The 144179-nt window shown below is 39.6% G+C and overlaps 1 protein-coding gene and 2 pseudogenes across 9 annotated transcripts; 2 read left to right on the forward strand and 1 right to left on the reverse strand.

Annotated features, from left to right (window-relative positions):
• The first annotated feature begins 14645 nt into the window (after positions 1–14645).
• Positions 14646–16149, forward strand: LOC108580417 (annotated as a pseudogene).
• Positions 16150–17289: 1140 nt separating this feature from the next.
• INTS6L (integrator complex subunit 6 like) lies at positions 17290–79852 on the reverse strand. Of its 9 annotated transcripts, none has more exons than XM_009198314.3 (18): positions 79371–79843; positions 79156–79233; positions 54967–55116; positions 54066–54155; positions 53647–53830; positions 53259–53387; positions 50774–50937; positions 48223–48375; positions 44086–44218; positions 30347–30441; positions 29226–29336; positions 26775–26993; positions 25750–25873; positions 24585–24727; positions 22364–22598; positions 19633–20007; positions 18651–18744; positions 17290–18267 (listed from the first exon to the last, which is right to left on the reverse strand). In XM_009198314.3, exons 1-18 carry the CDS (start codon positions 79479–79481, stop codon positions 18159–18161), a joined length of 2697 nt encoding a protein of 898 aa, XP_009196578.1. In that variant the 5' UTR covers positions 79482–79843; the 3' UTR covers positions 17290–18158. The 9 variants fall into 9 exon arrangements, 6 of the variants coding, with proteins under 6 accessions (XP_009196578.1, XP_021788410.1, XP_021788411.1 ...); XM_009198315.4 differs by having other exon boundaries at positions 17895–18267; positions 22496–22598; XR_002519513.2 differs by having other exon boundaries at positions 18196–18267; positions 22455–22598; positions 79371–79846.
• A 53246-nt stretch (positions 79853–133098) lies between these two features.
• Positions 133099–135645, forward strand: LOC101006984 (annotated as a pseudogene).
• The last annotated feature ends 8534 nt before the right edge of the window (positions 135646–144179 follow it).

Genomic DNA, 144179 nt, shown 5'->3' on the forward strand with positions numbered 1-144179 from the left:
TCAGTGGGATATACCAGTGGGATTGACATAATGCACTTACATCACAGCTTGACCTCTTCCTTTTGTTTCCAGATGCTACTATCACACACAATGTCCATGAAGAGACGATGGAAAATGGCCAATGCCAAACTGATAATGTCGAGTCAACTGTTCCACTGCAGCTTGTTCATATGGCAGCAGCTGGTATTCCATCCATGAGTAGCAGGGATCTGTGTATGTCTATTAATTAGTTGTACTGTCACACTTGATTTCCATATGCATACATATTTTCATGAAGGGTAGAAGGTGGTTTTGTAGTATATTCGTTCCTAGCCTCCATTTGAGGGGTCTCAGTTGGCCACCTGGCATAGCCTCCCCTGCTTTCTTAGATAACTTCCTAGAAACTGAGCATCAGAGGTATATACCTGTAGGGCTGACAAAATGCACTTACCTCACAGCTCAACCTCTTCATGTGGTTTCCAGATTTTACCATCACTCACAATGTCTGTGGAGAAAAAACAAAAATTGACCAAACAGCACCTGATACATTCTTGTCAACTGTTACATCAGGGCTTATGAATTTCACAGGAGCTGGCATTCCATCCAAGAGTACCAGGGATCAGTGCATGTTTGTTTAGTAGTTGTACTGTCCTACTTGGTTTCCATACACATGCAGTGTCATGCAGGGAAGATGGTGGTTTTGTCATATTATCCTTTCTAGCCTAAATTTGAGGGGTCTCAGATGACCACCTGTGTTATGGAACAATTTCTTAGAAACTGAGTCTCAGAGGGATATACCTGTGGCATTGACATAATGCAGTTACTTCACATCTCGACCTCTTCCTTTGGCTTTCAGATGCTACCGTCACTCAAAATGTCCATGAAGAGAGGATGGAAAATAACCATTACCTAATAACGTCTTGTCAACTCTTCTACCAGGACTTACTTATTTGGCAACAGCTGGTATTCCACCCATGAGTACCAGGGATCAGTGTATGTTTGCTTATTCAGTTGTACTGTCCTACTTGGTTTTCTCAGATTGCTAACTGATATATCCTCCTTCTTTGTGAGATAATTTCCTAGATACTGAGCATCAGAGGGCTATGCCTCTTTGGTTGATATAATGCACTTACCTCACAGCTCAACCACTTCATTTGGTTTCCAGCTCAACCACTTCATTTGGTTTCCAGATGTTGCAGTCATTCACAACGTCTGTGAAGAGAAGATAAATAACGATCAACCAGTCCCTGATAACGACCCATCAACTGCTCCACCATGGCTTGGTAATATGGCAGCAGCTGGAATTTCATCCATGAGTACCAGGGATCTGTGTATGTCTGCTTATTAGTTGTACTGTCCTATTTGGTTTCTCTAAGCAGGCATATTTTCATGAATGGTAGAAGGTAATTTTTTGTATATTCTTTCCTAGCCTCAATTTGAGGGGTATCAGATGGCCACCTGGCTTATCCTGCCCTGCTTTCTTTGATAATTTCCCAGAAATTGAGCATCAGATGAGTATATCTGTGGGGCTGACATAATGCACTTACTTCACAGCTCAACCTCTGCATTTGGTTTCCAGATGCTATCGCCAATCCCAATGTCCATGAAGAGAGGATGGAAAATAGCCAACTGTAACCAGATAACGTCTTGTCAAATGTTCTATCAGGGCTTACTAATATGGCAGGAGCTGGTATTCCGGCCATGAGTACCAGAGATCTGTGTATGTTCAGTTTTTAATTGAATTTTCCTACTTGGTTTCCATATGCATGCATAGTGTCATGAAGGGGAGAAGGTGGTTTTGTTGTATCATATTTCTTAAGCTCTATTTGAGGGGTCTGAGAATACCACCTGTCATGTCCTCTTGCTCTATGCAATAATTTCTTAGAAGCTGAGCGTCAGTGGGATATACCTGTGGGTTGAAATAAGGCACTTACTTCACAGCCGGCCCTAAATCATACTTCATGCTATTTCCACAGGCATTTAAGTTGGTATTATCTTATTCTCACACTTTCTTCCAATGGCATGGAGCCTTCCAAATTTATCATAATCTGGGAGTGGATGTGGGCCCTCAGTTGACTCACTTTGTATTTTTCTAGTTTGTATCTTTCCATGAGGATGCATTTTCTATTTGCATGTAGATGGTAAATTCTGTTTTGTATCCACTCTACCTCTTACATCTCATAGATGCTGTAGATATCCTCTGGTTAATGGAATACCTCTTTCATTTCAGGTTTTAAAAAGTTGTCTTAATTCAACAACTCGAGAAGGCAGTTAAAGAAATAGATTCCCACTGCCATCTCAGAAAAGTTAAGCATATGAGAAAAAAATAATTGTGTTAGTGCAAAAACCAAGGAGATGCTGTAGGATGGAATAGGTTATTGCTGAAGCTTCCTATAATTTTGAATTGAAGAGAATTCCCTTCCAAAAGCTAAGAAAAAAGGAGGGAGCTTTTTATGTTTAATAAATCTCTGTTAATAAAAGCCACGCTTTTGTTTGTTTGTTTGTTCTTCTGCCTGAGAAGGGGCATGAGTTAATAACTCACCAAGGTATTTAGTATTACAGTCCTGATTTCTGCAGCAGCTCACATTGTTGTAGCTGGAATTTCTCTCCATTTCTCATTCCCTTTGCCCTGAGATAGCATGTCAGCTGGTCATGATGCTTGGTCTGGCAGGATGGCTCAAACCTTCATTACTGAACAGTCTGGATCATTAGATATCCTGCCTGGATTGGGTTGCTGTAATTTCCCGTTAAGTGTAATAAACATGGGAGCACTAAGAAGCTCTCTAGATGTATCAGACGTACTCTTTTTTAGCCCCTGGTGTAGTGCAATTAATCCCCCTTTGGTCATCAGGTTTGTCACCCCAGCCAGTAGATGACCCCCTCCTTTGCCTCTAGATGGAAGATGCTGAAGAGACCAAAATGGCCAGGTGGCAGCATCAATCTGTTTTCAATGGAGTCACTGTTGTGTCCCTTGTTGAAAGCATTTCTTCCTTTGGAACTAAGACTTCTAGTTCAGGAGAGCCTAAAGTAGGAAGGACAGGAAGCATTTATTCTAGTGGATCACTGAGGTGAATAGTGAGTAGGGACACTCCCAGTTATACCCCTTCATTCTAAGACTAATGAATCCTGACAACTGGAGAAAAAGCAGGCTATGCTGGATGCAGATATACAGCAAACACTGCTTCCTAAAAGTAATTTCTTAGACCTGCAAGGTATTGCCACCTAGTTAGCAGTGTAACTGAGTTGTACAAGGTCATTCCACGTTTCTGTTGATCCAATCACTTTAACATAATGGGGGACACTTTGGGAGGCTGATTTGGAATAAAAAAACTATGAGGCCAAGGCAGTATCGTGTCTTTAAAAAGATGATGGGGGATAGGGAGATATAAATAATAAGACCAGTGATTTCTCATGAGCATGGGGCCATAACTGCACTTTATTTTCTGGAAAGTGAGTGCCTTGTTTGGAGGTGATGCTGTGTGGGATACCATGATGGTAAATAAAGCATTTTCTAAGTGCACAAATGTTTATTTTCTGAAATTACTGTGGATGGGAAGGAAGATCCATATTCAGAATAAGTGTCTATTTGAGCAAGAACACAGTCCTGTCCCTTCCATAGTATAAGTGGTCCAGTGTAATCACCTGCCATCCGGTAACTGGCTAATCACACTGGAGACAGGTGCCATATAAGAGACTCAGTGTTGCCCTCTGTTCTAGAAGATTGTACTCTCAGCAATGACTATGTTGCAGAATTTTGCTTCTTAGTTCAACTAAAACTGAGTTCTTGTCACACGACCAGGGAAGATTAGGTTCGGGGACACATTGAAGGGTGAGGAGCTGAATTTATTGGTTGAAAAGGAAAAATAGGAAGGAAAAAAAAAAACTCTCAGCAAAGCGAGAGGGAGTCCTGCTAACAGGCCCCCACCTCACAGATTGATTCTGGACCACCACACAGGAACCAAAGAGACCAGGCTCCCCACCACCACCCCTGCACAAGACGCAAACTTCCCTTGGCCCCACACCCTTCTCCCAGTACACATGTCGCCATTATGAAGAAAGAATCAGCTGGGAAAAGGCTAGCAAACAGTGCCAGTTCTTCTTCTGGGTGTGGGTTTCATTCGGGAGCAGCAGTCGAGTTTCTCAACTTTCAGGCCGTTTTAGGCTTGAAGAAGGGGTTTCACCCAGGACCCTTGGCTGTCTCATGTCTCTATCAACTGTAGCCAGGTTGGCCTTGGTGAATGGAAGTCCATGCTACTGAGGCATAATCTCTATACCTGTCACCTTGGCCACTTTGTGAGCTCAAGGGCTTATGACACCAGTGTTGAGGAAAGAGGCTGATTAATATCTAGATAATAGGTACTTTATCCTTCAGATTATTAAAATTCTGCTCTACTGAGGTTACCCTTTGCCGAGAACTCTCATGAGACCTAAGTATCTTCATATTGTATATCCATTTGGACTAGTCTGTCCACATATTTTTTCCCAGACCTCCTTGTCACAAATTTCCAATCACGTGTCCACAAAGTCCTTGAACATACAGCCAATAAAGGAGACACCGCCTATACATGGATACATACTGATAGGTCTGGCCATCTCTCCTCCACACAGGAGCACTGCTCAAACATCTTCCCTCTGGGAGGATTTCCCTTCCCCACTGTCCTTCAGAGCTGTCCCAGTTGGGCCTGTCGTAATGAAGCTGTCCACTTCTGGCTTTTGTGGTAGGCAGGCATTATGAACAGACTGAATATTTGTGTCCTCTGAGAATTCATATGATGAAACCCTAACTCCCAATGGGACGATATTTGGAGGTGGAGCCTTTCGGAGGTAATTAGCTTTAGATGTGATCATGATGTTTGGGTCCCTATGATGAGATTAGTGCCTTTATAATTAGAGAAAAGGGAATTTGTTCTTCCATGCTTCTTCAAAATGTGAGGATGCAGCAAGGTGGCTGACTGCAAGCCAGGAAGAGGAACCTCACCAGAATTTGAGCATGCCGGCACCCTGATCTTGGACTTCTAGCCTCCAGATCCGTGAGAAAGAAATGTCTGGTGATGAAGCCATTCAGTCTGTGGTATTCTGTGATAGCAGCTCGAGCTGAGACAGCTGTAGTCTGATTCCCCAGACTCCCCTCTCCTGTATACTCGATCAAGCACTAATCCAAGTACTGCTATGGTTGGATTTTGCTGGATAATTAATGTCTCAAGTCAGTTGACCCTGAGACATGAATGTGGTGTGGTTGGGCCAGACCTGGCAGGGTAATCCTTGAGAAGTACAGCATTTTCCTTACCAAGGAGCAGAAGAAGAGGTAAGAGAGTCAAAGCACAAGAAGGATGTGACACAGCAGGCCTGCTTTGAGGGTAAAGCCATGCTCCCAAGAAGGTATGGAGTGGCCCTAGGTGTTTAGTGCAGTTTCTGGATGACCGCCAGCAAAGAAATGGGAGCCACATTCCTACCACCTTAAGAAACTAGATCTAAATGAGCTATAACATGAATAAGCTTAGAAGTGGATTACTCTGCAGTCTCCACATCAGCATCCAACCGGCCTGACATTTTGAGTTGGCCTTGGGAGACACCCAGCAGAGACGCCGGTTGAGCCTTCCTGGTCTTGACTTGCAGAAGTGTGGATAATAAATATGCGTTGTTTTAGGCTGCCCAATTTGAGGTAATTTGTTATGTGGCAATAGAAAACTAATACACGTGCTGCCAGCCCATTATAAAGAAAGAATAGTAAGTAAGCCAGGCCTAGGGATTTTTTTATTGTTTGCTTTTGAGACAACTCTGTTCATAAGGGACCTCCCTTGGAGCCATCGGAGTGGGTTCAGAGCACTTTTTCTTTTTCTAGGTCAAACTCAGAAGTAGCAGATTTTCCAGTCATTAGCAGGTAAGTCACAGCAGCACACCTCAATGAGGTACATGTTACCATAATCAGAACCTAAGGAGGCCCACTATTTTGCCTGTCCCCTTTGAGTGGCAGGAAGCGTGAGATGTACCAACTTGCCGTTCACCTGATAAATACTATGCTGACGTGCCTCTGAGCACTTGACCACTAAATATTTTACTAAGTAAAAGGCCCCTGATTTTTTTGTGTGCAAATTGATACTTTGATTGTCATGTCAGTATGTTATCAGTGTGTCTAGAGTAGTTGCTAGGTCCTGCCCAATCAACATAATGTCATCAATGCAAAGTAATGGTGTCACATGGTGGGAAGGAAAGGAGATCAAGATCCCTAAGGACTAGTTTGGGACATAAGTTTATGATGCAGGATGCTTTCCTGACTCCTTCACAGGACTCATGACAGGGGTGCCCAGCCACTTTGGCACCAGCAGGAGCAAACACCTTTTCCTTGGGTCCGCTGCACCCCATCCCTCATGGGAGGCAGCACATAGGCAAGTGAGTGTGGTAACTGGCCAGTTGCTTTGGCACTGGCAGGAGCAAACTCCGTGCAGGCACTATGGCACCATCCAGGTAGGACTGCCTGCAACCCCAAGGCCTGAGAGTGCGTGTTACAATGCTCTCTTAGCTCCGCCATCCACGGACAGCAGTGTATTATCAGCTTAGTGGGACCTTTGCCTCATTGCGGGGGTGGCTGCAAAGGCAAAGGGCCAGTGTGACAGCCTTTTTGGGTACCAATACTCGGTGGGTCCCAAATTCTTGTCTGGTACCCAAGAAGAATGAGGTCACGCAGACTAATCGAAGGATGGTGAGTGCAGAGAATTTTATTGTGCGATGAAAGTAGCTCTCAGCAGAGAAGGCAGCTGAAAAGGGGAGATGAAGGGCAGGTTGCTCTCCCCTGAAGTCAAATCGCCTCTCTGCCTCTCTCCTCTGAAGTCAAGTTGCTTTTCCCCGACGTCTAGCCGTCAAGTCAGAAGTCAAGTCACCTCTCCCTGATGTCCAGCTGCTTCTCCTCTCTACTGGATGAATCTGGGGTCTTCACAAACATGGGACAATGGGCAGGGTGGGCCGTAGGTAGTTTTGGAAAAGGCAACATTCAATTGGTAAAAAGACATTATTCAGAAAGAACCAATTGGCAGGACGTGGCCAAGATAGGATGGAAGTTGTCACTTCAGGCTTTTCAGCTTGAGGGTGGGTTTCACCAAGGACCCACCCTTGTCTGCCTGGAGTTTCTCTGCCTCCTACCTGTATCACTTAGAGAGTTGATATAAGACTGAGGTAGGAAGGAAAAGGGTTTTCCTGGCCTTGCCAGCTGAAAGCAAACAGTTCCTCATGATCTTTAAAAGACATGTATAGAGAAAAAGGCATTCACATGACCTCACACACGCACACACACACACAAACTTCTGTGTGAGTATAAATGCATATATAATGTTAAATATCTATCTAATGTTAAACATCTATCTGTCTACATAAAAGGGAGTTGTTATGTAAAATTGGCCTGATATAGTATTTTTACAGGACTATGCTGTCTGTATAAGGTTGTTATCTCGGTATAATACTGGACAAGGGGGAAAACATTTCTGGACTTGCTAAACCGTATTTTGTGCTAGAAGAATAGAGTGGAAGCACCTGGTGAGGGTGCGTTTGCCGAAATACTTCCCTCAGTAAGCAGAGAGGTTCTCACCCCAAATACTTGAGGCTCCTGGGTCTGGCCAAGGAGCAGCCCTGTGCAGCAGGCAGGCTGGACATTTGGCTTCTTAGACTCTGTTCCAGCCCTAGCTGCCTATGACCTGGGATTTGTCTTTCCCTTCTTGGGGCCTCATTTGTAATATCTCTGGAAAATGGCAATCCTGGGATAACTCATGTCTGACGTTCCTTGTGGTCTTGACAGTCGTGTCTGGGTAGATTGCTTTCCCTGGCCACAAGAGTGGTGTGTTTCTGTAATTCCTTTATTCTAAAGACTTTTGAAAGCCACTTTGTTGGAACACCAGTCATTTCCCATCAGGAGCTTAAAGCAGTCGTCAGACACTCGTTATGATGTTTCCCTCATTCAACAAATGTTCCTTGAGGGTTTTCTAGTGCTGGTTCTCTCCTAGACGTTGGGGAGATGATGGTGAAAAGGTCACATGATTGGCATTTCACCATCTTATGCATCAGGGTGCCTCTGGTTGCAATGAGCAGAGAATCTGCCTGCCTGTGGGAGTGGCCCAGGGCGTCACACAGTGAGAAGCCTGCAGGGAAGCAGGCAGGGTAGGGCCAGGACTAGTTTCAGACGAATGAAGTAAAATTTTAGGGAAAAACAAGGCACTTGGTAATCAAGATGAGGAGTAGTTTGCCATAATTTTTCAAAAATCAAAATTAATACAAAACATCCATAATGACCGATATATCAAAATTTAAAATAAAGGCAGGATTTGACCTTGCACCTGCAGAGCCCTGAGCGTCATGCACGTGGAGGGGACACATGGGTGCCACAGGCTTATTACTTAAAAACGTCTCATTTGCAATTTTCTGAGAAGGCCACTGCTTCCTTCTGAGGGAAGCTGGCAATTGTTCCCTTTCTATGCTCATGCAATCTGTAGTGCCACAGGGTGGAAAAAAAATAGTTTGATTTAATTACAAACATGTCTGTGCAATTTTTGACAATATTCTAAAGAACATTCAAGTGGGTCATGCAAATTTTATTCATTAAAATATTTGACTTTTCAGAAATGGAATTTCATCAAATATCAAACATTTTCTAAAAAAGTGTTCTTTCCTAGGAAAATAGCAATTATCAAGAAACTTTTGTACTTTATTCACTGAAGGCAGTTATGAAAATTACACTGGTGTTCACTTCATTTTTAAACAATTAATTTTCAAGAGTTTTTAAAAGTCAGATTTGTTCAGAAGCCTGGTGTGAAATTTTTTTACTCTTTATAACTATTTATTTTTTATCTTTATATAAATTTTTATGTACATCGGTGTAATAACTAAATATTTTAAATCACACAAGTATCCATAATTAATATAAATTACTTGATTATGTGTGAGAGAGCACATTTACTCTACACGGACTATATCATTTAAAAGTAAATATTTTTGTAAATTATGCTAAAATTATTTAGACAGTTAAGGCATCAAAAGTAAGTGTTGTAATGTTCAATAATGAAGTACAATGCATGTGGAAATTCATCAAAATTACAGGAGTCACTCAGTTATGAGGTTGACTAGAAGAAAGTATTGCAGCTAATGAAAATAAATGTTTTCCTATCATTGACATTATTAGAATATAGTTCCCCTCAAATCCACTGAAAACTAAGGAAACTTTTTGAAATTGTGAGAAGAAATTGAAGAGGAGTGTTAGATATTTCAGAAACACGTGGACTTGAGATTGAGCTAATGAAACAAAAGGGGTTTACTAGAAAAAATATGGAGAAGACCAAGAACAACATGCAGATTCTAATGTATTCATATAATGACTGGAGAATTTTTAAAAGACAGGTGTGTGGCCGGGCACGGTGTCTCACACTTGTAATTCCAGCACTTTGGGGAGCTGAGGCGGGAGGATCACTTGAGCCCAGGAGTATGAGACCAGCCTGGACACCATGGCGAGACCACATCTCTGCAAAACATACAAAAATTAGCTGGGTGTGGTGATGCACACCTGTAGTCCCAGCTACTCAGGAGGCAGAGGTAGGAGGATTGTTTGAGCTCAAGAGATCGAGGCTGCAGTGAGCTGTGATCCCAAAAGTGCACTCCAGACTGGGCAACAAGCGAGGCCCTGTCTTAAAAAAAAAAAAAAAAAGTTTATTCCAAATAATATAAGTCTTTATCTGGTTCTCTGTGAATAATTTTTAGCAGTAATGTGAGAGAATCTGATGTATGAAACTCAAAAAAGGGGGTTCACAGATTGGAAGAATTGAAATAGAATTTGGAAATATGAGAATTTCCTGTTCCAGCATAATGCTTTTCCAAAATGGAGGTGTATTATGGTATGTATATGCAGACTCATAGCTTAATAGATGATGGTTTGCAGAAGGTGATGAAATCAGCAAAAGTGGTAGAATATTTTGGGGTATTGTTGACGGCTGTTCTGAGACATTGGTTCTTGCTTTCTTAGTTTAAATGAATTTAAACAAGAGGCACACAGGAAAGGAGATGTAGCATATTGTAATTTATTGCAAAGGAAAAAGAATATTTTGAAAGTTAGCTGCAGAATACACCCTGAGAGTGACAAAGAGGATTCAGGGCTGGCTGCTCGTAAGGATGAGACAGCGTTGATTATTACTGGGGAAACTCCCCTTATGGGAGTCTTACATGATTATTCATAAGGAGGTGGGAAGATGTGCTACCAGTAAACATGTTCTGGGTGGCCCTCTGGGTGCACATGCCCATCCATGCTTGGTCATACATCACATGTCTCATTAGCATTTTAAATCTCCATCCAGGGGTGTGTTTTTTACTATTTACAATGAGCAAAGGGTCAGTTTGAGGATGGGTAAAATCAAAGTGCGCATCTCTCTACAGAGGAAATTCTCTACTGAAGATAGCTTTGCTTGAATGAGCTTAACTGCAATGTGAATGCTGAGGCTTATTGTGTTGGCTGTACGATCCCTACGGTTGCTGCGTGCCAAGGCCATGGTCACTTCCTTGACTGCCTACCCTGCCTCAATTCCCCTCTAAGAGATCTTAGGGCCTATAATCATATGGGAGGTGGAGGGGCTAGGTCATTTCTTCTGAAGCTGCTTCCTGCTGAGTGGGGCGTTGTCCCTACCTAGCCTGGGCCCTAAAGTCTCTTCCTGCCTGATCTAATGCGGTGTGAACCATGTAGTTCACGGGACTGGTGGGCAAGAAGTGAGATAGCTCATTAGGAGACCAAGGTTGAAAGCCTTTCAAAACCATCATGTGGACCTGAAATTGCTGTAAGGAAGAGAGTAAGAAATCAGCATTTTAAACAAAATCGGACCAAAAGTTAAAGCTTAAAATATGTTAATGACTGGCATTTTTAAAGGGAGCAAAGCAGACAATAGCTAATGCTTCCAGATTCCCATGGAAGTTAATAATGTGTATTGACTGTTGGGCCTGATATCCCCATTCTGTGGGCCAGTGAGTTTGTCCCTGGAGATGTGCTAGGATGCCAGGCCAGTCTTATAACGGCCCACATCTGGCATATCCCCAAATTTTGGTATTTATGCGAAGTCAACAAGGTTGAGTTAAGTTTTTGTTTGTTCGTTTGTTTTTGTTTTGAGACGGTGTTTCACTCTCGTAGCCTAGGCTGGAGTGCAATGGCACAAACTCAGTGCACTGCAACCTCCACCTCCTGGGTTCAAGCAATTCTCCTGCCTCAGCCTCCCAAGTAGCTGGGATTACAGGCATGCGCCACCACGCTCCACTAATTTTGTATTTTTAGTAGAGATGCGGTTTTCCCATGTTGGTCCGGCTGGTGTTGAACTCCTGACCTCAAAAGACCCGCTCGCTTCGGCTTCCCAAAGTGTTGGGATTACAGGTGGGAGCCATGGCGCCCAGGCCTGAGTTAAGTTTAATAGTCTAACAGTTTGGTTAATTACTTCCCCAGCAGACATGCCAGTGTCTCTAAAAGCCCTTAGTGTATGGCAGGCAAGTACCAAGAAAATGCAGATGTTACTTTTCTTTCAGATTGGCTTTATGTGGAATTGTGTTTTTAAATAGAAATTTTAGAGCCTCTATGGGTTGGCAGGTGTAATTAGTAGCTACTCTGGTTCCTGTAAAGATTTATTGCATAGTTAAATTCTGGTCATATGAGCCGGACTTGCTATTTCTTGAAACTTGACAGCCATTGCGGTGGTTGGTAGTACTTGCTAAGACCCTTCCATTTAGGAAGAAGTCGATTGCCCAGGGGGCCTTCCTTCCAAGTTATTGATAGGACCCAATCTCCAGGGAGGACTTGCGGGATGTTTTTCGTTTGTCCAGGTGAGGGCAGCACTGTATTGCTGTATTCCTGGATAACCTGATGTACTGGGCTTAGATTTTTTATTTTTGTTATTTATTTATTTATTTATTTATTTATTTGGATAGCAGAGTGTCACTCTATCTCCCAGGAAAGAGTGCAGTGGTGCAATCTTGGCTCACTGCAATCTCCGCCTCCCAGGTTCAAGAGATTCTCCTGCCTCAGCCACCTGAGTAGCTGCGATTACAGGCCCACCACCTCGCCTGGCTCATTTTTGTATTTCAGGGGTTTCACCATGTGGTCTCGATTTCCTGACCTCAAGTGATCCACCCCCTGCAGTCTCCCAAAGTGATGACAGTACAGCCATGAATCACCACACCTGGTCCCTGGCTTAGATTTTGATTATACTGTATAGTAGATTGGGTTTCCAGTTTGATAAACAGGTCTAAGGTAAGGAAGGGTTTCCCAGAAGTTATTGCCAAAGGACTAAGTTCTGTCTTTTCTTTGGATGCCACTCGTATTCTCATGAGGGCTATAGGCAACAGAGTGTACCACGACTCAGAAGTTTCCTGGCACAGTTTTGCCAGGGTCTGCCTTGAAGTTTGATTAGTCCTATTAACCTTGCTGGTGGATTGTGGCCTCCATGAGGAGTGGAGATGATATTTAATTTCCGAAGCTTGGGCTATCTATTGGGTTGTAGTTGCAGGAAAACAGGGTCCTTTGTCGCTTTGCAAGGAGCAGGGAAGGTCAAATCCTGCTATGACCACTTTTGGCAGTGCATTGGCCACTTCTGTAGCTTTCTCTGTTCTGGTGGGGAAAGCTTCTACCCATTCGAGAATGGTGTCTACAAAAACTAAAAGATATTTAAAAACCTGAAAGGTGGGTATTTGGGTGCACCGAATTTGCCAGTACTCATCATCATTGTTTGTTTGTTTCTTTTTCCAGAGATGGAGTTTCACTCTGTCACCTGGGCTGGAGTGCAATGGCGTGAGCTCAGCTCACTGCAACCTCCGCCTCCCCGGGTTCAAGCTATTCTCGTGCCTCAGCTTCCCGAGTAGCTGGGATTACAGGCATGCACCACCATGCCCCGCTAACTTTTGTATTTTTAGTAGAGACAGAGTTTCACCATGTTGGCCAGGCTGGTCTCAAACTCCTGACCTCATGATCCTCCCGCCTCGGACTCCCAAAGTGCTGGGATTACAGGCATGAGCCACTTCGCCCGGCCCTTGTTTTTTTGGTTGTTGTTGTTCGTTTTCCCCCAAGGTAATTTTGAGAGCAAAGTTCACAGGCCAGAGTGACCTTTTTTATTGTGGCTGTCAGGCCTGTACCTGTAAAGTTATGGTATATCCAGGTGGTTGTAGCATCCTGCCCATATGGATGGAATTATGTAAATTTTTGACAATTTGCCACTATGGTACTAAGGAAGCAAGAGCTTTTGGCCTACGAGCCACCAACCCTCAAGTGTTAGGCTCCTCTGATTTTCTTTAGCCCATGCTATTTCTTAGTGTAGTATAGTATAGGATGAATTTATACCAAAAGAATGGGATGGGCATGCTGTCTCATGCCTGTTATCCAGCATTTTGGGGTGCCAAGGCAGGCAGATCAATTGAGGCCAGGAGTTCGAGATCAGCCTGGACAGCATGGCAAACCCCTTCTTTATTGAAAGTACAAAAATTAGCAGCATGATAGCATGTGACTGTAGTCCCAGCTACTCGTGTGGCTGAGGCAGAAGAATTACTTGAGCCCAGGAGGGTGCAGTGAGTCGAAATCAGGCCACTGCAGATCAGCCTGGGTGACAGAGTGAGACTCCGTCTCAAAAAAATAAAAAATAAAATAAAATGAAGAGAATGGGCAGAGAGGAATAAGGCCAGCTGGGCTACAGCTTCCGTAGTTACCATCCTATCTTCCCTGCCAGCCCTTACATTGTCCAATGAGACTGAGGAGTTTCCTTTTTGATGTCTCTGATCGTTTTTCCTTTTTGATGTCTTGATCCTCTTGCTTAAGATCATGCACAGCCTCTAAAAGATGCAGTATTTCTGTTCCATGTTCAATGGGGGAATCCCTTGCATTTAAAGACCCCATTCTTTACAGATAGCAGCATTTTCTCCTGGTAACACTTTAAATATGTAATTACATGGCCTTCTGGCTTTCATTGCTTCTAATGAGAAATTGGTTGTTAATCTCAGTAAGGATCTTTTCTGACAGGTAATTTCTCTCTCACTGCTTTCAAGATTCTCTTTGTCTTTGAACAGTTTGATATAATGCTTTTCAGTGTGGATCTGTTTATCTCCCTTAGAATTCCTTGAGCTTGTGGCATGTGTAGATTCATGTCTATTATTAAATTTGGGAGTTTGGGGCCAATGTTTCTTTAAATATTCTTTATGCTACTTTCCTTCCTCTCCTTCTGGGTATCCTATTGTATATATGTTGTTAGGCTTGATGATGTCCCATAAGTCTCTTAAGTTATGTTCATTCTTCTTAATTCTCCTTTCTTTCTACTCCTCAGACTGGATAATTTCAATCAACTTATCTTCAAGTTCACTGACTGTTTATTTTGCCTGATCAAAGTTGCTATTGGCCCCTCCTCCTGCCTTCCTCCCTTCTTCTCTTCTCTCCTCTCTCTCCTCCCCTCTTCCTTCCTCTCCCCCCTTCCATTTTCCCTCAGCCATCCATCCTCCCTCCTTCCCCCACTGCTGAAGAGCATGCCACATGGTGGACGGGCTAGTTACTTGTTCCAGTGGCGGATGAGCATGGTGTCACCCCAGCCCTGAGTGCTGGGAGCCATCTGGCCTGCATCCAGCCTCCCTGATTGTCTCTTGTCCAGCCCCATGCCTGCACCTGTGTGCTCTAACACATTGCACACCGAGCAGCCATGGGCCCTGAGCAGCCACCACCCCGATCATGCACCGGACTTGCCTGCAGTAGCACAATGAATGATTTTAGAATCAAGAATATGGACCACACAGCCCCTGTGGCTAACAGTTACGGAGGGACACTGAGGCACCAGCCAGGTTTTGACACTTTTTATGGGTCTCTGTTTGCTGTTTTTCACTCTCTAAATAAAGAGCAAACACTGTAAGAAGTGCCAACAGGCTTGGACTCAATTTCTCATGACTTGCCAACTGTACATTGCCCTTGTTAACTCTGTATAGCAAGGCTGTGATGACTCAAGCTTTAAAAGCTACCTTCAGTGGCTTCAAAAAGGAGAAAAAGTGCTTTGGCATTCCAAAGAAACCCTGGCTGTGGAGTGAGCAGCAAGTATGCCAGTGGCTTCTCTGCACTACCAACAAGTTCAGTCTGGTGAACGTGAATCTCCAGAGGCTTAACATGAGTGGCCAGGTATTGTATAACCTTGGCAAGGAGTACTTTCTGGAGCTGGTATTTGACTTTGTGGATGACATTTTCTGGGAACATCTGGACCAGATGACCGAAGAAAACCAAGAAAAGACAAAAGATCAATATAAAGAAAATTCATGCCTGAACTCAATTCCTTATTGGTTTAACAATATGTTAGGTTTTGGCATAAAGCAGGTACCCTATGGTATGCAAACACACAATTACCCCGAAGGCAGCCTCCTGGATGGCATGTGTCCAGCTTCTGCAACCAGCATGCCCAGCTCTGAACAGGAGTTTCAGATGTTCTCTAAGTCTCAGCTCAGCTCTGTCAGCCTCAAATATGCTCCATCAGTCAGGACTTTTTAGGCAACTTGAATTTGCTCACCAACAATTCTGGGAAGCCTAAAGACCACAAATCCCCTGAGAATGGTGCAGACATTTAAAGCTGTCTGCTTTTTTTTAACGTTTAAATCACGAAGCAGACAGCTTTGAGAGCTCAGGCACCTGGAACAGCCAGTCATCCTTACTGGATGCACAGCAGGTTCCTTTTTTCGAGAGCTTCAAAGAAAACTGCAGCCAGTCTCTCTGCCTCAAAAAATTGACCGTGCATTTCAAGGATTACATCCAAGAGAGGAGCAACCCGGTGGAGCAAGGCAAACCAGTTATACCTGTGGCTGTGCTGTCCGGCTTCACAGAAAGTGGACCTGTTCACCTGCGGCAGTTTCTCCTGGAATTTTTGTTAAGACAGTCTTGCCAGTCATTTCATCAGCTGGAATAGGGACAGGTAGGAGTTTAAACTTGCCAACCCTGACAATGTTTCCTGCCAGTGGGGAATCAGGAAAAATAAGCCCAAGATGAACTACTAGAAGCTAAGCCTGGGTTGACACTACTATTTGGACAAGAACATCCTCCATAAGATGTCAGGAAAGTGCTATATGTGCTGCTCTTTGTGTGACCTCCAAAACTTGCTGGGGTTCATGCCTGAGGAACTGTACACCATTCTGGGCTTCCAGCCCAACACAGAGGGCTGAGGTCTCTGGGACCACCATGAATCAGGCCAAGGCCCGTCGACTGAGTGGAAGTCCATCCTGACCAACTACTCCAAGGACCCAGGAAAGACACGAATGAATATGTCCAGGAATGTCTCCAAGAAGCAGTGGACTTATTGCATCCAAAACCACACCTCTTGACCAGGCTTTCTCTCTTGTGGCAGAGAAGGCAAAGCTAATACTACTCACAGTGCTTTTAAATGAAAATGGTCAAGAAACAGGCACTGGGAAGCCATCCTGGCTCCTAGCAGGCTATGGGAAGGGATGGTGCTGGCTGTTTGAGAGTCTCAAAGGAGCAAGCATATCATAAATGCACACAAATTATTTTTCCATTTTCTTTTGTGTTTTGCAACCAGGAACAGAAAATGCAAAAACTCCCTTTTGTTTGAGATGGGTAGGAAGGTGGGAAGTAAACAGCCATGCCATTTCAGAAGTCAGTCTGTATATATTATTATTATTATTTGAGACAGGGTCTTGCTCTGTTGCCCAGGCTGGAGTTCAATGGTGTGATCATAGTTCACTGCAGCCTCCACCTTCTGAGCTCAAACAGCCCTCCCACCTCAGCCTCCTGAGTAGCTGGGACCACAGTTGCGTATAACCATGTCCAGCTAATTAAAAATACATATATTTGGAGAGATGGGGTCTCACCATGTTGCCCAAGCTGGTCTTGAACTCCTGGGCTCAAGTGGTCCTCCCACCTTGGCTTCCGAAAGTGCTGGGATTACAGATGTGGGCCACTGCACCTGGCCTCAAATTTCTTTTGTACTCGGCCATTCCAAGGGTGGGTCGAAATGCCAAAAAGCAATCCTACCATGTTTCAATGACTTCTCTCCTAATTCAGGATTGACTTGGTTGCTGTAAACCTTTTACTGTATTCTAGAGTTCCAATAAAACTTGATTCTGACAGGTTTTTTTTTTTTCCAGTGTTTTCCATGTTTCTTGAAAGTGACTAGTCCCTAGGGTACTCTACTCTGCCATTTTCACTAACGTCACTCAGTTCTGTGAGTGATGTTTTGAAGTTTAAATCCTTATGTTAACATCTTGTTTAACAGCATACGCTCTTTTTCTGAAAGGAATAACAAATCACAAGAAACATATAACTAGAAATTTATCCAGCATTAATGAACTTGTGAAAATCAATAAAATGATTTATTTTATATATGCAAAGTCAAAATCTCTTTGTACACTTTAATTTTTGCAAATTCATACAAACATAACAATACTGCTCCATATAAACTTTGTATAAACATTAAAGGAAATATACACTTTTTTTGTTCTTCTTGTGCTTCCAAAGCACAGAATATATAAGTCCATCTGAAGACTTTCTATCATCACATGCAAGAACAAATGTCAGAGGTTGGGGGCAGCCTCAAGTGCACTTTGTAATGTCTCTAGACAAAAGAGAAGAGAGTTGGAGGTAGATTGTTTGGTGACTCTCCCTGCCCCTTCCCACAGAGAAATAAGTTACCCGAATAGCAGCTTCTTACTTCTTTGATTCAAACTATCCTGAATATTGCATGGTTTAAAAGGCACAACTAGGCATTGTTGAAAACTTTGTTCAGCACACATAAGATTGCCATTTCTTTTCTGTACACCTATTCTTTCTGAAGGACACAGTAAGAGCACCAAGTTGTGCTCCACTTGCAGGTGGCCCCTAGCCACTCTGAGAATGCCTGGAATGGCAAAGTTCAAAAGAGTGACCTCTCATTACCTGCGGTAGGGGCAGCGGTGTTTACTGAATTTAGCCTGCTGAATTAATAACATCACCTTCCTCAATTGAGAAAAACAAAACAATTCATACTTAAAAAAAGTATTAAGGCAAAAGCCCAGCTTTCACTGCCAGATAATCATAAAATTCAAAAGCCCCACTGCTGCTTCTTAGCATCTGGAAGGCAATTCCCTTGACTCAAACATTTCTGGAGGCTTCAACAATATCCCATTCCATCCTACAGCACAGAAAACTTGTCATTTTTTTCTCATTGGTCTTTGCACTAACATGACGATCTGTTGTTGATGTGATCAATGTTGCTGAGAAGGTGGTGGGAATCTATTTTTTCTAGTACCTTCTCGAGGTACTGAATTAGGACTCGTCTTTTAAACCTGAAAATAAAGAGAAATTTATTAACCAAAAGATACTTAAAGAACTCATGATGTTCAAGGCACTGTGTGGGATACAAAGTGAAGCTTACAATCTACATAGGAATATAAAGATTGTCCTCATGGAAAGATACGGTTTAGAGCAAGTACCAATAGTGGCAATTGAGGGCCCAAGCCTACCTGAGACTATGATAAAACTAGAAGGATGAATGAGTTGAGTTCAGGTAACATAAATCCAAATACTTCTGGAGACAACCTTAACTATGAGTGAGGGCCAGGGTTTGAGAAAAAAGCAAGGCAGAGCCTATTCCTCTCTTTGTCCTGCACTGGGCCCTACTGCTCTAAAAACAAAAATGAAAAACTGAAGAGTTCCTGTTTTTACCCACCTTGCAGCTTCCTTGATGGTAAATTCAACAAACTGTTTCTTCATCTCCAGAGGTCCTTGCACTTCTTCAAGCAAAATGAAAATTCTTTCATATTCTGAAGATATTTAAAAAACTTCAGTATTTTTATAAAGATGAAAGGGAAATAAAATTTAACTACTGTACATCCTTAGTAATTGTTCTTTGTGAGTGGAGAGTTAGATGTAGTTTGTATTTTAAACATTCGGATCAAAATATCTGCATGCATCTACTAGGGCAACTCTTGTTAACACTAACCAAATGTAGCAGGCTGAATAGCAGCTGCTTAAAATTGTCCACATTTTAATCCCTGGAACCTGTGAATATGTTACCTTATATGGCAAAAAAGACTTTACTTTGCCGGTGTAATTAAGTTAAGGATCTTGAGATGGGGAGATTATCCAAGTTTATGCATGTGGGCCCAATGTAAGCACAAGTGTCCTTATAAGATGAAACAGTAGAGTTAAGGTCAGAGAGAAAACATGTAAAGACAGGAGCAGAGGTCAGAGAGGAGAAAAAGTGCTAAGGGTGTTTTCATGAAAATGGAGGAAGGGGCCATGGGCCAAAGAATACAGATGGCCCTTAGAAGCTCGAAAAGGCAAAGAAAGAAATCCTCTCTAGAACTAGCAGACGGAATGCTGGTCTGCCAACACTATTTTGGCTCAGCAAAAATAATTTCAGAATTCTGACTTCCAGAACTGTAAGATAATAATTTGTATTGTTTTAAGCTAGGAATCTTTTGGTAACATGTTATGGCAGCAAAAGGAAGCATTACAAGAAATAAGGGGAAAAAACAGGAAAATATATACTGTACCTTTTTAGCTAAAGCAAGAGGAATTGCCTTAAACTATGTGAAAGCCCAATATTGCCCCCAGTGTACCTCAAGGGGTAGTTTGAATCTATAGTGAATCATAGAATGAGAGAGACCTCCTGGTGCATTATTGATAGACGTTCTTTCACTACTTACTTCGTCCAAACTTTCGAACTTCCTTCATTAATTGATGTTTTATATCAGCATTGATTCCTTGTGCCATAGCAGGAGTGATTTGTAATGTATTTGGCATAGTTCCCAAAGTAGATGCTACTGGGTCTTTTTGGTCATCAACAGAGAGACTGCAGTTTTTCGCTCCTCCTACAAATGCGTTAATACCAGGTTTTTGAATCAGCTCATCTCTGCTGAGACTTGTGAAGTCATCAGATAGAGAATCCAATTGGTTGGGTGGCATAAGATCTCCTGTCATATTTATAAGCTCTGATGGAGCAGATTTTGACAGGAAGCCATCAGATGTGATCTGACCATTTTCCATCTTCTCCTCATGGCCATCGTGAATGACAGTAGCATCTGGAAACCAAATGAAGAGGTTGAGCTGTGAGGTAAGTGTATTATGTCAACCCCACAGGTATATCCCTCTGATGCTCAATTTCTAGGAAATTATCTCATAAAGCAGGAGGATATACCAGGTGGTGATCTGAGACCCCTCAAATTGAGGCCAGGACACATAATACAATAAAACCACCTCTTATTTTCTGGCCCTATGAATACATATGGAAACCAAGTAAGACAGTACAACTCTAAACACACATTCACAGATCCCTGGTACTCATGCGTTAGTGTCAGCTTGTTATGCTTTACAAGTTGAAAACAGCAAGTCTCACTTTATTTCATGACTTCTCAAATTCACATACAACCTGCCATGCTTTACTGAGCTGGAAGCCAGACAACTTGGATACACCACAAGCTGCCTCCTCTTTACATCAAATACATTCTGAGAAAATAGAGGTGGCCATTAGTGCTGAAAGTTCTATAACACACTCCATCACCAAAAATCCCTTTTAGTGTATTATCTTTCTAATTCTTCTTTTCTGTGTCAGAAAAGTGACTTTCTTTTCACTCCAGATGTGACACCTCTTTCATTTATTCATCGTCTGTGGCAGGCAGTGTGTCGGGAGCTGGGGATCAGCGGTAAACAGCCCGAGAGCAACGTTCCCTTGCCCTTGTGGAGCTCACATCCTCATGGGGCAGTCAGACAGTACATGCAGAATGAGCAAATGAAAGAAGCAGCATTGGGCTGGTGTTGGGGAAGCCATCTACAGGCCTTTGGGAGACAGCAGCAGAGGGAGCCCCAGGGGCTCCCGTGTTAGGAGAAGATGACAGAGGCCAGGCTGTGCAGTCTTGCAGACTAAAGCTGGTTCAGGGTCCTTTCTGAGTGCTTAGGAGAGTTGAGAATGGGTTTTCAGGAGCAACATGGCATGATGTGATATACATGTGGACATAATTATCTGGCCACAGGATTAGAGAGTATATGATAGATGGGGGCTAGTTTAGAAACATGAAGCTGAGATAAGAAGGTATTGTACTAGCATGGTGAGAGGTCACAGCAGTGTGCACTGGAGGGATAGAGAGAAATAGTGGGATTTAGGGATGTTGAACATCAAGTTTCCTGAACTTGTGAAAGGTATCAAAGCAAGGGAAGAATAAGAGAAAAATCATGATGACTCTATGGTTTGTCACCTGAACCACTGGGTAAATAGTGCTGAAGTGTGGCAGGAGTCAGGGCACAACTGCCCTCCAGAGTATTCTTCCTGACTCTGGTTCAATGATCTCAGGTTGATAGCTTGACATTGATAAATATTAGCATTATTTACATAAAGGAAATCTGCAAACACTACAATCTAGAGCTTTTCTATGCTCCTCAACCCTGACAGATGTTAAAGGTTTACTGGCACATATCTGGATGGTGCCATTATCTGCAATGTGGAAGGCTATAAGTAGAGCTGTTTTGGAGAGGGGCAAGTTCAAGAGTTCAGTTGAAACTCATGAAACTTACTGAGTTTTATTTGTCTATTAGACACCTAAGTGGAGATGTATGTCCACAAGTAAGTCTGAGTCTGAATTTGAGGAGCAAGTAATATTCTAGAGATATAAATATCAGAGTTGTTGAAACATAGATCAAATTTAGAGCCCCAAGACTGCATGGGGTCACCTAGGAAGAGAGTGCAGTGAAGAATAGGAGAGGTCCCAGGATTGAGCTTTGAGGCCCTATGATATTTAGAGGTGGAAAGAAAAGGCAAAACCAGAAAAAGAGGATGAAAGGGAGTTGCTATTAGAGGGAAAAGAAAGCTATGAGCTTATGGTGTCTGAGAACCCAACGTACCCATGGAGGAGGGAGTGAATAACTGTGTCAAATGCTGCAGAGAAGGAATGGCAATGTGCTGCAGACACTAGTGACCTTGATGAGAATGTTTCAGTGGGGTCAAGGAGGCAGATACCAGACTGCACTGGGTTAGAGCATGCATAGGTGGTGATAACACAAAGAGCAAGTGCAGATCCACTCTTGCCCCTACTGCCAGGGAAACCTGCTTTATCCTCCTCACCCTTGCAGCCACTACAAAAGGTCGCAGCAAACATGCTCACCTCTTTCCATTTCTCCATTAATTACTGTGGTATTTACTTGGTAAGCAATGTATTCATCACTGTTAATTACTATATAATTTTTTCACCTTATGTAGATTGAGATCCTTGAAACAGGTTCTCTGCTCTCTGTGGGGATTATTGTACCTACCACATAGATGATTTAGTAATGGCTTACTTAATGAACACAAACAACATAAAGGAAGGAATACAGAAAGGAAAATAAAATTGTTTAGCGTTTTAGTCCTCTAGGAGCCATAAGGAAATCACAACCACTACTCTATACCTGTATGTACAAGGGTGGGTTTTATGAGGTTTGGATAAGATGGGAACCACGAGGCTGAGGGTGGTCCCTTTCCGCCCACATGGTTAGTTACAGTAGGTGGTGTTTGTGGTTTCCTCAACAGCAGGGACATACTCCGCCTTCTCTTAGATGACATAGGACTGCTGGGTTCCCCTGGACGTTTCACTTTGTTTTGTGGCCCTGCTACAAACTCATCTGCTTCATCAATCATCATTCCCTAAAAAACACATAAATGAACGTATTTCATTAAAGACCAAAATGCAACTATTATAAAACTGCAAGCACTCTTAATATGCATACATAATCAATCTTACATTGTATCACTGTCTTTTTTTCTTTCATTTTTTAAAATCCCATGCCAGATTAATATAATATAAATATTAATCATGGGCCGAAGATTTACCTTACCCCACCCCAACTTTGTTCTTAGAGAAATGCAACTCAATTTTAATCCAATTTAAATGGAACAAGGAGGAAACTAACATATAGGATGTTGTTCCAAGCAAAACATACTACAATAATGATAAAACAGAAAGTATGCAAATAAGCAGCATTATTCAATCAAAATGAGAGAAGTACAAACCACTTTGCATCAACCCTTCATAAGGGAAATACTTTCCTTTTTTGTGCTTCAAACTCATATCATTAAACAACACTGATTATCACTGTACAGTATGCTACGTGTAGATGTTGAAAGGCAGGCAGGTGGAAAATGTAACTCCCTCGTCTGCAGCCTCACAAGGATTCAAATATGCCCACTTTGATGCTGGGCAGGCAGTGAGGAGGCTTTTCACTCTTGAGGGTAGATAAAAGATGAGAGGCAGCAGTGTAGAAGTCTAGCCAAGAGCTGTTCTTGTCCAAAGACAATCCAAGAACATGTGCCCTTATTATTTGAATAAAATCATATTAAATGACTTTTCCAAAGGATTTTTTACTCATAAACAATACAGAAAGGGGAAAACATTTTCACTGAGAATTTACTATATGCCTGTTCATGTTGTAAACAGTGTACATGTACTCATTTAATATCATGCAGAGTTCTATTAGTTAAGTGTAATTTTTTTTTTTTTTTTTTTTTTTTTTTTTGAGATGGAGTCTCACTCTGTCGCCGAGGCTGGAATGCAATGGTACGATCTTGGTTCACTACAATCTCCGCCTCCCGGGTTCAAGTGATTTGCCTGTCTAAGCCTTCTACAGTAGCTGGGATTACAGGCACCCACCAGCATGCCTGGCTAATTTTTGTATTTTTAGTAGAGACAGGGTTTCGCCATGTTGGCCAGGCTGGTCTCGAACTCCCGACCTCAAGTGATCTGCCTGCCTCAGCCTCCCAAAGTGCTGGGATTACAGGCGTGAGCCACCTCGTCCAGCCTAGTTAGGTGTAATTATTATCCCCAGTGCTACAAAATGAGGAAAGCGAAGCACAGAAAGATAAACTGAGAATTTAGGTGAGGTGGACTACCATTTAATTGAGGATTGAGGTGAGGTGGAATACCTCTGAATCTAGTCTTGTCACAAAACAGATTATTGTGTGGTCTGGGCCTTAATACCAATGGTCTCCTCCATGAGTGCAGCTATAATCCCATCTGTTTTCATGCTTTAATAGGTAAGTCAGTATATCTCTCTCACACTCACACACACACACACGTCCCACATTTAGATTTTTAGTAGGACCATTCAAGTAAAACAACATCACTTAGTACTTCATATTTCAAGGGACGCATTCATCGTTTTCTAGATCAAGCACTACAAATATGAACCATGGGAACAGGAAATAAACTGTGATTTCGATATTAAAGAAATTAGTGTGTGGTGGGATGAATATATACTCTGGAGTGAGAAAGACGTGGATTCTAATCCTTGCTCTTATGTGCTGTGTCACAGGTAAGGCATTTGACCACTGCGGCCCTTGATTTCTCCCTTTTAAAGGGCAAACAGTAGCATTCGTCTTACAGAACAGTTGTGAGCATTAAATGAGATCATTTAAAACACCAGCTCCTACTAGTACCCAATACATGGCAGCTCTGACTTTATTCAACCAAAACACTGTTGCATCAGGAGGCTCCCACTAAGAGCCTGGGTGTCATATTTTATTGTTTAAACAAACAAATGGAGAACCTCTGATTTGTATTCATCTTGCCAAAAAGAAAATAATTATATAGCAAGAATATCCCAATTTAGGCAGACATAGGCATAGGTATCCTACCTTCTTATCTTGTTTAAATGGATTGCCAAAAGTATGCAGTCTTTTGGGTTGGTCTGGATCAATCTCTCGCAGCGGAGAAGCCAATGTCTTCAGATATTCCTGATAGTTACCCATTTGTGCAACTGGAACACTATGAAGGGAATCTGCAAAATCACAGGAAAAGGAATTGATGCTTATAGCTTAAGCGTATGGTCCTTTTGAGAAGACATCATAGTTTGGTTTAGCAGTGTGTCTTGGCATCCAATAGTATTTAAAGTCTCGAATCTAGCATTCTAGGATCTAGAATCATCTCTCTTCACCCCAATCATAACTTAGTCTTACCATTACTACTGCCTACAGGCTCACATCGCTAGGATTAGAACAACTCCCTTGCCTTCAAACCAGGTTTGAGAATGGGCTGACCCTACACCACCATCCTAACTCAAATCACCACATATTTTCTGCATTTCAAAGAGTCTAGGCTCTACGGCATTCTCTTATCATCCAGAGAATCTTGGTTAGTAGGTCTTACTCACTGAGAATTTGATTAAATCTGTAGGTTCTCTTCCTAGAAAAAACCTCTTACACACAAAACTTTGTGTATAATTTCAGGGAATTGGCCGGAATAAGATTTGCTCATTTTAGTAAACAGGTGAGCCTTTTTAAAATAAACAAAATGGAGTAAATGGAATTTGTAAATAGTCACAATTATCCTCAATACCATTAGGTTGATTACTTTCATTTAAATGAGGTATTCTCTACTGAGTTTATCACAGTAGGCTGGGTGTTATAGTGTTTGGGTGTGCAGATTGGGAAATCTCATAGATCTAGGTTCTGCCACTTTCCAACTGGCTAAACTTGGGCAAACTACTAAAATGCTCACTCTCAGTTTCCATGTCCATGAAGTGGACATAAAAACAGTATCTATTTCCTGGGGTTGTTTGAAGCTTACAATAGCTAAAGCATGGCAAGTGGAGTGTACGTGCTGATTAATGCACACTTGCCCTTAAACTTGAAAAAAAAAAAAAAAATGTGCCTGGTAAACAGACATAGGGATTCAGTGAAAACAGGTATTTTATACATTAAAATACTATAAAATAACCTACTCATTATGCAATAAACACCTTCCTGTAAGTCATGCCTGGCATTTTCCAAAAAAAAAAAAAGTATTTCACAGTTATTTTACCTTCATCTTGTCCAACAATAAACTTGTGCGTTTTCAGCAGATTGGATCTCATTCTGGTCAGCTGGTCTAAAAGACCTCTACGGGGAATATCATAAGCATTTCTGTATGTCTGAGGTTTCAAATCCTATTTGAAATGAAACAAATAATTTCAGCTATTCCTGAGGCTTTTAATATAGAAATATAATACTTATCTCTCTTAAAATGTTATTGAAGAGCATTATGTCAATACAACTGACTACAGCAGAATTTTCCCAGTGGCAAAATTCCACTTGCTAGCCTCGTTCTGCATTGTAACACACCTACAGGGTATTAAAGCCACGGGACTATCCCTTTTCAAATATTTCATTTAAAACACCAAATCCCCAGATTGATACCTGTGGCCGCCTTGCAGGACCACTGCTTGTACTCTAGATGTATTCAACTGGCAGCCATGGAGGGGAGGTAAGCTGCTGGGATCTCCCCTCAGGAAAGCAATGGCTGATCCTGCAAGGAGTGCAGTTAGCAGAGAGCCTCCCGCTGCTGTGGTACCATAGGGTGCTGCAGCACTGAGCTGAGGCCATGCCCTTCCCAGGCTGCCCATGGCCAGTAACAGAGAATGGCAGGGTGTTAGGGCCTGGCCAGCTCTGCCCAGCGTGGTCCTCCTCTATGGGAAATCTTGGTGCTAGAGGTCCCCACTGGGCTGGCCAAGACTTTCTCCAAGCTACACCAATGTCTGAGCTTCTTCACACCCAATTCTTCTTCATTTCTCATTCCTCTCATAGGTGATGGGTCAGCTTTGTGGCTTGGAAGCTCTCCCTGCCTACTCCAGCTTCATCTCCCCTTTATCTTTCATGGGTGTTATCCACAAAATAAATCTTATCCATTTAATTCCATATTGATATCTGCTGACAATTCCTAAACTGGTCCATCATTAACTACTAACTCCAAAATAGGATTGTCCATTATTTCAAAATTAAAGGAATATGAAAGACATAAATGTATCAGACAAGTTCAAACAAATACAAACTATTTATGTCACAATTTACCTTGTTTAAGAGCCCAATTTGGAAGCCAGCAAATTCTTTGGTGTTCAATTCTGTCAGCCTAAGCGCAGTTTCCCCTGTGATTTCTTTCAATAGTTTTCTAAAATTTTTATTGTGAGTCAAGGACATGCCACCTCCAGAATGATTTTTCACTTTAATTCCAATTTCCTGGGGAGGTTTCTTCCCCACTGATGCTAGTATTCGTTCTGACTCTAGTTTGGTCTAAAATGAAAGTACACAATGTGTTATAAAAAATCTACATTACCACTGTCATTTTTACTACTTAAGAAAGATAATACTTTCAGAACCCCACAGAACAATTTTCAGTTACAAATCACAGAAAAATGGATAATTAAACATTTTCCTGTGCTTCTCTGCACTACCACAGCAAACAGATAGGGGGCGGGAAAGACAAATAATATGGCTTTTTGTTGTTTGTTTTTGTTTTTTTCTTTCTCGTCTAGTGTCAACATTATAATAAAATCATGGAGAGAATAAAAACCATGAATAAGAATTTCATTCATAGACATTTAAAAGCACATTTTGTTATGATAAAATCTAGTCTAAGTGAACAGGTTCATTTCAGACTCAGACATAAAGGTTTAAGACTCTGTATTTATATATGTAAACTAGTGCTAAAATTCATCGATTGGCATTATATCTGAAAAAATTGAACTATTTATCTCTAATATTGGACTATCCAAAAAAGGTCTTAGAAGATAATGCTTAATTTAACAGATATTACCAAGTAAATAATTTGTAAAAAGCCTCTTAATAGGCATTGTGATACCATATTGATTAATATTGTGTGAGTGTATTCTAGCAATATATATTTGGCATATTTTGTGTTTTACATAAATCTGAAATGGCTCAAGAAACACCGGTGACCTAGTTATTAAATTAGTAATTTGAGCTATTATAAATTAGCTATGATCTTCTCTTTTTCTCAAAAAGATGGAATTCCACCAATGTTTGGTAAACCTAAAATAATTTTGGATTTCTTGTGGTTTGGTCAGAGATATTTATTAATTTTCCCTAATTATTGGAATTAAGTCTATGCTTATTATCGCTAAAAAATTCTTAAGTCATGAAATATGAGATAAGAGAAAATGAAGCGTCTGTTTCCTCAAATGGTCTTGAAAGCTCATGCATAAAATGATACATGTGCCCCAAAAGGTCCCAGAACTTGCATTAATTAAAATATCTGTACACTATTCTTCCTTGTGGCCATACCTTGGTGACACAGCCTTAAAGGCTTAGGTAAACATCAAATTTTTAAAAAATCGATAGATCAATAGATAAATAAATAAATAACCAAACCAAAACATTTACAACAACCACAAAAAAATCTATTAGCAGAGAGGTAAGGAGGTTAGGGGGATACTTGGTAGATTAGAAATCTGGGGTTGCCCTTACTTTCTTTTGCACTTATAAGCACACTAGACTGGTAGGAGCTAGTAAGCTCCAGACCATACTTAAGTTGTCAGTTCCTAGCAAGGTGTGTCGGCATCCCAATTGTGGAGTCACTTTGGTTCTTTGGTGAAATCTGATGTTTTTCTCACTACTCTCCATTTCCTAAAGGCCAAACTTCCAAACACATCCACCTTGAAGCATTATCACCACTGCGAATACTACTATTGTCCCCTACCTGGGAATACCTTTGTGCATAAGGTAAGTAAAACTGCTACATTAGTTTGTCATATAACGTAACACATTCATATGGAAGTAAAGCTCTAACTCAGTAGTTCTCAAATATTTCCATCCTACAAGAATGGGCTAAGTAGAGGTGAGAAGTATGATAAGGAACGGTGAGTGGAGGATGAGGTACTAATAGAGAGGGGCAGGCAAGGGACAAGGTGAATAATGGCAAATGAGGAACAGGTGGAGGGTGAGAAGAGAGGAAACTGAGCTCCACTCTTCAGCTCCCCTTGGGGTCTATCACCCTCTAGTGTGAGGAACACTGGTCTCATCTCCCCACTCTCCAGGGGAAAGCATATAGTTCTTTATCCAAGGGCTAGCATGTGAGTATAAGTCCTTCACATGCCTGAAAACTAATCTCAGACAAGTCATTCAATCACACCATGCCTCAGTGTGCTGACCTAAACAGGAGGGATGCTGTAGCCCAGAGTGATCTGAGGAGGAACTAGGTTGAAGATAGACAAAATGTGACCCATGAGAGAAGTCTATTAAGCCTCTGCCCCATATCAACCAGCTTGTGGGTAGGACAAACTGGCAGGCAAAAGGAGAAATGGCACAGCATCAAATGATACTGACAGACCCTTAACTGCAGCTTAATGGTGAAGCTAGAAGCCATAGAGAATCACATTATTACTAATCCATAAAGTGTAGAGATATATACACATTTAATTTGAAAAATTACAGTTACACTAAAGAATAAGGAAATGCACTTCTGAGGGCAAAGGATTTTTGTTTGTTTGTTTTTACCAATACTACCTGTTGGCTGAGTTTTTTAAGGTAAGAGATAACACTGTAACTAAGTCCACAATCTAAATTATCTGATATCAGATTTGGAGCTCCCATCATCCTTAGTGCTTTCTTTAATGGCTATAAGGAAACAAAATACACAACAGTAAGAATAGAATAAATCTTAAAATACTCAAAGTTCAGTTATAAGGGGCAAAGGGACATGATTCATTTCTTAGAAGTCAAGGTGCTGCACATAAAACCAAACATGGAACATTAAAAAGTGGCAATGAAAATAGCAGAGAAGTCAGGAGCAGAAAGTAAAAAAAATCAGAAGAGAGTGGGATAAGAAGAGCAAGTAACAGCAAATTCAAACAAGTAAATTGCATTCAATCTTATTTCCCAAATCATCAAATCATTTCACATTGCATTTTATTGTTTGCCCCATTACTGCCATGGTAAACAGTAACACACCCCAATTTCTCCTCCCAGTGACACCAATGGTACCATTTAAGATTCTGCCTTTTCACCTCTAGAAACTTGGCTTAAAGTTTGTCACATCAACCTCTGAAATGATTTTGGTAATCTTGATTTAGGTTATATCACCAGTTCAAAATCATGAATACTTCACATTATAAAAACCAAAATGAGGTCAAGTCATTTCTTAATCTGTTTAGATTTCACCTCCCACCACCAGTGCCCCAACTTCATGCTGTGTCTAGGACACATTTAAGAGGCAATAGGCAACTGTAATGTCTTCAGATTTTCTTTTTCCAGAGGGAAACCCCATACTGAGAATTTCTAGAGTTAAAAAGGGAAGTTGATGTAATATATGAATCCGGATCTATTTATTCTTAAATTCCAATATTATAATTTCATAAGGTTACTTTTAATAAGAGAAACATAGATGTGTTTTATAAAAATAACCATGGCAGTTAAAGGAATAAAATAGAGAAAACAGTTCTCTTTTGTGCCGCCATGACATCTCCAAACTCTTACACATGATTTGAGAAGACAGTGACAACACAAATATCTGTAAAATAAAAAGATATCTCTCTTATTGCAACAGTAAAAGCTTTTGATCACTAACATTTTTTGTGACAAGAATCATCATTGATACAGTTAATACATATATACACACAAATACATACTAATAGGTAGTACGGAGGCAGAGTTTTTAAGTAGCTGTCAAAAGCCTGTCGCCACTTCAGATTTGGCTTAAGCTTGTGAACTTTAAACAAGTCATCTGTAATAGAAAAATAAAATATTACATCATTCTAGTACTGAGTTCTAAAATATAATCAAGCAACCCACATCTAGAAACTTCAGCTTTTAATGTAGATGAAAATTTCACTGGCGTTTATTTGATTATCTTTTTTAGTGGTTGTATTATTTACCAAAATTATATATAGTATTTTTTCTAAAAAATGAAATAAATTCCTAAGTTACATATTCCTCTTTCATCTGCAATGCTACATGAAATACAATATTAAAACAATGATTTTGATCCACTTGAAATATTTTCCCAACCTCTTACATATTGGTAACTCTAGTAATTTTCACCTCAGCGGCAATCCATGGTCACTGGTTGATGGAATAACATTTATTTCATTTAAACATAGAGGGTGTTATACATTTTGCTGAAAGGTCAAGGTAAGAGACTTTACAAAGTATATATGAACAAAAGCTAAGCCTATAATTTCTAGGCAGTGATGAGCAAGCTCTAAAACTATATTTTGGGCCAGGCGTAGTGGCTCACACCTGTAATTCTAACACTTTGAGAGGCTCAGGTGGATGAATCACTTGAGCCCAGAAGTTTGAGACCAGCCTGGGCAACACAATGAGACCCCCATCTCTATAAAAAAAAACAAATGAAAATTAGCCAGGTCTGGTGGCATATGCCTGTAGCTGGGGAGGTTGAGGCAGGAGGATTGCTTGAGCCTGGGAGGTTGAGGCTGCAGTAAGCTGTGATCGTACCATTGCACTCCAGCCTGGATGACAGAGCAAGATCCTGTCTCAAAAAACATAATAAAATAAAATAAAATAATAAAATAAAAATTTTAATCAGTCTATGCTTTGTTTAGCCATATTTCCCTGCCTCTTCATTTTATTTTTTAATTTCCATGATCACACATTTTGAGCCAAACTTTAGGTCACTCACTGACCTAAAGTCATTGGGTGATACTAAAAGCACTATTAAAAGTAAGTACAGATGTTAGGTTGAAGTTTAAAATTCTGTACAACAACTAAACATGTTTCTTGAATACCATGTACTAAAAGTATTTGAACTAAAAATATTTACCTAAGTAGACATTCCCTATCTTTTCACACTTAAATTTAATTATTTTAATAATCTAAATACATTTTTATATACTGCATGAAAATTTCCTTCACATCTCATTATTTCCAAGTGTAAGAAAAAAATATTTTTTCTAATATAATAAAAATATAAAAATTGGAATCCCCAGACATCAACATGAATCTGCCACATATACTATAGGTACCAAAGACACTATAAATTCATGCTTTATTTTGTGTCTTAAGGTTTTATTAGTATTTTTTTTAAAAAATGCTTTACTTACAGAGACAAAACCATCCCTATCCCACATGCGTAATTTACTTACAAATAGGGCTATTCTTTGAAATTCTGAATTACTTTAGTTAAGAAAAGTGACATATTTCCTTCCTTTTACAGCTATAATAAATTATTCACTCCTGCTGAAACAAATTTAAATGAATTTACAAAGTCATAAAACATAGGTCTTTTGTTAAAGATTTGAAGATATTTCTGGTTCATTGCAGCAAGTGGAGCCTTTAACGACCATTCATATCCTGACAGAAAGGAATGAGAGACCATGGGTATATCCTGTTATACCATGTCTTTATGTGGAGTCTGTTGGGAATTAGGCAGATTTTGGAAACTAACAGACAAACATAAATACTGGAGAAATTTTTAGATATATAATACTCTTTGTATTTCTAACAATGCCAAGTGCAATGATTCCACCAAGGAGATCGTTTAGGCTAATTATTTTCTGCCAGAGTTTTAAAATGGGGGTCAGGAGAAGAAAGATAATCTTCTGCAGTCTAGATTAAGAGTAGAGAGCTTCTAGTGTGACAGTGCCTTAGTCACTACCTCTGTAGCTCAGCAAATTATTTCCATAGGATTAAATACCCATTCACATGGACTCCCTAGGATGGTACAGTAAAGGTGTCATATGAACAATTAGCTGATCAACATTTGAAAGAAGAGGTGATGGCAGTGTAGAATGAATGAAAGTAAAATGATACTGCCAACACCTCAAAAATGACTGGTATTTTCTCTTCCAGTTCCTTTCTCCCCATTTCTTTCTTCAAAGAGAGGGAAGACCTGGGTTTGAGTTCAAGCTCAGCCACATCCTTAGCTCAGTGAGTTTGGAGAAATCGCCTTTGTAAGCCTCCATTTCATCTATAAAATGGGTCAGATGATAATTGCCTTACCACAAGACTATTCTAAGGAACTACATAATATATGTGTGAAAGCCCCATACAAAATGAAAAACAAACAAACCAGTATAAGCTGTTAAGCACCAGATACATAGTGACTGATACACATCAAAGTATCCTGCTTCTATTCTCTATCCTCCTACCTCTCCCTTTCTTCCTCCTGATCATAACTGGTTTTAATATGGAACTACATTTTATTTTTTACACAAGCCCTCAGTTCTGAATTTAAAAGAACAGGTTGATTGAATGTGGTATATTTAAGAAAAGGAAAAAAAACTTGTTACAAATGCTCTAATTTCTGTAGTTATTAGGTCTCAATAGAAAAATTAATTTCCTAATTGGGAAAGAGTCCTTTGCTAACTACAACAATCTGGTGACCTCCTTAATGACATGATTCTGGTAGCTTATTGATACAATTAAGCCTCATTTATCTATTCCAGAAAATGAGATGTTTTATATTTTCTAGTAAGTTTTAGTGCATAAGTAATTAAACTTTCATGACCTTAATTTGATTGAAATCTGGTATTAATAAAAAGAAAACAAGGGACACTATTATGAACAATTACTGTACTATGTAGTAATATAGTGATGCTTCTGGACTTATGAAGTCTGTGTAACTTAACTTGCCCTTTTACAAACTGTCCCTCTCCACTAAAACTGTAAAATTATACAATAACCGTACAGTATATTCTTAGTATAAGAAAGCAGTGCCTTCGAGAGCTACTAAGATAATGTAGATATTAATAACGAAAATAATAACAACATTTATTGAGCACTTACTATTTGCCAGGCAAGTTCTAAACAATTTAACTGTATTAACTCATTTAATTCCAACTAAATCCCTTTGAGGTAAGTACTATCATCATCCCCATTTCACTAATGAGGAAACTGAGGCATAGAGAGGTTAAGTATCTTGCCCAAGGTCATGAAACTAGCAAGTAGCAGAGCCAGATTCATACCTGGGCAGCTATGACCTCTAGCCCAAACTCTTAACCACTATAGATGTTAAACTACCCAGAGAATTAAGTAATTATGGAAATGTTGAGTTTTTGTTTATTTCAGAAACTCACAAGGAATCCCAAGTTTGGACTTCAGGAGCTCAAGGACCTCCAGCCTCAAAGGGTGTTAAAAATCCTATACTCCTCAGAAAACACAGGTTACAGAAAGGCCTGGAGATGGATATTTGAAGCCAGGGGGCAGAATGGGAACTGAGTCAAGATCGGGATGGACCCTAGCTGAATGTATGGGATTAGGGAACAGGGGAAGAGTCAAAGATGCCTCCAGAGTTTCTGGTGTGGGATGTCTGCATAGACATGGTGATGCCACTAACTAAACTGTGGAGAGAGGAGGAAGAGCATGGTAAGGTAAGAGTTCAGCTTGGCTTGAAGACATTCTTGAAACATCCAGAAGGCTGTTGGGCAACCGAAATAATTTAGGTCATCATGCTCTAGGCAAGGTTGGAGTCTCAGTGTTATAGGCTAAGGAAGACCAGGCACAGATGCCACACATATCTTACTGGTGACAGAAGACACTTCAAACAGAAGAAACACTTGACATTTGAGGAATAGAGCGATACAAACTAAAAGGTGGCCAGGAAGACAGTGTCAGGATTTGACTTGGCAGAGTGCTGAGGAGTTTGGGGATGGGCATCACGTGGCAACTTAAGCAAAGAAGGTTTTAGGCAAAAAAGAACTGAATGCTTGATCACACTATAATCATTCTTCTTAACCATTATGTCATGCCTTCATCTGACCTCTATTACCTGAAAGACGAGCAAAGGCAAAGATGAGAGGATGGGTCTTGCTATTGTAAAGTGCTCTATATCCTGATAGCTACTGGAAGACCAGCTACTCTAGTTAAAGGAATTTTCAGGGAATAATCTGGAAGGCAGGCTGGACTTAGACAAAAGATGGGACCCTATAGCTCAGCCCATAATAGTTGCATAGGACTTTCACCACTGCTCAGTAGTAATGAGGTCACCACTACCCCTATGGTGTCAGTAGAGGTCAAATGTGGAAGACAATGAAGCATTCCTACCTCTTCCAGCCAGGAAGGTATCATTCTAGGGGGGGATCCAGAACTCCCACCCGCACACAACAATAACAAGGAGACCCCTCCCTTTTGGTGTCAATGAAGACCAAGTGGCGAGCCTGAACTTCTACCTGGCATGAATGAGGCAACACCTCCCAATTTCTCCAAAAGAGTGTGAGAGGAAGTAAGTTAAAACAGAAGGTTTAAGTAAGATCCAGAGATTCGTAAGAAAATACTGAAAATGTACAGGAAAAAAAATCACTTATACCAAGAACCAGGAAGATCTCAAACTTATTATTGTTATTATTATTTTTGAGACAGAGTAGCACTCCATCACCCAGGCTGGAGTGCAGTGGCGTGATTTGGGCTTACTACAACCTCTGCCTCCCAAATGCAAATGAGTGTCGTGCCTCAGACCCCTGAGTAGTGGGAATTACAGGTGTGTACCACCATGCTCGGCTAATTTTTGTATTTTTAGTAAGGACGGGGTTGTACCATGTTGGCCAGGCTAGTCTGGTCTGGAACTCCTAACCTCAAGTGATCCACCTGCCTTGGCCTCCCAAATGCTGTGATTAAGGTGTGAGCCACCGCGCCTGGCCTCAAAATTAATTTAAAAAGACAATTAAGGGATGTTGACACCAAGATAATAGAGATGTTAAAAATATCCAATTTAAAGCAGCCATCATAAAACATGTTTCAAAAAATAATATGAGCAGGCTCGAAACAAATGAAAACACATGCAAAGAAATAGAAAATAAGAATAGAAGATATAAAGAATAACTAAATGGAAATTTTAGAATTAAAAAAATACAATAACCAAAACAAAAAGCTCAGTAGATAGGCTCAACAACAGAATGCAGGGGACAGAGCAAATAATCAATGAACTAGAAAATAGAACAATGTAAATTACCCAATCTGAATAACAGAGAAAATAGAATGAAAACAATGAACGGAGCCTAACGAACCTATGAAACTACAAGAAAGGATCTAACATTCATGTCAACAGAATCCTGGAAGGAGAAGAGAAAGAAAGTGGGGCTGAGAAAGTACTCAAGGTAATAATGGCTGAAAAGTGGCCAAATTTGGAAGGAGAAATAAACCTACAGATTCAAGAAGCTCAGTGAACCTCAAACAAAATAATCTCAGAGAAATGCATGCCAAGACACATCATAATCAAACTTCCGAAAACTAAAGGCAGAAATAAATCTTGAAAGCAAAGAAAAACAATACCTCACTTACAGAGGAAAAACAATTAGGATTAAAGTAGATTTCTTATTAGAAACCAAAAGAACAGAAGGCAGTTACACAGCATTTTGCTAGTGCTGAAATAACAGTACTGTCAACCGAGAATTCGATACCCAGCAAAAAAAAAAAAAAAATATATATATATATATATATATATACACACACACATATATATATACACACACACACAAAAATATATATATATTTCAGGAATGAAGGGAAAATCAAGATATTCTCAGATGAAGAGAAACTAAGAGAATTTGTCACTAGCAGACCTATCCTTAAAAAACAGCTAAAGATGTTCTTTAAACAGAAATTAAATATAAAAGAACAAATCTTGAATTATCAGGAAGAAAGAACAGGATATGCCAAAATATGGTTTAAAACAATAGACTTTCATCCTGAGTTTTCTAAATTATGTTTGACAGTTGAAGCGAAAGTTATAACAAGGCCGCATGTGTTTCTAATTGTACATAAAATAGTTCAGATAATTTTAGTATAAGTGGAGGAGGGTAAGGGAATATAATGAGAGATAAAGTTTCTATATTCCACTCAAATTAGTAAAATAATGAGAACGAGTAGACTTTGGTAATTTATGCATATATAACACCTGGAGCAATCACTAAAAAAGCTATCCAAACAAATATACTTGAAAGTACTATAGGTAAAAGAAAATAGAATTCTAAAAAACGTTTAAATAACCCAAAAGATGCCAGTAAAATGAAAACAGAGAAAAGAAAAATAGAACAAAGAGAAAACAATACTATAAGATGGCATACTTAAGCCCTAACATAACAATAATCACATTAAATGCAGATATCTAAATACAACAATTAGAAAACAAAGATTGGCAGAGTGGATTAAAAAACATGACCCAAAAATGTGCTGTCCATAAGAAACTCACTTAAACAAAATAGTTACAGGCAAGTTCAAAGTAAAATGATAGAAAAAGATATATAATGCAAACGTCAAAGAAAAACAGAAGTGGATACATTAGTAGCAGATAAAGCAGACTTAAGAGCAAAGAAAGGCCGGGCGCGGTGGCTCAAGCCTGTAATCCCAGCACTTTGGGAGGCCGAGACGGGTGGATCACGAGGTTAGGAGATCGAGACCATCCTGGCTAACACGGTGAAACCCCGTCTCTACTAAAAAAAAATACAAAAAACTAGCCGGGCGAGGTGGCGGGTGCCTGTAGTCCCAGCTACTCGGGAGGCTGAGGCAGGAGAATGGCGTAAACCCGGGAGGCGGAGCTTGCAGTGAGCTGAGATCTGGCCACTGCACTCCAGCCTGGGCGATAGAGCGAGACTCCGTCTCAAAAAAAAAAAAAAAAGAGCAAAGAAAATTAGCAAAGATACATTACATAATGATCCATCAAGGAAGAATACACCATGATTCTAAATGTATATGAACCAAGTAAAAGCTGCAAAATAGTTGAAGCAAAAATTGATGGAACTGAAAAAGAAATAGACAAATCCACAATTATAGTTGGAGACTTCAATACCCCTCTCTCAAAAACTGATAGAGCAAATAGACAGAAAATCAACAAGGATATAGCAGAACACCATCAACCAACAGGAATAATTTAACCCTTCTAGAATATCCTACCAAACAACATGAGACCGTACATTATTCTCAAGCACCGCTGGAATATATATTAAGACAGAAAATATCATTTGCCATAAAGCAAATGGCAACATATTTATAAGAGTAGATATCAAATACAGATGTGTCCTCTGACCATGATGGAATTCAAGCTAGAAACTAGTAACAAAAAGATAATAGGTAAATTTCAAAACACTTGGAAATTGAACAATACACTTCTAAATAATCTATGGGTCAAATAAGTCTCAGGAGAAATCAAAAGACAAAGTAAAGTGAATGAAAATGAAGGACAACATGTAAAATTTGTGAAAAGCAGCTAAATTAGTTCTGAGAGAAATTAAAGGCTAAGTACTACTTACAACAGAAAAAAGGAAAAGGATCAAACCAATAATCTAAGATCCCATACCAAGAATCAAAAAAGAGAAGCAAAACAAACAAAGTAAGGAGAAGAAAGGAAATAAAGAAATCAATGAAATTTTAAAAAGAAAAAAATTGATAAGATTAATGAAACAGCTGATTCTTTGATGAGATGAATAAAAGTAACAAACACCTAGCAAGGCTGACAAAGACAAAGAAGACATCAGATCCATGTTATCAATACCAAGAATAATATAGGTGATATCACTAAAGACTCTGTACACATCAAAAGGACAATAAGGGATTGCCAAGAATGACTCTACACACACAAATTTCACAACTTAGATGAAATGGACAAATGGACTGATTCCTCAAAAGGACACATAACCACATTTCACTCAATTAAGTACATAATTTGAATAACCCTATAACTATGAAACAAATTGAATTTTAAAATTAATAATTTTAAAACTCCCAACAGGAATGTTTAGAACTAGATAGTTTCACTCAGGAATTCTATCAAATTTACAGAATGATTAATACCAATTATACACAATCTTTCCCAGAAAACAGAATAGGAGAAGCACTTCCCAATTCATTTTATGAAGAGCTTGTATTACCTTGATACTAAAACCAAAGACAACAACAAAAAAGACAACTACAGGCCAATATCTTTCATGAATATAAACACAAAATTACTCAACAAAATATTAGCACATAGAACTCAGTAATATATATGAAAAGAATTATATGCCATGACCAAGTGAGATTTATTTCAGGGGTAGAAAGCTGGTTCAATATTTGAAAATTAGTGTAATCCATCATACTTACAGACTAAAGAAGAAAAATCATATGGTCATATCAAATGATGCAGAAAGAACATTTGAGGCCGGGCCCAGTGGCTCGCGCCTGTAATCTCAGCACTCTGGGAGGCCAAGGCAGATGGATCACCTGAGGTCAGGAGTTCAAGACCATCTTGCCCAATGTGGTGAAACCCCATCTTTGACTGAAATTATAAAAATTAGCAAATCATGGTGGTATATGCCTGTAATCCAGCTACTTGGGAGGCTGAGGCAGGAGAACTGCCTGAATCCAGGAGGTGGAGGTTGCAGTGAACTGAGATCATGCCATTGCACCCCAGCCTGGGCAACACAGCAAGCCCCGTCTCTACTAAAAATACAAAAAATTAGCCAGGCGTGGCGGTGGACTCCTGTAGTCCCAGCCACTTGGAAGGCTGAGGCAGGAGAATGGCGTGAACCTAGAAGGTGGAGCTCACAGTGAGCCGAGATCGCGCCACTGCACTCCAGCCTGGGCAACTGAGCTAGACTCCATTTCAAAAAAAAAGAAAGAGTGAGCATTTGAGAAGCTCTAACACCTATTTATGATTTTTAAAAACTCGGAAAAATACAAATAGAAGGGGAACTCTTTAACCTTTTTTTTTTGTGAGATGGAGTTTTGCACTGTCTCCCAGGCTGGAGAGCAGTGGCGTGATCTCGGCTGATTGCAACCTCCACCTCCCGGGTTCGAGCAATTCTCCCGCCTCAGCCTCCCAAGTAGTTGGGACTACAGGTGTGTGCCACCATGCCAGCTAATTTTTGTAATTTTTAGTAGAGATGAGGTTTTGCCATGTTGGTCAGGCTGGTCTTGAACTCCTGATCTCAGGTGATCAGACTGCCTTGGCTTCCCAAAGTGCTGAGATTACAGGCGTGAGCCACCGCACCCAGCCAGAACTCTTCAATTTGATAAAGAAAATCTACAAAAGCATTATGCTTAATTGAAGAATGAATAGTGCATAGTCAAGCACTGATGGAACATACATCTTACCACTGCCATTCAACACAGTGCTGGAAGTTCTCTACAGTACAGTAAGGCAAGAAAAGAAAAGAAAAAGCATAAAGATAAGAATAGAAAAGGTAAAACTGTCTCTATTTGCAGGTGACATAATTGTCTACATTGAAAATTTCAGGGAATCTATAAAACTCTCCTACAACTAATAAGTGAGCTCAGTAAAGTTGCAGGATACAATATTAACATAAAAATCAACCGTATTTGTATATACTAGCAGTGAACATGTAGATACCAACATCAAAAATATAATACCATTTGCAATTACTCAAAAAATGAAGTAGGTATAAATATAACAAAATATGCACTGTATTTGTATGCGGAAAACTGCATAACACCAATGAAAGATCAGAAAAGATCTAAATAAGTATTTGCAAGTCACCTATCTGTCAGAGGGCTAGTATCTACAATATATAAAGAACTTCCAAAACTCAACAGTAACAAAAGCAAACAATCTAATTAAAATATAGGGAAAAGTCAGTTCACCGAAGAACATATACAATGGCACATGAGCACATAGAAAGATGGTCAATATTGTTAGCCATTAGGGAAATACAAATTAAAACCACAGTGCTGTATCAGTATACACCTATCAAAATGGCTAAAATTTAAAAAATACTAACACCACCAAAGGCTGATGAAGATGCAGAGAAACTGGTTCACTCATACACTAATGGTGGGAATGTAAAATAGTATAGCTACTCTGGAAAACACTTAAGCTGTTTCTTAAATAACTAAACATGCAACTACCATAGGATCTAGCAATTTCACTCCTGGGCATTTATCTCAGAGAAGTGAAGACTTATGTTCAAACCTGGAAGCAAATGTTTACAGTAGCTTTATTCACAATAGCCAAAAAGCATAAACAACACAGATGTCCTTCAACAGGTGAACAGGTGGAGAATCTGTGGTATATTCATGTCATAGTTTGTAAACTCAGCAGTGAAGAGGAACAAACTATTGATACTTGCAACAACCTGAAGGAATCTCTAGAGAATTACACTGAGTGAAAAAAGCCAATCCCAAAAGGTTACATACTGAATGGTTCCATTTATATAACATTCTTGATATAATAAAATTATAGACATGTAGAACAGATTAGTGGTTGGCAGTGGTTAAGGAGGGGATGGGTACAGGAGGCAGGTAGATGTGGCTATAATAGGGCCTCATAAGGGATCTTTATGGTGATGAAAATGTTCTGTATCTTCACTGCATCAATGTTAATATCACAACTGTGATACTGTACTGTAGTTTTGCAAGATTTACTCTAAGAGAAAACTGAGGCAAAGAGTGTATAGATCTTTCAGGCATTTTTAAAAATGTTATTAAAGGCCGGATGTGGCTTTCGCCTTTCCGTAATCCCAGCACTTTGGGAGGCCGACGGGCGGATCACAGGTCAGGAGATCGAGACCATCCTGGCTAACACGGGGAAACCCCGCCCTACTAAAAAAATACAAAAAACTAGCCGGGCGGGCGTGGCGGGCTCTGTGGTCCCAGCTACCGAGGCTGGGAGGCAGGAGAATGGCGGAACCCTCGAGGCGGAGTTTTGCAGTGAGCTGAGATCCCGCCACCGCATCTGTGCCTGGGCCAGAGGTCTGACCATTTGGAGGTGTTTGTTTAAGACCAGCCTGGAAAACATGGTGAAACCTCGCCTCAAAATACAAAAAGTAGCTGGGCGTGGTGGTGCGCGCCTGTAAACCCAGCTACTTGGGAGGCTGAGGCAGGATAATCACTTGAACCCAGGAGGCGGAGGTTGCAGTGAGCCAAGATCATGCCCTTACACTCTGGCTTGGGTGACAGAGACAGACTCTATCTCAAAAAAAAAAAAAAAAAACAGAAAAGAAAAGAAAAAGAAAAAGAAATAAATTGTGATTAAAAACACGTAATACTTACCATCTTAACCATTTTCAACTGTACAGTCCAATAGTGTTAACTGTATGCATATTGCTGTGCCACAGATCTCTAGAGGTTTTTCACCTTACAAAACTGAAACTCAGTTACACACTGAAGAACAAGTCCCCATTTCCCCCTCACCCAGCCTCTGTGTCTATGAGTTTGACTACTTTTAATACCTCATATAAGTGGAATCATACAATATTTGTCATTTGGCTTATTTCACTTAGCATAAGTCCACTAGGTTCATCCATATTGTAGCATGTCACAAAATTTCCTTCTTAAGGCTAAATAATATTCCATTGCATGTATATATACCACATTTTCTTTATTCATTTATCCAACAGTGGCATTTTTTTTTTTTGGCTATTGTAAATATTGCTGCAGTGAACATGGGTGTGCAAATATATCTTCAAGATTCTGGATTCAATTCTTTTGGATATATACTCAGAAATGGGATTGCTGGATCATATGGTTAATTCTATTTTTAATTATTTGAGGTACTTCTGTTTTCCATATTGGTTGCACCATTTTACATTCCCAAGGGTGCACAAGAATTCCAATTTCTCCACATCTTTACCAACACTTCTCATTTTCTGTTTTTGTGATAGTGACCATCCTGAGGGGTGTAATGTAATGCCTTACTGTAGTTTTGATTTGCATTTCTGTAATGATTAGTGATGTTGAGCATCTTTTGATATGCTTGTTGACAATTTGTACCTCTTCCTTGGAGAAATATCTATTCAAGTCCTTTGTCCATTTTTTAAGCAGGCTATTTAGGGTTTTGTTTTTGTTTTGCTATTGAAATGTAAGACCTCCTTATATTTTTTGGAATTTAAGCCCTTATAAGATATATGGTTCGCAAATATTTTCTCCTATTCCACAGGTTGCCTTTTCACTCTGTTGATCATGTTCCTTGATGCACAAGCTTTTAAGTTTGATACAGTCCCATGTATCTAGTTTTGTTTTTGTAGCCTGTGCTTTTCAGGTCATCTCTTTTTATATTATTTCTTACAACTGCATGTGAATCTACAATTATCTCAAAATAAAAAGTGTGTAAGTGGTATGCAGTATCTGTTCTTCTGTGTCTGGCTTATTTCACTCAGCATAATGTTTTCTAGCATAGTACCTACAGTTAACAATACGGATTGTGTACTTGAAAGATCAGTAAGAGGGTAGATCTTATCAGGGCAGGAGGAAACTCTTGGAGGTGACTGATAGGTTTATGACATAGATTGAGGTGATGGTTTAATGGGTATATACTTATCTCCAAACTCATCAAGTTGTATACATCAAGTATGTACAGCTTTTTGTATGTCAATAGATCAAGTAGATCAAAAAAATGTACTTAAAAATAGAAAAATAATACCATTAACAGTGTAAGTGAAGATTACATAGTCTAATCTCTTCACTTTATAGTTGTGGAAACTGAAGTCATAAAGACATATTTAAGAAAAGGGATAAATAAATCTGCAAAATACAGATACTTTTTTACTGGCAGTCTTATTAATCTGAAAGATATAACCTATATTATATGTTAATGATAATCAGCTCTTAGAAAGAGAACATCCCTCTTAGGTTGGACTAAGAAATAAAGTAGATAGGTTATATAAAATAATCATGCTAATACATTTAAAATGACTCATTCTTAAACTTCTTAACTCAACATTTGAAAGTATTGCAATTTCAGTATATTCAATGTATGCTGTATTTATAGCACTAAAAGTCTCATAGTTTTAGTGATCATATGAAAACTTAGTAAAGATTTGACTGTTTTTGCAAAAATTAAGAAACTCCATGAAATAAAAACATTTACAACTTTACAACTAGAAGGATACTGTGCAGTAAGTACTACATTACTCTAAACAGATGTGGCTCTTCAAATAAGGGGAAAATATCTCCACTCCATTTTCATTAGTATCTGAGTAACAGCTTCTTGAATTGTTCCTTTTAGAATCTTGCTATGGAAACCACAGCTTCTACAATCACAGTCATTGCAGAATTTGCTCTGGTACCTATTTCCTTAACTCGCTACTCTGCCTAAAACAGATGCCTCAAGAGCATTTATCTTCTGAGGAGAAACAAGCATAAGCCATTACTCCCACCCCATGGTAGCTTTGTTTTGGTATTTTTTGGCCCAAACTATACAAAAAAGCCAAGTGCACTTCAAACTGGGGACTGGGGGTGGGGCGTGCATTTGGAAGTTGCAACCTGAAGAACAGCATAAGAATCACACACTGAAGGTCAAGCTTCTCTTCTGTTTGATGTAAAAACAACAAAAAGAAGACAAACAAAACAGAAAACAGTATGCAAATTCTATCCTTTCAAATCAGTTTTTTACTGTCATCTACATTTAAAATGCTTAGTCCATTATGGATTTTTCATTTCCGATGTATTTTAAAGATGATTCAATGGCACATGTTTTACTTACCTAAAAGAGGAAGTAAAACTGGGTAGTTGTAAGGCATCACAAAGAGGTTTACACAAGTTAAAGTCGTACTGGCTTTTAAATAACCAAATGGATATCCAAGTTCATTGTACTTTCCACTGCTAGTAACAAATACCTGAGAAGAACATGAAGTAATGCACAGTGATGACAATAAGGATTTTATGTCAAACCAAACCCACAGTAACATTCCATAGCAGCATCTATGGCACAATTTGATTGTAATTTTAAAATAGCAATAGTGTTTTTAGCCTACGGTTACGTCAAAATATATTATACTAGGCCAGACTCATGTACTAGGATTACAGGTGGCTCACACTTACAATCCTGGCACTTTGGGAGACTGAGGTGGAAAGACTGCTTGAGGCCACGAGTTTGAGACCAGCCTGGGTGACAAAGGGAGACCTCATCTCTATAACAAATTTAAAAAATTAGCCGAGTATGGTGGCATGAGCCTATGGTCCCAGACCCTTGGGAGGCTGAGGCAGGAGGATGGCTTGAGCCTGGGAGCTTGAGGCTGCAATGAGTCATGACTGTGCCACTGCACTCCACCCTGGGTGACAGAGCGAGACCCTGTCTCAAAAAAATCATACTAAATATGAATGTTCAGATTGCAATTCTTCTATAAATTATATTAAGAAATGAAACTATACTATGCAACAACCATTCAGAGACCACAGGCCACATCAACGGTACCCACATATTTACTTACTTAGCAAAATGAAAAATAAAGCTGAAATACTGCTAAGAGGAAACGAGCCACTAAAACAAATTAACTTCTCAAAAGAACAAGTGGTAACCAATGCAGACTGCGAGGAAAATAGAACATAGTCCCATGCCTGAAGCATGAAATTACAAAAACAAAGCCTACTTAAAGGATTATGTAAACAGTCTTCATTGTACTATTATTAAGTCTTTGCTCTATGCTCTTTGCTGCCTCCTTCCCCTACCCATTTATTCATTTTTCTTTCAATAAATATTTACGGAGTAAGGTATTATAATAAGCCAGGCACGGGTGCTAATTATTTTGAGGCAGCAAAGAGATACTTTGGGTCAACCTGGAAGGCATTTCTCTTATAAATTATGCTGGTAGTGGCCAAGTGCGGTGGCTCACGCCTGTAATCCTAGAACTTCGGGAGGCCGAGGCGGGTGGATCACCTGAGGTCAGGAGTTCCAGACCAGCCTGGCCAACATGGCAAAACCCCATCTCTACTAAAAATTGCAAAAATTAGCCAGGCGTGGTGGCGCGCTTGTAATCCCAGCTACTCGGGAGGCTGGGCAGGAGAATCACTTGAACCCGGGAGGTGGAGGTTGCAGTGAGCTGAGATTGTGCCACTGCACTCCAGCCTGGGCAACACAGCAGGACTCCGTCTCAAAAAAAAAAAAAAAAAAAAAAAAAGTTACACTGGTAAACATTCAGTGAAGATTAAAACATTGATCTTCATTCCATGTGACTATTTTCTTACTCCTTATTGATTTCCTGATGTGATTCCTGTATCATCAGCCCCCATACAGTTGATATGTTGTGCTGGGGTCCCCTAGCTGGCATGTTTTCTCTGTTCCATGTTCAGTCTTTGGTCCAAACCACCAATATATACTTTTGGAGACCTGGACCTTTACTTTTCAAAGTCCTTTGGCAGAATCGTTTACAACAAAAGTCAAACCCTGACGTTTAACAGAATCCATTTACCTTGCTAGTTCTCGCTACCACCAATATGACCTACCAATTCACTACCTTCTTATAATATTAAGTTATCACTAAGAATAAGTTGTTATAATTTATGTAATGTAATTTATGTAATTTATGACCCCACAGAACATGAGTTGTACTAAAACATGAGTCTACTAGATTTTGTGTCATAATTTGAACGATAATAGAAACAGATAACTACAATAAACCATGTTGGATTTTATTTCCTAAGTGTATATATTAGAAGAGAGGAAAAATTCATCAAAGAAAGATTTAAAAAATCACATGCACAAGGCAATCAAGGGTCAGCTCTATGATTCCCATGAAAGGAAAAGCACTGTATTTTGTTTCTTTCTCTCTTTCTCTTTCCTACCTTCCTTGGCCCCTTGAGTTTTTCCAAATTCCTCATCAGCCACAGATTCATAGATTTTTAGGGTTCCAAAGGATCTTTAGAGCTAGTTCAGACAAAATAAGTGCCTCGTGCAAGGCCACATAGTTGGTGACAGAGCTAGGGTTAGGCTCTGGTCTCCTTTGTGGTTTTGCCAAATTTCCTGGCCACCGGTTCATTTTATTCTTTTTCACTACTGCTAATTCATCACATTAAGAATACTCTAAAACAAAGTAACATAAAGTACAGGAAAGAGGCAAATGACATATTTAAGGGGTTGTGCAGGAGCAAGGACAGTATTTCTTAAGTTTCTTGGAAGAAGGTTTCCAAGAAATGTGCTATATAGAAAAGAGGGGTTATTTTAGGGAAAAGCTATAATTTGTAATTTTATTTGCTTTCATTGTAAAAATGTTTTTCAACCCATAAATTCAAAGGTCATATCTTTATTTTAAATTAGCAATCTATTATCCATATCTCTACATTTCTAGCACTTTTGGGGTAAACTGTAAGTATATAGCTCAATGAATGCTCACTAAGTGAAAGTACATGTGTAAACAGCACACGAGTCAAAAAACAGAACATGGCCAGGCACAATGGTTGATACCATCATCCCAGCACTCTGGGAAGCCGAGGTGGGAGGATTGCTTGAGCCCAGGAGTTTGAGACCAGCCTGGGCGACACAGTGAGACTCCGTCTCTATTTTAAAAAAAATTTAAAAATTAGCCAGGAATTGTGGTGTATGCCTGTAGTCCTAGCTCCTTTGCGGGGGGCTGAGGTGGGAGGATCACTTTGTTTGAGCCAAGGAGGTCGAGACTACAGTGAGCCACGATTGTGTTACTGCACTCCACCCTGGGCAACAGGCTGGACGCTTCTCAAAACAAAACAAAAAACAAAAAAGAAAAGAATGAAAGAAAGAAACAGAACAAAACCAGACATCTCCTTGTGTCGTCTTCTATCCACTACCTTGCATCCCCCCAAGAGAAACCACTATCCCGACTTCTAACAGAGTAAGTTAGTTTTACCTCTCTCTGAAAGTATATAATACAGAATCACACAATATGTAATCTTTTCTGTCTAGCTTCTTTGCTCAGTATTATGTTTGTGAGATTATTCTGTTTCTCGTGCTTTTACATTCTTGCTTTAAGCCTGCTCCTTTTTTTCTAACTAGTTGTAGCATCTTGAGAGAATTTAAGTAGCTTACAGACAACTTGTAGCAATAATCTCACATTTTAAGATAAAACAGATGGCAGTCTGAAAGTGTTCCTTGCATAAATAGAGCCTAACAGTTACTGATTGCTATAGAGTCCTATATATTAATAGAAGTAGAACATATATCTTTACAGTTTAGAAATAGAACATACATCTTTACAGTGTAGGGCTTTTTTGTTGTATCCACATAAAAAGGCTGTGACTGCCATCTCTGAATTTTTACAAATTAAATTCCATAGGTGACTCTATTAACCAATTAGCAAATCCTTCTGGCTTAAGTGTAATACTTGGAAGAGCCAGTGTATTATATCTCTATGCATTTGTCTCATCCAAGTTGCAAAATCCACACTACACACATTAGTGTGATTTGTACTACAGGATGAAGACTTTTATTATATTACACTAATACAGAAATTAGTTTCAGGGCTTATGGTTCTCTGCCTAATCTATCCTGTACTCCCAATCTGTCAAGTTCAAAGTAAGGGCTACACACCTTGTTTCAGCTGCAGATGCCATACCTGAAGTGAATTACATCCTTTAGATTAGGGATTCTTAAGCTGGGGTCCATGGGTAGACTTCAAGGGGTCCCCCAAATTCTCAAATATACATGTTTCATCAGACTCTATTGCTTTAAATGGCAATGTACAGTAGACTAACGATTCATATTAGTCTGAAATTATTTGCCTGGCCCTGTTGCTTATTTGACAGCATTCGTGAGAAACATTATTAACAGAGTCAGTCCAATTATTTTGAGATTAACCTTTGAAGCTTCTTAAAACAATTCCCAGATCCTAGAGTGGTTACAGACATTCGGCTAATAGGTAAGGATAAGTACCTGCCAGCAGGTATGGGGAGACTTTCGTTCCAAGATATACTGGGTTAAGGGCGAAGGTTCAAGTTCATATTTGTCAAAAGGAAGTTTGTCTATTACCATTGGCTCACAATCTATACAGGAGAACCTCACAACAGGATGAGATGTTCGTGGAGGCTAAAACAATTTTTAAAAAAAAAGCAGAAAAAATGGTTAGGTCTCAAAACAAGCTTATACTTCTGACAATTCTGCAAGTCCTTTTATATTTTGTTACATTATCACTGAGATACAGACTACCATTTTGAGAAAGAAGATTACTAGATCTCTAGGAACCACCAATGGCTTCCACGGGAGGGCTCAGATTCTTTACTATCTACTTGACATTAGGAAGAGGAAAGGTAAATTACAACACTCATAACTAAAATTTCAGTGAGTTGAAAAAAACTGTTTTGAATATGTTTAAGAAGTTATTATGAGTCGTAGGATGAATGTTGAATTTCAGATCTATTTTATGACCTCCAAGAATTCCCTGCCCTTCATTCCTTTGTACCATGAGGTTACAGATAGTCCAGATACGTTGGGAATGAAGAAATCCATGCAACTTTCTAATAAGGTAATGAGAGGGCTAAAGCCATGAACAAGCAAGATGAAAAACAGTAGAGGGATGGAAAGGGCAAGATAGAGACTGATAAAGAGCCAGTCACAACGCCAGGGCCCAGATGAATTCTTGCAGTATTGCTAACACCAACGTGTTTGCCTTGAATAGCTGGAGCTGGGGATGCTTTGTGCTGGGCTTGGAAGGCCTGTGTACCTGGGGTACTGGAGCAGATTAATGGAGAAGCCATTTAAGTAACAGGTTTAGCTTGTGTGATTGGAGAGCACCAGAGAAATAAAGGCGAACAGCAAGGGCAACATGGAGAGAGAGGGCCACAGGACAAGTCCCAGAGACAAAGTAAGAAGTGGGTCAGCCTATTCTTATTGAGAAATCTGTAAGGCTAATATGAATATGATAAAATATCTCTGCTTCCTTTATGAAAACATATTCATTTGCCTTTATAATTTACAATTTTAAGATGTTTGGGGGTTGAGAAAAATAGCTCTTAAATGAACTTTTAAAGATGGAGGACAATGTATTACAGTTAAAATGTGGTGTATTTTGTGTGTATATCTATCCATAGAATGGCTGATACAAACAAACCAACAGATCTAGTGTGCTTCACAATTTACTGGCGTGTTTGTGTTTTGCCTCTTCATGTTGATTATCCTTAAGGTAATAGAAGAGAATATGACTGATTAAACTTATCAGAAAAAATAAACAAAATTTAAAAAGAAAAAAAAAAAAGATGGAGGAATGGTAACATGAGCTATGTGTGAATTACTTGTAATGTCTTTTATTCTATTTTGTTTTTTCCCGAGTTAGTTTTAATTAACCTCGTAAAAGGTTTCTGACTCCTTAGATTTGAACAGGTAAAAATGTAATAAAGACAAGAGTGATGACTTGTTGCTAAGAAAAATGAAGTAAATTTGCCATAAAACCTATACTCTGGAGTTTGGAAGGGCTGACGTTTCGCAGGCGTAACACCTTGAAGCCCTGAGGAGAGGAGTGGGACATTTACCCTCACCCACAGCAGGGGCCGAAAGGATTCTTCAGTCTTACATTCAGGTCTTTCATGGCCACTTCTGAAAAAAGCGCAGAAGCCTAAAAGCAGTAATCCAGGAGAAAATGCAATTCACTGTCAGAAATTTCTAAAACTGAGACAGAATATAGATTAACTGAACCAGGAAGATGTTAAATAGAAGAAGTAGTGATTTGTTTGTGTCCCCTCCTGAGCCCACACTAGGGAGATTACTCAGGCCTTCTTACAATTTGGGGAAGGGGAAAGAAGAGAAAAGAGAGAGTGGGTTTCATACCATCTCCCTTATTACTAGACACTGCCCTCCCTCCAAAAGAAAGGCCAATTGATTTGGCACTAGGAGCAACTATAATAGTAAAGTCTCTCCTACCAAATGCAGTGACCAAAAAGACAAGTTCTTGCTTAGAGATTATTTTTTAAATATTGATTAATTACCCATCATTGAAAGGTATATTGCTACAAAAGTCCATTGATGACAAAAAGATGACAAGTAGGAAGAAGTAGAATTTTGAATATGCTTTTAATATGTTCCCAGAACCTATCCAAGGTATAAACTATGTTCAAACTTCCTGAGGCTGTGCATGAAAACCAAGGCCAGTACATTTTAGACATTGTGTTTGCCACATAAATCAAGTCAGCTGCTCTGAAATGAAAACCAAGTAACAGATTATAACAGCATCAAAAACAGCAATGTTTTAACATCAAAAAGGGCAGCTCAAGTGGCAAAGGCAACTGAAGAATGACAAGTATCAGAAAATAAAGGAACTCCTTTGATTTTACGCACAAAGCTAGACTTCCAGTAAGAGATAGAAGGCAAAGGAGGGAAGACTTACTTGTCTGTGGCATAGCATAAAGGCCTCAAAGCTATTTTAAAAGGTTCACTGTAATCAGAAAATTGAAAATCCAGAATGATGTTTACCTTTTTGTTTTATGACACTTACTAGTGAAGGTAAATTCTGATCTGGCCAAAAAGATTCTGGAATTGGCCAATGTCCAACAGGAACACCAGTTTTAGAGTTAGGTCGTACATAAATGAGCTTATGACAACTATGCCATGGCTGAGCAGCAAATGAATTGCTTGGCCTAGATGAATCCATAAGTCCATCTAAAAGTTAAACAAAAGACAAACTAAGGTGTGAATTTCCTTTTACAGCTGCTGATCTTCTTGTACAAATTTTCCAGCTGAAAGCAAAGTCCCAAATAAAACAAGAACAATGATTCATGAAAAATGAAAGAAAAAAAAAAGTAACTCTACTAGGATTTCTAAATGTTCTCTCTAGCAACTCTTTTCATCTAATCTGTCTCTTCTAACCCAACACCCCGCCCCCCACCATTCTTAACCTAGTAAGAGAATATGCAGTTATGCAGAAAACTATGGTAAAACTGGTTTTAAATTTTCTGAGACTCGTACACATAAATTAAAAACATCAAAACACTACAGTTATTTTTCAAGAATTCAATTACTAAATTAGGCAAATGAAATTGTTCACTCCCTGGTATAGTTTTCACATTTCTGGAATAGACACAAATAGATCATAAATTCCATTTATATATTCTTTCTATTTCCAAATACATGAAAAAAAGTGTTCTTTGCCAAACAATTAGACCCAATGACCACAAAGGCAAAATAAAAACTAGCCAAATTCACTTAAAGATATAAGAAATGCAGACAATGTGTATATAGTTGAGGGGAGCACAAAGCAAACACATCAAGTTTATCATGGGTGAATTCACTATGGTTTCTCCATCCACCATCAAAATTCCATGGACAATAGGTGCTGCATAATGCTGAATAATGTATCCTGAATGCATTTTAATGATTTAAACCAGCATATTTCATTTCCTTCCTCCTTCTCCCCCCCACCCCAAATCAGGGCAAGGCAGACTTACATAACCTTTCAATGATAATATTTGTAAAAGATATGTTTTAATGATTTCAGTCTCATTTTTCTTAAATTACCAGTCATTTGAATAACTTATTTAAGCATTACTTTAATCAAGTAATTTCTTTAGACTAGGAGATTTAATGGGTCTACTGTGCACTAGGGAAAAAGACATGTAATGGCTTTGGAGGACCCCCCTTAGGTTGAGTTCACAATTCTGACAATGTGTATTTTTCTGAGGAAAGGGTTCTTCACTTTCATCAGAACCTGAAAGGTTAAGAACTCTGGACAAAGGAGAACTGGAGCTAGAAAAAAAATCTGAGCCATTTACATGACACCAGATCCCACTAGGACTTCAATATGTAAGTTCCCAGTTTATGCTAAGATAGTGAGCACGAAATTTTGGATTGCTAGCAGTATAACATGCCCTTCCTACACAGCTAATTTAAAATAGGCTGTGGAGCCTCAGTCTTTTATGGCAGATGTTCTTAACTTGGAGGTCCAAAAAATCCCTGAGATTATATACAAAATTGTGGATGTGTTAGTTATGTCTGTATTTATAGGGAAAGGAGTCTGTATTTTTTCCAACAGCTTCTCAAAAGGATGAGGAACTAAAGAGCAAAACAACAACAGTAACAACAACAACAAAAGATCAGGAGCCACAGGATCCACTGCTTCAGACAGAAATGTATAGATTTCTGCCCTTATGCATTTGACCCCTTTGTTCTTGGTCAAGGCAATTAAAACATATAAATCAGGCTAGACAAGCACTGTGGTAACAATAATGGAAAATACACACACACACACACACACACATACATACACATGGACTTCCTAGGAGCTCTGTTCGTGCAATGCATTACCATGGTGCTTGTTTAGTTCCCTGATCCCTCTGAAATCCATCTGCATTCAAGTGATCACAAACATCCATTCACAAACTATCTGGAGATTCACTACAATTTAACTTCCCCTATGCAAAAGTCACCCTACTTTCATCAATTTTTGGATGTCAAACTTTCTGTGAAATCTCATTTGGAGAAAAGGTTGCTCAACCCTTAACTTCAAAGTGAAAAAGTGACCGGGAAAATACTAGTGTAGGATCTTAGAGAAGATGAGCAGTTCCTGGATAAACATTCATAATTTCTTGCTGAGGTGCAGAAACTAACACATATTTCATAAAGATGGCTTAGCATATTTGGCACTCACAAAACAAAAACCAGATTATTATTTAAGTACATACCATAGTGAATCTCCAGACATTTTGTGAATAGAGAAGTGAATGAGTCAGTGCAATCCAAAGACTGGGACCAGAGAATATAAAATGCACCAGGAAAAGGAAACACATTCTTAGGAACATCCAACATGAAATTAAAGTTGTTAGAATTTGGCTACCTGACACATATACATAGGTAGTTGTTTGGATGGATGTTTGTAACCACTCAAATGCATGTGGATAGTGAAGACTGTGTCTATAATAATTTATTTAATGTCTTCTCATTCTCCTATATAACACTTTAGGGTTAAAAAAGTTTATCTACTATACCTTCTCCAATAGGAAGTGGATCTGGTCCTGTTTTTTCAAAATTAATAACTACACCACTCTGAACTTTTTGAACTAGAGATTCTAAACATTGATTCAACATTCTTTGTGTTCTCACACAGTAGGAGCGACCTATCCCAGAAGGAAAAATAAACAGCACAAGTTTGATCAAATAAAATATAATTTCATAATATAAGCATTTTAAAATCCTAAAATACAGCTTGAAATAATCATAACTACATTGGCAGCAAGTATCATACCAATGATGACTTTAAGCAACAGAGTTAAAAGGCTTTGAAGGAAAACAAGTAAAGATTGGATATGGCATTTAATGAAAAATATACTCTATGCTCTGAATTTTTCCTTCAGAAACGTTTAATATTGCCAATACCTCCTGTGACTTCACACATCTGTGTGATGGCAGATTCATCAGTTGGTACGCTCCCTAGTTGCTCTGGTTCGGTAGAAGCCACTCCAGGCAAACGCAATACCAGGGCAAATAACCTTTGATCCCAACGAAAAGGTTCTTTGGTTAGTTCACTTCCAGGCAGAGGGGAATTCAAAGGAAGATGGAGCTGATAAGGCAAAAATGTGAAAAGGTTCATCATAACAACCCATATAAAAATGAAGAAAGAATTAAAGGGTTGACTTTTTCTTTCATGTAACTCAATAAAATTAAGCAATCTTTCAAGGATTACCAAGATGGGTGATTTGACCAAACTTATTCTTAACTGGAAATGCCTCCCACAGAAATAGCTACATGTTCCCTGCCATTTAAACAAAATTAAAAAAAAAAAAAAAAAATCTCACCTCTTCTTGAACACCAGCAGTACTTGTTAACTTGTTTCCATCTGTGATGGTAATTAAAATAGATGGTTCTAAAAAAAATGGATTTCTCCCCTAAAATACATTTAAAAAGCATTAGAGCCATGTAAAGTAATAGAAGTGTATTTAAACTTTTACATTTGCCTTGCCAATGATCTCTCAAGAATATGATAAAATTTGTCTGGATAAATAAGGAAGAAATGATCAGGGAATGAAATAGGTGGGAATCAAAATAACAACCCCTGAAGAGGTAACATTCAGTATAAACTGAGAAATTCTTATAATTCAGTAACTCCCCAAACCATTAACATTTAAATACCTCTCTCACTCTGCTTTCCAAGTAATCATAAAATAATATTACAAGATTATACTGGCATTATCATCCACCCTCATGAATCATTCACTTGAGTCAAAATCCTGGCACAGATAGGACACTAGTGACTTACGTGCTGCAACCTGGAGAGTGACTCTGGTTACTGTGAGCACAGACTTTAGAGGAGGAAAGGACAATGGGAGCAACAGCAAATGCTACTCTGCCTTCTTATCCTAGAGCTTTTTCATCAAATTGGGAGGGGCAGAGGAGTTAAGGACACTGAAAGTTTCTTTCCAATTGTCTTGTTCCGATATTTCTCAGCCGTTTATTCACATCATTCTCAAACATCTGATTATCTCATAGTAGACAATTTTAGCTATTCTATTATCAAGCCATATACAAGAACCAAAAGAAGAGGGATTTTTTAAAAGTATATATTTAAAAGGTAATATGAATCTCATTTTTGGAGGTTATGAAAAGTAGCAGAAAACTCAGTAACCATGCCCAATTTTAAATTCTTACCCCAAGCCACCAAAATAAATTAGCTGTACTCACTCAAAATTTTTTTTTTACCTGTCCATAATTGTCTATTCCAGATATTAATCTATTGAGATTTAACAAATCAAATGAGGATCTTAGAGCCTGACCAAGAGTAGTCAGTCCAGAAGCCTGAAGATTTTTTAGTTCGCTCATGAATGTTGCATGATTTTCCTTCCAACCAGCCTGCAAACCAAACATTTACAAAGAATTTCTCAATTACACAATGAACAATATATAAAGTACAAACATAAACAGCAAGTATCAAAACTCTAAGAAATTTACCACTCCTTAACCTAATTCTATTCTATATCTTCACTGATCAGGTAGAACTAAAGCAAGCAGTTTCGGAAAGACCTGCTAGCTCTAATGATCAACTGCAAAGAACTGAAGTCAAAAATACTTCGTCCATTATGGCTGAAGGACTGTGGCTCAAGAGGTCCAGTTTTCTATTCAGGCTCAACCAAACCTGCCAACACACGTTACCCTAGCTTGACATTGATGGTAAGCATGGAGTAAGGGGCAGAGGAAGGAGTAGTTATTTTTTAAATGCATTGTCCTTGGTAGAGACAAACAATTAGTTATACTGACTGTCTGAGCTACATTAATTCTTCTAACCAAGATTCTTCCACCCAAGCAATATTTTCACTTTTAAGCAAGAGTAAAGAGGGAATAATAGGAATAGAGCCACACTTATTTGGATATAACCCTTCTGGCATCTTCAAGCATTCAGAAAGCCCAAGATCTAGAATAAGAGGAGAAAGAAAAAGAAACAAAAAGTTTTGGCAAAGAAGCAGCGTCCTCTAGCCACGCCCAGCAGCTATGAACAGCAGCAAACAACCAAAGATCCAAGGTCAACAGCCAACATGCTGTGATTGATTGCTCTGTAGAATAGAAGGAAGGAAAGGATCGTGCTGACTGGTCTGAGATGGGTATAGAAACAAAGCAGCAAAAAAATGCTGAGAAGAGAAGCTAAAAGAAGAAGGTGGCAGCTAACAGGAAGTCACAGAGGAATGGGCCAGCAAGAAAGAGAGAAGACGGCACAGCTTGGCAACAGAGTGGAACAGCCACTTGAGCCTCGGAGAGCCTGAGAGCAGCAGTGTGATATGCTAAATGCTGAAGTTATGCCAACCAGGCCAGTACAGCGGGAGGTGGAAAACAAGAGCAAATGGTACCGAGATAAACCAAACCATTTGAATTTCACATTTAGCTGAAGGCATATAGTCCATTATCCATGCAACTACATCAAACACTCTTTTCTGGTTTCATGGTCTTCCAGAGCAATTTGGATTAGTAGAATGACTGAGAAGTAAGAAAGGGGTCAGGTTATTGGCTATGAACCCTGTTATGAAATACCTGTGTGACCTTGAGCAAACCAGTTGGCTTATTAGGACCTAAGTTGAAAAGGAGGATGATCTGATAAGCAGGGACACTGTGTAAGGCTGAGAATACCACCTCGCAGAGTCATTCACATCGTAATCTGTGAGAGTGGCACCCCCTAGGGTTAAACAGAACACAACCTGCATAACCCTACAAGGTGAAGGTGATCTTGGTTAAGATTCACTCCAGGTCCAATAGCTGGCGATTCTTGTGAAATTAAAGATGTGCTTAGCTTGTTGTCTTTTATTTTAATATTCCTAACATATCCTATAAGTCGAAGCATTTAAAAGTTAAAACTTTCCAGGTGCTCTTTTGGTCAAATTGTATATATATGACTTTTAGCACTGGGAATATAGGGAATGAGAATAACTCTTTATGGCCCAAGGAAAATCTTATTGGACTAGATAAACTAAACTTTAGTGAAAAGGAATCATTATGGTTTAAAGTGTCCTTTCAAATACCTGGAACTATCAGTAGTTGATTATAAATCATACAGAATTAGGAAGTTAGATTTCTTCTTTGGGGTAGAAAAGAAAGGTGTACATTTGGGTGCAGGAGAGGATCAATTCTTTCTTGTATTTATTCAACAATTTTTTTACTGACAAACTATGCTATACTTGGCAGAATGCTACGTGCTGGGGATATAGAGAGGAATGAGCTCTTGAGGGGTTCCTGCCACAAAGGAATAAGAGATGCATTTATGGAGACTGAAAGAACAAGTGACCAGAGAGTGAGGGAAGGCTTCTCACTGAAAATGGGACATTTGAGAAAGCCTGATGGGATGAAGTGAAGATCATGAGACTCACTGATGTGAGGGGTGGAGGGGACTGTGCAAGAGAAGAGAACAGATAAAAGGATAGGACTTACTTGAGAACCACCAGTAATCTGATTATCATTGCTCTGGGCACATGGCAGGAGGCAAGGCTGATTAAGATAATTTGGGTTCTGACTATAAAGTGCTTTGTACACCATGCTCAGCAGACTGGATTTTATCTGCTGGCCCTGGGAAGAACTCAAGGTTTTAAATCCGGGGAGTGGTATGATCAGATCTGTATTTCACTAAGATCTGTGCTGGTAGTTGGAGAATAAATTGTGGGGTGGAAGGGAGGCTGAAGCTTGAGGCAGGGAAACTGGTTTGGAGACTGCTGAAAGAGCTTATGAGAAAAGTGATGAAAGCCTGAGTTAGGGCAGTGGGGATGGAGAGGATGTTGCAGATTAAAGAAGTATTTCAGAGGAGGAGTCCTAAGGATTTAGTAGCTAATTAGAGGGACAGGTGAGAGAGAAAGGGTCATGCATTATGTTGAAGTTTCTGGCTTTCCCAAACTTGTAATGGTGGGCAGGGGTCCTTTACCCTGAAGCCATTATATAAAATTGATTCTTGTTTTTGGAGTTACTTCGTTTAGCAATCTTATTTCCACACTGGAAACAACGGTTATATATCAAATTTGAACTCCTGAAGGGCCATGTGGTAGTTCAAGGTATAATTTTAAAAAACTAGTGGACTGTTTGGTTTGGTAAAGGGCTAGGATAAGATTTGGGTACCACTTTATGACTCATCATGATTTAAAATAATGTGTCCTGATTGTTAGTGGTGTTATTCATCAATCTGTCTTCAAATTTTCCTTTAGAATATGGAATGAAAGCATTTTACAAATATTAATAGTTTTCTTCCTTCCCCTCCCTCCCTTTTCTCCTTCTCTCTCACTCTCTCTCTCTCTCTTTTTCTTTCCTTTTTTTTTTGAGATGGAGTCTCACTCTGTAGCCCAAGCTGGGGTGCAGTGGCACGATCTCGGCTCACTGCAACCTCCACCTCCCAGGCTCAAGCGATTCTTGTATCTCAGCCTCCTGAGTAGCTGGTACTACAGGCGTGTGCCACCATGCCTGGCTAACTTTTTGTATTTTAGTATATTCAGGGTTTCACCATGTTGCCCAGGGTAGTCTTGAACTCCTGAGCTCAGGTGATCCACTTGCCTTGGCCTCCTATAGTGCTGTGATTACAGGAGTGAGCCACTGTGCCCGGCCCAGATATTAAAAGTTTCTGTATCTAAATCTCTGACATTGTTTTTAGGTTAATTCCTATTCCTTGCAATGAATTGGATGATATGGGAAATTTTTAATGCCACTCCTACCTCAGTACTACAAAGTACGTAGGCTACATTTACTACCAAGAGCAATTAACTCTTTGGTAGGGGTCCAGCTCCCTATATCAAGAGAAGAACAAATGTCCCTACGTCCATTGCGCAACATGCTGAAGGAAAAAAGGCCCACAGATTTATTGAAGTATTTAGAGAATCTTATTAATGTGATAAATTTTTTCCAAAAAGATAATTATAAAGAGATAGTGAGTATACATTAAATTACTTTACTCCAAAGATATTGTATTCTTATGTTAGTAAAAACCTTCACTCCTGATAATAACTTCCATACATTCTTACAGAACTTTACTGTTTACCAAGCACTTTCACACTTCACATTGGTTTAGGACAACCCTATAAAATAGGCATGGCATTAACATCCCTATTTTAACAGACAAGGAAGAAGTGAAACACAGTTATGTCTTGTTTATGTGGTGGCAAGTCACATTCTACAGCTGCACTATCTGATACAGTAGCTTTTAGCTACATGTGGTTATTTAACACTTGATGTATGGTTAGTTTGGATCAAGATGTGATATAAGTATAGAATGCATTTGGCATTTTGAAGATGCAGAACAAGAAATACCAAAATCTCATTATTTCTGTACTGATTACATGTTGAAATGATAATGTCCTAGATATTTTTGGTTACACAAAATATTTTAGTAAAATTAATTTTACCTGTTTTTACTCTTTACTATGGCTAGTAGAATTTTTTAAATTATGTGTATGACTGGCATTGTATTTCTATTGGACACTGATGTTCCTAAAAGACCTGAAGTTGAGGTATGAGAGCCTGGCCTTAAAAGCAGCAGACAGTAGACACACTACAGAATCCAAGGCGGGGTAAACAGGAAAATCAGTCTGATAGTTACATACAGGACAGCCTGGAGGAAGGTGAAGCTGTAGTCAGAAGAAGCTAGGAGGTTTGAGGCCAGGCGCGATGGCTCACACCTGTAATCCCAACACTTTGGGAGGCAGAGGCTGGCAGATTGCTTAACCTCAGGAGTTCGAGACCAGCCTGGGCAACATGACAAGGCCCTGTCTCTTCCAAAAATACACACACAAAAATATAGCCAGGTATGGCGGTGCGCACCTGTGGTCCCAGCTACTCAGAAAGCTGAGGCGGGAGGATCACTTGATCCCAGGAGGTGGAGGCTGCAGTGTGCCATGATCATGCCACTGCACTCCAGCCTGGGTGACAGAACCAGGGCCTGTCTCAAAAAAAAAAAAAAAAAAAAAAAAGAAGGGGGGGGGGGAGGGGGGGGGGAGGAGGAGGAGGAGGAGGAGGAGGAGGAGGAGGAGGAGCAGCAGCTAAGAGGCGTGAATAGTAAGTCACACCTAGGGAATCAAGACCTGAATTCATATGGAAATACAGATGAAAGAGTTAAATGAGAAACATGTGAAACAAATAGGACAGGACTTGGTGACAGAGCATGGGGCCAAAGGACAGACAGTAAAAGATGATTACAAGAGGCCTAAAGAATGGAGGTTTAGGACAAAGGAGTAACTTGGGATGGGTAAAATCCTAAGCTAAGGGTTTATTATCTTCACAGGTCAAATTTTAAAAGTCTCTCCGAGGTAAAATAATCATGATGATGACTAAGGATAGCTAATATTTATCAGTGCTTATATGCTAGGAACTCACTTATACTAAGCATAGCATGTAATATACATCCTTCTTACATGAACCTCACAGCCACCCTCTGGGTAGGTGCTGTTATTATCTCCACTTTATACATGAGGATACTGAGGCTTGGGAAAGCGAAGCAACTTGTCCAGGCCAAACAACTAGGAAATGGCACAGCCAAGATTTGAATCCAGATAGCCTAACTTCAGAGCCTACCAATTTAAACCACTCTTCCACACATTATGGATATCGGCATACCTCATTTTACTGTGTTTTGCTTTATGGCACCTCACAGATATTGCATTTTTTACAAATTGAATGTTTGTGGCAGCCCTGTATTATCAGTGCCATTTTTCCAACAGCATGTGCTCACTTTGTGTTTCTCTGTTACATTTTGGTAATTTTTGCAATATTTCTAACTTTTTCACTATTATTATATCTTTTATGGTGATCTATGATCAGTGAGCTTTGATGTTACTATTGTAATTATTTTGGGGCACCATGAACCATACCCATATAAGATGGCAGTGAACTTAATCGATAAATGTATGTGTCCTAACTGCTCCACTGACCAGCTGTTCCCTATCTGTTTCCCTCTCCTCAGGCCTCCCTATTCCTTGAGACACAACAATATTGAAATCAGGCCAATTAGTAACCCTACAATGGACTCTTAAGTGTTCGAGTGAAAGGAACAGTTGCACTTCTCTCACTTTAAATCGAAAGCTAGAAATGATTAAACTTAGTGAGGAAGGCATGTCGAAAGCTGAGATAGGTAGGCATCTTGCACCAAACAGCCATGTTGTTAATACAAAGGAAGCTCTTGAAGAAAATTTAAAATGCCACTTCAGGAAATACAGGAGTAAGAAGAAGAATAGTCACATTGATGATACGGAGAAAGTTTTAGTGGTCTGCAGAGAAGATCAAACCAGCTACAACATTCCCTTAAACCAAAGCCTAATCCAGAGCAAGGCTCTAACTCTTCCTAGAGTTGACAGAATGAATCTTCAACTCTATGAAGGCTGAGAGAGGTAAGAAAGCTGCAGAAGAAAACTTTGAAGCTAGAAGAAGCAGCCACTTCCATGTCACAAAAGTGCAAGGTGAAGCAGCAGGTGTTGATATAGAAGCTGTAGCAAGTTATCCAGAAGATCTAGCTAAGATCACTGATGAGAGTGGCTACACTGAAGAACAGATTTTCAATGTAGATGAAACGGACTTCTATAGGAAGAAGACACAATCTAGGACTTCCATAACTTGAAAGGAGAAGTCAATGCCTGACTTCAAAGCCTCAAAGGACAGGCTGACTTTTTGTTAGGGGCTAATGCAGCTGGCAACTTTAAGCTGAAGCCAACATTCATTTGCCATCCTGAAAATCCAAGAGCCCTTAAGAATTATGCTACATCTACTTTGCCTGTGCTTTAGCAATGGAACAACAAAACCTGGATGACAGCATATCTGTTTACAGCATGGTTTACTGAATATTTTAAGCCCACTCTTGAGACCTAATGCTCAGAAAAAAAGATTCCTTTCAAAATACTATTGATCATCAACAATGCACCTGGCCACCCAAGAGCCCTGATGTAGATGTACAAGGAGATCAACGTTGTTGTCATGCCTGCTAACACAACATCCATTCTGCAGCCCATGGGTGAAGGAGTCATTTTGACTTTCAAGTCTTATTATTTAAAAAATACATTTTGTAAGGCTATTAAGAAGTACATTTTGTAGGGCTACAGCTGCCACAGATAGTGATCCCTGTGATGCATCTGGGCAAAGTTGAAAACCTTCTGGGAAGGATTCAACATTCTAGATGACATTAAGAACATTCGTGATTCGCGGGAGGAGGTCAAAAGATCAACATTAGCAGGAGTTTGGAAGAAGGTGATTCCAACCTTCATGGATGACTTTAAGGAGTTCAAAAGTCCAGTTGAGGAAGTAACTGCATAAGTGGTAGAAAGAGCATGAGAACTAGATTTAGAAGTGAAGCCTAAGGATGTGACTGAATTGCTTCAATCTCATAATAAAACTTTAATGACTGAGTTGTTTTCTATGAATAAGTAAGAAAGTGGTTTCCTGAGATGGAATCTACTCATGGTGAAGATGTTGTGAACATTGTTGAAATGACAACAAAGGATTTACAATATTATATAAACTGAGTTTATACATCAGTGGCAGAGTTTAAGAGGACAGACTCCAATAAAAGAAAATAGAAAGAAGTTCTACTGTGGATAAAATGTTATCAAAAAGCACTGCATGCTTCAGAGAAAACTTTCCTGAAAGGAAGCGTCCACCAATGCGGCAAAATTCGTAGTTGTCTTATTTTAAGAAATTGCCACAGCCACCCCATCCTTCAGCAACAACTACCCTGATCACTCGGCAGCCATCAACATCGAGGCAAGAGTCCCCACCAGCAAAAAGATTATGACTGGCTGAAGGCTCAGGTGATCATTAACAATTTTTTTTTAGCAATAAAGTATTTTCAATTAAGGTGCATACATTGTTTTTTAGACATAATGCTATTGCACACTTAACAGACTACAGTATCGTGTAAACAACTTTTCTATGAACTGGGAAAGCAAAAAGTTCTTGTGACTCAGTTCAATGTGGTGGTCTGGGAATTGAACCTGCAGTATCTTCATGGTAAGCCTATATTCACTTCACAGATATGTCTTGTTAGATTAGTTTATACGTTTAATAAAATTTTAAAATTTCACTTTAAGCCTACTTTCCCTGACATCTAAGTACAGAACAATTAGGTGTGGGGAACAGTGAATCAAGAATTAGAAGGGCCTGGTCTATTCCTAGCTGTCTCAAACTCGCTTGGCAAGTGGTCCAGAGTAAGTCAGAGTAAGTCAGAGTAAGTCCTGGGGCTGTTTCCTCACCCAAGGAATGAAAGGGCTGAAAAACCAACTCTAAGGTCCCTTACAGTTTTTATATCCTATAATTCTATACCTTCCTTTAATATAAATCAGACTTATGTATCTTATAATTCTATACCCTGTAACAATCCTTTATGTAAATCTGACTTACAGAAAGAGAACACCTCCTGTCTCAGTAAATATGTTAATTCAGGTTGGGTTTAAGTTTCCATAGTCAACTAAAAATGTCTTTTCATACCAACAGAAAAACATGGGCCTTTCTGTCACTGACAGAAAGTGACCTGGGTTCTTGTCCCAGCTTGATCTGACTAGCCACTAGCTATTTATTCTCCACTTACATCACCACAGGAAGGAGAGAATTTGCACTTTTCTCCTCAGAACGGCAAAGCCTAAAAGCAATGTTTTCTTTTTTATTACCCTCTGCACCCACATTTCCACCTTCTCATCTGACTGGTTGGTTTGCAAACAGGAAACTAGCATGCTCTCTGCAGGCCTGTTGCTGAAGCTCTTTTGAATATTCTGGTATGTTCTCTGACATGTGGTGCTTAAGGGGTAGGTTCCACCCCTACAACAGACCCATAGGGTAGGTCTGTCAATATGTGAACTACTTGGAAGTTTTTCATGAATACACATGTAGGCTATATCCTTTCCTCCAGCTTTGATCAGGAATAAAGCTGTAATCTGGAACTCTGGTTGGCTTCTGGGTCTTATTTCTCAATAGATTTCAAGTGGAGGAGGGAAATGAAGGAGTGTTATTTAGCGGCTCCCCTAAACTTCAGTATCCCTCAGTATCCTAATACTTGTCCTTCCTGAACTTCATCCCATTTTAGCCAGGCCACTTCTCTGATTCATTGATTTTCATTGATTTTTATTTTTTTTAAATAGAGAAGCCTTTTCCTCCATTGAAATCTTGCCAGGAACTAAGAACAAGTAAAAGAGATAAAAGCAGATCAACTGTCCTCGAAGGGGATGTGGGAGTGGTGTCAGAGGCCTTTCTGAAAACTTCTGTTCTATCTCTAAAGGTCACTTGTAATCCTTTTCCAAAATGTTAGCGACCTTACTAACATTTGAAAAATGGTATAATGTTATAACACAGTATAATGTACAAGTTCAATAAACATGCTGTTAATTTCCCCAGCCAAGGTAACTGATAAAGATACTTAGGGCAGCTGTACCTAAATTTCCACAAGAAAAGTAACCCTTATGAATGGTATATGAATTGACTATTTATAAATCAAAAAAATAGTTGAATGATTAATATTCTCTAGGATGGTAGCTATTTAAAGGGACTGGCAGTGAATCTTTCCAAACAGTAAAAAGAATCCTTGTACATTATGAATTTTCACAAGCCAGGCTCCTTCACACAGCAGTGACAGAACTTCTTGCTGGAAGGCTCCACTTGTTGTGTCCCCCTGACTTGGTGCTGAGCCACTGCACTGACTTGTTTTAGGCACATACATCCCACAGCCTATCTGGACATTCCCCTGAGCAGTGCAGTCCAGTCCAAATCTTCCTAGCTTGTTAGCAAGCCCTTCACAATGAATGAATGAAAACCTTGTTGACATCCAGAAAGCCAATGCATGTTGCCTTCCTCTCCTTGACAAGACTTTTTATCTTTTATTAAAGGAAATTAAATCAGCCTGGTAATATCTGCCATTCGTAAGCCCATGTTAGAGGTCTATCCTGGACATTGGGCTCTTCTAGGTGGTTATACAAACTAAATGATTAACAGATTTGAGTATTTTCCCAGATGTCACAAGTTAAAGCCAAAGAGTCTAAATTTAGCAGGGCCATCATTTCTCTTGTTGAAAGATAAACTATTTTCCTTTTTCCATCTGCTCTCCATAAGTTTGGGGAAAATTTGCTCTGAAACAACCCAGAAAATTTGCATAAATCAATTCCAACAGTATTTTTCAACCAACTTACTTTCTTCTTCAATTTAGCATTCTGTCATCTTTGTCATCACAAACTGTTCCTGCATTGGTAAACTCACCAGTGAGATGGAATGACATGAAAAATAAGAAGCCCTGCTTTTCCAATCATCTCTGTCTCCCGAGGAGACAAATGACTTTTCTCTTGGTCTTTGCCCTGAATATTTGGGCAAGTTAAAACTTCTCAACTTCGAGAATTTTCTTCTCACAATTACAATGGACTCCAATTTTGATAACAAAGACAAGGTTTACTTGCTCTCTTAGGTAACAGAACACTGTGACAGCTGAATCACTTTAAACTGTTTAAAATATCTTTGTAAAATGATTTTTACAGCTAGCACACCTATAAAGGAGGTTGTTACAATTATGAAGTACACACTAAGAATACACTATATCATTACAAGAATAGAACTGTCTTCCTTCTTGTACCTCCCCTAAAAGCTTCCTTCTTGCTTATATTTTCTGATCCTGACACAACTTTTTACCTGATACTCTAGCAATTTGGCTGGATTTCACTTTTTTGTGCTTTACTCACTTGACTCAAGGTACTAATATACTTCAATGCTCAAAGGAGGTATTATACTATTGTGTGTTTTAAATGTATAGTGTAACTTTAAAATTACTTTTTAAAGAATATCCAAGGCTGGGTGCAGTGGCTCACGCCTGTAATCCCAACACACTTTGGGAGGCTGAGGAGAGAGGATCACTTGAGCCCACGAGTTCAAGGTCAGCCTGGGCAACATAGCGAGACCCCTCTCTCTACAAAAAATTAACATACAAATTAGCCAACCATAGTGGCATGTGTTTGTAGTCCCAAGTGGTAATCGCTTGAACCCAGGAGTTTGAGGCTACAGTGAACTATGATAACACCACTACACCCCAGCCTGGGTGTCAGAGCAAGACCTTATCTTTAAAAAAAAAAAAGAAAGAAAAAAAGAAAAAAAAAGAATAACCCGTTCTCTTGGATTCAGTTTTATAAAAGTTACTTCCCCAAGGGCTTTTCTTAGTGTCCTGAACTTGCCAAAATGTGCAAAGTTCATTTTATTTGATTAAATCAGTTCTCTCCCTGAGAACTCTGAATGCTATCATTCTGTGTTTTGATCTACCAATTTTCCTCCACACACTTCAGGAGATACTACCAACCAAGACTACATATATGAAATCTAGCTTACTTGTGTCTTCTACTTTTTAACAAAGATATTAAGAAATTTACCTCCCCCAGTATATTGCAGAAATATATTTAACAGTCTGTGGCCTGCTGCACTGATCTTCAGCAGACAGTTAAAGACTCACGTGATCACATATTTTAATGAAACTGGGCAAAGAAATGATTCACAGTTTGGTTCCACTGACACATAGTTCACCATTTTGTGTTACTGACATCTTTAAAGTAATACTTAGTATGAAGTTTTTTAAGCATATAAACAATCATAAGGATCTAGAAAATTTACAAAATACATCTATGAAGTTTTCAATTCTTACCCCAGGGAATTACGATAAAATCGTGAAGCAGCACACTTCTCAAAGTTTACTGGAAAACATGATAATATCAAAAGAATCTGACCTTCACCAGTGGACAGTAACATGTAGAAACCAATAATTTTAGAAGCTTTTCTCCTCCCTCCAAAAGTCAATTGCACTGCCACTGAAGCAGAAATATCTTAGAACTTACTAAACTTGGTCATATGTAAATGTAAAAAGTTTCCTTTCCCAGTCTCAGACCACTTTGACTGCAGCTATCAACTAATACCTATTCTCAGGAAAAAAAAAAAACTACTATTGCGCATATCACACGTTCAGTTGGTTACATTTTGGCTCATTTTATGGACAGATATACACAAAATAATAAAAATGTTTGGCCTTGGAAAAAACATACATGGACAGGAGTGAGACTAAGCCACCTAAGCATTGCAGAAAGTGTTGAACATATGAGATAGCAGAATGGCCATTTATTACTTTCTGAAGATTACACAGCACCTCCTTCCCCAGGACTAATTATTTTAGGAAAAATTCTTCCATGAGAACACATGGACACATGGGAGGAACCACAAACACTGGGTGGGGCCTGTGAAGGGGGGCTGGGGAAGGGAAAGCATCAGGAAGAATAGCTAATGGATGCTGGGCTTAACACCTAGGTAATGGGATGATCTATGCAGCAAACCACCATGGCACATGTTAACAAACCTGCACATCTTGCACATGTACCCTAGAACTTAAAAGTTGATGAAAATAAATAATTTCAAAAAATTATTATGAGCTACTTTTTACATGGTAAAAGTAATATGCATTCATTGCTAAAAATCCCAACAAAATACAAAGTTAGTTAGTCTGTCTGTTCACCAAACCCTCACTCTCACTCTTCCAAAGTATTGATAGGACTCTGTCATGAACATTATTAAATTGTTTACAGCAAACAGAATTGACATCAATAAGATTGAGTGGCATTTACCAATTTAACCACTAAGTGTGTGATATAGCACATTAAACACCTCCAGGACCTCTTTTCTAAAATTTAAAGTTTCTTGTTGTTGTTTGTTTGTGTTTTTGAGACAGGATCTCACTTTGTGGCACAGGCTGGAGTGCACTGGTGTGAACATAGCTAACTGCAGTCTTGTAATCCTGGGCTCAAGTGATCTTCCCACCTCAGCCTCCTGAGTAGCTGGGACTGCAGGCATGTGCCACTATACCAGGCTAATTTTCTTTTTTTAAATTATTTTTTGTAGAGACAGGGTCTTGCCACGTTTCCTAGGCTGTCTCAAACTCCTGGGCTCAAGTGGTCCTCCCACCTCAGCCTTCCAAAGTGCTGCGATTACAGGTGTGAGCCACCATGTCCGGCCTGAATTCCAAGCCTCAATTATTCCACTTCCTGCCTTTCAGTTATACAACTCTCTCCTGTACTTTTTCGGAAGGAGCCCTGGAAATAATCTAGTCTAATCCCTTCATTTAATAGATGAGGAAACTGACACCATAAAAGGTTAAGTGACTTGCCTGGGGTCATGTGTGTAATTAGTAACAGACTCAGGCTAAGAACATGGATCTCTTGCCTTCCAGTCCAGCACTCTTGACAGAGCTATTGAAGTGAAAAGGACACAGTTTGCCATACTACATGACAGTAGATGGTATGATCTACTAGACAGGATGTACTATGTCCACTTTTTAAAATCTGATTTTATAAAAGTACCTAGCTATTGCCTAAATCTACCTCTAACACACAACTCAAAGGCATCACTATGAAATGGAGTTTACAAACCTATATAAGCTATTAAGAAAAGTGGAGAGCTTTGCTCTGCTTATCATCAACATCCTCCTTCAAGAAATAAAACAGGAGGGGGTCTCCACTTTCCAATGTCATGGCTATATTAAAGGCTAGATATTCTCCCTGGAATCCTGTTGTCCTCTGTCTAGTTTTGTGGGCTATCTTTGGCAGAGGGACTGGCCCTTCTGATTAAACAGCAGTGCCTCCGGGCAACTTCAGGCCAATTTAAATTAAACCATCTTGGTCTAGAGTTCAGGCTAATCAAACCCTAAAGGTCATACTCCAGCTCCCACCCTCCTTCCTTCTGCAACTTCTCATCATTATAATAGCATTTTAAAGCATGTTCTGTCATGTCCTCACCCTCAAGTCACACCCTTAATGGAATGCTTTCAGTTTACTTCCTCTTCTCCCCTAGGCCTTCAGCTCTCCTGGCTCTGTATCTCTTCTTCCTTTGATTAACTGATGCTCTAAGGGCTGGCATCAGGAATGGGGAGATACACTCAGAGAGTAGAAGAGACAGTGCAGGGCTTCTGTGGGAAATGATGGGAAATAAGTTTTTAACGACACGTGGAACAGATACTAGAGAGCTCAGAATGGCATGCTGGGGAATTTAGACTTGACCCCATAGGCATGGGGAGACTGAAGGCTGGTGGGGAGGGTGATATGATAAAACCAACTTTTTTCGAAAGTTAGCAGTTGATGTAAGTCAAGACAGGAATTTTGGAGGCACTTGGGAGTCCAGTTAGAAGGTTGGTACAGTGGTCAAAGCATAAAAACATGAGAACCTAGATTAAAGTGATGGCAACAGAAACTGAGTCGAAGGAACACACGTAAAAGAAATTTCAAAGGGATGGCAGATAGGCCAGAGTAGATGGAAGGCAAAACAAACAAACAAAACAGATGAATAATGACAGAGGTCTGACTGTGAGCTGATAGCAGGACAGACAGTCAGGGGAGATGTGTGGAGATGTAACGCAGTCAGTTGAGATGCCTGAGTGAAAGCTGAAGATGGTGAAGCATCAGTGTGTGTCGAAATATTTGGAACCACGAATGAAGCAGGATACATTCCCCAAGGGAAAGACTTTGGAAGATAGAGAAATAATTATCAGAGAGAGAAGTGGAGAAACAGAATATAGGAAGTAATAAGTTGTGGAAGGGAGAAGTAGTTAGTTTCAAATGTAGTCAAGGACAAAGAGGATGAATATTGGTAATTTTGCCCAAGTAGCTTGACAATAAATCTTAGGACCTTAATAAATCATATTTACTTTTCTTAACAGTACTGTTTTTCAGTTGCACAAACAAAAATGTTTCAAGACTTTTTGTTCAATTGCATTTAAATCCTGTGTTTGGCTCCTGATACTAACTTCACTGAACTATTTGAGCTACAGGGCAGGATATAGATAATGAAAGAGCAATTGACATTAATGAGTAGTATAACCAGGGGGAAATGGTTTAAGATACAGAATTCTACTTTTTCTATAAACATCTGGCACACTACCCAAAAGTCTTCATGCAATGTTTCTCTGGTTAAGACCCCACTGACTGACATCTCTATTTCTCCTCTAAAATCCCTCTTCTACCCCAGGCCATCTAACTAGACAGGAGGGAAGAAAACCAACAATCTGACTATGATGGGGTATGGCTTGAGGAAAATGGGAGAAGTGGTTGAAATGAGGACCACACCAGCAGATAAGGCTCAGGCTGATACACAAAACTCTGCAAAGGCATGATGGTAATCCAAACCTTTTTAAAAACCATATCTACCTCCTCCAGAGGCTATGGATTAGAAAAAACAAATGGCTAATGTGGAGTACACTGAATATCTTTCTTTTCCTCATAAGAAAAGCATTTATCAGGAGATTGGTAAAGTGAAGAAGGCATATCAGTTTCTAGTGGCTATTATGAATAGATAGCCAAGGACTACCCTGCTGCTTTTACAAAACTACCACTATTCCTATAGGGCCTACTCAGGCTAGGCCACCAGTTCACATCCTCCAGTCCTCAACTATCTCATACTCCATCAACTGAGAGTCTCAACAACTCTGTATCTGTCATCAGTAGGGGCATAACTGTGGGACATCAAAGGCAAAAATGTTTTACAAACAAATGTACCACAATACTCACCCAGCAAGTCAGAGAAATATTAAAAATAATAACACTAGCAGTAATAATTTTCATTCACTGAGTGCTTGCTACAATACCAAGCACTATTACATTAAAAGCAGCTATAAATAACAGCATGATAATTATGTTTAAAAAATGATGGCTCTAGGACATGCATCATAATGAGAAAATACCAGTGAGAAGTTATCAAAAGGAATGTTGTGTCATAATTCATAGGAAAAGTGAAGAGGTTAATCACTGAATAGACTGGAATAGAGACAGACCTGGGTTACTACTGGCTGTGTTACTTAACCTCTCTGGGCCCTGGTTCCCTCATCTATAAAATGAGGATAATAATAGTACCTAGTAATATCAGTACACAGGCTGACTAGGAAGAGAAACTAAATAAACATTTTACATTCATTGGCACATTGCCCTGTACCTAAGCATTACTCAGTAAATGTCAGCTGCTATTATTTGAAAGCTATTTTGTGATTGTTCATTATTACAAGGAAGCAAAATAAATCAAATCATATCTGAAATACAGGGATACGCTATACAAGCTAGATAACACCTTCGACCATAAGATGGGATTTAAGAGGATCCAAAATTAGGGATATAAAGTGGTCCTGCCTCTTATAGATGCTATTCATCAGCATATCTATACATCCACCCAGCCTCAGAATTAGACATTGGCGCTTCTTCCTTAAATGGGAGCCATTATAGTTACCAAAAAATAACAATCACTCCTGTGACCTCCACTAGGAGGATTAAGTTTTGAAAAAGTTAACGACTGTCAGAAGTAAGAATCCTAGGAGCCCTCCAGTCATGTGGCCTCTCCCTCATTTTAACGCTACTGATGACTTGCCATGATATAAGACAAGGGCTCCGCTGGGGAACATCAATCAAGTTTTCAAAAACCGCAGTGATACAAATTCCCCTCTGTTAAGTTTTACACTATGCCAAACTAGAGTATTTATTCTTTATCCTCTAAACTTTATCCTCTAAACTTCCTAAAGAATGCTGCTCCTGAGAATTATTGGGCAAAGTAGCTATGTAAATCTAACAAGGGACATGTTACATATTTCTAATAACACTGAAAGCATGAAACATTCAGTACTACTGGTGAGCACATATTATAAATGGAATTCTGAATTACTGCAGTTACATTCATTCACATACATATTCCATTATACTTAGCCCAGGAAAAGACTTCTAACCCAACCAGTTGGATCACCAACTGCATCCAAAAGACTAAGCAACCAAACTGGCTTTCAATACAAATAAGAATGGGATGCTTTCATATTTTGCTCCATGAGCAAGGGTTATCAAGCCATCAACTCTGAACTATATGATAACCTTTCATGCACAAATAAGTATTTTATCACGGGGTGGGGGGGGCGGTGTTCATTTTAAACGGAACTTCCAGAGAAAGGATCCTCCTTCAGAAACAATTCCTAGGATATGAACATCATAAAATATCTTAAGAAAGAATATAGACGAACACTGCTGTCTAATAGAAATATAGTGCAAGCCACATATGGAATTTCAAATTTTCAACTCGCCACATTAAAACAGTAAAAAGAAACAAGTTAGATTAATAATGTACTTAACTCAATATATCCAAAATATTATATTTTACACTGTCTGTTGCAGCACCCACTGACAGACTAGCTACCTTTCAAGTGCTCAATAACCATACGTGGCTAAGTGGATGCTGTGCTGAACCCTGTAAATGTAGCCAATCTATGAATAGGAGTAACTGGCATATGTGAAGAGCCACGCCTACCTCCACTGCCACCTCAGCCCCTCACCCTCTCTGCTGGAACCTTTACAGTGTTCCCACCCCTCATGGAACCACAGTCCACACCGAGTTGTGAGGAAGAAGAGAGAAGGAATATGTTTTCCACAAATCAAGTTGGAAACTTAAACCCATTTCCCATTAGAAACAATGATAAACACAATAGGTCTACGGCTAAATGACATTAAGAGTTAAAAAGGCTTTCCTGGGAGGAAGGTCTGGGAAGGTAATCACCACTTCCAACATTGTATCCAGGAGATAATGTGTTCCAAGTTCCCAATACACAGTTACAAAGGGACTGCCTGGGTCTCTCATTTACACTCTTTTGGTAAAAGGCAACTGGGAGGAGGCCATGTTTACAGAGTTTTTCATTTAAGGACTTAAATGAAACATGTAGTTTCCATTCTTCACTGCCCTTCTCACTCCCATAAGGAGGGTCCTTCAATCCTATCCTTCTCTATAAAACACATTTCTTCCTGAGATGTGGAACCACTGCCATATTTTTTCACTCTGTGAAACTGAGAATCCTGTGTTCTAAATTATAATTATCTTCCCAAAGCAAAGGCAAACTGAAAAGAAAAAATGATCTGCCCTTTCCTTACCTGTGCCCTGCACTTCACCATCTCTCTACTCCCACCCCAATCCCAACCATAAGGCCAAAAGCTCTCAAGCAACAAGCACTAATACAACTACAACTTCTGGGTCTCCCTAGCCTTTTATTCTCCCCTCCCTTTAGCTCACTTAAAAGGTAATTATAAGCAAACAAGCATACAGACAACAAGTTTTGTCCTATTTCTCTTCAGTTCTACCTAAGAGCTCTGCATCCCAGAAGAAATGTACAAACTCTAGCTTGTAGGTTTCAAAGCCTTTCTGTGGTCTAGTCTTAACTAGTTATAGTCTTGAGACACATCAGATTCTCCGAGTCCTGTGCATCCTCCTCCCTCATCTCCAATTCTCTGGTTAAGAGTCCACTGCTCTTGACATTTCCCATATCCTAAGCAACCTTCTCCAGTCAGCTTTTTCCAGTGACTATCCTCAAGACCTTTAATGACTAGGACCATGTCTTTTACTATTCTGGTCCCTCCTTAGGCCAGATCTTTCTGATTTCACCTTAGGCCCCTATAACAGAGCCTGGTGCAGAGGAGATGCTCGAGAAGTATATGGCAAATGAATGCCTAGATTGCTGTAGTGTTGATCTACTGTTAGACTTGTCTTTTGGAAACACCATTTTGATCATATCACTACAATGGTGATAAAAGTCAGAACAGTAATTACATGCAGGGGAGAGATGGATTGCAGAAAGATGCAAGAGGCATTTTCCTGGTTGATGGAAATGTTATATATCTTGGCCTGGGATGGTGGTTACATGAATGTATAAATATGAAAATGCATCAAGTCATCAGGATTCATGTATTTTCTGTATATAAATTATACTTCGATAAAAAAGGAAAAAAGGGAAATATATACAATTATCTTGTAAAAAATACAATAAGATTCTACCATATTATAAACTTGAACCTATATGAAAATGCTAGCTGTAATAAACATTAAATATATCAAATTGTTAATAGTGATTACTCTATGGGGAAGAGTTCCAAGAATGAGGTAAGCTTTGACATGAGAGAAATGAGTAGCTTTGACACTTACATATTGCTTGAAACCTTTTTTCCATTTGTTGAGTACATATTAAAATCTACATGCCCCCTTAGGTACTAGGGATACAAATACCTAGAAGTTCAAATATTTGCCCTTCAAGAGCTCACATTAGGGAAGTCAACATGAACACTAATAGTCCCCATATAACATGCTAAATGCTGTATAGTTAAGGTGTGGACAACACGTTAAAGGATCACAGAGGAAATGGTTACACTGCTTGGAGTAGGGAAAAGGCAGATGGACAAAATGACTTTCAAGAACATAGAATAAAGAACTGAGGTATGTCAGGCCAACCAATGTGTCCCAGGCAGAGGGAATAACATTTACAATGGCACAGAAGCAACTGGCATAGTGTGTTTGGAGAGGACCTAATTTTTCATTGTGAGTGAAGCCTGAGGTCCATGAGAAGAGAAGAGAGGGCAGAGACATGGTAAGATAGGGCCAAATCATGAAGGGCCATGGAGGCCAGGCCAAGAAATTTACTATTATTGGGAAATGTAATGGAGTGCCACTGATGGATTTTTTTTTCATAGGGAAATGACTTTATTTAAAGAATGATCAATCTGAGGGCAATGAGGGGAAGGAATCAGTGGAAAGCAAGACTGGAAGTAGGGAGAACAATTGAGTGACTGCTTGCAAGTGAGAAATGATGAAGGTTGAAATGAGGAGCAAATAAGAATGAACGGATACAAGAGAGGTTGGGGATACAGAACAGACAGGCCTCCACAATTTTGTCAGGCATATTCCCTAGTCATCTTCCAGCTGGTCCCTAGTCTGAAGATTGTATTGCCCAGAGGTCTCATCTTCTACTATTGACTCTCCCCTTTTCTTATTTCAAAATAATTATTGCTGCATGCCATAAATGGCCAGTAAAGGAAGGTAGATAAGAAAGCAAGATCATGGGAGAGGCAATTCATTGTAAAAGTCAATGCACTGCCTGTGTGGCATTTTGAGTTTTAAAAGCATCTTTCATTGTCTAAGATTGCTCTCACAGGCCATGTTGCTACTATTTCACTGACAAGCTCTTCCATAGCTTCTTAACCACAATTAAAGGCTCCCATAAAAGTCACTCCTTTTGCAAATAAGGTCTATAAAATATATTCATGGGCATATGAAAAAGTTATGTCTTAATTAAATTTCTTAAAAATGCCTGTGACATATATCATTTTAAAAGCTTAGATTACTTCCTAAATCTGTAAGCCAAAATTTTGCTATTTTCTGATACATGTTGTCAAAGGCATGCAGACACCAGTAAGCAAAGCTAGCTACAGGATGTGAAAAGGCAACACTCGGAAAATTTTACTTTTTCAAATGTATGTTTTCAAATTACAGACTTAGAATATTTCTTTGAAACATTATCATTTCCTATTTATAAAAATCTTCTGGCCAGTATTTTATACATATGTTTCAACTATTTCTAGAAAAGTAACTCCATTTTATGTTTAAAAAAAATAATTTCCTTCAAGGAAAAAGAAATAATTTTAAGAAAGTAGCTTCCAACATAAAACTATTTTGAATACCTTTGTTAGTATATACCCTACTCTAATAGCTTACTTTCTTTCAAAGTAATAGTAGTGACAAGCCTACCTCTTCTATTCACTGAATAAAAGGAAATTATTATTCATAGCAAAACAAAACATACAAGACGGCAGAACCTCAGCCAAGACTAAAAAGAACAATTATACCAAAACATCCCAAAACATAACACTTTTAAAAACCACATATTAGTTTTACAAGGATACATTAGACATTTTTAAGTGTTAAACAGGGTGTCATGCTAGCTGTGTACACTGAAGATGCCACGGTATAAAGGTGGGGTTAACACTTGTAACACTATGCATAAAACTTGTCTAGAAAGCAACATAACAGATGTAGCACATGATGCTTACATTTCATATACTTTTTATATGGTACTTAAGTCAAACTTAATTCCATCCATGCAAACCTGGACTGCAAGTAACAGGTATGACTAATTTTAAAAGAGCACACAGCTATATAGTAAGGAGTACGCGGTAAAAAGGTCCAAAGTCTTTGGTGAAATACTATATTCACATATTCAACATTATACGTTAGTGAAAATTTTCAGTCACAGTAACTTTTCACAAGATTTATTGTCGGAGCTTGTAAGTGGATATACTGGGAAGAGTTGCACGCCTATTAAGAAAAAAAATCTTCCAACCAAACGCACAACTCATGTCTGTTATAACACCAATAGAAACAAACCTTCGAGTAGAAAACAAAGTTTATTTTACAGTGTTTAGACTTGGATACAACCAAGACCTAAGAAATAAGCAGTTACTGTGAAAAAAGAGAAACAATGGTCCTCAAACCTTAGAGAAATTTAAAAAAATACACTCATATTCTGCAAAAGAATAAGCTACCAATAAAATCCTAGCCAACATCACTTTGCTGAAAAGACCTTATGAGAGTGAAGTTTTTAAGTAGGAACTAAGGTGCCTGCTGACAATCAAAGAAAGACCTATTTGATAATCAGTGTGACAGAAAACAGACATTTATGGCTCCCAGCTATTAGCAAGTGAGACTAGACTAAATTTTAAGAAAAAAGAAATCACCAGATGTTCTAAAATTTCAGACCTTCCAAGCTGGTTAGATCCTAAAAGCAAAGAACAAATAGTTACCACATGCTGAGAGGAGGGTTGGAGGCAGGCTGGCAAGAGAGTGATTGAAAAGAGACTCAGAAAAAGAAAATGCTACCAAAATATGGCATATTATTAATTCAGGTATAGAGGGCAAAATGACAAGAACATCGTTAAGATCATTAACCTTTCCTAGAACATGTAGTTATCACCTAAAATGAAAAACTTTGGAAAGATAGACTAAGAAGAAGATAACCAACGATTAATAATTAAACATATTACAAAAAGTATCTTCCCATATATCTGACCTACATAACGAAAAAAAAAAATCAAACTCAACTTGGAAACGTGCTTTTTGCTTTAGGAAAAAAATGGCAGGATAAAAAGAACTATCTGATGAAATTTCCACTAAAAACAAAATCCAACTTTTCCTGTCTGTTCTATAGGATTATCTGGAGCCTTTAAAATAGCATGAATGAATTACACAGCCATTAAAAATTTTAAGTATGAAGGCTATGTGGCGACCTGGAATAATTCATGAGATAAAAATCGTGGAAAAAGCAGAATACAAAGTAATATGTGCACTGTAATCACAATGCTAGGTTAAAAGATGTAATGATGGTTATTAAGAATGAGGTTTATTTCCTTTCCCAAGTTTCTGTAACTACTGTTTTGTTAAGTTTTATAGATGGAAAACTATCTTTAAACAATCCTTCTTGGCATATGGAAAAATGATAAATAAGTTGTTCCTTTTTTTTTTTTTTTTGACGACAGAGTTTCACTTTGTTGCCCGGGCTGGAGTGCAGTGGCATGGTCTCGGCTCACTGCAACCTCCACCTCCCGGGTTCAAGCAATTCTCATGCCTCAGTCTCCAGCGTAGCTGGGATTACAGGCGCCCACCACCACACCCGGCAGATTTTTTTTTTTTTTTTTTTTTTTTTTTTGGTATTTTAGTAAAGACGGGGTTTTACCATGTTGCCCAGGCTGGTCTCAAACTCCTGAGCTCAGGCAATCCGCCCATCTCGACCTCCCAAAGTGCTAGGATTACAGGCGTGAGCCACCGCACCCGGCCAATAAGTTGTTCCTTTAAGGAAAAGAAGGCACACTGCTTTGTGGTTTATCTTTTTTACTACTTCCAATTAAGGAGCATGTCTTCAAATGGTCACACTACAAATGGTCGGTTCTTATCTACATTAGTAGTCAAAGGGTGTAGATATTCAGACCTAGGATGTATAAACATCTCCTTTTCTATGTGGAAAAAAATGATCACATCCTTTTGGGAAAACAGACATTTTTAAAAAGCTTAAGGCATTTTGAAAGATGTCTACTTGTTCCACTTTTCTAAATGGATAGAATCACAAACTGAAAACAAAGTATCGAAAAAAAGAACAGTTTTAAGGGGAACCTACTAATTAAACTGTTAACCGAAGCTACGAGTTACAAAATTAGTTTCTCTTTGGTTTCCCTATGCTTGAAGGAACACTCTTTGGCCAACTATTCAGCTTGGTAGGTTCCATTCATTAAAACACCTCATTCTACAGAAACGGATCACAACACATCCAGACTGCGTCTCCCTACCACTATTAACGATTATTCTGAGGAAAAAAGAAAAAGCCTAACAAAAAACGTCAAGGATTGTGGTAGTATTTTTAAATTTTCAATATGCAAGCAGGACTCCTATGCAGGTTGGTTTAACAGTTTAAATTCCATTTTATCTGGCCACTGCAGGCAAAGCAGCAGTTCTTTATCTCCTCACCATAGGAACATAAATTACTCCCCAGAGGCCGTCCTCCCTACTTTTCTCCTGTAGGTCAGAATCAAATCATCGAACTTGACTATTACAAATGCTCACATTTGAGTCCTCCCCTTCCTTTCTTTCTTGTCCCTGGATTAATTCCTACGTGGCTGGCACAAACCTAATTTATGATGTAAATAGGTAGAGCGGGTCCCTAAAAAGCTCTCCCCTGTGGGTTCGCACTCGGCACGTCCCCCTCCGTGTCGTTGCTTCGCTGGAATTTCCAATGAAACAGTAACAGTAGCTAAGGTAACTGAGAGCGGGGCTGAACCTGGCCAGTTCCGGAGGAGAAACGCAATGACTTTCTCCGGGTCTGGGGGTGGGGAGGCTGGCATCGCGGACAGATTTCCGATTGGGCGGGGGTGGTGAGAGGCCAACGAGTGCAAAGGCGGTTGTCTGGTCTTTGAAGGCCGGCGGCTGGCTCTGCCACGCTCTCAGCAGGAAGGGGAGGGGAGCGGGAGGAAGGGGGGGAGAAGGAGGAGAAGCGGCGAAGAGCCCAAGGAGGGGGGAGGAAGACCGGGGGAGGAAGGAGGGGCCGGAGGAGGAGCCCACGCTCCGGGAAAGCCCGCGCGCCCAGCCCGCAGGACCTCGGGGCGGAGTCGCAGGCTCCGCCCGGCCCCCCGGCCGCGGCCGCACCCTCGCGCGGTGCGCCTCGAAGGGGCGGGACCGCCTCGCAGCCTCCCTCCGGGTTTCTGGCCCTCCTTCCCCGCTCCTCCCTCCCCTCCCTCCTTTCCATCTCAGCAGCGCCCTCAGTCTCCCTCTCGCAGGCTCATACAAAAGCAAAATGTCCGCCATGTTCCGAGGCAGCTGCGGTTGTCGCGCCACGAGCTCGGCCCTCCTGCGGTTTCTCCCTGGGGCTGCTCCTCCCTGGTCCCCTCTCCCCGACCCCAGGTGCGACAGCTACTCCGAAGCCGCCGACGGCACCACTCCGCCCGCCCTCTGCGCCCCCCCGCCGCCCGCCCCGCCGGGCGACGCAGGACCGCCTCGGGCGGGGGCAGGGGGATAAGCAGCCCCCGTCGACTTGCTCCCGCTTCCCGCCTGTCCCCCCACCCGTAGCCCCTTTACCTTGATGCAGTACGGGGGTTCGTCGTAGGTGACCAGCATGTACCTGTCTCCGCGGCTGGCCGGGTCCCGGGCGCGCAGCTGCGGGGCGAGGGATGACGGAGGGGGTCGCGTAGGAAAGTAGGGGGGAGGGCGATACAAACGTTACAGAAGCACCTCAATCCACACCCCGAAATCCCTCGGGAGCTCTCCCCATCTCTCCCCTCCCCTCCCTTTACCTTCAAGAATAACTCCACAGCGCCTTTGGCAATGTCCAAATAGGAGGTGCCCAGGTCAGTGCGCTGGTTCATAGAGGCGGACGTGTCTATGAGGAACAGCAGGATGGGCATCTTCTCCCGCACTCCTGCCTCCGCTCCCCACTATCCTGGCCCTCTTGCCCTCACTGCCGCGTACGGCCACCCGAACCCTCAACTCTCGCAGAGCCGGGGGGCAAGGAGCAAGAGAAAGAGGGGTAGACGGGACGGGACGGATGGGACGGCTCCTGGCCTCCTCTTTCTGCAGCCCCACCTCCTCTCCCTCCAAGGGAACTTGAAAGTGTGAGCGTGTGTAGCCCTCGGGGCCCTCCCCCTTCCTCTCTTCTGCTGCCACCACTACTGCCGCTGCCAGGACTACTGCCTAAGCATCCGTCCGCGCTCACTAGAGCGCTCGCCCCAGACTGAGCGCCGTCTCTGTTCACTGACAACTTCTGTCTGCTCACCTACCATCGGCACCATGTGACCAGAACCCAAGCCATTGGCTGCCAATTATGTGGTATTTGCATATTCATTAGATGACAGGACTGGGGGAGGGACTTGGGCGAACCCTGGGAGTTGAAGTTTGAACCCAGGCAGAGGGTAAGGGGAAGTGTTAAGGACCCTCGCTAGGATTCTCCTTTAAAGGACTTGGAAGCAGTTCAAATGATTAGTTCGGGTGATTTAGATGGATTTTTCTGTCGCTCTTCAAAGATGGTGATTCGAAAGGAAGAGTGAATTTGAGCAACAGTTGTACAGAAGTACAGAAGCAGATGCTTGGACAGTCTGCACAGAAAACGCTTTGCTAACTGCAATCGATCAATCCTGCCAGTGGCGAAGACGAAAATATTTCAGAAGCAGCAAACTTCTTTCCTGGCAGGACGTACTCACATTCCTTTAGATCCCTCCCCCGTCTTGATCAGTATTTGTGAGTCGGTTGCTGGCCTTGCATTCCACATATATCTATGTGGAAAAGGAAACTAAAGCTTAAACACAGTTACCTAAACTGGCCTTTTGTATGCACAAGCTTCTTCAGTTTCACTAAGCTCTTTGAAACATTGGCCTGCCTGTGATAATTCCACCACTGTTCTCTCTGCGCAGCCTTTACACAAGGAGGTTTGCAAACCTAGATTGTGATTCAACTCACACATTTATTTATTTATTTATTTATATAAATAAATAAAGAAGATCTCGCTTGATCGCCCAGGATGGAGTGCAGTGGCCCCATCATAGCAGTCTGCACCGTCCGGCTCCTGGGCTCAAGCGATCCTCCCATCTCAGCCTCCCAAGTAGCTGGGACCACAGGGGCGGGCTCTCAACTCACATTTATTGAGCACCTATGAAGAGCCAGGCACCCACGGTAGCCTTGTTTAATCTTTGAATTAATTATGGCAGATGGCATTATATTCATTTCAGTAAAGGAAAATGCAGATCCCTGAGGTTAGGGTAACAATGTCGGATACTCTCAGGTCTGGCTCTGTGAAGAGCCAAACACACTTGATTGACTACTTCATATGACACAGTTTTAAAATTTGGACTTGTGTATTCCTGGCAATTACTATGCACAATGTGGAATCCAGGGCTCCAATGAGTTTGCAATTTCATTGAGGAGAGATGATGACATACACATATATAATATTTTATATCTTTTGATCGGGCGCGGTGGCTTATGCCTGTAATCCAGCACTTTGGGAGGCCAAGGTGAGTGGATCATTTGAGCGCAGGAGTTTGAGACCAGCCTGGCCAACATGGTGAAACTCCCGTCTCTACTAAAAATACAAAAATTAGCCGGCCATGGTAGCAGGCGCCTGTAGTCCCAGCTACTTGGGAGGCTGAGGCAGGAGAATCACTTGAACGCAGGAGACGGAGGTTGCAGTGAACTGAGATCACGACACTGTACTCCAGCCTGGGTGACAGAATGAGATTCCGTCTCAAAAAAAATAAAAAGTCTTTTATATATTCTATGTACACATTATATATATATATATTCGGTGTATTATATATTTTTATATATTATATATATACATTCAATACATTCTCAGAGAAATACGATTTTAAAATAAGTCATATGGCAGTATATGAATCAGGGACAAACAAGGATGCAAATTAAAAAGTGCTATGGAAACAATCGTCCAGTGGTCTACAAATTCAGAGGATTTCATGAACAAGGCACAAAGGTGGAAGAGAGGGAATCTGGTTGGAAGGAATGGTATGAACAAAAATTCAGCCAAAGATAGTACTATGTATGGTGCATTTCAGGCCATTCTGGTGGAATGTAGGGAATTAATGAAGAAATAAGTATGAAAAAGATACTAGAAGCCACCATTTCCATTCCAATACAAATGTTAATGTAGAAGGGCAATGCCTACATGGGCTAGGGTACAAAAAATATAGGACTGTTGGGGGCAGTGTGTTAGTTTTCTACCGCTGTGTAACAAATTATCACAAATTTGGTGGCTTCAAACAACACAAGCATTTACTATCTCACAGTTTCCATGAGTCAGGGGTCTGAGTTTACCTGGGTTCTCTACTTAGTCTCATAAGTCTGCAAAGTGTCAGCCTGGAGGTTCAACTGGGAAAGAATTGGCTTCCAGGCTCCATCAGATTTCTGGCAGAATTCATTTCCTTGGGGCTGTATGCTGGTGACCAGAGACTACCTTCAGGTCCACCTTTTGTTGCAGGTCTGTGCCATATGGCTTTCTCCATTGGCTGTTCACAACATAGCTGCTACTTCAAGGCCAGCAGAGAAATCTGTCACTCCAAGATGGAGCCTTAGATAATATAGATAATCTCGAGAGTGACCTCCATTACTTTTGCCATATTCTATTGACTAGAAGCAAGTCACAGGTCCCACCCACACTCAAGGGAAGAATATTATACAGATGTAACACCAAGGGTTGGAGATCATGGGGTCACCTAAGAATTCTGCCTAACATTAGATAGGGATGGGATTATTAAGATGGGGATGTGATTATTTCCTGGAAAGAAACTTTGCCTAGTTCACAGTTTTTGTGAGATCGAGTCGTGCTCTGTCGCCCAGACTGCAGTACAGTGGCGTGATCTCGGCTCACTGCAACCTCTGCCTCCCAGCTTAAAGCGATTCTCCTGCCTCAGCCTCCTGAGTAGCTGGTACTAGAGGCATGTGCTACCACGCTCAGCTAAGTTTTGTATTTTGAGTAGAGATGAAGTTTCACCATGTCGGCCAGGCTGGTCTCAAACTCCTGACTTCAAGTGATCCACCCACCTCGGCCTCCCAAATTGCTGGGTGTGAGCCATTGTGCCCAGCCTGTTAAAGTCAATTTTGAGTAATACTATACAAACTTTCAGCCCACCAAATAAATGCTTTGGGTTGATTTGTTGCTTAGACTACCCTTTGGTTGAAGAATCATAAGATTTCCCATAAGGAGTTTATATTTTATTTTGTGAATATCTATATATGTATGTGTGTATGAGAGAGGAGAATAAGGACTGCTGAGCCATGATATACCCCAGTTTACAAATGGTATTTTAAGATGACATTAAAAATCTCCTTTATACTTTCCTCCCAACTTTTCAATGAGTGTGCCTTACTTTTATAATCAGAAAAGGGGCTATGTTAAAAATTACATTAAAAGTATTGTAAAAGTTATTCCAATGTGAATATTACTGAGACAATTTTCAAAAATGAGTTACCAGCATTAGTGAAGCACAAATACTCTCAGTCACACAATGCTCCTGTGGTCGAGCATATGCATGGTCCCACAGAGTGACCTTCTAGGGACAAGATATTCTCCCCATGCAGGTGAATGCCTTTTAACGTATTTATTTTTTTCTAACAAGACATGTTATTGATTCTTTCTGGCATAAATGAAAATGGAATTGAAATGATGTAAACATAGAATTGAAAAATATTTGCGTCTCAGTATAAACTACAAAAACGGCAATATACAAAAAAATAACCATGTAATGGATTTATGGGCTTATTCAGATTAAACCAGACCCCAAGCTCTCACCAAGAACCTTCTCTTCATCACTTCCTGGAGGAAAGTAAGCTCTGTATTATGCTGGAAAGTGTGTAGACTTCTCCACTGTGTTTCTTTGGCATACATCAACACTAGCCCATACAAAGCCGTTTCTACATCTTTCTCTACTACAGAACATCAGCCTCTTCGTGTTTGTAGGTTCTTTCTGCCTTGGGTTTGTTTCTTGTACTAGAATGTAAACTCCTTGAGAGCAGCTAGAGCCTATAACCAATGCCTGGCGCAAAGTACTTGCTCCATACATGGTTATTGAAAGAAATTGTCAAATGTGCTGTGGTTTTCATTCTTTCATCATATTTCCATGGGCTTGGGGTATTATCCTATAGCTCCTTTCCTAGGGTTACCCAGCCCTCCCATGTTGCCTCCTGCCTGCCATCTCTCATGGAAGCAGGGTAGTAGACCCAGCTCCCCTGTCCCTGAGGATCCAGGGCCATTTGGATTTGGGCTCCAGAAGGCCCCTTCAGGCCAAGGCATTGAACTGACAGTCCTCGCTGCTTACCCAGAACCCTGGCAACTTCCCTTTTGTTCTACTCATGCTTCCTTATGAAATGGCTCTTTCTGGGGCCACTGCTCACTGTTTGTCTCCTTCAGTCAAATCCTCTTCCAACTGCTCCTAAATTTCAGGCTGTATGACCTGCATTAACCATTCTGTCTTCTTTTCGATTTTCTCACTTTTTTGAAATTGTGAGCTCTTGAAAAGAGTTTCCTCTTTCCTCTTCAAGTCCTTGCTCCTCATATACTACTCTCCTGGTCTTCATTCCCTTCACACAAATGTTCACAGACTTTGCCCCATGTTTACATTTTATGTTGTGGTGTGATCCGCCACCATACAGCTGATGCTTTGTTTTGGTGAGAGTCAGTTTGATTTTTCACTCTCCCAAGATTTGTCACCTCTTGTCTTTAAGCAGTCCCTAATCACTATATTTTTATTTTTATTTTTGAGACAGGGTCACACTCTGTCACCCAGGCTGGAGTACAGTGGTGTGCCCACAACTTACTAGAGCCTCAACCTCCCTGGCTCAAGTGATCCTTCCACCTCAGCCTCCTGAGTAGTTGGGACTACAGGTGCTTGCCACGATGCCTGGTTAATGTTTAATTTTTTTTTATAGAGATGGGGTCTCACTATGTCGCCCAGACTGCTCTTGAACTCCTGGATGCAACCGATCGTCCCAACTCAGCCTCCCAAAGTGCTGGGATTATAGACATAAGCCACCAGGCCCGGCCCTAATCACTACATCTTGACAAAAAGACCTTACTTAACCTGGTGACTACCCCCTCCCAAAGCCCGCCTTTCTTGGTTTAGAGGGGAGTAAAATCTCCCTGTCTGGTTTCTCCAGCACCCTCTGTCTCCTCAAGCCCATGCAATCTGGTTATTTTCCCTGCACTCCATGGAAACAGCTCAGAGGTCCCCAGTGGCCTACTTCTGGCCAAGTCCAATGGTGTGTTCTGTATTTCCTTTGTTGATTGCAGAGCTACTTGTTACATGCCTTCGTGAGCTCCGTCTCCCAACTACCTTGTTTTTCATCTCCTGCAATTTCACCTGGGGTCTTCCTACACCTTGGACCATTTGTTTTCACCTTCACTGACTGTTAATCTTTGTCTCACTCCATGGCTACCTCTTTTCCTCTCACTGTCTCCACAAAGGACTGTTATTTCCACAATCTTTATTCACTTAGTCATTCTTTCTTTCTTTTATTCAAATACTGCTTGGGTGGACCTTCTATATGACGGGCAATGAGTATGCATGTGGGAAAAAGGGAAACAGCATATTGTAGTGGTTAAGAGCTTGGATTTGGGGGTTCAAATTCCAGCTCTGCCATTTACCAGCTATGTGACCTGGGACAAGTTTACTTAACCTCTTTCTGCCTCAGCTTCATCATCTGTATAACGGTAATAATAATAATATTTCTTTGGATTGTAATGATGATTAAATGAATGAATACTTATTCTTTTTTTTTTTCTTTTTAGAGACATGGTCTTGCTATGTTGCCCAGGCTGGTCTCAAACTCCCGGGCTCAACCATTCCTCCCACTTCAGCCTCCCAAATGTTGGGATTACAAGTGTGAGCCACCGTGCCCAGCCCATGAAGAGCTTAGAGACATGCTAAGCACAGAGTAAGCTCTATTTGTGTTAAATAAAAGCAAGAATAGATATAGTTCTGGCCCTTGTAGAGCTTACATTCTAGTGGGGAAAATAGTCAAAATAATAGATGTGATATTACATTGAGTGCTATAAGAGAGGAAATACAGGGTGTTATGGAAGCACCAAGAAGGAAAGTATATTCTAGAGGGGGTGGAGATGTCAGGGGGGCATACAGAGAAGGTTTCTTATAGGATCTGACTTTGCTTAGGAATTATCCTGGTGAAGGAGGCTGGTGGGGGGTGAGGAATAACACACCGAAGGAGGAAGAGTGTCCCAGGCAGGAAATGGGGAATGTGGATGAGATGGTGAGAGAGACTGACAGAGACCCCTTGGGAAAAAAAGGAAGTTCTGTATAACTGTAATGCAAAGGAGCTGGAGTGGGGGAATAGGAAGAGGGGAGAAATGGATAGAAATGAGTTTGAAGAGGTTAGCAGGAGCCAGATCATGCAGGGCCTAGTCGGCCCTGTAAGGAGTTGAATTTTATCGTGGAGACAACGAGGAACCATTGAATGATTCTCAGCAGATCAGGTTTCGGTGATATTCTTCTATCTTCAGCACAGAGAATGGGTTAGATGAGGACAAAAATGGAATCCAGAAGACAAGCGAGGAGTCTATTTCTATAATTTAGGTGGGCTGAATTGTAGTGGTGACAAGAGGGTGGAGAGAAGTGTATGGGTGCCAGGTACATTTAAACGGTAGGGTAGTCAGGTCCTAGCCATTGACTGAACATGGGGTATAGGAAAAGGGAGGAGTCAAGGGTGATCAGCATTCTGGCTTGGGCAATAGGGAAATTGTGGGGCTACTCACTGAGACAGAAGACAAAGGAAGAGATGCATTTTGGGGCAGGTGGAGGTTATTCAACAAATATTTTGTAAGCAGTGCCAGGCATTGTTCCAAGATCTAGATACATAGGCCAAGATTCCCTGTCTTGGCACATTTATAATAAATAAACAAGTAAATATCTAGTATGTCAGATGGTGATAACTACCATGGAAGAAATAAAGTCAGGTAAAAAGTTAATCTTTGTGCAGAGGGCAAGGTGAGTTTGACTTGTCTGTGGGCCACCCATGTAAAAATTACTAGGAAGCAAGCTGACTGAGCAAAGTATAAAAATAAGCCTCGAAGAGGGGAGAAGCTTCCCAAACAGATTTTGGGGGAATACACTACAGTTGTGAGTGCTGCTTTTTTTAAGCACTAACTATGTATAAGGTAAAGGCCTTGGCACTTTGCACATCTTATCTCAAGGCACCAATCTTGTGAGGTAGGGCCTACTATTTTTCCCAGGTGAACGTGAGGAAACTGGGGTTCCTCTGCTGGTCAGCTGCCTGACCTCTGAGCTCAAGCTCTTTTTCTCCTCTCTGCAGGAACAATACCAGAACGAGAAGGTATGTGCTGGGTGTCTAAGAGCCCAGACACACATTAGAAGAAGCCCAGCATGGAACCAGCTCACTGGCAGAGAAGCACAGGAAACCTGGGCACTGCCCTGCAGTGCAGCAGGATGCAGAGGGGCCAGAGAGAGTGAGTCATCCAGGCATGAAGACTGCCCTCCCTCAGTGCACAAAAGACTGGCCTTGGATAACCCATCTTGTAGGACTGTATGGGACCTGATTTTGCTGTGATCTGCCTATGGACAGTTGTTCTACCCATGCTCAGGAAATCCTCTTTCTGAAACCTGATGGGAGAAGGGCTGGTGAGGGGTGAGGAGTGGTGGCAGTGTTGGGGTTCCCAGAGAGCTGAGGTGAGATCCAGACATCTGTTGATCAAGGGCAGCCAAATGCGTAGCACAAACTTAGTGCTCCCTTCTGCCCAGGGCTCAGGCACAGCAAGTTATATGGACATTTATAGACTTGGTTACTCTGAGAGGTGGTGTAGGCTAAAAATAAAAATAGCTGGTGATGAAAGTTGACCCAGGGCAGCCCGCACAAAGCTCCCCAGCGAGTCTTGCCACTTGGGTAACTTCCTCTCACAAGTCAGGGTGTTGGAGCCTCTGGGCTGAGGCCCTGGAATCTTGGTCTTTCCCCTTCACATTTTCTGTGGTGTTCTCCTCATACCTCACCACCCTGAAGCCACTGCCCATGCCCCCTGTGGAACTCACAGGCAAGAGGGTCATTATTCTGTGTATGGAACACCAGGGATGTACGCAGTGCACAGAGAGTGAATTCTAAGCATTCAGGTGGGGAGGACCTTGCCACGGCCAGCCTCAGCCTCTCTTGCCTCCAGAAACCTAAATGCTTCTCTCTCTCTCCTCCTCCACATCCACCAGACCAGCAAGTACTATTGAATTTCTACCTTCTATATCACTTAAATTCATCCCCTCACTGCTTTTCTCCTGGCTGGGTTCTTTGCAACTTATTTAGTCCATAGTACTTACATGCCTTTAGTTTCCCTTTTAACTTCTGGGGAGGATTAGTATTGTGAAAAATCCTTAAACAGCTTCTATACCAAGACATTTCCACTAACAAAAAAGAAACATTTTGATTCTTGCTAAAGCATAAGTTTCATCATTCTTCCCTCTTCTCCTTAAGGCTATGTTTTCTAAATGACAACATTTAAACTATGTTTGAACATGTCCTTTATTTTATTTTAACTTTTATTTTAGGTTTGGGAGCACATGTGAAGATTTATTATATAGCAAACTCATGTCACGGGAATTTGTTGAACTAAGCCTAGGATCCAATGGTTATTTTTTCTGCTCGTCTCCCTCCTCCCACCCTCCACCTTCAAGTAGGCCCCACTGTCTGTTGTTCCCTTTTTTGTAAATATGTCCTTTAAAATGTAACAATAGTAGGATCATATTTTTACTTAGGTGTAGTAAGAACCGCTATACCTAGCTTATTTGTCATAAATGACTTAATTTTCCCAGTTTTGCCTGTTTCCCTTCTACCAAATGGAGAACGAAGAACTATTGATAGCAGAGCTGGCTGGCCTTGTACAGCCACAGAAATCACTTACTTAGTGTTCAGGTCATCAGATATTTACTTAGACCTGCTCTACTTGACACTTTGCTAAATGCCTAGGGTGAAAAGATAAACAGGACATGGCTTCTGCCTTGATGAGCTTCTATTCCACTGGGGAAGGCCAGAATAGAAACAAATATTTTCAATAGAGTGTGGGAAATGCTCTGAGAGAGAGAGAGAGAGAGGAGAGAGAGAGAGAGAAATGCACAAGGTTCTATGTGAGCACAGAAGGGTAGGACTTAGCCAGTCATCAGGGAAAGACTCCTGGAGGAGGTGGTATCTGAACTTGTCCTGAAAGGAAGAATTCATGATGAAAAAGAGGCAGTTGAGGCCGGGTGTGGTGGCTCACGCCTGTAATCCCAACACTTTGAGAGGCCGAGGTGGGCAGATCACTTGAGGTCAGGAGTTCAAGACCAGCCTGGTCAACATGGCGAAACCTTGTCTGTACAAAAAATACAAAAATTAGCCGGGTGTGGAGGCAGGAGAATCACTTGAACCTGGGAGGCAGAGGCTGCAGTGAGTTGAGATCATGCCACTGGCCTCCAGCCTGGGTGACAGAGCGAGACTTGGTCTCAAAAAAAAAAAGAAAAGAAAAATAGAAGCAGTTGTCTCCCAAAATAAAGGGACTAGTAGGAGCCAGGGTCTGAAGCCTTGAAACAGATTAATGTGTGTGTAGCCCCAGCTAGTGGTCTGCTCAGGTGCTCTTTATTGGCCACTGCACCCATCCCACAGCTGCTGTGAATGTCGGCTGCCCCCTCCCCTTCTTGAGGACAACTTTAAAAGTTGTCCTCAAGAATGGGAGCCTCTTTGGCACCAAGTCACATCCCCCCCGCCATCCCCCACAACCTGCACCCAATGACTGCCTAACAAAGATGGGATCATCTTTGTGGTGTCATTCGTGATTCCCAGATTTGGGGAAGCAGCCAAACCCTCTCTCCAAGTGAGTTCACATTCTTGCTTAGGTTCCTCCCCTGCCCTATCCTGCTTCCCTCACCCCCTTCTTCCGGAAACTCTCCTGTAGTAAATTACGAGGACCTGAACCCCTGCTTCTAGAGAACCTGACCTCAAATAGTATGTTCAAAGAACTTCTAGACATTTGGCATACCTTGTACTTAAGGTGTGAGTTAAGGAATAGTTGGAAGATGAAATCCAAGAATTAGACAAAAAGCCAGATCATAGAGGACTTTGTATGCCATATTAAAGACTTTTTGAGTCTTTTTAATTTTTATATTGGGCCTTTTAAAGATTAAAGCACCCTTCCTCAAATCATGGTCCTTTAACAGTGTAGCTTCCCCACCTTTAGTGAGTTGTTCATTTAGGTTAAGGCATTGGGGGATCCTGGGTTCCTTAGCCAAATGCCCATCTTTCTCAAAGTGATAATTCATTAAGCCGTGAATAGTCGAATTCACCTTAAAGTACAATGCAGTGCGACAGATTCCTTTTTAAAAGATAGCCATACCTATACATTTATCCCACCCCGCATGCCCTTACAATGTAATGTGACTAACACTCTTCCCACTGGGAGGTGGGGTCTGTGTTTCCCACTCTTAAATATGGGGAAGGGGGCTTATAACCACACTGGTCAATGGTGTACAGCAGTGGCAATGCTGCGTGATGTCCAAGGCAAGCTTCTAAAAGGAAATATGGCTTCCACCTGGATCTCTCTCTCTCTCTGTCAGGATGCTCTCCTTTGGAACCCAACCACCATGTTGTGAGGGAGCCAGACCACATGAAGAGGCTCCGTGTTGATGTTCTGGCTGACAGTCCCAGCTAGGCCCCCAGCTGACACCAGTCACCAGCCTGACATCAATTGTGAGACAATGTGAGTGAAAGAACCATCAGATGATTTCCAGCTCTCAGCTTTTGGATCTTCCAGCTGAGGACACAGACATCGTGAGACAGAAACAACTTTTCCTTGCTGAGCCTAAGTCGGAATTCCTGATCTACAGAAGCCATATAAATAATAGATGATTATTAGTGTTTTAAGCCACTAAGTTTGAGGGTATTTTGTAACAGTAGGCAACTAATACATCTTTCTAGGCTCTGAAGTCATGATTTCCCCTTTAAAATCAACTCCTCTGGCTTCCCTACTCAGGTTAATGCTATCTCCAAAGTTCTTTCAGTGACTGAGCTTTTTTTTAACTCACCCTTATCTCTGCACTTACATAGAATTAGTTGTCAGGTCCTATGGTTTTTCCTTTCTATAGTGTCTCTGCCATCTATCCTTGTCCTTGGTACATGCCTTTCTCCAGATTAAACTAAGGCTCAGCTCTAATTGTTTACATACTCCTGCTCTAAAACTGTCAACTTTCACAAAAACACAACTTCCACATGGAATTTCATAAATCTATTCCAAATTTATATATTCTAAACATATATATTCTGAATATATATATATATAGCTACAGAAAACATACTTTGCTTGTTCATTGTAACAAATTCAGATTTGCGATAATATAGATGTGTACCCAAAAAAATAGATGTCTCACTCGTCAGAGGTAATTACTGTTAACATTTGATATGTTGCATTCCAGGCATTCTTCTAGGTGTGAGTATGTGTGTATTCTAGGTATGTAGGTATATGCCTATATACATACATGTCACAAACATTTTTACAATAATAGGACCATAGCTCACATACTGTTCTGCAATTCAGTTTAGGGGTTTCTTTTTACCTAATACTACTTCCTGGATGTCTTTTTATGGCAGCACATGCAGATCTACTTCATTCATCCAAGAAGTGGTATAGTATTGTACCATCATTTAAGTCTTTCAAAAGGATACTGGTTACATAAGTTTTAATATACAATTGGCTATCCATTTCCATGGATTCCACATCCACTGATTCAACCAACCACAAATGGAAAATATTTTTAAAATAAGAATACAATAATAAAAATAATGCGAATTTTAAAACAATACAGTATAGCAATTATTTATATAGCATTTACATTGTTTTCATTATTGTAAATAATCTAGACATCTCTAGATTATTTAAATCATCTTTAAAGTATATGGGAGGATGAGCGTAGATGATATGCAAATACTGCCATTTTATATAAGGGACTTGAGCATCCTCCAACTTTGTTACCTGAGGGGGTCCTGGAACCAGTCCCCTGTGGTGGGGAGACACCAAGGGACAGTTGTATACATACAACATAATACTATGCAATCATTAAGGTAGACAAGGTAAATATTTAAAGCATTGACACAAAAAGATGTTCAACATATTAACTAAAAAAGACAGAAGGTATAGTATGATTCCATTTTTGTATATATGCATAAAATATCTGGAAGTATATATACCACAGTGTTAACAGAAGTTATTTCTGGGAAGTGCAAGAGTCTGTGAATAACTTTAATTTTTTTCTTTGTTGTTTGAATTTTTTAAAAAGCTGTCAGAAGGGAGATTTTCCATTTTGCAAAACATTGGATAAATGATGTAAATGTTAGAAATGTGCTACACATAGATAAAATGACGAAGGAACAACATGGGAGAAATGATGAGAAAGCAGTTAGAAATCTGCAGTTGACACAAATTCACATCTGTTAACTGTGGGAACTAATTACAGATACATAATTAGACTTAAAATCGAATGGACTTTACAAATAAACAGACCATTTCCCAATGTTTAACACAATAGAAATACACTTAATTGCTCCTTGACAAACATGTGTGGTAAATTAAAATTCTGGATAAATTAACTCTAGTCTAATAAACTACCAAAACAATGAGATATTTGAGAAAATAACAATTTTCAATTAAAAGATAAAAAGCTTTCATTGGCTTCTCATCACTTAAGGCTGTTACCCAAATTTGCTTGAACATCAAAATCACTCCAGGAAATAGAATGGAGATTTCTCAAAGACTGAAAGTAGATCTACCATGCATTTAATCTGGCAATCCCACTACTGGGTATCTATCTAAAGGAACAGAAGTCATTATATGAAAAAGATACCTGCACACATATTTATCGCAGCACAATTCACAATTGCAAACATGTGGAACCAACTTAAGTGCCCATCAACCAATGAGTGGATAAATGAAATACGGTATATATTGTGTATTTATGGAATACTACTCAGCCATAAAAATAATGAAATAATGTCTTTTGTAGCAACGTGGATGGAATTGGAGGCCATTATTCTAAGCAAAGTAACTCAGGAATGAAAAGCCAAAATACAAGTGGGAGCTAAGTTATGAGTACACAAAGGCATACAGAGTGGTATAATGGACATTGGTGACTCAGAAGCAGGGAGGGTAAAAGGGGGATGAGGGATAAAAACTACATATTGGGTACAGTGTACACTACTCAGGTGACAGGTGCGCTAAAATTTCAGACCTCACCACTGTACAAGTCATTCATGTAACCAAAAACCACATGTAGCCCTAAATCTATTGAAATTCACTCTAGGCATTGTTAAACACACACACACACACACACACACACATTACAGGTATCACTCTTAACCTAAATCTGATCACAATCCGAGATCTAAATCCTCACTGGAGGGGTCTGGAACGCTATATTTTTAGCAAGTTCTCAGGTGATTCTTCTGCTCAGAAAAGTTTAAAAAACATTAACTTAAAGAAATAATTACAAATCCTTTACCTGGACTTTAAAAAGTCTCAATCATTCCTGTCATCATTTGCAACTTCTTGTGAGGCATAACGTTGTTTCAGTTTCTGGAATATATTGGATATCACCCGAGAGGGATTTTTTTTTAAATCACAACAAAATTCACATACCATAAAATTCATCTTGTTAAACAATACAATTCAATGGTGTCTAGTATGTTCACAAGGTCATATAACCATCACAACTCTAAGTCCAGGACATTTCTTCACCTCCAAAAGGAAATCACTCCATGGCCACTAGCAGTCACTTTCTATTTCCCTCGTCTTAGTCAGTTTTCTGTTGCTTATAACAGAATGCCTGAAACTAGGCAATTTATTTTAAAAAGGAATTCATTTCTTGCAGTTACGGAGGCTGAGAAGTCCAAGGTTGAGGGACTGCATCTGGTGAGAGCCTTCTTGCTAGTGGGCACTTTCTAGAGTCCCAACATGGCAAGGTGACTGAGCATGCTAGCTCGAGTCTCTCTTCCTCTTCTTATAAAGTCTTGGCTGAGCATAGTGTCTCACACCTGTAATCCAAACACTTTGGGAGACTGAGGTGGGATGATCACTTGAGGCCAGGAGTTTGAGATCAGCCTGGGCAACATAGTGAGACCCCATCACTACAAAACATAAAAACTGATCCAGGCATGGTGACATGCACCTGTAGTCCTGGCTACTTGGAAGGCTGAAGTGGAAGGATTACTTGAGTCCAGGAATTGGTGGCTGCAGTGAGCTCTGATCCCATCACTGCATTCCAGCCTGGGTGACAGAGTGAGATCCTGTGTCTACAAGTAAATAAATAGATAGATGATAGATAGATAGATAGATAGATAGATAGATAGATAGATAGAGTAAGCCACTAGTCTCACTCCCATGATAACCCATTAATCCATTAACCATTTAATCCATTATTGTATTAATCTATGCATGTCAGGAGGGCCCTCATGATCCAATCGCCTCTGAAAGGCCCCATTTCTCAATACTGCCACTTTGAGGTTAAGTTTCAACATGAGTTTTAGAGAAGACATTCAAACCATAGCACCCCCCTCAACACATACAACACTACCAACCCTGACAACCACAAGTCTAAGTTTGGGCTCTGTGGATTTGCCTATTCTAGACATTTCATGTCAATGGAATCACATACTATGTGACCTTTCATGATTGACTCCTTTCACTTTACATATGTTGTCAAGGTTCATCCATGTTGTAGCATGTATAATATTTCATTTCTTTTTATGGTTAAATATCCCATTGTATAAATATAACACATTTTTATTATCTATTCATTAATTGATGGATATTTAGGTTATTTCCACATTTTAGCTATTATAAATAACTCTGCTATGAACATTCATGTCTGGGAAACTTTTAAAACTACAGAATTCCCAGGTCTCACTCCACACCAACAGAATCAAAATATCTGGGGGATAGGGAATAGGTAGTGCTTGGACATTCTTTTTTTTTAAAAAAAGTAAGCTCACTAAATGATTCTAATAAGTAGTCAAAGTTGAGAATCATTGAGCTAAATATCTTAAGGCAGTAGTCTTAAAATGTGATCCTTAAACAGCAGTATTGGATAGGATTTGTTAGAAATACAAATTCCCAACCCCCACCCACATTTACTCAATCAGAATATCTGGGACATGAGCCCAGAAATCTGTTTAAACAAGCCCTCCAGGAAATTCTGATGCACACTCATTTGAGAACCATTGTGCATCACATTAACATCTTAAAATCCCCCAAATTCTGAATTTCAAAATAAATTTGGAGACTTCCATTTACAGAAAGATAGAGTAGATATTCCTCCCCCCACCACCACTACTCTTCCCACTAAGTACAGCTAAAAACTTTGGACTTTAAAAAATAGAACAAGCCAGGCACAGTGGCTCACCCCTGTAATCCCAGCACTTTCGGAGGCCAAGGTGAGAGGATAACTTGAGTCCAGGAGTTTGAGACCAGCCTGGGCAACACAGTGAGATCCCATCTCTAAAAAAAAAAAAAAAAATAGCTGGTTGTGGTGGCACACACATGTCTGTAGTCCTAGGTATGTGGGAGACTGAGGTGGGAGGGTCGCTTGGGTCTCAGAGGTTGAGACTGCAGTGAGCCATGATCATGCCAATGCACTCCAGCCTGAGTGACAGAGTGAGACCCTGTCTCAAAAAATAAATAAATAAAACAAACATAAGACACTGAAAAGTGGAGAGAAGGTGGCAAATAAGGTAGGGACCTTGGTGGTAAGTTTCCTTTTTGCTTCATATATCCCAGACTGAGTACTAGGGAAACTGGCAACCCCAAGTGCCAAAAGATGTAGGCAAAAAAGCCCCAAGGAAAGCCTGGTCTCTTTAGCTAGAGGACAAGGAAAGGGGCAATCTAGCAAGAGTGGAAACTTTTGGGTAATAATTGCTCTACTCCAACCAAACCCCATAGAAAATACTGTGGCATCAATGAACACAAGCAAATAAATTCCTAGTGGGGTGTCTAGACTACCATCCTTAACAGGCTGTAACAAGGTGCTCCAGTGCACCTTCTAGGATGGTGGCAGAGGAGGCCTAGTGGAGAGTCAGGACTTCGTCACTACCCAGTGGAAAATAATCCACTGCACACTCCTATACCTGCCCTGTGTCAGTGACTCCAGATGAAGAGCTGTACTAAGGCATTCTAACCCCACCCAGACAGTTGGGTATAAAGGAGACCATATGAGAACCCAGAACTACCAACGTTTCACAGCAGTAATGACCCCACTGCCCCCCACAGGTATCAATGGAGACCAACTGGTAAGCCTGGATTTCTTCCATCTTTCAGTAAGAAGGCAGTGTCTCCCCTTTCCCTGCTAAAACAGTGTCATAGGAAACCAGCTAAAACCAAAGGTTTAAGTAAGAGCCAAAGTCTCTGACATAATATAAGAATGTCCAAGATTCAATAAAAACTCACTTGTTACACAAAGAACCAGGAAGGTCTCTAACAATGAAGAAAGACAATCAGTAGATGCCAACTACTATTGATGACAGAGATGTTAGAAATAGCCAAAAAACATTTTAAAGGGGTTATTATAAAAATACTTCTAGAAGGGCCAGGCATAGTGACTCATGCCTGTAATCCCAGCACTTTGGGAGGCTAAGGTGGGAGAATCGCTTGAGCCCAGGAGTTCAAGACCAGCCTGGGCAATATAGCAAGACTCTGTCTCTACAAAAATTTTTATTGAAAAATTAGCTGGTTGTGATGGTGTAAGCCTGTTGTCCAAGATACTTGGGAGGCTGAAGCAGGAGGATTTCCTGAGCCCAGGAGTTCAAGGCTGCAGTGAGCCATGATCACATCGCTGCACTCCAGCCTGGGTAACAGAGCAAGATCCTGTCTCTAAAATACATACATACATACTTACAACATGGAATACTATGCAACCATAAAAAAGAAGAAGACCATGTCCTTCATAGCAACAAGGATGGAGATAGAGGCTATTATCTTAAGCCAACTACCACAGGAACAGAAAACCAAATAAGGTATGTTCTTATTTATAAGTGGGGGCTAAACATTGAGAACATCTGAACACAAAGAAGAAAACAACAGACACTGTGGCCTACATGAGAGTGGAGGGTGGTAGGAGGGAGAGGATCAAAAAACTACCTATTGGGTGCTATGCTTATTACCTGGGTGACAAAATAATCTGTACACCAAACTCCTGTGATATGCAATTTACCTATATAACAGGCCTGCACATGTACCCCTGAACCTAAACTAAAAATTAAAATAATAGAAAATATCAGAAAAAAAGATGTAAAGAGGAAACAAAATTGAAATTTTAGAGTTGAGAAATACAAAAATTAATCTAAAATATTTAATGGGTGGCCTAACAACAGAATGGACAAGACAGAGGAAATAAATCATTGAAGTTGAAAATAGAGCAATAAAACCTTCCCAATTTGTATAACAGAGAGCACATAGATAGGGAAAATTGAACACAACCTCAGAGACATGTGAGACTGTAACAAAAGATCTAGCATTCATGTCAACTCCCCCTGAGTCTCAAACGAAGAGCTGAAAAAAGTATTCAAAAAATAATGGGTAAAATTTCCAAAATTTGACAAAAGAAATAAACATACAAAATCAAGAATTTGAGCTAACCCAAATGGGATAAACCAAAAGATATCCAGGCCTAGACAAATCACCCTAGAAATTCTGAAAACTAAATAGAAAAGGGAAAGTTTGAAATCATGAAGGGAGAAATGGCATTTTACAGATGGGGAAGACAATTCAAATAATTATGATTTTCTTATTAGAAACCATAGAGGACAGAAAAAAGTGACCTAAGTGCTGAAAGAAAAGAACTATCAATCCAAAATTGTATATCAAGCAAAAATATCCTCCAAGAATGAAGGTGAATTCAAGACATGAATCTTCACATGAAGATTAAGGGAATATGATGCCAGTGAGGAAAAATGGTTCATGAACGTCTATAAACAGACAGGAAATAATAACTAAAAGAGTCTCGGATTATCAGGAAGAAAGAAAGATTAAAATAATGAATAAAAATAAAAGTGAATACTATAGATTTTTGGTCTCCTCTTGAATTTTCTGAATTATTGTTGATGGTTGAAACAAAAACAATAACACTACCCTGAACTCATTGTCAATATAGGCAAGGGGACTATTCAAGACAATTATATTATAAATGAGGGAAGGTAAAGGAATACAAAGAGAGATCAAGTTTCTGTTATTTCCCCAGGCTGGTAAAATAATGACATTAGTAGACTGTGATAAGTTATGTATATATAATGTAATACCTAGAACAACCACTTAAAAGTTGTACAAAGAGATAAACTAAGAACTAATGTAGAAAAATCAAAATTGAATTCTAAAACAATGTTCAAATAATCTACAGAAAGGCAGGAACAGAGAGGACCATTATATAATGATAAAAGAGCCAATCCACTAAGAATCCTAAATGTGTATGTATTGAACTGCAGAGCTGAAAAATTTGTGAACCGAAAACTGATAGAACTGAAAGGAAAAACAGGTCCACAGTTGTAGTTGAGACTTCAACACCCCTGTCAACAAGCGATAGAATGACCATGCAGAGCATCAGCAAAGACACAAAACAGCCCAACAACACCGTCAACCAAAAGGATCTTATCAACATTTATAGAATACTCTATCCAACAACAGCAGAATGCACGTTCTTTTCAAGCACCCATGGAACATACTACCAAGATATACTATACTCTGGGCCATGAAACAAACCTCAACAAATTTAAAACAATTAAAAGTGCTCAGAGTTTATTCCCTGGTACAATGAGATCTAACTAGAAATTAGTAAGAGAAAGATAACAGGAAAATGTCCAAACGTTTGGAAACTATAGAACACATTTCCAAATAATCCATGGATCAAAGCAGAAGTCTCAGGGAAATAAAAAATGCATTGAACTAAGTTAAAATGAAAATACAATATACTATAATTTATGGCACCCCACTGAAGTAGAGTTAAAGAGAAAATGTATTGTACTAAATACTTACATTAGAAAAAAGGATCAAATCGATAATCTAAGCTTCCACCTTAAGGATCTAGAAAAAGAAGGGCAAAACAAAGCCAGCAAGGAGAAGGATAGAAAAAGCAAAGAGCAGAAATCAATGAAATTGAAAATAGAAAAAAAGTACAGTGGCCGGGCGAGAAAACACATGCCTTCTTTGAAAAGGCATATAAAATTAACAAATCTCTAGCAATACTGAAAAAGAAAAAAAAAAGAGGTGACACAAATTACTAAAACCAGGAATGAAACAAGGTATCACTACTGACTCTACAGCCATTAAAAGAACATAAAAGAATACTATAAACAACTGTACATGCATATATTTGAGAACTTAGATAAAATGTATCAATTCTTTGAAAAGCACAAACTGCCAAAACTTACTAAATGTAAGATAGAGAATTTGAATAGTACTATAATTATGAAGGAGATTGAATTTGTAATTTTAAATCTCCTTAAAAATACATCTCCTGGTCCAGTGGTCTCACTGGAGAATTTTACCAAGTGTTTAATGAACCATTCACACTAATTATCCACATATCTTCCAGAAAAGGGGAGGGGAATGCTTTTTCAACTCTGTTTATGAGGGCAATTTTACCCTGATACCAAAGCCAGACAAAGTGCAAAAACAAAAAAAAATTCACGTAACTATAAACCAGTATCCCTTATAACTTAGATGCAAAAATATTTTTAAAATTAGCAAATAGAATTCAGCACTATGTAACAATTCTACACCATAACCAAATGGAGTATATTCCAGAGATGCAAGGCTGGTTCGGTGTTTAAAAATCAATCAATGTAACCAACCATATTAACGGGCTAAAGGAGAAAAACAACATGATTCTATTAATCAATGCAAAAAAAAATTTTTTTACTAAATCCAACATCTTTTCATGATTTTTTTTTAAAAAACCCTCAAAAATAGGAAGAGAGGGTAACTTCAGAAAATGAAAAAAAAAAAAAACAACCTTTCACGTTAGCTGTATGTTGTTCAGCTAACATCATACTTAACGGGGAAAGAACTAATGATTTGTTTTACAAAGATGCAAAAACAATTCAATGGAGGAATGATAGTTTTTTCAACAAATGGCAATAGTGTAATTAGATATCCATAGGGAAAACATTAATGTTGATCTAAATCTTATAGCATATGCATAAATTAACTCATGACCCCAAAAACATGATTCATAAAAGAAAAAAATTGATAAATTGGACCTCGTCAAATTGAAAAACTTCTGCTTTGTGGAAGAACCTGTGAAAAAGATGAAAAAACTAGCTACAGACTGGAAGAAAATATTTGCAAATCACATATCTAACACAGTACTAAGTGTCTAGAATATATAAAGCATTTTTAAAACTCAACAGTAGCAAAGCAAATAATTCAGTTAGAAAATGAGAAAACAAAATGAGCAGACATTTCACTGGAGGCAATATGCAAATGGAAAATAAGCCAATAAAAAGCTATTTGTCTTGGTCTGTTTTGTGCTGTTATAGCAGATTAGCTGAGATTGGGCGGTTTATAAAGAGCAGATATTTATTTCTTTTGATTTTATTTATTTTTAATTGATACATAATGATTATACAAATTTCTGGGGTACATTTCTGGAGTCTTGGAAGTCAAAGTTTGAGGACCCTGTGTCTTGTGAGGGCTTTGTTGCTGCATCATCCCATGGTGGAAGGTGGAAGGGCAAGAAAGCATATTTGTGAGAGAGAGGAGGGAAGGGGACCCAAACTCATCCTTTTATCATGAATCCACTCCCATAATAACTAATCTACTTTCATGATAACTGCATTAATCCATTCATGAGGGCAGAGCTAGCATGGGCCTCATCACTTCTTAAAGCTCCCACCTCTCAATACTGTTGCATTGAGGATGAACTTTTCAACACATGAACTATAGGGGACACATGCAAGCCGTAGCATTATTCAACATCATTAGTCAGTAGGAAAATGAAATTAAAACAATAATGAAATATCATTACAGTACACTTTTCAGAATGGCTAAAATTAAAAGAAAGTAGTAAAACACCACCAAATGCTGGTGAAGATGTAGAGAAACTAGATCATTCATACATTGCTGGTGGGAATGTAAAACGGTATAGCCCCTGAAAAACAGTTTGGAAATTTATTTAAAATGAAACAGATACTAATTATATGATCCATGATAAGTGCCATCACTGGGCATTCATGCCAGAGAAATAAAAATGATCACACTAAAACCTGGCACTATCAGCCAGGCATGGTGACTCACGCCTGTAATCTCAGAACTTTGGGAGACCAAGGTGAGTGGATTACTGGAGGCCAGAAGTTTGAGACCAGCCTGGCCAACATGGTGAAACCTCGTTTCTACTAAAGAAGAAAAAAATACCAAAATTAGCCAGGCGTGGTGGCACATAATCCCATAATCCCGTGGTGGCCTGTAATCCCAACTACTCAGGAGGCCGAGGCAGCAGAATTGCTTGAACCTGGGAGGCAGAGGTTGCAGTGAGCCAAGATCATACCACTGCACTCCAGCCTGGGCAACAGATGAGACCTCATCTCAAAAACAAAACAAACAAGCAAATGAACAAACACACACAATAATAAAACATGGTAATATTAAGATGGAGTGCTCCAGACTAGGAAATGAGAATGGTGGTACAGGCCTGACCCTTTCTAACCCAATTTCCACCTATTAAAGTTTTACCAATCCTTAAAATAATGTTTAAATATCAGAAATTTCGTATTTTCTACCTAAATACCTCTGCCATGGCACCCTCTTTACTGTACCATGACTTTCAGTTATTCATGCACAGCTTTTCTCTCCTCTACTAGGCTGTGAGATCCTTGATTTACTTTTTCTTTACGTACCTCACCACATCATCTGGAACAGGGCTTTGTATCCCCAGTTAGTGGGAGTGGCCAATTTCTAGGACCCAAGGTTCTGAGGCTGTAGTGTGCCTCAGAGCCATGGAGGATGCTTGTTTCAATGCAGAATCATGGGCCTCATCCCAGATGTAAAGAATCAAAACTTCCATGTGTAGAATCCAGAAGTCTGCATTTAACAAGCTCCCCAGCAGATTCAGGCAATCAGAGGATCACACAGTGAGAGCCTCTGGCTAAGGTTGAAGCTTTCAGCTGAGAGTAAGGTCTTGTTAAAAGTTACACATGTCCAAGTCTTATTGTATCTTGCAGTATTCTTTCTTATACAGCATCTCAGCCTTGGCTACACATAAGAATCACCTTGTGAACTTTAAAACATTTGCATGCGCAGACCACACCACACGCCAGAGCAACTAAATCAGAATCTCTGGGGGAGGGCAGCCCAGCGTATCAGTACTCTTTAAACCTCCTCAAACAATTCTATTGTACAGCTTTGGTTGGGAACTACGGTGAAAGTAGAAAGGGTAGTAACATGATCAGAATTCACTCTAAAATAGCAAGAAGGCAGAGAGAAGCAAAGTGATCAGGCTGGAATGATACATCTTGGTACTTGGTAGGCCTTTAAGTGTGGAGGTGGAGATGGAGTAGGTAGAGCTACTGCTACAGATTGAGCCCTGGATTATCACTACAGTCCGGACATTATATTATGTGGCACTTAGCTTATTTTGTTTATTTTCTGTTGCCCTCCACTAAAATGTGAACTCCATGAAGGCAGGAATTACCTTGTTCCCCGCTGTCTCCCCAACACACAGTGCTAATCAAGTATGTGTGGCATGAATCAAAAAGAATGAGTTACATTTGGAAATCATCTGCCTCAAAATTGCCTGGGGCACTCATTAAAACAACAGATGCCCTTCACTGTTGCACTATTGCTCTTCTTTCTGCTCTGTCCAGTAGAAATAACATTCTCCACTAATGTTCCCTTTTCTTACTCATTAGGCCAGCCTTCATAATTATCCCAAATAAAACCCTTTCAAGCTAGTTAGTAGGATGAGTGCATTCATTCATTCATTCATCAAATATTTATTGGTGAATAAGTGCTAGACTCTGGAGAAACAGCATTCTAGTAGGGAACACCTACAATAAACAAATGAACACACTAATGCATATATAACTATAAATGAGGATATGTTCTGCGAAAGAGAAAATACAGTGTACTATAAGAATGAATAACAGGAGAACCAAACAGACTGGAGAATCGGGGATGGCCTCTCTGAAGAAATAACATTTCAGCAGATTTGCAGAATGTGGGACAGTTAGTCAGTTGAAGAGGGTCAGGGAAGAGCTTTCTGGGCAGAAGAAACAGGATGGGTGAGTGTCTAGAGTCAGGAAAGAGCTTGGTGCTTTTGAACTGAAAGATGGGCAGAGTAGCTACAACACAGTAATAAGTGGCAGAGTAGCTGGTGAGAAGGGCAGGACTCGTTCATGTAGGACTTTGTAGGACAGGAAGGAGCTTGGATCTCTTCCTAAATGTGAAGGGACACCTTTGGAAGGTGTACGTATGGGAATGATATGCTCTGATTGGTATTGCTGCTGTTTAGAGAGAAGACTGTAGCAGGGCAGGATTGTAAGCAAGGAGTCCACACGGGAGGCTCCTAGTGTGCGTGAGTGGAGTAGTGGAGGTGGGGAGTAGTGGACAGATTCAGTAGTGGATGGATTTTTGCTGGAGAAATGTGTCTTTTTCACCACAGCTGGTGACAGTCTCACTTCAATCATTTCAATTGAAAAGAAACAAGTATCTTAGGTTAAATCAGTGACACACGGATTCTTTCAAAGCATGATCTATCTATACATTGGTTTGTTAACTTACTTTTTTGAGGTACAATTTAATTCATTTAAAGGCACAGATCTTAAGTGTACAGTTTTATGGTCTTTAAAAAATGTATACATCCATGTTACTATTATCCAAACAACTCCAGAAAGTTCCCTTATGTCTTCTTCCTAACAATCCCTTAATAGACATCCCTGTTCTGAATAACCATTGGTTATTTTTGCCTGTTCTTGAACTTTACATAAATGGAATCATATTTTATACATTATTTTGTGTCTGGCCTTTTAAACTCACCATAATGTTGAGATTCATTCAAAACTGTATATAACAGGAGTGTATTTCTTTTTATTGCTAAACAACATTCCATTGTATGAATAATCATAATTTGTTTATCAGTCTTTCTGTTAATGGACATTTGAATGGTTTCCCATCGGTTAACTTCCAGTTTGAATTGTTTCATTAGTAGACTAGGATACAGTTTCAATTCACTTTTTTTTCTTTTTCTTTTTCTTTTTTTTTTTTTTTTGAGGCGGATTCTCACTCTGTCGCCTAAGCTGGAGTGCAGTGGCATGATCTCGGGTCACTGCAACCTCCACCTCTCGGGTTCATGTGATTCTCCTGCCTCAGCTTCCTGAGTAGTTGGGATTACAGGCAGGTGCCACCATGCCCAGCTAAGTTTTTTTATTTTTAGTAAAGACGGGTTTTTTCCATGTTGGCCAGGCTGGTCTTGAACTCCTGACCTCAGGTGATTGACTCGCCTCGGCCTCCCAAAGTGGTGGAATTACAGGAGTGAGCCACCATGCCCAGGCTGAATTCACTTTTTAGCCATATCCTATCATTGTCTACTTCAAATTTCCACCCATTCTTACATATTTCCCCTTTTATTCATCAATTCCCTTCTTTAAAAAATTTTAACATTTTCTATGGGAATTCTCTTTTTATCCCAAACCAATTCTAGTTAACAACACATTTTCTGGAAGTCCTCATAGTCTTGCTCTATTTGTGTCCATCTCTAGAAAACAGATGATAAAAGTCAGTTAGATTATTACTAGAAAATGCATAATATGTTTTCTTTCGGAATGATGATTCTTAGATATGACGGTAATCCAGGTAAGTGATGAGGGCTGTGTCCCATTTGTAATTTTAATTTCATATTGAATTTAGGTATTTCTCAAAACTGGTAAAATAAGTGTTAAAACCCTACATTATGCAAAACAAAAAAGTTAATGAGAAAAGCGGCATTGTTTTACATTTTTTTGCAAATTTCTTCAATATCTAGAATAATAAAAAAAACAGCTGGATTCTCATATCTGCTTCCGTGTTCAATCAGTTGCCAAATGTTGTTTTGGTTGCAGTGTGTGAAAGAGAATCAGGACTCACATAGATACAGAGTTGGGACAAAGAGGAATACTTCATAACTTTTGAAGATAATTGTGGATATTCTTTGTTGATATGCACCAAAACTCAACAAATGGTAGTTTCTTTTCCTTGTTACAATTTTATTGAAGTATGATGGACATATAATAAACTACTAATACATATATTTAAAGAGTATAATTTGATGTTTTGATATATATGCATATATATGCAATACATGCATGCAAATATATATATATATAGTGGCTGTGTAACAAAGTACTCCAAAGTTACTGACTTAAAACAATAAACATTTATTATATCACAGTTTCTGTGGGTCAGTAATCCAGCGATGGCTTAATTGTGTGAGTGGTTTGGGTTCATGGTCTCATGAAGTTTCAGTCACAACCACAGCTGGGGGTGCATCCAAAGGCATGACTGAGGATGGAGGATTTGCTTTAAAGATGGCTCTCTTGCACGGCTATGAGCAGAAAGCCTTAGTTTTTTTGCTGCCTATTGGGAGTAGGTCTCAGTTTTTTGTCACATGGGCTTCTCCATTGCACTGTTTGAGTGTTCTCATATGTGACAGCTGGATTCCAGAATAAGTGATCCAACACAGAATGCACTCAGTATGCTGCAGTGCTCTTTAGAACTTAATCTTGGATGTGACATACTGTAAATTCTGTCATATTTTATTAATTAGAAGTGAGTCACTGATACCAGCCTGTACTCAGCAGGAGAAGTAGACCATGTCTCTTGAAAGGAGGTATATCAAAAGAATTTGTGGGTTTTTTTTTTTTGTTTTTTGTTTTTTTTTAATGGAGTCTCACTCTGTCGCCCAAGCTGGAGTGCAGTGGCATGATCTTGGCTCACTGCAACCTCTGCCGCCCAGGTTCCAGCAATTCTCCTGCCTCAGCCTCCCGAGTAGCTGGAATTACAGGCGCCTGCCACCACGCTCGGCTAATTTCTGTATTTTTAGTAGAGACGGGGGTTTCACCATGTTGGCCAGGCTGGTCTCGAACTCCTGCCCTCAAATGATCCACCCACCTCGGCCTCCCAAAGTGCTGGAATTATAGGCATGAGCCACCGCGCGTGGCTGGTCTTGAACTCCTGACTTCCTGATCCACCCGCCTCGGCCTTCCATTGCCACAATCAAGATAATGAATATATCCAGCATTTGCCAAAGTTTCCTTATGACCCTTTATAACTTTACGACCCTTTATCCTTATGACCCTTTATGACCCTTTATAACCCTTATGACTCCGTTCTGACCCTCTCAGCTCCTCAACTCATCCAGGAAACCACTGATACACTTTCTGTAACTATAGATTCATTTGCACTTCCTTGAATTTTGTACAAAATGAATCAATAGATAAACTCTTTCTTGTTTGTCTTCTTTCACTCAGCATAATTATTTTGAGATTCATCTATGCTGTTGCCTATATTAATAGTTAATTCTTTTCTATTGCCAAGTAGTATTCAATTTTAAGAACATACAACAACTTAATTATCCAATCACCTGTTGATGGACATTTGGGTGGTTTCCAGTTTGGAAATATTACAAAGAAAGTTGCAAATAAATAAAGACTTCATGGACAAGTCTTTATATGGACATATGTTTTCATTTCTCTTGAGTAAATACTTAGGAGTGAATGATTAGGTCATATGGTAGGTATATGTTTAAGTTTTTAAGAAACTGTAAAACTGTTTTCCAAAGTAGTTATGCCATTTTAAATTCCCACCAACAGTGTATAAGAGTTCCAGTTGCCCCAAATCCTCACCAACATTTAGAATGATACATTTTTAAAATTTTAGCCATTCTAAGGAATGTGTTGTAGTATTCATTATTTTAATTTAAAGTTAATGATGATTTTAGTTAATGAGTAATGACATTGAGGAATTTTTATGTATTTATTTGTTATCCATATATATTCTTTGGTAAAGTGTCTGTTAAAATATTCTGCCCTTTAAGAAATTGAACTGAGGGCTTCAAGATAGCTGACTAGAGGCACCTGGCAATCGCCTCCTCCGCAAAGAAAAACTAAAACAGCAGTAGATAACCACGTGTTAAATAGAGCTTCTAAGAGAGAACACTGGAATTCCACAGGGAAGGGAAAGGGACCATCTGAGAAAGAGAGGGAGGCAAAGCAGCTGGCTCAACCAAGATAGGCTCAGAACCAGGAAAAATTCCCTATTGTGGGTAAAAGGTAAGGAAGATATCCTCAGGGGTACACATTACCACCATAAATTCCTGCAATCCTAGCCATGGGAGAGCCCCTTGGCGTTCATGGGCCTTGAGCTTAGTATAGGGAGCTGCCTAGAGTGGCAGGTGGTGCAGGTGTGCCCACAGGAATCTCAATCATGTATGCAAGTGCCAGCTGTGGTGAGTGGGGCCAGGTGATCCCCAGGCCCCAGATGACATGCAAAAGCACTGGTGGTGACAGAGGTGGGGCATGCCTGTCCTCAGGCTCCAGGATGATGTAGGGGCAGGCCGGTCTGTAGTATAGTTCTTCCAGCTTTGTTTTTCTTTTCAAAATTTTTTGGTTACTTTGAGTCCTTTGCATTTCCATATAAATTTTAGAACAAGCTTGTTAATTTCTACAAAAATGCATGTTAAGATTTTGTCTAGAGTTGCATTGAATATGCAGATCAATTTGGGGAAGACTGACATCTTAACAGTATTGATTATTCCAAGTAGTGAACACTCTTCCTCTCTTTAATTAAGTCTTTTAAAATTAATCTCAGCAATGTTTTGTAGTTTTTGGTGTACAACTTTTGCGGTTTTTTTTTTTTTTTGACAAATTTATCCCTAAGTGTTTCATACTTTTGATGCTACTATAAATAGTACTTTAAATTTCAATTTCTGATTGTTCATTCCTAGTATAGAAAAACATTGTATAATAATCTTATATCCTGCAACTAAGTTAAAGTCACTTCTTAGTTTTAGTAGCTTCTTTGTAGGTTACACTGGATTTTCTCTATCATTTCTTCTGAAAAGAAAGATAGTTTAATTTCTTCCTTTCTGATCTGGATGCTTTTTCTTTTCTTGCCTTAGTGCACTGGTTTGAATGTCCAGTACATTGTTGGATAGAAGTGGTAAGAGCACACATCCTTGCTTTGTTCTTGATCTTAAGAGGAAAAACTGTAATTTTTCCTAATTAAATATAATGGTATATGTAGGTTTTTGTGTAAGTGCCCTTTATGTTCGGAAAGTTCCTTTTTATTCCTAGTTTGCTGAGAGGTTTGTTTTTAATTGGGATTAAATGTAGTATTTCCTTAAGTCTATTGAGAAAATAATATGTTTTTAATTTTTTAATCCATTAATATGGTGAACTGAATTAATTTCCGAATGTTAAACCAACTTTGCCTCCCTGGCATAAACCACACTTGATATCAATGTATTCACTTTTTAAATATATCTTGTTGAATTTGGTTTTCTGAGATTTTGAGAAGAATTTTTGCATCGAAGTTTATAAAGGATATTAGTTTGTAACCACAGACCTTTTCTTTTCTTGTAATTTCTTTTTATAGCTTTGGTGTCAGATAAATGTAGGCCTCAAAGAATGAGTTGAGAGGTATTCTATTGTCTCCAATTTTTTGGAAGAGTTTATGTAGTTTTACTATTATTTATATTTAAATGAGTAGTAGAATTCACCAGTAAACTAATTTGGCTTGGTAGTTCCTCTTAAAGTTTAGTTGTAACGTGGAATGTGAAGTCATATCAATGAATGTTTTACATTTATCTTTCAACTCAAACAACTGGACAAGTGAAACAACCACTATACTTCAGTGCAAAATGGAACTACTTTATGCATACTTCTCATTTCGTTACTTTGCAATATAAAAGATTTAATAAAAATGATAATTTTTCCTCTTTCTCCAAAGGCATTCTTAAATGAAACTGCTTTTTTTTTCTCTGAGTATGTGGTATTGAAGACTACAATAAAATGTGTTCTTGAAGACTACAAAAGCCACTACAAGTTAGTGGTTTAGTTCCACTGCCTTGATTCATTCTAAGAGGCTGGCAGTTTTACTCACCATTGCTTTTGCACTATCTGTGCAAACTTCAACATAGTGAAAAAAACGAATAATATTTTGATATTATATTAGTTTTGACCTTGTGGACCCCCTAAGACTGTCTCAAGGAATTGTATGGGTCCACAGACTACACTTTGAGAAGCACTGCATTATAGTATGAGGATAAGTATTCAAATGTTCAGCTTGGATTTAATATCCCAGTTACATTCCATGGTGCCTGTACTGATGGTTCCCCAGTGAATATATAAAAAATCAAAATAATGAGAAATTCAATAAGAAGAGTTTCTCTCTACTTAAAATAAGATCTTAAAGCAAGTAAATCACAAGTGAAGAAATACAGGCCTTTAAAAGTATAATAAGCCAGTTGAATCTGTTTCTCCCAATTGACTTACACCATACTGCAATTATTTATCTTTGGTTAATAAAAAAAAAAAAAACTCTCAAGTTTCAAGAAAGTAACTTCAATTACTTGCGTGTCACCGTACCTCTTCCACCTCCAGTTTCCTTATCTGTAAAACTGTGTGGGAGGTGGTGGTGATCATAATAGAATCTACCTTATAATGCTATAAGAACCAAATGAGATCCTGAATGTAAAGCATGTAAATGCTGAATTAATATTAGCTATTATGCTAATGTTCTATCTCATTCCTTTTATGACTGCATTGTATTCTGTAGTATGAATGGATCAAAATTTGCCCTGGTCGTGCCATATAGTCTGATAGCTCTGGGAACTTTGGAAGATAGGAGTCATGGGGTTGGAGTAATATAATTTTGGAGGTGTTGAATTTTCTACCAGTTTCATTTCATGTAATCACTCAGTAATTTAAAGTAGGTTAAAAGGTAGATTAATAGAGATTCCTGTAGGATTTCCATTGTATGGATGGATAAAATTCATTTGTAATTTATTCCTGGAGTACTTAAAATTGCTTAATTCTTTCAAGGAAGTACTTCTCACCATCACCCCTCACCACTATACTAATATACACACATGGGCACACACACACACACACACACACACATATCTTGTTTATTAATTATTTGCCTAAAAATTTCATGATGACAAATTTAGGCCAGGTCTGACTGAATTATCACAAAATCTGAAATCTAACTGTTCAAATCAGAAAAAAAAAAGCAATTTTGGAGGTAGTGAAGGAGCTATGTACTTTCTAATAGATGCTGGTCCAGGCTTCAACCAAGGCAGGGTTTCTCAGCCTTGGCTCTTTTGACATTTTGGACTGTATAATTCTTTGTTGTGTGTGTATCTGGGGTAAGGGGTGCTGTGCACTGTAGGATGTTTGACAGCATCCCTGGTCTCTTCCCACTTGATGCTAGTGGAACCCTTCACCCCGTGTCATGACAACCAAAACATCTCTAGACGTTGTCAAATATCACCCAGTGGGCAAAGTCGCCTCCAGTTGAGAATCACTGAACCAGGCACTCAAGAAAGACCCTTCTGGCTGGACAGAACAGTACAGAAACAGAATTGTATAAGGAAGGTGTTTTTTAGATAATTTTACTTAAATATCTCTGTTGGAAAAGACAACAGCAATAATAGCAGCTATTATTTACTAAGTGCTATTAGGCACTTTTGCAACATTAATCCTTACAGCAACACTATAGATATGAATATTCCCATTTTACAGATGAGTAAAACAATACACAGAAAGGTTAAGTTACATACCCAAGAGAGGGACAGAGCTAGGATTAGTATCTGATCTAATTGACTTCTAAGCTCATGCTCTGAACCATTGCAGTATTAATTTTGTTAGAAATGCAGCTTCCTCTGTGGGATGTTAATATTTAGCGCACCTTGTATAATCCTGTCTGGTGACCCTATTGGGATAACTGAGTTGCGCATAATTTTAGATGAGAAATTGAGTAGGGGGTGACTTCCTGACCCAGTACGTGGGATAGCTTTGGGATAAACTTAATTGAAGTATTACTTTGATGGGTTACAGAGACGTCTGAGGTAAGATCAAAGAGACATTTGTATAAGGCCTTGAGGGACCAAATTAGCCATCTCATTGGTTCTAGCAGCCATGACAATAATTAGTCAAGCAGCCTTTCGAAGGTGCTGGTAGGACTTTCCTGATACCTCTGATTATCTCCCTCAAGGGGAAATGAAATCACCTTTGATTGACCCCAGACCTGGCTGCTAAGCACTTTGGTTTAGTTGAAGAGAAAATATTTGGGGAAATGTTAACCATGCACTCTAACTTCTAGGGCAGGGTTCTGCCAACTGCCTGTCACAACCCATTAGGGGTCATGAAATCAATTGAGTGGATCATGAGCAACACTTTTTTTAACCCAGTTTACATGACTCCTTTTATTTCATACACTCATGGACTAGACCATTGTAAAGTAATATGGATTACTAAAATAGCATTATTTTTATGACATCATTAATTATTATTTCTTGTGTTCTTCGCATATTTACGTGTGTTATAGTTTTTTCATTTCTTTTTTTTTTTTTTTTTTTTTTTTTTGAGACAGGGTCTTGGTCTGTTGTCTAGTCTAGAGTTCAGTGGCATGATCACAGCTCACTGCAGCCTTGACTTCACAGGTTCAAGCAATCCTCCCACCTCAGCCTTCCAAGTAGCTGGGACCATAGGTGTGCTCCTGGTTAATTTTTGTATTTTTTGTAGAGATGGGATTTCACCATGTTGCCCAGGCTGGTCTGTAACTCCCAGGCTCAAGAGATCCACCTGCCTTGGCCTCCCAATGTGCTGGGACTACAGGCGTGAGCCACCACGCTTGGCCTTTTTCTTTTACTGATACACAATGTGTTACATATTTATAGGGTACATGTGAGTGTTTGCCACAGGCATAGAATGTGTAATGATCAAGCCAGGGTATTTGGGGTATCCATCACCATAAGTATTTATCATTTCTATGTGTTGGTATCCATGAGTAACATTTAAAAACGGAGAAGACCAGAATAGAAAGTATTATGGATCTCATACCTTATAGGCAGGACCAGCTAAATAATTTGTTGGGCCCACTGCAAAATAGAAATATGGGGTTTCTCGATTAAAAGACAGAAAATACTGTTGCTAGAGGGACTCAAATATAAAGCTCTTTTCTTTTTTCTGCAGTCTCTGTCTTGACTGGCTGGCCATATTGGACATTTTTTTTTTTTTTTTTTTTGAGACAAGGTCTCAATCTGTCGCCCAAGCTGGAATGCAGTGGGACAATCACGGCTCACTGCAGCCTCAAAATCCTGACCTTCAGCGATCCTGCCACCTCAGCCTTCTGAGTAGTTGGAACTACAGGTGCACACCATGCCCAGCTAATTTTTAAATTTTTGTAGAGACATGTTTCACCATGGTGCCCAGGCAGTTCTTGAACTTCAAAACTCAAGGAATCTGCCCACCTCGGTCTCCCCAAGTGCTGGGATTACAAGCGAGACCCACCGCGCCTGGCCGCCACAGTGTTTTTTTATTTGCTATTTATTCCAACCCTAAGTTAAAAAAATAATTTAAATTATTAACGTAAAATTTACCATTAATCTTTATTAGGCAAGGCCAGTTTAAAGACATAAATATAAAAGCACTTAACTTATATGCAGAATCACCAAAACTACACAATTTATATTTTGTAGCTTTTACCAGAACAGTGGAAACGCTGCACAAAATGAATTGAAGTGTTTTTATTTCACTTCCGATACATGCACATACTAAAAATAGTCTCTGCCTTTGGTTTACTGGTGAGTAAGGCATGATGAAAGAGAAAGGGTTGATGTATCTTTTCCCTTTTTTTCTATGTCATCATTTTCAGTATAACTGGTTGACTAATACAGGAAAATAACACCATACGATATAATAGGGTTCCTTGGTTTTCATATTTCTTTCTTTCTTTTTTTTTTTTTTTTTTTTTTTTTTTTTTTTTTTCTTTTTTTTTTTTTTTTTTTTTAGGCGAGACAGAATCTTGCTCTGTCGCCCAGGCTGGAGTGCAGTGGCGCGATCACAGCTCACTGCAAGCTCCACCTCCTGGGTTCACCCCATTCTCCTGCCTCAGCCTCCCGAGTAGCTGGGACTACAGGCCACCACGCCTGGCTAATTTTTTGTATTTTTAGTAGAGATGGGTTTCACCATGTTAGCCAGGATGGTCTTGATTTCCTGACCTCGTGATCCACCCACCTCGGCCTCCCAAAGTGTTGGAATTACAGGGGTGAGCCACCGCGCCCGGCCAGTTTTCATATTTCTTAGACTTCCATTGCGTTGAATTCTTTCTGTCTGTGAAATAAGATCTTGTTCAAAAGGTAAGCAGACTTCTTTGGTCTGTCACTACCCTACTCCACACCGCTTTAGTTGTGAGGGAACACACCTTCTTCTCCTTTTGAAACTTGCTGAACTCGCAAGCATTGCCAGTTCACTGCAGCTGTTTTCTCCGGGGGAATCACAAACACTATATGTAAATGAGGGAACAAGAAACACAAATTTTCCGCATCTACTTCGCTCACGTGCATGCTCCACTGTTGCATTTGACTTCCTTTACAACACACAAGTTCAAAAATAAAATTATTAAAGATTCCTAGACAGTGGTAGCAGAACATTAAACCAACTATGGGGCTCTTCTAAGCACGGGGCCCTGTGCTACTATAAAGGGTCACACGCTTAGGAAGCCAGCCCCGAGGATAACATACTGTTTGTGAAAGTTTTACATCAAGTGTGTGTGTGGGAGTGTGTGGTATGTATGTACTGGGGTCATCGTCAAAGTCTGGGAATCCTGCTTTAGGAGAAGGCCAGGCTTCTCCCGTTTCCTCCCCTACTAGGGGTTAGAGCTTCCTCTGGGAAGAGTCAAGTGATTTTAGTTAGAACAGGACTAGGGCTAATCTCTTCAGTGCAGTGCAGGTTCTCTCTGTTCTGTGTTCTCCCCTGCCCCTGCATCTCATGTGGCTGGTATGACAAGACAGGCCAGGATGGTCTCCTCTTTATAAGCAGGCTGCCTTGACCCTACTCAAAAAGGAAACCAGGGTGGGCCAAGGAGAAAAAAAGCAGAACTGTCTTGTACCTGCTTAGGCTTTACTTCTCGTCTAAGCTCATTTAAGCTCAAGAGGCAAAAAGAGTCCTTTCACCTCACACACAGCGGGCCAGTTTACCAGGGGTAAGTAACTATTAGGTTGGTGCAAAAGTGATTTTGCCATTACTTTTAATGGCAAAAACCATGATCACTTTTGCACCAGCCTAATACTTTAGCAATTCAGCAATAAGTAGGCTCTCTCCTGGGGCATCTTTGTGATTATATCCTACCCTTGGGAATCTGTTGGAGTATGGGTGGCAAGATGGGCTTCAAGGATCCAGAGAACCTTAGCCATACCTGCTTTTTTCACTATTAACATAATAGGTCTTGACATCAGTTTTACTTTTTACATTGTAAACATTCCATCAGTTCCACAGAGAATTCAAAAGATAAAGAAAATTATGTGGAAGAAAAGTAAAATTGCCTGTTATGTAAAATTCCATCATAAACACTGTGAACATATTTTGTATGTTTTTTCCACTTATTTTTCTATGTGTATATGTTACAATTAAACACAATGGATCATATTGTCTATAGAAGTTTAATCTGGTTTATTTCACTTAGCATTATATTACGAGATTGTTTCTTTCCCCTAGACAGTGCTGCACATGCACAGAAAAATTTCTCTCTCTCATGCACACTTAAGATGCATTGATATCATTGATTAAGGTAAAGTTAAGTCAGTTGTTTCTTGTAACTAGAAAACATTTTTATTTCCCTATTAGTTTCCCTCTCGGAGGAGACCTTATTCCAAATTTACTCTTTGTTCCAGTAATTTGCACTCTCTGCCCCGAGATAGTAAGAAAAGAGTGAAGATATTTTCTTGTAGCTAGAATCAGACTTCTACACCAAGTTCAACTCTTTATCAAAATAATATTTACCTTTCTTACATCTTTCTAAGTAACAAAACTTTGAATGTGATATCCATTATATCTGTTAACCAAATATAAAACCTCAGTTATGTGCATCTTTTTTTTTTTTTTCTAAATAACGTGGCAGCCCTTTGTCCCTTCTTGCCTTTAAAACCCGACCTACACAGGAAGACTTTCTCTCTCCTGATGCTTACCTGAAGTTACCTTGGGCTCTAAAATGTGTGCCATTTTGCTCCAGTGTCTGGCTTCCTGCTTCCTATCCTTTATAGGGAGCCTTCTTTCCTTTTCTATGTGTATACGTTACAATTAAACACAATGGATCATATTGTCTATAGAAGTTTAATCTGGTTTATTTCACTTAGCATTATGTTACGAGAGCTGTCCACTCTCCAATAGTGTTTTAGGGACAGTATTTTATTGATGAAGATAGAACTGTGGTTTAAAAACATTAAATAGTTAAATTATCATAGTAATTATAAACAGTAATTATTCATTTTCCCCAGAATATAATTTTAAAAACACATTCATGCAGAATCAAAGCAGAGGTTTTGAAACAGATACAGTAGAGGTCCTTCTGGGAATCAAATCAGCGGATTCCCAGCCTTCCCACATTGGCTGATCCCATGGTTCTTGAACTGAACCTCCTCCCCTAATCCTCCTCTTCCTTCGCTTCTAAGAATCACTACCCGTTTTCTTCATAAGAGTTAACACTAGCCAGAGAGGGATGGTTACACCCTGGTGATCTTCCATTACATCCAAACAAGGAAAGAGCATTTAGAGAGAATTTCTAAGGAAATACCTCTGTCCATGTCCTTATCTTAAGTACATCCTACAAGAGATAAAAAATGACAATGGCAACAAGCCAAGAATCTCATAGCTCTCGTTATCTTGAGTTTACAGGGTATGAAAATCACAGAATGTCAAACTCTGGAAATCATCCCATCCTTCATTTTGCAGATGCAGAAAAAGATCCAGAAAGTAAAGGACTGATTTGGAAGTCACATATCTAGTCGGTGGCAGATCTGGGACTAAAAGCTCAAATTTCCAGATTCTGATTTCAGCACTTTTAGCTCTGCCAAACTATCTAAAACTGGGAATTGCATTACTTGTAGAATGATTTTAGGCTCTAATGAGCAGCAGCTTGCTGAATGCTAGAACGGCCAAAGGAGACTACTGCCACTTGCTGGTAGCATATGTAAATTGTTGAGAGTGTTGCTAAAAGGGAAATGCATTCATTCATTTATTCATTTAATTCCACAAATATTTACTATCAGCCTGGCATGTGCAAGCAATATGCTGGGTGCTATGGGGATGGCGGTGGAGTCCCATTCTCATGGGCCTGACATTTTAGTACGGAAGTCACAAAAAACAAACAACAAATTATTTAGTAAAAAAGTGCAAGTGCCTTGAGAGCAGTATAGACACAACCATGTGGGAGTTCAGGGAAAGGACAGTTTCATGCTTTCTCACAGGGATCTGGGAAGAAGAGGATATGGAGAAAAGATTGGTGAATTTGGCTTCAAAGGACAAATAGTTTAAGATTTGTTGAAATGGTGATAAGGCAGAACACTCAATCCTAGATCTGGTTAAGCATTTAAAGCCTGAACTCTTAATTAAAAAAAAATAGGTGTGTATCCATGGCACACGTTTTCCTATGTAACAAGCCTGTGCATCCTGTACATGTATCCTGGAACATAAAATAAAATAAAATAAAACAAAACAAAATAAAATAATAATTTAAAGATAAGGCCAGGCACAGTGGCTCATGCCTGTAATCCCAGCACTTTGGGAGGCCGAGGCAGGTGGATCACCTGAGGTCAGGAGTTCAAGACCAGCTTGGTCAACATGGCAAAACTCCATCTCTACTAAAAATATGAAAATTAGCTGAGTATGGTGGTGCCTATAATCCCCGCTACTTGGGAGGTTGAGGCAGGAGAATCGCTTGAACCCAGGAGGTAGAGGTTGCAGTGAGCCGAGATTGCGCCATTGCATGCCAGCCTGGGCAACAAGAGTGAAACTCTGTCTCCAAAACAAACAAACAAACAAACAAACAACAAAAAAAGATAAAAAAAAGAAGTAAAATCTTCTACTGAGAAAAAAAGTTGTGTATATTTATAGGATACATGTGATGTTTTGATACAGGCATACAGTGCGTACTAATCACATCAGAGTAATTGGGGCATCCATCACTTCAAGGATTTATCATTTCTTTGTGTTAGAAACATTCCAATTCCACTATTAGTTATTTAAAAATATACAGTAAATTATTGTTGACTGTAGTCACTCTGCTGTGCTATCAAATGCTAGATCTTTTTCATTATATCTATGTTTTTGGACCCATTAACCATCCCCACTCTAAAACCTGAACTCTTAAACATTATGCTGTATAGGCCTTTTGATTGGGTTGAGATTTACAGTTGGAAAATAGCATAAGGCCCTGAATGCCACGCTAAATGATTTGAATTTATTCTGGAGGTAGCCAAGGATGGTTTTAAAGAGAGTCATCTGATCATAACTGTACTCTTGTCCCAAAAGCACTGAGCATTTGGATTAGGGCTTGAGAGCAGATCAAAGATGACAGTACAGAAGAGTAGGTTCCATCAGAAGCTCTGATGGCTGGTAATTATTCTGCAGCTTTTTTCTTCATGGGGTCTCACTATGTTGCCCAGGCTGGTCTCGAACTCCTGGGCTCAAGCAATACTCCTTCCTCGGCCTCCCAAAGTGCTGGGATTACAGGCATGAGCCACCGCCCTTGACCAATTATTCTGCAGCTTTAATTGCTCAGAGCCTTTTGCTAAGCTCCACTCTGCTACACTTGGCTGCTCACATTGAGAGCTGCCAAATCTATTCCCTGAGTTACAGAGTAGATCAGGACTTTGTCAGAAGTCAGCTTTATTCAAATAATTTTATTATATGTAAAAATATTTATACATATATAAAAATAGATATATAAAATATATATGTATTTTATATATATATGTACAAATATAAAGTACATCTATAAAAATGCATATTTTTTGGAGGAAAGGTTTACTTTTTTTCTAGTTTAATATCATTTACTGATTCCAAAATTTTCTAACATTACAGAACTATTTTTTTAAACAAACGATTCATACTGTTTTTAGTTTGCTTCATTAAATGGCTTATACAGCACAAATTGTCTTTGCATATCAGTACCTGTAGATCCACCTAATTTTTAAAAATGCACCTTTCTGTATTTTTCTTTTTTTTTTTTTTTTTTTTTGAGACGGAGTCTTTGCTCTGTCGCCCAGGCTGGAGTGCAGTGGCGCCCACTCGGCTCACTACAAGCTCCGCCTCCTGGGTTTACGCCATTCTCCTGCCTCAGCCTCCCGATTAGCTGGGACTACAGGTGCCCGCCACCTCGCCCGGCTGGTTTTTTGTACTTTTAGTAGAGACGGGGTTTCACCGTGTCAGCCAGGATGGTCTCGATCTACTGACCTTGTGATCCGCCCGTCTCGGCCTCCCAAAGTGCTGGGATTACAGGCGTGAGCCACCGCGCCCGGCCATCCTTTCTGTATTTTTCTGAGTTCCTCTATGGATAGACATTTGAGTTCTTTTCATTTTTTTTCTATTACAAGCAATGATGCAATAAATATATTTATACATAAATCTTTGCACATTTGTGGAGACGTTTCTACAGGAAAAATTTCTAGCACTATAAATGTTGCATCACTGGGTCTTATGAGTTTTCTTTTACCAGATACTACCAAATTGACAGATACTACCAAATTGCCCTTTGAAAATATCATACCAATTTATACTTTCAGCCAGGATGTGCTGGCTTGTTCATACCCTCTTTAATAGTATCAAACTTTTACACTTTTCATACTGGAATAGACAAAAAAGGATATCTTATATTTCCAGTAATCAATATACATTAAGCATTCATATTTCGGGGGAATTAGGAAGCTAATGCTAACTGGCCTCTCTCATTCTTCCATATAACTTGCATATATTCTCAAAAGGTTGTTGGGGTCATTTTTCAGGGCCTGGCATGTTAGACACTCATTCTGGGAACACACACCGTATGTATGTTTGGTATATAACTTTATAGAGTTTGTATATAGGAAATATAGATAGAGCTGGATAATGGAAGTGACTTAAGTTGCACGATAACCTAATTCAAGGAAATAGCTGAATCGCCCATCAAAGGACACAAATGAAGAAAATCTTCATCTGATAAGAAAGACCTACAGAGCATAGTAGCTCTGTCCTGGATCTGTCACTTGGCTGTTTGTCTTGTTTCATTCGCATCATATACAAACCACATTTTCCAAATGGTGACATCATTGATAATACAGTGGCTCAAAGTAATGTAATTGTTTCGCCAGATGACAGTATTGTTGGCTCAACATCCCAAACATGTGATGGCATAGTTTCCAGTTACGGAAAACAACTGTAACAAAAGCATCTAAGCCCAAATATTTGAGTAGTTGCCTCTCTCAACACAATAGCTAACAGACCGACTTAGCACAAATAATCATGAATTGTCTTAGTCTGTTTGGGCTGCTATAATAAAATATTAGGTTGGTGCAAATGTAATTGTGGTTTTTGCATTGTCAGAAATTGTGGTTTGATATTGGAATACATTCTTAAATAATGTGATTATGTTAGACATCATTTTAATGGGTCCTCGCTATTTATTTATTTATTTATTTTTGCTAACGACTTATTACTTGCTGTTTATTTTAGGCTATGGAAATGATGTTATACAAAAAGCAAATTTGATAAATTTTCTTATTCGAGTTCAAAATGGGTTGTAAAGCAACAGAGGCAACTCACAACATCAACAATACATTTGGCCCAGGAACTGTTAACGAACGTGCAGTGTAGTGGTGGTCCAAGGAGACGGAGAGCCTTGAAGATGAGGAGCTTAGTGGCCAGCCATTAGAAGTTGGCAACAACCAATTGAGAGCAATCATAGAAGCTGATCTGCTTACAACTACATGAGAAGTTGCTGAAGAACTCAATGTCGACCATTCTATAGTCGTTTGGCATTTGAGGCAAATTGGAAAGGTGAAAAAGCTCGGTAAGTGGGTGCCTCATGAGCTGACCGAAAATTTAAAAATCATCATTTTGAAGTATTGTCTTCTTTTATTTTACATAACAACAACAATAAACCATTCCTCAATTGGATTGTGACATGTGACGAAAAGTGGATTTTATACGACAGCCAGCGATGACCAGCTCAGTGGTTGGTTGGAGAAGAAGCTCCACAGCACTTCACAAAGCCAAATTTGCACCATGAAAAGGTCCTGGTCACTGTTCGGTGGTCTGCTGCCTGTCTGATTCACTACAGCTTTCTGAATCCCAGCGAAACCATTACATCTGAGAAGTATGCTCAGCAAATTGATGAGATGCACCCAAAACTGCAATGATGGCAGCCAGCATTGGTCAACAGCAAGGGCCCAATTCTTCTCCATGACAATACCTGACCACATGTCGCACAACCAACACTTCAAAAGTTGAACAAATTGGGCTACAAAGTTTTGTCTCATCCACCATATTCATCTGACCTCTTGCCAACTGACTACCACTTCTTTAAGCATCTTGACAACTTTTTGCAGGGAAAATGCTTCCACAACCAGCAGGATGCAGAAAATACTTTCCAAGAGTTCATCGAATCCCAAAGCATGGATTTTTATGCTACAGGAATAGACAAACTTATTTCTCATTGGCAAAAATGTGTTGCTTGTGAAACAGCTCCATTGTCTGGGGTATATACCCCAGCTCTTGATCTCAGTTGAGAAGGAATTCAGGACACAGACACACAAGAGGAGTGGGTTTTGGAGCAGAAAGTTTAATGGAAAAAGAAGAAAAGAGAGAAAAAGCTTCCTCATGTTGAGAAAGCCCAAAAGAGGGTCTCCAAGAGGGAAAAAAAAAAAAAGACTGCTGGCGCGAATGCACCAAGTTTTATAGTCCAGGTTGAGGAGGCAGTGTCTGATTTACACAGGGCTCCTAGATTGGTTCGATCAGTCATGACGTCTACATAGTGCGTGGGAGAAGGGTCGTCCTACTCTAATCTTATTATACAAATGGATATTCTAGTTGATCGGTGCCATCTTGTCTGCTTCTTACTGTACATATGTGGTTGACAAAGAGAAGGGGAGATGGAGCTGCCATCTTGAACATGATTGACACAACTGCTGGCATATATGTCTGCAGCTTAATTTTACAGGCTGCTGTTCATTAGAAAGGAAAATAATTTGGGGCTGCTTTTCATTAAAAAGAAAAGCCTTATTGGGGACTCCCATACCCTTACTATCTACCTAAGTAATTTCTTCTTAATTCTTATGTCAATTGTAATGGTTACTATTTTGATTAATAAAGATGTGTTTGAGCCTAGTTATAATGATTCAAAATTCATGGTCCAAAACTGCAATTACTTTTGCACCAACCTAAAGTATTTTGCATCAACCAAAGAATTTTGTGTAATTTATAAAGAATAGAAATTTATTGCTCACAGTCCTGGGGGCTGGGAGGTTCAAGATCAAGGCACCAGCAAATTTGCTTTCTGGTAAGAGCCTGTTCCTCATAGATAGTGCCTTCTATACGTCTTCACACATGGTACAAGCAGCACGGCAGCTCTCTGGGGCCTCATTTATAAGGATTGTAATGCTAGTCAGGAGGCCAGATCCTTCATGACCTAATCAACCCCAAGGACCTTTTAATATAATCACCTTGGTGATTAGATTTCAATATATGAATTTTGGGAGTAACACAAACATTCAGTCCATAGCGTAAATAAATCTGTTTAGGTGAAATTTAGCATTCACTTAGCAAATGTTAGTCTAGTTGGTTCTCCTCCTTCTGAGCACACTGAAGGATTCCACTTTCCCATTCTCTTTTGCTACTGAGACAGACCATGTGACTTATTCTGGCCAATGAATTGTGAGATGAAGTGATACGTTTTATGATTATTTAATTGTCTGAGTGAGACCCTCCACTCTTTCTTCCCATGCCTGAAGTGATTATGGAAGCATGTATAGAGATTTCGCGTGCCACAAAATCAAAACAGCTGGTACCACTGAGTCACCACATGAGGGAAAGCTGCCTCAGAGTGTTACCTGGACTTGCAATGGATTTTGTGAGAGCCAGAAATTAAATTTTGTTGTAGTCAGACAGTGAGATTTTTGGTGTTGCTACCACAGCATAACTAATGCAACATTCCTTGGCCAAAATGAATCTGTTAAATGGTCTAGCTGATGAAGAGACAGAATGGTGAATTAACAATCAACTGCTGGGTGCTTTCCATGTGCCCAGGAGAGTGCTAGGTGCACGCACAATACAAAGATGTCTGCAACACAATCAAACTCTCACTGTCTCTATTTCCTTTGATTCTCTCCTTTCCAATAGGTAGGACTAAATGTTTCCTTTTCAGTGCTCTCCTAACACTTTTCCCTCCCCTCTCCCCATCAACACTTCAGCATGGTGACTACAGTCAATAATAATAAGTTGTAATCTGGATGCGGTGACACATGCCTGTAGTCCCAGCTACTTGGGAAGCTGAGATGGAAGGATCACTTGAGCCCAGGAATTCAAGTCCAGTTTGAGCAACATAGTAAGACTTCATTTCTACAACAAGAAATGTATTGTATACTTAAAATTTGCTAAGAGAATAAATCTTAAATGTTCTCACCACATACAAAAGAAGGGGTCAATATGTGAGGTGATAAGTATGTTAATGAGCTTGATTGTGGTCATCACTTCACAATGTATACATATATCAAATAATCCCATTGTACATCTAAATATATATAATTTTTATACAATTTTTATTTTTCAATAAAGAAACATGGTCAAGATTGCCAATTCCATAGTAGTAAAGACTTGAGTTTGTTTAAATACTACAGAGAAGTATTAATTGTGGAAGGAGAGGTTGAGAATAGAGGGAAAGAGGGGAGAATGAAAGAAAGGGCTTAGGAAGTGATTCATTCAGTCATTCAACATATGCTTAAGGAAGGACCACCATATTCCTTACACTATACAGGTTCTGAAAATGTGGTGATATTAAAACCCAGAGTGCAGATGGGGAGACTGGGCTTATGAATTACTTCCTCTGTGCCAGGAAGAGAGGAGGCAAGGATCACGGCTGGGGTGGGTGGGTTTTTAATGGCATGAAGGCAGAAAGCTGAGGGACTTCCTGACTGAAAATGGCCATTTTCCCTAAAAAGTAGGAAGCAAAGGCCTTTTACTATGACTGAAGGTTAAGAAGAGTAGAGAAGGTTTCAAATAGTTCTTGTGGAGCATGAGGGCATATGATGATTAATTTTATGTATCAACTTGTCTCAACTCTTCTCTGGGTCTCCAGCCCATTGGCCTGTCCAACAGAATTTAGATTTTCCAACCTCCACAGATTTTTAGACAATTCTTTAAAATAGCTCACACACACACACACACACACACACACACACACACACTCCTCCTAGTGGTTCTGTTTCTCTGGAGGACCCTGGACAGCATCCAAGGACTGAGTTGGAATTGGAGATCATGAATGTGTAGTTGCTGGCACCCATCCACATGGTGGCAGGATTTCCTCTTGCAGGACTCAGCAACTCTAACATAAGAAGGCGCAAAGAAGGCAGGTGCAGTTGAATTGACCCAGGGTTAGAGTTTTCTGGAAAGTGAAATGGAAGTATAATGGGAATAGAGAGTCATTGAATAATGTACCACAGGTCTAGTCTAGATCAGGAAAGAATTAAAGACAGAAAAGGGTTAATTGACTAGAACAACATGGAAGGGCCAGGGAACTGAAATCTGGTGAATTCTAAAAAACAAACCAAAACGACAACAAGCAGGTATGTTATGGGTTGAGTTGTGTTCTCCTCCACCTGCCCCCACATAAAAAGATATATTAAAGTCCTAATTCCCAGACATGTTCTCAGAATGTGACCTTATTTGAAAATAGGGTTTTTACAGAGATAATCCATAAAGAGGTCATTAGTATGGGCCCTAATCCAATATGATTTTATAATATATGTCCTTACAAAAAGGGGCAATTTGGACACAGACAGACATGCAACAGAGAAAAGATGATGTGACTGACACACAGGGAGAATACTATGTGAAGACAAAGGATTGGAGTGATGCATCTACAAGCCATGGAATGCCAAAATTGCCAGCCAACCACCAAAAGCTAAAAGAGAGGCAAGGAAGAATTTCCCTTAGGGGTTTCAGAGGAAACACAATCCTGCTGACACTTTCAGACTTCTAGCCTCCTGAATTGTGAGACAATACATTTCTGTTATTTGAAGCCACCTAGTTTGTGGTATTTTGTAACAGTAGCCCTAGAAAACTAATCCAAGGTATATGGAGAGTAAGGCTGTCAAAGAGCCTGAAGGATACGAGTTAATAAGAGAGTAGACTCTAATTGAGTCCAGACCCCTGAAGCCAGTTAGGAAATCTTGAAAGGGTATGCAGGATCATCAGTTCCCCCTGGAGTTTCTGAAAAACCCAGATTTGTAGAGAGTGATGCTAAGTAACTAAGCAGTTTTATTGGAGTCACTGGACCCTTTCTTATCTCAACCCAAATCTTTACAGTGGTCCTAGGGCACCCCAGAGCAAACCAGGGAATCAGAATATAGAATCATCCCAACGTAACCATTTTGGGATCAAATGAGCGCTGTGTTGCTTTTGCTAAACATTGCTACAAAGCCACTTTGCGTGAAACCAAAATGGCAAACAGACTTGTGGTTCACCATAGGGTGACTTCCTTTGGCCATCACTAGGCAACAAATCAGGATGGATCCAACTGTAGCCAATTACATGCTCTCCGGAAAAAAAGACTCTTTAGAAAGCAAGCTTAAAAGTCCCATACAATACCATAGCTACAGCAGAAATCCTTCACTTTGCTAAAATCACTTTCACCTTTTGGAATTTCTTCAAAATAAAGGCAAAAACTTTATGCTGCACATTGGATTATAAGTGTAGTTAAGACACCCATTATTGTATGAGAACTGTCTGGTTTTGCTTTATAAAGCTACAGTGGCAGATGACCCATTTCACTGACCTACTTTTAGTCTAAATAGAAAATGTCAACTAAAACCACCTTGTGTTAGTCTTTGAAAATCTATGTATTAAAGAAAAATATTACTTTAAGTTTCCTTATACTCAACAGCATATGTCCATGGACATTGACTCCAAAGATAAATAGGGCACAGTTCCTTCTGTCAATGGCATGTGCTACAATCTAGTTAGGAAAACAGTACGTGTACATAAAAACACAATAATACATGGTAGCAGAGGGATTATCTCATTTAATTCTCACAACAATCCGATGAGGGAAGTGCTCTTTTTATGGTCATTTTACAGATGTGGAAACCAAGAAACAGAGAGGTTAAGTAAATCTCCTAAGACAACAAAACTATCAAGCAGTACAGCAAGTATTTGAGTCCAGGTAGTCTGGTTCTAGAGACAATGCTCTTAAGACTGCAATAGAGTAGAAAAGAATGACTCCTTGAATAGCAGCCTCCCAGGTGTCCAAAATCTTGAACTATGACCAGAAGAGGGACATTTGAGAGAGAAAAGCCTTTTGAACATAATTTCACATTCAGTTCCATAGTAACTATATAATATGGATAGCTTTTTGAAAGTATACTATGTTATTATAAAAGACCAGCCAGTATCAATCAATTATTATAAAATTCTTCAGACATACATTAGCATGATGAAGACTCTAGTTGACCTATACCTCAGTGGAGACTCTTCTCCTCTCTGGCTTCTTAATAATCTCCATCATCATCCTCTGATTCCACTGTGGTGGTCTTCCATCTAGCCAGTTGAGAAAACATTACTAATAAGGGACATAAACCCTTACATTTGCATTTAAAGGACAATAGCTATTATGTATTTAGCACTATCATGTATTAGCCTCTTGTATCTACTTTCTGAATCTTCACCAAAAACATGGAATTAGTATTATATGTACCTCCATTTGACATCTGAGGAAACCGAGTTGTAGACAGGCCAAAGTACCCAAGATCACATAACTAGCAAGTGGTGGCTAGGACTTGAGCCAAGTCTGACTGACTGCAGAACCAGCTATCTTAAACATCTCACTCTAATGAGTTCCATATAATATCAAATGAAGAAATTAATTCTACATATCAGTTGACTATGCTGGTTTATATTCCTAATAACCTTTGTATGCCCATTCTGGATATATCTTCCTAGCTTATTTTGACTGGCATTGCTTTGGGACTCACTGGCATTAATCTATGCAGAGAAACTAGAGTTCTTCTATTTCTATGCTGTATGGCAAATTCTTCTAATTTAGACTCTCTCATTCAATTCATTCATTTTTTCTATTTAGAATGTGTATGTGCATACATGTGTGCACATTCATGTGTGTGCACATGAATGTATGTGTGTGTATTAAGCAACTCTTCAGCTCAAGATATTCATCAAATAAAGGACCTTATCTATAATAGCTTTGTGTTTCTAGATGCTATTGCTCTGAAAGAACAGTTGAACACACACACACACACACACACACACACAAACTTGTATCAAGTCAGCAGAATCAGCAGAATTACACATAAAAAAAAAACTTGTATCAAGTCAGCAGAATTATTCCTAACTTAAGGCCAGTTGGGGAGGTGATTTTTAGGAGTCCTTCCATGTTGGAACTCGTGGAATGGGAGTGCAGAGGCTTGGAAAGGGAATAAGTCCCTCACACCAAAAATAAAAATTACCTGTGGTTCATGAAGTGAGGCTGTAAAGTGGTGAGACCGGCTTCCCTAGCAGCCACATTCAATTACTCTGATCTGTGACTATTTTAAGACTTGATGTAAATTTTAACTTGATTTTATCTGGATTTGAAAAATAGACTGCAATAATCAGTTTACTATAAATGTATTCTGAGGTAATTTTCCAAGGCTTCTGTTGGTGATTATCTAACATTTACTATCACTGTCTAGTCTTTGCCAGCTCCACCACCTCCAACCTAGCCCAGGCCCGTATTCCTCCTGCCCAAATGATCACTAGCTGGCCTGGATAACCACAGTGATACCCACCTTCTATCCATCCTACATACTGATACCAGAATAATGATCCTTCAACATCACACACACTACTCACTCCCCTGTACTAAGCTTTTCAGTGACTCCATGGATTTCCAATAGCAGAAAGTATAAACTCATCTGCTAGCCTATCAAGACCCTCCTTTCAGGCCTCATCCTGGCACCCACCCATCCTTAATTCCCACAGCTCCTAGCATGCTTCTGCATCTTCTATTCTAGTAGGGGCTATTCAATCTCTGTCCCTTGAACACAGCATGCTCATTTATTTACGTATTATCGTATTATAACAAGGTGCTGTATTGATTTCATTTGAAAACATACTGTAGGTAAAAGATCCTACTCTATGCCATGATCTTGGTGAGATGCTAGACCACAAAGGTGAAAAAGGCAGTCCATACCCGTCTGGTGAAGGTGACAGGAAGCTTAACAGGCAATCATTTTGCAGCATGGTAAGTGGCATATGAGGGAGGTCCAGAGAGCTGTGGGAGCTCAGAGGAAAGGAACTTAACCCAGACTTTAGAGAGCAGGGAAGGACTTAAGAAGAAGTGATGTTGTAATTTTAATGCATAAAACATGAGTGGGAGTTAGTGAGACAAGGAGTTTGAGATGGGAAGTGACATTCCAAGCAGAAAAGAGCAGCATTGACAAAGGCCTGGAAGAGATCCTGATACGTTCATGGAACGGATCCCCAGATTCATGGCCCTGATTCCCTAGAACCTATTCATCTTATAACTTGGTACTCTTTGAGCAACATCTCCCCATTTCTCCTACCTGGCAGTCCCTGATAATTACTGTTCTATTCTGTTTTTATGTTTTTGACTTTTTTAGATTTTGCACATAAGTGAGATCATGCAGTATTTGCCTTTCTGTGTTTGGCTTATTTAGCTTAGCATAATGTTCTCCAGATCTACCTATGTTGTTTCAAATCCAAGATTTCTCCCCTTTTTAAAGCTGAGTAGTTTTCCATTGTATATGTGCACCACATTTTCTTTATCCATTCATCCATTGATGGGCACTTAAGTTGATTCCATATCTTGGCTATTGTGAATAGTGCTGCAATGAACATGAATGTGCAGATATCTCTTTGAGATAATGACTTAATTTTCTTTGGATATACACCTGGAAGTGGGATTGCTGGATCAAGGTCCAAAGTGGTGTTGCTAATTGCTAATCTCAAGAGAGGACTCCTATTACGTAGAGAATAGTAAAGATCATCACGATGTCAACCACCAGAAGCAGAAGTCCGTATACTTATGCCTACGATGAGATTCTGCATTCAGAAATGAACAAGAGGAAGGCCAATCACTCAGAGGTATTGCACTTGAAGCTTGATGAAAAACAAGGGTGAGACTTTGGGTTGTATCCTTCAGAAAGGGAGTAAGTGCCTTTAGCGTAATGCATGGAAGATAGTCATATTAGATTAGGGAACATGCAAGTAAGTAAATGGAAAGAAGGATGCACGTGGATGCTGGGCATTTGGTGAGGGCTAAGGAGGTGGGAAGCAGTTAGACTATGAACGTCAGTGGTTTTGCATACCTTGTGTTTCATTTTCCCATATTCAGGTAAGATAAATGGCACTGTGATGACAATCTGTGCACAACGAATTTTCAATCATTTGGATTTCATTAGGATAGAGTCCTCAAAATTAGAATTGCTAAGTCAGAGCACACAAACTATTTCATTTATTTTGTGGCTCTAAATAAATATATGAAAACTGCTTCTTAAAAGGGTTGGACCAATTGACATTCTTACCAGTGACATAGGCGACTGTTCCTATATATTTCATCAACTATTTCTGAAGTTCAATGCTTCACAAACATATCTTTCAGCTTAGAGCATGTGGGCCAGCCTGTATGGTGATCCTCTGCACAGATTAAGAATCTTTCCTGAAAGGTTTTCTTGATCCATGTGATATAGTTGCACCCCCAAACAGGATCCTTCCCAAATTTCCCTCTGATCAGTTCTGCCACCTCCATCAGAGGGATTAATGCATTTATTTCTCTTCTTATGACAGTAATTTTCCAGCTGCAGTTCTGAGCATAATTTCACTTCTAGAGCTTTCCTATCTAGCATTTCATTCAATTCTGAACACCCTGAGATAGCAATTAACACATCCAAATCTACTGCACTACAAATGTGAGGCATCTCTGGATCCCAGTTAATAACATTGTGTTGTATACCTGAAAATTGCTAAGGAGTACTTTTTAAGAATCTTGACCACAGAAAGTAATGTGAGGTAATACATACGCTAATTGGCTTGATTTAGCCATTCCACAATGCATACATATTTTAAAACATCATGCTGCATATCATAAATATGTGCAGTTTTGTCAGTTTAAGTAAATAAATCATGAATAAATCAATAACATCTTACTCGGCTCTAATTATCTCCTAAATTAGAATGTTTTGAGTTTTAGAAACATAAACAAAGGTTTTGCACCTGAAACACTCAATGATATATGCTTATGCATGTCATTAGTCTAAAGCTCACAATCTGCAGAGAAGGAAATGGTATCCCAAAAGCTTAAGGGTCTTGCTCAAGTGTACACAGCTAGCTAGCCTAGGAGCTGAGACTAAAACTGAGATTTCTGGACTTGCGATGCCACTTGGTTCTCCCTATATATTATGTTACTGCCTCGCTTTGGCCTGCTTTACTCTAGGCTAAGCAGATTAATTCCCTCAGACCTGGCTCTTGGTCTTATCTTGACTGGGCATCAGGGACAATTTCCTTGAATCCAGCTAGAAACTGGATCTTTGGTGGCTCCTAACTCAGCAGTTGCTCATTATCTGGTCCTAACATCCAGAAACATCCAGCTTTCTGCTTCTTTCTTTAGGCCTGGTTAAAACTAGTTACTCTCAAAACACAGACAGATCTCTTTCTCCCTGAAGACCCTTCAGGTCAGGATCTTGGAAACACCCTTCTGTTTTGTTCTGTTTTCCTACCTCCAGCTTGCCCTTCGGTGCTTCCATCCTCTGCCTGAGTATAGTGTCAAAAAACTGCAGGTCCAGGGATGAATCCAGACTTAGAGCTGCCATTGAAGAATCTGGCAGGGAGGAGAGGGACATCTTTTACCAGTCTATTACTTCCTAGTCTGATACTGGAAACCCTAAGATCAGTGCCTCTTAGATTTCTTTTGGCCACAAGCAACCATGGGAAACTGATGAAAGTAATAGTCTCTCTCCCAAATTCACAGATGCACAAAAATTAGAGCTACAATTTCAGGACCTTCAAAGGCCGTCTGAATCCTAGCCGTGATCTGTAGAAAATTGTCAAGAATTTGATTACAGTGGTTACTCCCTAGTCTTAAGCAGATATGCTTTCCAATAATTATGGGGAGAATTTGAATGTTGCAGGTTACTTCCTTGTTTCAGACAAAATGTGTAATTGTTGTGTCTGGAGTGGGAGGTGGGGGGATCTTTTTTCATAGCAGGTTTCTTCCTAGGCTCATTCACACTTCCTAGGCTTCCTGAATAATTGGGGAGATGTTATCACAGTAGGCAGCTACATATAGTATCTACTGTATCTACTGCTACTGTATCTCTCAGGCACAGGATGCATTGTTCTATGCTGTCAAAAATAGTTGCAGGCTCCAGGACAGACTATAACATTGTGAGCAAAAAGCTGCTTATAATGACTTCCAGTTAGCTTTTAATATTACAGCTGGAGTTAACTCACAGTTACGTTTGCCAAGGGTAGCAGAGCAAGCTTGCCAGCAAAGTCCTACACTGTAGCCTTTCCCCCTTGTTATGGCTAAATCCCTGAAAATCGCTGTGGTAAAATAATTTATATTTGAAGGACTTAGTGGGTAAAGTAGAATCAGAAACCAAAGGACAAGCTGTGAGCCTATAAAAGTTCTTAGAAACTGTTTTTGACTTTCACTAAAATGAAAGTTAAAGACAGAACGCTACATTTAAAAAGTCAATATTTTACATACTTTTAAAATTAGAAATAGTCATAAACAATTCTGTATAATTTCCATCTACCATCATTCACTCATTAGAGCATTTTCAGGAATGATTTCTTCCTGTTTTATCTTTATTGTGTTATCTTTATTTTAAAAGTTACACTCATAATAATTTAATTGTATAGAAGTGTCATAAAGTAAAAAGCAAAAGTCTCAAATCTCAATCCACACTCAGAGATAACCATTATTAATGGAAGAACATTCGGACTTTTTACATTTTGACTTTTTTGTGTGTGGAGGAGGAATCATTTTCCAGCTTGATGGTTTTCACAGCTATGATTTTGAGGCTGCTGGATTTTAAGGCTCCTGTGAAGCTGGGGAGAAGGGAACGGGGATAGTTCAAGTTAAAAAGTCATAAGCCTTCCTACTCTTACAGAGACTCAGCAGCTTTTGTTTAATAAAAACTTCTCAGATTCTTGCAAACCTTTGGTTAATTTCCAGACTTCTAAAATAGTTGATTGTGACAATTTTTGCCAGTATTTGCATTTTTTTTAAGGAGGAACAAGTTTATGAAGGGTTTCACCCTGCCATTCCAGACTTTACACCACTATCCAAGCTTTTTGTATTTCTCTCTTTCAAAAAATATGTTTGCCTTCATCGTCTGCCAATTTCTGGCCCCTCTGCCATGAAAAGAAAGGGAAAGTTTGCGAAACTGAGATACAAGGAAATTATAGCTTTGGAGTCAAATTGACCCAGATGTGGATCCTATCTCCACCACTCAGTCGGATTGTGATCATGGGCGGGTAGTTGATATTCCCAAGTCTCCAGCTCCTAACTGGTAGAGAGTAGTAATAATACTCACCACAACCTGTCTGTGAAAATCAAAGTAAAGCTTTTGGTACAAGTCCTAGCAGATAGCAAATGTCTAACATATGGTTTAAGTGTCTTAGTTGCATGTACCCAGAATCTTTTGGGATTGAATTGCAATATATGTATATATTATCTATGTGTTATATATACTATTATGTATATTTTATATATATATACACTTTACATGTCAGTGTCAGCTTTGAGCACCCAAACTTTTAATACTTCTTTCATGGGAATTTAAAGAATTACACATGACCTCTGCTTCTTAAACTAAGTACCCTGAAAATAATGTACCCTTTCCTTGATGACTGAAGATCATCTTTATAAATATTCATTATTCATACTAGTACTATTGCTAATTTATATGAATTCAATATGTAATATTTTTATCAATTATTACTTTTATGTTATTAATTTCAACTTACTATGTTTTTAGAGTAACGAATGTGATGGTCTCAGTTCATTCCTTCACTGTATGGTCCCAGCCTACGTTTTTGATAACTTTTCTGCTCCCTTATTTTATCTACAGTCATTCTGGGAAGGATTTCAGTTGTTCATATTATTTCCTTGCCTCACTGCCAGTGTCTGCCTGACACTAATGACTAGCTCATTTCCTGAGTTTGCTTAGTATGCCCTTCTTCATCTGCCTTTGTGACCATATCTACAACCCAGCCAAGTTGTAGGCATAGCAAACACAAACATTAGAGGGATAAAGGAGTTTGAACTTTGTCCTGAAGACAGGAGGTGAAATAAGGATATGTTTATGATGGGAAGAAGGATTGAAAGAGGAAGGATAAGGTTAGATTGTGTGAGAGTACATCACTCTGTCAACAGTAGAGGATATATCAGGTTGTGAGATCTTCAGGTGGAAGAGAGGGAGAACAAGTGGTGTAAGGGCAGCAATTACCTTTTTTTTTTTTTTTTTGTGAAACGGAGTCTCGCTCTGTCGTCCAGGCTGGAGTGCAGTGGTGAGATCTCGGCTCACTGCAAGCTCCGCCTCCCGGGCTCATGCCATTCTCCTGCCTCAGCCTCCTGAGTAGCTGAGACTACAGGCGCCCACCACCACGCCCGGCTAATTTTTTGTATTTTTAGTAGAGACGGGGTTTCACCGTGTTAACCAGGATGGTCTCGATCTCCTGACCTCGTGATCCACCCGCCTCGGCCTCCCAAAGTGCTTGGATTACAGGCGTGAGCCACCGCACCTGGCCAGCACTTAGCTTTTAATGGATCTTATAATTCAAACTTTATCATTAGTTGATATTCTTTGTTGAAATATATTGGAGAGGGGAGTGGCGTGGTCATATTTATGTTTTCTATGGAACACCTTAACTGGGATGAGGAGGATGAATTTAGCATTGGTGGGGACGGGGGTGAAAACCTGCCAACAGGGACAGTAACAAAAAACTTGCAGTGACATAGGGGAACATAACGTGTATCCAAACCAAGTTAAGGCTGATGAGGATGAAGTGTGGGGTGGATTTTTGAAACTGTAAGAAGTGAAGTCTGTCTTAACTACTTTTCCTGGGGGAGTGGGATGCAGCTGACTCAGAGATGTCTTCTGACTTTCTAGGTAGATGGTGGTGACATCACTCAAGAGAGGGAACCAAGAAAGAAGAGAGGGAATTTTTTTTTTTTTTTTTTTTTTTTTGAGAAAAGACAAGTTCAACTTGGGACATTTTGATTTTTTATATTTGAGTGTGCCATAGGCAGTTTAGAGATATGATCAGAATCTGCTTGGTTACCATGTCTAAGGGCTGGTCTTCAGCTTTTCAGAGTCATGAACACATTTTGCAAGAGCCAAGAGTTAAGCCAAACTTACCAAGGATTGATTTTCAAAGTAGAATGCCAATCAACTTTCAATGAGAACTATAATGGTCAGGTTAAGTTAGCAACCTGGATTAGAAAGCAGAAAGTATTGTTAAAGGAAAGGGATCCAAGGACAGGTCTATTTTAATAGTAGTTGGGACATAAAGGCCTCAGGAGCCCCAACTGAGGCACAATTGATTTAATGTCTTTGTCTAGTAAGTAGCACATTCAGACTTCCTCAGGGACAGTATCTGTTCTTTTTCTTCCTGTGCTTGAGCCATAGTTTTTAATTTCTTTGCATGCATCACATATTTTTGGTGAAAATTGAACGTTTAAAACATTATAATGCAGTAACTCAGGGAATCAGATTCTCTCTTGCTCCGGGACTTGTTGTTACTGCTTATCGTGGGTTGTAGGTTTGTTTGTTCTTTTGTTTGGTGACTTTTAGAAACATTTTTAAAGACTCTATTCTTTGTTGTGTGTGTTCACTAAAGTCTTTGTTCTGTTAGCTTAGTGGTCCACTAATAATAGGACCGAGATTTCCTTGCACGCTAGGAGACAAAAATAAAAATAGCAGCTTGTCTTGTGTTACAGTTCTGACCTAGCCTACACTATATGCTTGTGCAGAGCTTAAACGTCAGCCATAGGTGAAAGATCAAGGTCTTCTCAGGTCTTCTTTGAGTATCCATCCATTCCTGGGCCAGTGCATGGGCTTATAGAGTCCTTAATGTACTCAGGAGCTTTACAAAGCCTTCAGTCTCCTTTCTATCTTTTCCCCTAGCCTCTTATTTCCCAGGCTTTTTTGATTTGTCTACTGCTTGCCCCGTCTGTTATCCCTTACATTAGATAGCTAAGAGTAATACATTTGTTTTGAAATTAATTCATCAAACTCTTCTCAGAAGGCTGCTGCAGCCCTGAAAAGTTTCCAAGGCAGATAAAACAGAGGCATGCCTCTGCACTGATCCCTTAGGGGGCCATGCTGGGGTTTTCTTACCTACAGTTAAATGATGCATTTAGTCTATTCTGCAACTGGCCATGGCTTTAAACAAGTCTTTAACGTAGGCTGGTTGCCATTCCAGTATAATTCACTTGAAAAGCAGTAGCAGTCAGGAATTGGAGCATCCTGGATGGGAGACAAGGAATCCAGAGCCTGGATTGGTGTGAACTTTTTATGCTCTTCACTGAATCCCCCCAAGACATCTGTAGAAGCTTGTTTGACTGTTCACCGAATGAGAGTGGTTAGCTATGCCTAACAGGGCCATCAAGGAAGGGCTCTTGGAGGGAGGACCCTTAAGTTCAGCCTTTAAACATGATGGAGAATTTTCTAGTTGGGTCTGAAAAGGTTGAGGCCAGATGTGGGAATGTTTTCCTACCATATAGAAGGAACAACCAGAAAAGACATGGAAGCCTGAAATACCTTATGTGCTTTATGAAATGTAAGCAGTTGGCTGATTCTTTTCCATACAAAACCATGGCAATGTCTGAGTGTCAGGACCATGGCAAGGAGGTGTATGGCCCTGACCTTACAGCCTCTGAAGAGAAGGTCTTGGTGGCCGACAAATCTGGAGATGTGCACTCCTTTTTGGTTTCAGAGCCACACAGATGTGGCAGACTTGACCTGGCACACCTGTCAATGTTGTTAGAGGTGACTGTGAGTCCTGATAACTGATTCATCCTCACTGCCAACGGGGATGAGAAGATCCAGGTCAGCTAGGCCACAGCGCCTCACAGTATTGAGTCCTTCTGCCTCGGGCACACAGAGTTTGTGAGCCACATCTCTGTGGTGCCCACTCAGCCCGAACAGTTTCTTGTCCTCCTCCAGGGACTGCACTCTTAGGCTCTGGGAGTACAGAAGTGGTCCATCAACTGCACTGCTGTCACCTGGCCAGTCTGCAAGAGCTGATGGGCCCCTGGGGCCCCAGAGGTTTGTCACATCCTGGATCACGTTCTGGTGCTAGGAGAACTGCATGGCACTTCTGTGCAACTGTATTCCTGTAATCCACATCTTCCAGCTTGATGCTCTCAGACAGCTAACTTAGTGTACAGGCAGCATCTGTCATTCTAACACCAAGTGTGGGATGTGGCTTTCGAGGAGACCCAGGGGCTGTGGGTGCTGCCAGACTGCCATGAAATCCCCCTGGTGGTCTGCAGGCCTGTGGGTGGCCAGTGGCATTCTGTTCCTGAATGCACTGTGTTAAAAAAAAAAAAAAGTCTCCAGTGTTATTCGTGGGAACTGGACCATGCTGGAAGGCTCTAACATCACAGATGCCAACTTCAGCAGTCTCTATAAGGCCATCTTCGATAACATGATCTTCTGTCTGAAGAAGAAAGAGGAGAGACTGCAGTAGCAGCTAGAGAAGTCCCCCACCTGGGCCCCAAACCAAAAAGTTGAGGCCGAGTGAGGTGGCTTTGAGTTGCTGACCTTGGTGGTTGGTAGTGCCTCTCACAACCCTGAAACAGCAAAAGCAGTTTTTATTTGTTCCCTCCTCATCCTGACATCTCCCTTTAAGAAGGAAAAGATGACATTAATTAGGTCTGACCAGCTCAGCTCAGTGGATGGAATGGTCTCCTGGGCTCTAGAATATTCTGTATCACTGAGCATAGGGTCTTGCCTGGTGTCTGTGCCCCCTTCTGGTTGAAGAGAAGCTGTCCAGGGCATTAGCTCAACTAAGAGACTATGGGGCAGAGTGGAAGTGCTGGAAGCATTTTATCTTCATGTTGAAGGCAATCTGCTAACCTGTAGCAGTGGCAGTTTTTGATTTTTCTACCACACTTGTGATGATGTTCATGCTGGACATCTTCCTCTAAGATGTATAGGCAGACATTTTTGTAGTGGCATGGAGGATGTTTTCATGTTGTTCTTGCCATCTCAGGTGGTGTGCTGCTCTCCAAGTAGCCACTTGCCACACAGGGCTATTGAAACTCAAATAGAACTAACTCTTCAGCCATCCCCAGCTCCAGTCACACTTCATGTGCTCAGGAGCCGCATATGGTGAGTGGCTCCTGCGTGGGAAGTATAGAAACATGATTCCCGTGTCACAGGGAGCTCTCTCTGGCAGCACTGGTGCAGAAGGTGAACTTGTTTCAGCAAGTGTGAAGACATGTGCCCTGGCTAGAAACCCAGTTTTAGAGGGAAATGATCGAGAATATAGTATTTATTACTTTGATTTGACCTTTGCACACACTACAGAGCAGCAGCGGTGTCACTGAATTCCAATCACCTATCAATAAGGATGAACTTTTGCGACTTTCTGGAAATCTTTGGCAGCAATATATGGAACTAGACTCAAAACATATTGAGCAAAACATTTGGGCGCATGCACTGTTTGTGACAAATCACTGAGGTGATTTGGGAAGAAAGATTCTGTGATGGTTTGGCTTCTAGATACATCAGGTAATTTGTTCATTTGAGCTTCTACCCACTCTCCAGTGATTAAGTTTCAAACACAGGAATGACTATACATGTTGGTGATAACTTGGGTGTGGAGTTTTGCTGGGGCCTTAGAAACAAAAGCTGTATCAAAAGCTGGAGTGCTTCAAGTTTTTCATAAGTGCCTTGTTTTCCTAAAAAAAAAGTCATTCTTATTTTATTTTATTTTGATTTTTTCCGTAAGTTATTGCGGTACAGGTGGTATTTGGTTACATGAGTAAGTTATTTAGTGGTGATTTGTGAGATTTTGGTACACCCATCACTCGAGCAGTATATACTCTGACATGTCCAGCATGAACAGCATTACGAGTATGGTAGAAAAATCTACAGCTGCCACAGCTATCGGTAGTCTTTTATCCCTCGCCCCCCTCCCACCCTTCCCTCCAAGTCCCCAAAGTCCATTGCATCCTTCTTATGCCTTTGTGTCCTCATGGCTTAGCTCCCACATATCAGTGATAACATACAATGTTTGCTTTTCCATTCCTGAGTTACTTCACTTAGAATAATACTCTCCAATCTCATCCATATTGCTACAAATGCCTTTAATTCATTCTTTTCTATGAATGGCTGAGTAGTATTCCATTGTATGTACATACCACAGTTTCCTTATCTACTCATTGATTGATGGGCATTTGGGTTGGTTCCACGAACTTGCAATTGCAAATTGTGCTGCTATAAACATACATGTGCAAATATCTTTTTTATAAAATGACTTCTTTTCCTCTGGGTAGATACCCAGTAGTGGGATTGCTGGATCAAAAGGTAGTTCTACTTTTAGTTCTTTAAGAAATATCCACAGTGTTTTCCATGGAGGTTGTACTAGTTTACATTCCTACTAGCAGTGTAGAAGTGTTCCCTGATCACCACATCCATGCCAGCATCTACTGTTTTTTGATTTTTTTATTATGGCCATTATTTCACGAGTAAGGTGGTATCACATTGTGGTTTTGATTTGCATTTCCCTGATCATTAGTGATGTTGAGCATGTTTTCACATGTTTGTTAGCCATTTGTATATCTTCTTTTCAGAATTGTCTATTCATGTCCTTAGCCCACTTTTTGATGGGATTGTTTTTTCCTTACTGACTTGTTTGAATTTGATGTAGATTCTTGATATTAGATTCCTTTGTCAGATGTATAGATTGTGAGGATTTTCTATAAAAATTCTAGAAGATAACACTGGAAAAATCCTTCTAGACGTTGGCTTAGGCAAGAATTTCATGACCAAGGACCCCAAAGCAAATGCAATAAAAACAAAGATAAATAGTTGGGACTTAGTGAAACTAAAGAGCTTTTGCATCACAAAAGGAACAGTCAGTAGAGTAAATGGACAACCCACAGAGCGGGGGAAAAAAGGCATTCATGATGGTGCCTCAAAGACCTTCACAGCCTGTGAGAAGTAAATCTGTTTCCCAAGGCACCTTTCTGGTAGTTTGGCAGCTGAGCAGATATGGAAAGAAACATGACTTCCTTAAAATATTTCAATTCAATCAGGCTCCTAAAATGTAACCTGTGGATATAGTTTGAATATATGTCCCCATCAAATCTCATGTTGAATTGTAATCCCCAATGTTGGAGGTAGAGCCTGGAGGGAGGTGTTTGGGTCATGGGGTAGATCCCTCATGGCTTGGTGCTGTCCTTGCAATAATGAATGAGTTCTCATGAAGTCTGGCTGTTTACAAGTGTGTGGCACCTACCCCTCCCCACAAATCTCTCTCTTGCTCCTGCCCTGACCTTGTGACATGCCTGCTCCCACTTCGCCTTCTACCATGGAAAAGCTCTCTAAGGCCTTCCCAGAAGCAGATGCCAGCACCATGCTTCCTGTATAGCTTGCAGAACTGTGAGCCAATTAAACTGCTTTATAAATTACCCAGTCTCAGATATTTCTTTATAGCAATGCAAGAACCACCTAGTATACCTGTGTTCCTTAGGACACCAGCATAGAGATAAAAATAGGGTCATAGTAATGATGAACTCAAATCAGTACTTTTCTGACTGAACCTGCTTTGATGAAGCCCCAGATCCCCTCCCTAATGCCTTCTAAGTACTTTTTGGTGTATCTCACAGATTTCTCATGTGTGCTCTGAAGAACAGTTCTCTTCAGCTCCAGCTTCCCCTCACTGTGGTCATCCATATCTCTTGGTGCTGACAACAACTGCTGCTGTACCAAAGACTGTGTCAAGGGCACACTCTCCCATGACTACAGTGGTCATTAGCACCTTGCCCCATAGCCGAAGAAACAAATAGAAATATGTCATTGATACCATACTTTTAAGTACAAACATAGAAGATGGGTATTTAGGATTGAAAGGTTTTGTTGCCTGTACTTTCTAAATGTGTTAGGAATTTGCTGGTCTAGGGCAGAAGTGGAGAAGACAGTTCTGGGCAGGCACAGCCAGCAAAGCCAAGGTGAACATTTTCAGGCAGTCACAGTATTCACAGATGAGTTATAGAGATATAAAATCCTCCAAAGCCAATGGAATGACAACAGGAACAATTCTGAAGGCCAGGGAAGATCAAGAACTTAATGTTTAGGCCTGAGAAAGTGTGTGAATGTGAAGTGGATTCAAGTTTATTATTTTAAGAAATTCAGTCATGAAAAAGTGGTAACACAGAATTCGGTAGTTTGGAAAGAAGTACTAATATGCTGGGACTCAAGAATTTAGTTCTGACTTTGCCTAAGTTCTGTGCCTGAAATTTTACGTAGTGTCTGTTCCAAGACTCCCCAGTACCAGACTTGATAGCAATGCTTCTCCACAAACTACCCGTGGCTTTTCGATTTTCAATCCAGTATAAACAAATAGTTTTGTAAAGTACTTCAAAAATGAATTACGAGAGTAACAACCATTTAGATGGCCACTTTTTTTTTTTTTTTTTGGCAGAACCAGTGCCTCAGCCTCTTAAGAAGCTGGGATTACAGACGTGCGCCACCATGCCATGGCTAATTTTTGTAATTTTAGTAGAGACGGGGTTTCAACATGTTGCCCTGGCTGATCTGATCTCCTGGCCTCTAGTGATCTGCCTGTCAGCCTCCCAGAGTGCTGGGATTACAGGCATGAGCCACTGTGCTTGGCCTAGATGGCTACTATTTTTTAAAACCCAGAAAATAACAAGTGTTGATAAAGAGAAATTTGAACGCTCTGCTCTGTTGGTGGGATTGAAAAATGGGAAAACTGGTGTAGAAAACAGTATGAAGTTTTCTCAAAAAATTAAAAATAGAATGACTGTGTCATCCAGCAATCCCAATTCTGGATATATAGCCAAAAGAATTGAAAGCAGGATGTCTTAGTCTATTTGCATTGCTGTAACAAAATGCCTCAGACTGGGTAATCTATAAATAACAGAACTTTATTTCTCACAGTTCTGGAGGCTAAGTTCAAGATCTAGGTATCAGGATTTGATGTCTGGTACAAAGGGCCTAATCTCCACTTCTACCATGGCACCTTATTGGTGCATCCTCTGGAAGGACAAATGTGGTGTCCTCACATGGCAGAAGAAATGGTAGACAGTGAATCAACTCTCCAAGCTCTTTTACAAGGGCCCTAATCTCATTCATGAGGGTTCTACCCTTATGACTTAATCACCTCTTAAAGTCCCCACCTCTTAATACTATCACATTGGTGATTAAGTTTTAACATACAAATTGGGAGGAGGCTCATTCAGACCATAGCACAGGGTCTTCAAGAAATATTTACATGCCCCTGTTCATAGCAGCACTAGTCACTGGAGCCAAGAGGTGTAAGCAACCCACATTTGTATGGACAGGTGAATAGATAAACAAAATGCAGTGTATACATAACAATGTATTATTATGCAGCCTTAAAAAGGAAGAAACTCTTTTTGTATGATACATTATGGATAAACCTTAAGGATATTATGCTAAGTAAAATAAGCCAGTCACAAAAATACAAATACTGTATGATTCTACATATATGAAGTATCTAAAGTAGTTAAATTCATAGAAACAGAAAGTAGAATGGTGGCTATCAGGGACTTGAGAGGGGGGAAAATGAGAGTTATTGTTTAATGGGTATGAAGTTTCAGATATTCAAAATGAAAAAGTTCTGGAGATCTGCTTCACAGTAATGTGAATATACTTAACATTACTGAATTACACACTTAAAATTATTAGATGGTAAATTTCGTTATGTTTTTTTCTACAAAAATATTTAAATATAGCAGCTCTCTATTTAAAGATATGTTTAACCTGCCAGTACAAAATAAAAAATTGAAAGACAAAAAAGTGAATTATAAGATGATAGAAAGGAATTAACTCAAAATAATAAAGGACATTCATGAAAAACACAAAGCTAAAATAATATTCAATTGTGAAAATCTGAAAGCTTTCCCCCTAAGATCAGGAAGAAGACAAAAATGCCCACTTTCACCACTTCTATTCAACATAGTACTGAAAGTTTTACCCAGAGCAATTAGGCGACAAAAGGAAATAAAAGGCACACAAGTTGGAAAGGAGAATGGGAAACTATGTGCAGAGATAGGATCTTTTATATAGAAAATCCTAAGAAATTCTCAAAAAAAGTAGAACTAATAAAAAATTCAGCAGAGTTGCAGAATACAAGATCAATATGCAAAAATCAGTTGTATTTTTATACACTAACAATGCACAGTCTGAAATGGAAGTTTTAAAAAATTTCTATTTACAATGCTGTAAAGATAAATTAAATATATGGGAATAAATTTACACTTGATATGCAGCTTACACTTGTATACTGTGTAACCTTTTACTTATACAGTGAAAACTATAAAACATTGCTGAAAGAAATTAAAGATGACCTAAATAAATAGAAAGATATCCTGTTTGCACGGATTGGGAGACAATGTTAAGGCAGCAATACTGCCCAAAATGATCGACAGAATCAAAATGCCAATGGCCCTTTTTCTTGTAGAAATTGAAAAGTTGATCCTAAATTTTTAAAGGAATTGCAAGAGACTCTCCAAATAGCCAAAACAACCTTGACAAAGAACAAATTTTGGGTACTCACGCTTCCAGATTTCAGAACTTATTACAAAGTCATAATAATCAAAACAGTGTGGCATTCATGTAAGGATAGACACATAGACTAATAGAATAGAATGGAGAATCCAGAAGTAAATCCATACACCTATGGTCAGTTGCTTCTCAACAAGAGTGCCAAGATAATTCAATAGGGTAAAGAGTAGTCTTTTCAAAACATGGTGCTGGGATAGCTGGATGTACACATGCAAAACAATAAAGTTGGAACTCTGCCTTAAAAACCATACAACACAAAAATCAAAATTCATCAAAGACCTAAGTACTAAAGCTAAAACCATAAAACTCTTAGAAGAAAACATAAGGGTAAATCTTCATGATCTTGGATTGGCAATGGTTTCTTAGATAGGATAAAAAAGCACAGGCAACAAAAGAAAAAAATAGATAAACTGGACTTCATCAAAATTTTAAGACTTTTGTGCATCAAAAGATATTGTCAAAAACTAAAAAGACAATCCACAGAATAGGAGAAAATATTTACAAAGTGTGTATCTGAGAAGGGTCTAGTATCCAGAATATATAAAATAGTCTTACCACTCAACAATACAAAAGACAAACAACGAATTAGAAAATGGGTGAAGGACTTGACTAGACATCTCTCCAAAGAAAATACACAAATGGCAAACAATATATGGAAAGATGCACAATGTCATTAGTTATTATGGAAACAAAAATAAAAACTCCGGGGGGATACCACTTCACATTTACTAGGATTGACAGAAAAGAAGGAAAACACTGTTGGAAAAGATGTGGAGAAATAAGAACATTCATATATTGCTGGGGAGAGGTAAAATGTTGTAGCTGTTAAGGAAAACTAGTGTTTCCTCAAGAAGTTAAACATAGAATTACCATATGACCCAGGAATTCCACTCTTAAGTATAGACTCAAAAGAACTGGAAATAGGTGTCAAACAAAAAATTGTACCTGAGTGTTCATAGCAGCACTATTCATTCACTACAGCCAAAAGGTGGAAATAAGACAAATGCTTATCAACAGATGAATGGATAAATACAATGTGGTATATCCATACAACAGAATATTATTCTGCCATAAAAGGTAATGGAGTACTGATAGATGTTACCACATGGGTGATCCTTGAAAACATTATCCTAAGCGAAAGAAGGCAGGCACAAAATATAACATATTGATGATTCTATTTTTATTAAATATACAGAATGAACAAATACACAGAGATGGAAAGCAGATTAGTTGTTGCCAGGGACGGGTGGGAGAATGGGAAGTGACAGCTTAATGGATACAGGGTTTTTTTCAGGTTGATGAAAATATTGTGGAATTAGTGATGTTTGCACAACATTGTGAAGGTACTTCATGCCATCACATAGTATGCTTTAAAATGGTTAAAATGATAAATTTTATGTTATATGTATTTTGCCACAATAAAAAAGAAGATTCCAGGGCTCTCCACTCCTGTAAAGAACAAAGGTCTTTCTGTACAGTTTCTTTAAAAGATCCCTGAGGATGCCATGGCAACAGTGTAGAAGTGTGCAGTACCCATAGTTGTTCATGCTTGAATGTTTACGGAAGGACAGGATCCAGGCTTGTTTACTCTAGTTAATGTTAGGGTAGAGAAACTGCTGTGTGCCCTTTTTAATGGCGGAGCTGCTACCAGGCACCCCAGGATAAGAATTTTCCTCATTTTGAGAGTTGTCCCTCCAGGTCCTTAGAGGTGACCCCACTAGAAACATTGGAATTATTATGCAAATGAGAACCTTACCGACAGGTCATGAGCCATTTATATTCCCTGAGGTGGAAGGAACAATCAGTCCTTATCTAACTCTTAGAACTTTCCAAATTTGGGATGTATCAGTGGGGTTGTCAGAATTCTGAAACAATGCACAAGATTCCTGCCCTGCTCCTGGTATACATACCTTGTATAATGTCCTCCTTTTGGGTGTGGACAGAAACCTGTGAATGTATGAGATGTCATTCCAGTGATTAGGCCACTAATCAGTTGACTTTGAGTTAATTAAAAGGAGATTATCCTAGGTGGGCTTGACCTAACCAGAGTAGTCTTTAAAAGAAAATGAAGCTCAAAGAGACTTGTTCCTGATGACCTAGAAGGAAGAAGACAGTCCTGCTGTGAATGTCTATGGAGGTGATGTGCCAAGGAACTGTGGGTGACCTCTAGGAGCTGAAAGTGACCCCTGGCTGATAGACAGCAAGAAAACAGGGACCTCAGTCCTAAACCACAAGGAAATGAATTTTGTCAACAATCAGTGAGTTTTGTAGAGGACACTGAGCCTCATATGAAAATTGCAGCCTTGACCAAAAACTTGGCTTCAGCCTAGGTTAGACCCAGAGCACAGGACCTGGCTAACCTGTTCTCAGACTCCTGACCCTTGTCCTTCTTATCCTTGGTATACCCCTTTCCCTACCAAGGCCCTAGTTCAGAACTGATACTCCTAATCAAACACATTTATGGGGCTTTGCAATAATTCAGTCAATTTTCATAAA

This window comes from Papio anubis, chromosome X, assembly GCF_008728515.1.
Source record: "Papio anubis isolate 15944 chromosome X, Panubis1.0, whole genome shotgun sequence".
NCBI lineage: Eukaryota > Metazoa > Chordata > Mammalia > Primates > Cercopithecidae > Papio > Papio anubis.

Bases quoted from the DNA above. Each gene is read 5' to 3' on its own strand.
- INTS6L (XM_009198314.3), bottom strand. From the start codon at position 79,481: ATGCCCATCCTGCTGTTCCTCATAGACACGTCCGCCTCTATGAACCAG. The intron at 55,117-79,155 runs GTAAAGGGGCTA...TTTGGTTTGCAG, and splicing joins AACCCCCGTACTGCATCAAG to GCTGGTTGGAAGGAAAATCA. The intron at 18,745-19,632 runs GTAAGTAGTGAA...AAATATCTTCAG, and splicing joins AGTTCGAAAGTTTGGACGAA to AATATGAAAGAATTTTCATT.